Raw genomic sequence first — 144,179 nt, forward strand, 5'->3', positions numbered from 1 at the left:
CCCCTTCCTTTTTAACCTGAGTTTGAGAGCTGGCATCCCATTAGAGCTCTATTGCTAATCAATGTGAGGCGTTATAGGTTGTATAAATCACACTCTGACACCTGCTGTATGGGTCGTTAACAGAGAACTCACCTGGGACTCGCGGACACAGAACAGAAATGTCTGAAGCTCGGGCGAAGGCATTGATACCCAAACAGTATTTGGAGACGATCGATGGAACGAGCTGGTGCACCTCAGCAAAGGCCGCCGCCGCCGCCGCACACACTGAACCACTGGAGGCGGCCCTCGTTTAAAGAAAGCAAATGTTGGTTTTGCTTAGCTGCAATAGATACACTCTCAGTCGCACTGCTTTCTAATAGTGTGTGTGTAATCTAGGCTCAAATGATTCTTTGCAATTTGCAGTTTCCAAACAACCGCAGACCACCGGAGGCGTTTCTCACATATCGGGGAGGCGAAGGAGGAAAGAGGTCCCTGTGAAAACATTTTTTAATTGAGGATGTAGTTATTCTGCCCCGAAAAGGCACGCAGGAAAGTGCACACGCAGGCTTTTGTAACCTGAGCGGGTTACAGAGGGGGACCATCTGAAGACTCGCAGGCCCTTTGATGTCTTCTGAATACGGGCATAATGCATGTGTAATTAATAAGCCATTTGCATATGATGAACTAGGGCACTTAGTCAATGTTCTCGGGATACAAATACCTGAGGAAAACAATAACAACGAGAGAACATTAGAAAAAAAAGGGAGTCTACACAAAAAAAGACAAATCTATGGCCCGCTTCGGATTAGAAATACATTAGCAGCTAATTATGTCCTAATTGCCAATATTTTAGCAGGTGCTTGTACTTAACCAGTGGTAATGCCCTCCTGGAACAAGCTCATCAGGGTTATTCTCTGGTGGGTTCCGGCAGTCCGGGATGATTAGGATGCGACAAGACGGACTCATGGTCAAAAGGAAGAAAAAAACCAGGGATAATAACTGAATAGCTGAATAGGACAACAGTACGACAGCAGAACACAGCAACATCAATAATAAGCACGTTAACACAAACAATAATGTTAGTATTCATTATAAAATACCAGGAAGGAGGAGATGAAAAGGAGGAAAAAGGGGAAATGAGAATACGGTAGAAATCTAACTGTGACAATTAGAAACTTTCACCAGTGCTGAGAGCACACAGTTCAAAGCGGGGGACTCTTCTTTTTTTTTTGGCCAAATATTTTCAAAGCAATCAGAGACTCTGGGAGGTGGAATTCTCTTACCTAATCAAACAGCAAATGTAACCCAGCGCTTGATTAAATATTGAGCTTAGGAGTTTCAGATATCCTTTTACACTGGCCTGCTGGCATCTGGCAGCGAGGGAGCATCAAACTCCCATAAGTCTCAGGAGTTGGTCCACTCTGGAAAAAGTGCTGAGCCAGCGAGTCAAACAGGAGGAACGCCACAGTGAGTGAGAGCAGATCGAGCGTGCATCAATCGGGCGTCTTCTTGGCGTCACCTAATGAGGTCCAGGTGAGCGATGCTGTTCAATCTCAGAATGATGATGCCTTAAGTCAGTGCTACGTTATAAAGCAGCATTTGTCATTTTTTGACGTGCCACAGTATGGGAAGAAGCGCAGGCGTACATAATACATGTATTGGCTGATGGCTGAATTCCATTTTGCTGCCTCAGTTTTGAGTGTCCCGGTGTTTTATTCTTTTTTTCTTCCCACGGGGCACTTGTATAGAACAGAGATATTGTTGAAGTTGTTATAATATCATGCAATTTTCATGAAATGATGATGCGTTTCATTCTGTAATTGCCACCCATCGCAGCAGTCATCATCGTGACCTCTGCCCTGTGGGTTCAATTCACCGCGCAGGGGATTCACAGGAAACAAATGTTCCCCGCGCTGCTAATGCAGGTAGAGCAATTGCTTCACAATAAAAGCATCCCACTGGGGAAAACCAACCGTTATTGTGAAGCAGTAACAGGAAACACAATGCATGTGTCACTGACATTGCATTCAGCCAATGATTGTCAAAGAAAAAAAAGAATGTGTCTCAAAACTATGAACGTTGTTTTGTTGCAGCGACTTCCCTGTTCCAGGAGTGAGTGCTGTGGTATTAAATCTGGTAAAATCTGGTGAAATCTGGTGAAATCTGGTGAAATCTCAGGGTTAGAACTTCAATGTTATTTGCCACATTGCGTTGTTGTCTGCGGTTGGTCTGGTTGTCCATGGTTATCACACCACTAGTTCAGATTGCCGTCCAAAGAAGTCCATGTTTACTTGAAGTTATAATTCCATGTATCATTGAAGCTATACCCTCAAACAAATCCAGAGGGCCCTTTGACATTTGCCCCTCTGTTTCCCGATGCCTAAACACCCGTGTGTTCCGGCTCCCCGCTCAATATCCAGCCTCACATCAAATACCTGTTCAACTTTCTTTTTTTTCCCCCCACCATCTTTTCTTTTTTTGTATTTCCGCTCCCCCGCTCTTACCATTGTATGGTTCGACCTTGAGTGAGATGCTGTCAGGCGATTTTTTTTTTTTTTTAGAACATAAGCGTTGCAGTTTCCCATAATCCACCGGGAGAGTTGAGGTGAGAGCGGTGGCCCACTCGCACTCTGAGTGGCTGGCAGCGGATCAAAAGCAAACGAGGTTCCTGAGCTCATTCCAATTATAACAGCACACACTATCAACTACAAATACAAACAGCACGTAAGTGATAGCGCTGGTGGCCTGGAGGACCGCTGCCAGAGAGCAGGCAGCATGCTAATCAGGATACCTCTCGCCATGGGCTATTTAGGGAATAGCGTCTTATCCCACCAATTCCCCATGCCTAAGCCAGGGAAACGAACAAGGAAAAGGGGAGTGAATTCCCTGGGTGCGCAGTCCAAGGACAAAATATAGAAAATGGATCTTTATCTTTGCTGTCGGCCAATATCCATATTAATTACGACCCCAAAAAAACACATTGCATTTGTGCTGAATAAAAAATAAAGAGATTTGTCAAACACGCAGCTACACATCTTGACCACCCTCCTATCAGTTCATTTCCTCGTGTTAATTCGTTCATCAAACAACTGAAATAATCTATTTTTTTTCCCCTTTCAAATCTATCGTCGGCATTTGTTGACTCCACTCAGCTGGCATCACACGCTCCACCCTGTGTGGTTTGACCTTTGCAAAAACAGGAAGTGGAAAGATTCTCAGTCATGCGCACGCGGCTTCACGCGGTTTGTTGCCATTCGTGTGATTGTTCACGACAACGTCTTCCCGAGCATCCCATTGTCGTCGGCCAATCCGGGAAAGTGATTTTACGTCATTGTCATGGGGGAAGGAAGTGAGATGTTGGGAGCGAATTCTGTGGCAACGCCCCCACACACACATACACACACACACACACACACACACACACACACCTCTCTCCACCCCCCACATCACTCGCACGGACAACCCCTCAGAGTTTGGCAACTCTCCAGAGCCACGCAGGGGTGGCGGAGTACAGCGGGAGTCTGAGTGAGAAGCACACATTGTGCACCGCGGGACCCCACCAGCCCCGGCCCGAAGGCACAACTCTCAAGGACATGGAGAACTGGGGCAGAGAACTTCCAGGCGTCCCACTGGTAGGGCGGGCTGAGGGGGGAGAAGAAATACTAAAAATGAGGGAAAGTTTCCAACGTATCTCTCTGTGTGTGTGAAATGCGTCGGGCCTTCTCTCGGTCATGTAAACACCAAACGTGTGTTTGTTTGTTTCGGCAAAGAACGTCTAAATGTGTTCTTCGGGTGAGACGAAACCGGATGAAAACCCTATTTAGTGCCATAAGAAATGGGGTCAGACCGGGGGTCACGAGTCACAGGTGGGTTGTTGCATCGGGGATGTGGTTCCAATGAAGGAACACTAAACGCCACGTGGATGCACATATCTGTGTTTGTGTTTCTATCTCCGTGTTTCCAGTCTCTGACCTCCTAGTCAAATATAATTACTGACCTTCTGCAACACGGCACCAACTGATACATGTGAATCGATGGCTCAGATAGCCTGTGGTGGGACTGTAATTCTAGGTTTTTGCAAACGAATAAAACTGTAATCTGAAGAATGGAAATTTCCCTTCACTGTTGTGCTAAACCCAATAATTCTGGTGATATTTACTCGTTACAGTGTGCGATACTTCTGCAAAACAACATCAATCTGTTTTTCTTGTTGTATATATCGAGTTGTGCAGAGTGCACGCTGGAACAAGCTTTTGGAAGCAGCAGCTTTCCCCCCTCATTGTCCTTCCAGTCAGGAGCTTCGGTTGTCTGTGGATCAGCCCCCTCTCTCTCGGCACCGGGGGGAAGGAACCACACGGTCCTGAGATGGAGTACCCCCAACCAAACCGTACCACATCGACCCACGCCACCATCCTGGGCCTCTAATGGAAGTCCTGGGCATCCAGACACCTCCCCCGCTCCCACGCGGACGTCAAGTAGCGCTCTCCTCATCATTGGAAGCAGCGGGCCTCACAGCCCTCCTTTTCTCTCCCCGCTACCGGCTTTGTGGGAGCATGGCGGGCACATGTGTCCAGATGAGCACGTTCTAATTTGCGGGCCCAGGTTAACGCTCCGCCAGAGGCCCCTGAGGATCAATAGCTTTATTTCCCTAAAACGCCGGCGTGGGGAGAACCAGCTCACGGGGTGCTTTTAATCCCGCCATAGTTCCAGTGACGACTGTGCCGTATTGATTGCACCCGTGTGGAACTACGTGCGCCTTCTGGGGAAGGATCTATTTGTGTCACCCTGGGCTGGGATGGGCGCTCCGCTGGAGGAGCGGAGAGCTCAGCCAATGGAGGATGCCAAAAACATCAAAACAGCCATGTTTACAGATTACCCAAAGGGAAAGCAAATTACAGCAATTATGCAGGCTGTGGGAATACTGATATCAGCATACCTGCTATTTCACTCAGAGACTACTTTTATGGGCCGAGCACACACACAAAACAGCACACTCAATTTGATTTGATGGCTAAGCCCTCGGAAAAAACGGCGGGATTTAAACAAAGCATCGGATGCATGCAAAACAGTCGCGCGTCCAGGGGATCGATCGCGCTATTTGTGCGCGTCAGCTCCCCCCCCGCCCCCAAGAAAATTTGTCACTTGTTTTGAAAACTAGCCGTGACAGTTTACACAGATGTCTGTTTGGCAAGTGTACGTCTCAGGACGGGCGTAACGACGCACGTGTAATATTGAACATCGACTCGGCCGTTTCTTTCCCAAACAATGGCAATTAATCTTTGTAAACACTGCAAATTGCTTCACAGAAAACTCATTTGCCCTCGCAGCATTTATCCCATACATCAGCGCAGAGACAACACACACAGAGTGGGATCCGAATCACGGGCCTTTGTTTGCATCTGTGGTGACATATTCATGACTGGGGCCATAATAGTCAGATTCCTGTTATATCCCCCAGGGAGAGCAGAGAGAATGGTGTCACATCCAATTACTGCGGCACACTGTAGTGGTAAATCATAACTCGTGCCATGAACTCTGGAATATAAGTACACACACACACACCTACCTACACACACACACGCTGCACGAGCGACGCGAGACAACAGTGACATCAACATTGATAGAATATCGGAAAACACATTCTGCTGGTAACTTGGAGGTCATGTATGGATTACACGGGGAAATGGGATTGGCTGGAGGCTGCTGGCCATCTTCTCAAAACATAAATTGACACACATAAGATCTGGGAGGCAAGTGAGGCGGACGAGCGTTTGCCCGGGATTTCACGATTATGGATTCGCTCGCCAGGCGTGCAGGAATTGAAATAGCAGATGAGGACCATGATGCGCTCCTTCATTGGAGGGATGAACAGCCGGTGGTCGCCGGGGTTCACCTTCTCCATCCTCGGCGCCAATGAGATGCTTCGTTTTTCTCTCTCCTGCAGAGGTGGAGTGACTGCCTTTGTCTTCGCTCCTCCGCGGTCGTCTTCTGGAGGCCTGGTGGTGGTGTGGTGGCTGGAGGCTACCTCAGCGGTGCATAGCCCCGCTTCACCCTGGAGCGGTTGCAACGCTCCTGCCCAATAAAACAGGCTGAGTCCCCAGGGCCCCTCCCTCAAGCCTCCAGTCAGCGCTTGTTTTTGCACCATTTATTTAGTGTGACACATCTCCAATTAAACTGTGGAGGCTGCTGCATTCCCCCCATAACTACCTCTTATACCTCCCCATAGACTTTCTGTCACACTGAGAGTGTGGGTATGGGAGAGTGAAAGGGTGAGCTAGAGAGAGAGAGAGAGAGAGAGAGAGAGAGATCACATCTTGCCTGCAGCTATGATCACAATGTCATTTTCCCCTCAGTGGTTAGGAGCCTCCTCTGATAGGTGCCCTGCATTATAATTATCAAAATATTGAACAAGATAATCATCCCATTAAATGTTGCTGCCACTTCCCTATTTGCCTTCTTCCAACATGCGTGGAGCAATGGCCTCCTGAAAGCTTTTTACACCGACTCACACAGCCAAAGGCATCTTTAGTGCATCTCCGTCACGTGCGTAATGCAGATTCTCACTGCTGCAGAATACCTCACGTCAATTTTACATCCACGAGCGTTTAGAGGAGATCTTTCATAGGAGGGTATAGGAGTCTCCTCGCCACCTCCTCTTCATCCCCCCCCCCCCCCCCAACGGCCCCAGACAGTCACAGGAGGAGTGACTTTGTCCGACCCCAATACCGTCTGCGAGAGCGCAGCTGAGGGCAGCAGCTGCCAGGGAGGACTGGTGGGGGAGCGCCCAAAACGCCGGCTCTGCCAAGCAAAGGGGCCGGGGGGAGCCCCAGTGGCAGCTGGGAAGGGTGGGGCGGCCAGCTGTGGAGCAGCAGGACGGAGGGGTGACTATAGGAGATGCCACTAAACCGGAGCAGGGTTTACGCAAATAAGTTATATATATATATATATATATACATAGAGGCACTCAAAAAAGTTGACACTTCTGCTCTACACACACACAAACCCACCCCCACACACACACACACACATCATCCCCACTAAGGCAACCCAAGCTGCCCGTGGCCCTCTTAACTTCCAACACCCACTCTCCCATCACGTGCTTCGGCCACACATCTGGTGCGCCATCTGTATCACTCCCCCCAATGTGACAGGTAGTCCCTCTCCCTCTCTGGAGGGAGCGGAGGGGGGAGAGAGAGAGGCGCGCGCAAGGTATTTTGGGTGTAAATGTGCTCTGGACCTCTCTGGATGCATCTGGACAGAGCAGACATGCTGCTGCGCGGCGCTGGGTCATTATCGGTCGGAAACTGATTACCAGAGAGCGGCCGGAGACCAAAACAATTAGATCACGAGTCACGTTTTGACGGCGCGCGCGCGCCATCTACATGGATCATATTGTGTGGTGGTTCGTATAGCGTCTCCATGAAGAAATAACACGAGTCATAACATATAAAGATTCTTCTGATTTATTGTAATGTACAGTTATACATTGCCATGACACACACGTGACCACTTGGATGGGGGTGCAGAACGCCAAATATTAAAACAGCCATATCAACAATATCGGAGGACCAATGAAATACTCCGCTGTACATATGGGGATCAATAAAGTATGCACTTTAAAAACAAAATACCAAGCCAGTGATATAAAACTGCACAACCGGTCTTTACTGTGAAAGCACAGGAATTCATCCGAGAACATTATTTTCACATCTTATGTTACATATTTGACAGTAACAATCTGTATTATTCCCACACACACACACACTTTTTGAATGACATCAACGTCGACGTTTATTCAAAGGGGGATTCCAGCATCGTCAAGACCAACAACAAAAGTCCTTGTCAGAAACATGTATTATACCGAGTTTGATCTTTTTCGTTCACCAATTTGCAGTCAGCAGACACGACCGAGGAGCCTGGAGAGGGGAACAGGCTCCAGAGATCATCGACTGCAATTTGCAGTGGCATCTGCTACACGTCACCTCTTAGGCCACATCTGTCCAAAAGAGGCCAGTGGCCAAAGTTATGTGGTTTAAAAAATAAAAAAAATAATAAAAAAAAATTGGTAACAGGTTGTTTTTTCTTCTTCTTCTTCACAGACTTAAATACACAGCTTTACACAGAATGTGTTTTCAGACATGACGTTTGCATTTGTCCATCAAGGAGTTCCCATGCATGTCAATTAATGTTGCATTTTTACACAGAGAATGAATACGGTGCCAATGTCACGGATGTAGCAAATACAATTGAATCGTTCAAAAAAGGTACAATTCAACAAATAAAAAAAACAACAAAGAAAAGAATGTGCTGGATGGGACCATCATAAAAAAAAAGAAGAAAGAAAAACATTGACACGTACACATGAAATAAACAACACGGCTAAAGTACTCGTTTCCAATGTCTTATACAAAGTTAGCTTGATCTAAAAAGCATAAAATATATGTTTACATCATCACATACATCAAGACACGTACCATGGCCTAGCCGGAAGTTCATCTGGTGCATTATTTCATCTCCAGGCCCCCACACATCGCCCGAGTGCTGGCATTATTGCTGCTCTTGAACAAGGAGCTGACGGGCCGAGAAACAATGCGCCACCGTAGATTGAAACTGTACATTTGAAATCATCTCCGATGTCCAAAGTTGTGTTGGCCCGCTTCGCAATCTGCAATGCGAGAGGATAAGGCAGTTCCACTTGTAAGGCATTGCTGCTTTGAGACCTACTGGACCAGAGGGCGGGGGCCAATGGACATGATGAACAGAATACATTTCATCGGCGAGGATCGGAGCCCAAAGAGAAGTGGGGTGGGAGAAGGAGGAAGGGGGGGGGGGTGTATCTTGTATGTTTGAGTGTTGCATGTTCTTGTCTGAGAATCTCCGTGAGCTACAACCATCATTTCGGTCTGCTTAGCATTTGACCAGAGGTCAACGCTCAGGCAGATCATATCGGAGCTGTGTGGGTTGCTGTGACCATCTCTCATTGCTGGTAATTCCCATACTGGCCCTGTGGGGAGAAATGTGACAGACTTGGTGTTACTGAACCTTCTCAGAGGACGCACAGTCAACGCCGTTATTCACGCAATCCCAAATCGGGTGTAAACAAACATCTGGGGTTTGTGCCGCATCATCATGCCAACCATGATTTATGGCTGCATGTGCTGGTGTTGACCAGCAGGTGGCAGCATGGCCTCACATACATTCTAACTTTATACCTGAGGTTCCAGCAGCAACATGGCCGAGGACACGAGATATTCCATGTTATATAGCAGACACTCGTTTCAAGTGCGACAAAAGCAGTCGATGCGATCTCAACAGGGGTCGAAGTATGTGTTTGGCATGGAGGCGAAATACAATGGACACACATTTTGATACACAAACTTTGATCTGACAGTCCCGATATGCAAAACAATTTCTATTCCAAAATATTTATATGGCATTCTCATCAGCACAATAGGGAAATTATCAAAACCAGTAGAGGAAATTGAAGAGATTAATGACCCAGCCAAAGCAGTAAACTGTTGGCTGCCTCACTGCAGACAAAGCATGCTGTGTTTCTGGACCTCATAACTTACAATTCGACCCCTGGTTAATAAAAAAAGATGTAAAAAGATTGTACCAAAGATTTGTTTTAAATAATAAGTTGTTTAAAAAAACAAACATTAAAGAACAAAAAAGAGAAAGATGGAAGAGAGATAAAGACAAAAGAGAGACAGAAGAATCAAAACAAATGCAAATTAAGGCTAGGTGGTCAAACGTCTTGATTGGACGTTGAGGTCTTCACAGCAACCATTACCTTTGCTTCTTACAGAGCTAGTCAGGGGTTCAAATCCCCGGGTCTTTATTTCCTGATGTGCCCCTGAATATTCAAAGATAAAGATATCAAAGTGCAGCTGTGGTCCCCACATAAGACCACAGGCAAAGCAGGGCAACAAATAGATCTCCCCTTTAAACACAACAGCGTCACGTTTCAGGAAGAATCCTCGTAAAGCCCTCATATTTCACTAAATTTATTTATTTTACCTTCGTAGCTGGGATATATATATATATACATATATATCGACGGCTCAACTAAACAAGTGAAAGACAATAGTAACACATGCACTCTTTTGGAAAGAAAATATTTACCCCCCCCACCCCAATTTGCCAGCATGTCAGCATGCAAAACATACTCTTTTAATATTTACGTTCTAACTTCACTCATATTGGTGTCACTACACAAAATATACAACTTAGTCATAAACTGAATCCGGGACGAACTAAGACCGACCTATGGACTAGTCGCTGTGACTGTCCGGTGTTGTTGGTATACTCACCTGGTCATAGCCGTAAGGGCGTTGCTGCTGGACCTGAGGGGATCCAGGTTGAGGAGGCCGATAGCCCCCATACTGCTGCCCCTGCCCCTGAGGGTAGTTGGGATACTGTCCTGGGGCACTCTGGGCTGGACCTACGACAGAACGATGACGACTCAAATTAAAACGATGCACCGAGTCAACGATAACCAGTTTGAAAACGCCGTTGGGCGGAGTCAACCCGATCTGTCACAGCAGCCCCATTGCACACGTTGCCCTGTAACGCAGTGCAGGGTTTCGGGCTCATCCCCATGCTTCAGATGGAGATGGGAAACTGGAACTCAGGTTTGGACTCGGAGGAAACCCAGTGTGAAAAAGGCCCGTGTTCTGCTCATTAACTATTTTTCGCTTCCTACTTGTTGCTCCGAGAACTCAAGGGAATCCCTGTAGGTTTACTACCACTAATGGGTTGCAATAAAAAAAAATAAAAAAAAAGAGGGAGAAAAAAAGCTGATTGATGACAAAAGACAGGATGGCGGACACGTCGGATCCATTTGGTACAGGCTGCCTGCGTGTCTGACTCGGTAATGAATGAGAATGAGTCGGGTTGGAGCCGAGCAGTGGTTTCCTAATGCGACGAGACAGAGAAGATTCTGTTGGTCTTCATTAGAGGAGCGTGCTTCATCATTAAAAAAAAAAGGAGAACAAATAAATCACTCCATCAGCCCCCGTACACTGGAGCCACCTGTGCAGGTGCTGCAGAGGACCACGCAACGCTCGGCTGTGGCTGAAGTCAAATGAGGCCCACGCAGCATCGTTAGGCGCCCGATGCTGGGGAGCGTAACCTTGCGAGGGCCGGCGAGAGAAGGCGTGCGCCAGATGGATCTCACCTCACAGCCTCCGCCTCTCCCGCGAGCTCATTACTAACACGATGAGTGATGGAAAGTTCTGGTGACAAATGGGACGTAGAAGAAAAAGACCACAGAGCTGCAGAAGCTGACATACTTACACAACTCGTGGACAACTTTTTTTTTTTATTTTCGACGCACTTTACGTTATTCTTTTTTTTTTTTTTAAACAGAGACCAAACCGTAATAGGTTTAAGTCAATTAAGAGCTGCAACCGAAGTTGCCTAGACTTTTCTCATTTCAGGTTTGAATGTTGTTTGGCTGGCAGTCCACCCACACACACACACACACACTTTGCCCCGTGTCTGTACCCATCAGCCAAACCTCCCCTCCCACTCCCTCAGAACAGCGTGTCATATCAAACTGTAGCACCAGGAGAAATGCTAATGTGGTGCCAGCAAACCACTAGACTGATTAAAATATCCCTTCAATCCCCCAACCGTTCATGAAGGTGGTTCTTTAATTCCTTGCTCTGGATGATGCCTTGACATGCCTTTGGCACAGTTACATTTCCAAGGGGCAGCAACTCACTCAGGAAGAATTATTAGTCAACAGTATCAAAAAAAGAAAAAGAAAGCAGAAAGGGGGGAGCGAAAGAGAGCGGAGAGCGCCTCCTGCAGGACAGATGTGTGCCACTATCGGAGAGGGAGCCACTCACCATAGCCCTGCTGCTGGGGAGGGTAGCCCTGCTGACCCGGGTACTGCTGCGGAGGAGGGTAGCCCTGCTGCTGGGGAGGGCCTTGCTGGTACGCTTCTTGCTGTTGGCCATACTGGGCATTACCTTCAAGGGGCAACCGCAGGCAATGTGAGCAACATGTGCACAACAGCAATGTTTGAGCCAGCCATATTTTAAGAACTCTTGGGTTGGGGGGGGGGGGGGTTGTATCAAAGTGGCTGGACTGTATTTTCTTCAAAGAAAAGAAAAAAGGAAAGCGTGTGTGTTTGAAAAAGGTCAAATGGGGAAATAGTGTAGACAGCAGAAGAAAACAACAAATAAGTAAATGTTAATTAGAAAAAGAAGGTGAATGAGCAGTTCATTATGAATCTGTTGTCTTTGTGACTCATCAGTGTGGCTGCTGATGTCATAACACCACCCCAACACCACCTCAACACAGACACATGGAGGCATTTGGCAGGATGTCAAGTGTTATATTTAGAGAATGATACAGTGGTAGCATATTTACTCGAGCTGCTCTTCTGCAAATCAGTGTGCACAATAATCAGTGTATCGCCAAAGAATGGCAGTCCGCTTCAAGCACTTGCAACTTGGCAATACGATCGCTCTGTTATTACGACTCCAAACACGCAAACAGGTAGCACGCCACGGAGTTGTGGAAGTATCCTCTGGCATTATATTGTGAGAATCTGAAGGATTGACATTTTACTTCAGACAACTTCGACCATTAAGACTCACATAGGACTGTCCCTGACCTTCCTTGGTGGAGCATCAGTCACGATTTGGGGGGGCGGCGGTGGAATGGCACTACAACACTGGGTAGGTGCCAACTTGTTCATGGGCTGCAACACCTTTTTGGACAGGGTGCACTCTCTCTCGCATGTGGGAGTTTTCCTCGAAATTAAGAGGCCATATTTTTGTCTTTGATGAAGCCCAAAGTCACTTTGATTTCCCAGAAAATAATGAAGAAACTGAGATGTTGGTTTGGTCACAGTCTCTTTGCATCATTTGTGTTTTAACACAACTCCTGGGCTGAATTTCTCTTGGGTTTTGTTGTTGTTCTCCAAGTGGCTGGAGGGTTCTCCTACCTTCTGAGGCTCCCTGTCCTGCGTGACTGTACTGGTCGCCATAGTAGTCTTCTTGCCCTGGGTACTGCTGAGGGGGTCCTACATACACATACACACAACATACACACAAGTAGATTCAAGGTGTTGCTGGATTGGTTGTGTGGGGGGGAAGAGTGGAGAGGATGGGTTTCCTTGCCGCTAGTTCTCGTTAGAAAGCTTTCTTTTGGTCACTCGACTAGTTGTGTGATTGGAGGCTTTAGATTACGTGTTTAGTCATCAAGATGTCTGTGAGCTGCAGAAGTGGAAATTGAGAAGAACAAGAGTAAGAAATGCAGGAGGGCGGGTTAGGAAGAAGAAAGGCCAACGCTCACAACTTGCACACTTCGCAGACACACTTGGGGGGTATACCTTGCTGGGGGGGTCTGTAGGGCGGCATGGGCCTCTGGCCCATGACATGGTTCCCTTGGTTGGCCTGGCCCATCATGCCCATTGGGTTCTGTTGACCTTGGTAGTGCTGTGCACCACCACCAGGAGGCATGTTATACTGCTGAGAGGGAGGCTGCTGGTGCATTGTGGGGCCTGTTGCACACCAACAAGAAGAGTCAATTCTCAAACTGTACCAGGTACCAAAAAAAACCCATACAAGCGGCATCTGGCTCATCAAATGCAGATGGACGATGAAGCACCAATATGGCGGGTAAATGGAAATTAACAAATGAGTTTATTTACCTTGAGTTGGCTGCATGTTCATGTTTGGCCGGGGCCCATAGTTCCCCATGGGCTGGCCCTGGGCTATGTTCATTGGGCTCTGAGCTGGTACGCCCTGGGCAGGAGGGACGGCGTGATTGTAACCACCCATCGAGCCATGGCCGCTGGGGGGCATATTCATAGAGCCACTGGGCATGTTCGGGGGCTGGTTGGGGCCTGGAGCGGGCCCTTGCATGGGCATGTGATTAGGCCCTGGAAAACAACAGCAGAGGAGTCATGACTTGACTTTAGAAGGCATCACCATCATATTTCATTCACTTTTGTGTAATAGAAAAATAAATGATTGTGTTTTTATTCAGACATTTACTTTAAAACATCTTGACATTGGCAGCTTTACTAATATATCAGTCATTAAACTACAACACATGATAAAGTTATATTTACCTTCACTCAACACTCGTTTTTACAGAATTTAGTGCGTAATTAATTCTGTAACTCAATGAAATCTCTGCAGTTAGCTTAATTATGTAGCCAAGCAGGACTGCTCACCGGCTGCTTACAGTTTAACTGCTCTCCTCATGCCAATTTTAACAGATTTGTTGTTCACAATGTAGTATTAGAGAAAAATAGGTTGCATGAGACTGTTTGACCAAAGGAGTGTAGTACTAGTGAGCACATGTGCAGTAGCGATCAGTCAGGTGGTCGGGACGGGTTAGGGCGCAACACGTGTTATTGTAATTTATCACCTGCACCTCGGTCCAACCAGTCCATTTGTTTTTGCATCTTTTTTCATTCCTTGCATGCAACATTTAGAGCTGATCTATTCACAAAAAGCCACTGAATCTTTCATATTTAAAATTTAGAAAGATTTCCATCGCGTCAGGATTTACTATTGGTCGCTAGTGACGAAGTTAATGTGTGTGTATATAAAATATTGGCTACACAGGCATTTCAAACCATCTGAAAGATGGTGCCCACCCTCAAGCCACCTCAAGCAATACCATTGTATTGTGATACATTTAGATTTACTGTTGTAAACTTTCAAGTGATATCCAGGAAACATCGAGGCACAGCGCGTTTAAAAGCAACCCTAAAGTTGCAACATGTTTGGATTTCTAATATGGTCTTAGACTTTTACCATCCAGAATATACAGTACTTGCGTTGTACAGCAATCAGTGCCTGTTTAATGTTTGTTTATTAGAACATGATAAAATATATTTGCACAAAAAACACTAAAACAAATCATGATACTTGAGGGAATAAGTATAATCAAACGAAGGTCAAGTCCTAGACCACCAATGCAGGCAAATGAGTGACATCATCTCTCAGCAGTGCGACCGCCCTCACAGTTCTGTGGTGTTGCTAGGCAACCCAATTGAGACTGGGACCGAGAGAGAAGAAGGGGGAAGGAGAAAAAAAAGAACGAGAGACGAGGGAAAGAAGGTGAGAAAAGGGGGAGTCACTGACCAGGCATCTGTCCATTCATCTGGTTCTGCATGTGTGGGGCTGGAGGGCCACCGCTGACCATACCCTCAGAGGGCATGCTGTGACCGTGAGGAGGCTGAGGGGGGGGTCCACTGGGGTTCATCCCACCAGGGCCCATGGGCATATTTTGAGAGGGCGGCTGCAGGCGCACATCAGAGACACAAAAACACACATCAGCTCGCTAGAAACACATCTGAGCCAGAGCCACATGACTCAACAGGGAAAACTCTTGGCGGATTATAGCCAAGATATCTGTACAAAATGTCATAATACAGTTGAACAGATGTGCCTTAATTAATCAAAGATGCTAGCAGTTTTCAAAAGATACTGCATTAAAAAAAAAGGGACAATAACTAGGCACACAGTACAATGCATAAGTCACATAATCACTGATTTAAATGCTCGCGATGAAGTCGAACCAGGGCTCGGCCATGACACAAAAAGAGTGTGTTCAACACCATTGGATGTACTGCAGCTTTGAATACAATACTATTTATAAATCATATTTTGAACTTTTGCACATCCCCTGGAGAATATTTACTACATATTTCAGCACAGAATGACTACTTCTAAAACTGTTCAGCTCTTACAGTGTGAAACAGATGTATTGTACATATTCTCCATAGTATCTTCTTTCTGAGCAGCACTTTTTTGTATTCTTTATCGGCATTTCTTGACTTTTCTAATATTTGCTTTTATTTTATCCTCATATGTTAATCGTTATGCATGAATACACCAAAGCAAATTCATTGCATGTTGAGATACTTGAAAATTAACCTGGTTATAACACTGAAATGTACTTTTTTACAAGCATAATGGCACATAACAAGTTCACACTGGCTCTGTATCCATAAATAAAATCTACAATAGTTCAACAGATCACACTGATACATACAGGACCAAAAATAAGAAAACAACATCACTATACATTTAATTCTATACAGTTTGTTAGTTCTAACATGACTTGTTTCTTGGTCAATGTAAAACTGCATTGAACTCTTCGATCATAATACTCACTTTATATATTCTTGAGTATTGCTCAGGTGATTTACCAATACCAAAATGACTTGTGTTGGACATGAGCTAAAAACATTACCTCATGATGCAAAGAGGTCACACTATTTTTTACAATTCACCCACTCGGAACAATCAGCAAGGAACCATACTCACAGCGGGGAGAAGAGACTGCATGTTCTGATTGGAGTCTGCTATCGTGGCCAGGTACACTAAATTTCTGTGCAGCATCTGTTGATACCTGGGCAGGTGAGAAAGGTTTACGAGTCAACTTAAAATGACTAATGCTGCATACAAGAGAGGGGGGCGGGGTTCTGTAACTTACTGTGAACACTCTGCTGTTTTGCCTTTACTTTGGAAGTCCATTATACACTGGATCAGCTGGTTGTTTTCGTCAAGTAACTGCAACAGCGAAAGCACAGATTTACGTCACGTGTTTGATTACACGCTATTCATAATTAGTGACACAGAGTTTTCTGGGGGTTATTCCGCCGTAATTTGAGAACAACGGGGAGGATTGTAGGCCATTGTGTGAGGAGTGCGCGAGTCTGGCGAACAAAAGACGCGTCTCGCTAGCTAACGTTAGCTGCCCTCTGCTTACTAAACAGCAGGCCCTCATTCATCAGAAGTATAATTGTGCGCTGGCCCGGCAAATCGATCTATGACCTATCGCTCACACGTGGCGCCCTGACTCCAGGGAGATTCGTATTCACCGCGCTCTGGCCCTGCAGAACGGTTCCCGACCTGTTCGCAGTTGGACGTGGATGGGCAGCGCTACACAGATTAGCTTAGATACTAGCGACGCCTGATGCCGTTGCCTCCATTCGGAGACGCGCTCAAATGAATTACCTTTTGTATTCCGGCGGGTGTTATGTCACCCTTTCCGCGCGGCCTGTGAGGCGCAAACGCCACTGACATGGTGATGCTCTATCAAAGTATATTGAAGGAGAGCCTTAAAGTCAAAAGTGGCTAACACACTTCACAAATCCGCAGAACTCAGATCAAGCAGTTTAGAAAAAGATTCAATTTCGTAATGCAGTGGTCCGTTTTGGGGGGTGGCGGCCGTACAGCACATTTGAAAATAGTTGACTTTTTTTAATGTGTAAGTTACAGCACGACACATTGTTTTCAAATACATATCTGAAGTATTAAGATAATTCAACATATTTATTTGTATAGTTCAAAGTCACAATAAATTGGCTTAATTGAATCACGATTTCACCTATGTTTTTTCTATAGTGGAGCAGTCTAGATCTGGCCCAAAAGGCCACGGGAAAGGGAATGCTCAATAGAAAGGGGAAACACAGTCATAGCTTTCATCTATATCTATATAATAGTAATAATAATGCCGTATATGCTGCACTTGTCCAACAATAGTTGATACAAATGTCTATTAATCATAGTGTTGTGTTAAATTCAGCCACATTAACTCTCAATCTACATAGAAACCTAGAAATATTCGTATTGTAACTTTCAAATACAAAAACTAATGTTCGGCAGATCAGATAAAATAGCGAGGATTCTAATCAAACGGGAATTATATAATGTACCATGGCGGACGCGTGAACCCGTTTTGGTATCGCCCGAGTTCAGAGGTCACGCGCAGCCGCAGTTCTCAACACCGGGCAGCCAGCTCTAGCTTCGCAAATTGCTAACTAGCTGAATCATTTGGTGCACGTCTCCTTTTTTCTTGTGATTGTAACGTCTGGCAGTTCAATGGCGACAAGGTACGACAGGGCTATCACTGTCTTTTCTCCCGATGGCCATCTCTTCCAAGTCGAGTATGCACAAGAAGCTGTAAAGAAAGGCTCCACAGCGGTGAGTCCTCAAATACAACGATTGCTGAAGCTAACGATAGCCAACAAGCTAGGCTAGCGACGAGCAGACCCTCACATTGGTTTTCTGTTCAGCTAAATGTTTCTAAAACACAATGTGTTGCACTTACGGGTTGCTAATGTGAAAGTTGCTTCATGTCGCTACTTCAAGCACTTAATAGTTAATCTAACGTTAAACACTGACTATTAAAGAGTATCACTAGCAAGCGTTTTGTCGCTGTGTCACTCTCACAATAGTTTCAGTTTCAATGAGATGCCCACTAAAACTAGCTCACTCCAACAATATTTTGATCGCGATCTTCGAAGTACTTTTTTTGTTAAACAATAATATGGTGGTAGTTCTTGTAGCTTTGTATAGGGAATTCTGGAAGGATGACATTTTACGACAACTCTTGGATTGTATCCGTCCACCGTAACCTGCGATGCATCGTTAACCCTCCACCCCCTCCAAAGAATACACCAGTTACTCGAAAGAGGAATTGATAGAGTAGTCTGATTAATGGCAAGCCGATTTTGTTGGCTTGTCACTTAATTATTTGCTGTGGTGGCATATAAACTCTCAAAATTAAGTGTTTTTTTACGTCCTGAAGTCCTAACTAAATTGACAGGTCTCACTGGTGGTTGTGGAGGGCATTTCTGAGGCTGTTTGAGTTCCTGACATGCACATTACTACTTAATGCATTGTATCAACAATTTGACAATTCACTGGGGGCGAAATTATCTTTAATGCATCTCTGAAATGAATTGTGATGTTTTCTTTCACTGCAGGTGGGAATCCGAGGTAAAGACATCGTTGTCCTTGGGGTTGAGAAGAAATCGGTGGCAAAGTTGCAGGAGGAAAGGACCGTCCGGAAGATATGTGCCCTGGACGAGCACGTCTGCATGGCGTTTGCAGGTACCTCAAATGACAAAATCTTTTTCGCGAAACTGAATAATATATTTATCATGGCCGAGTGGAGTCATGGACGAAGACGAGTTGTTAAAAGCACTTTGTCTTTACAGATATCTATGTAGCACATGAAACATTGTTTGCCTTTTTATGTTTGTGTAACCATTTGACATTTTTACATGTTTTTAAGGTCTGACGGCAGATGCCCGTATTGTGATCAACAGAGCTCGGGTTGAGTGCCAGAGCCACAGGCTAACCGTTGAGGACCCGGTTACAGTGGAATACATCACACGCTACATAGCGACACTGAAACAGGTACCCAACCTTCGAACCCCTGGTGGCGGCTGTAGCTTAGTGGGGTAAGGGGGCCGTCCTGCAACCCCAAGGTTGTCGGTTCGATCCCGGCTCTCCCCATTAGTTGCAAGTCGAAGTGTCCTTGAGCAAGGCACTGAACCCCCAGTTGCTTCCCAGGCGCATCACTGCAGCCCACTGCTCCTTAATAACTAAGGATGGGTTAAATGCAGAGAACTAATTTCCCCTTGGGGATTAATAAAGTATATATCTGTATCTGTATATTAACTCTTCATTTTCGAAAAGGCATCTGTAAGATTTCACATTCATTGGGCAAGAACATTATAAAAAAGTGTTTTAGTTGCTATGCTCTCCTCGAGTCATGGTTCCCAACAACTAAAACCATAGGCTGGCTCATTTGTATCCAGGTTTTTAAGAACGACCAGTAACATCTGTTTTTACGCTGGTCGTATTATTTGTAGCGCTACACCCAAAGCAATGGGCGCAGGCCATTTGGCATCTCTGCGTTAATTGTTGGCTTTGACGATGATGGAACTCCCAGGCTGTACCAGACGGACCCTTCAGGAACCTACCATGCCTGGAAGGTCAGTAAGACTGCTCTTTCTACATTACTTGGTTCTCTGTATCGATGAATTTAATTAATAATACATTTCTGTCTCGTTCTTGTGGGGGAAACACAGGCCAATGCAATCGGCCGCAGCGCAAAAACTGTGAGGGAGTTCCTGGAGAAGAATTACACGGATGAAGCCATTGCTGGGGACAATGAAACGATCAAGTTGACTATCAAAGCTTTGCTGGAGGTAAGTCCACATTTTGTCTTTGAACTTGCTCACTTTGAATAGCAGTGATTTTAATCGTATCCTAAAGCATTCTAGTTTCAATATACAGTAAAGACAAATATTTATTTAAAAGATTGTTTGGGGCATGGCACAAATATTGTGAAATGCAAAAGAGAAATTGTCCCGCCAAAAGTATTTCCATCGACCCCCAGTATGAATTTAATAATTTCCGCCTGACTTTATCAAAGGCCACCAACTGCTTCCAGATGTAAATCGGGAAGTGGTCCGCCATAATTGTTAGGTTTTCATGCATGACGTTGCTTGTTGTGCTTGAACCTGCAGCCAAAACAAGGAGAACGCAAATAAAAGCCCAGACATTTGGCCTTGAAGTGTATTGTCTCATTTGGTGTTATCTTTGTTTGTTAAAGTAATCAAATACTTATTTATTTTCATTTAATTACCCTGCAAACTTTGTCTCGTAACCACAACATGAACATAAGTTCGAGGCTGCGGTGGTTAATCTATGCTGATTCTCTGGGATTTGTTTGGTCACAGGTTGTCCAGTCAGGAGGGAAAAATATTGAGCTGGCTATTATCAGACGGAATCAGCCACTGAGGGTGAGTCATTGCAAATTATATCTGTTTGTTTTTTTTAACCTTTTTTTATTTCATAGCTAATCATTTCTTTTCTTGGCCACTTTTTAGATTTTGGAAGCCAAGGAAATTGAGACCCTGGTGGCTGAGATTGAAAAGGAAAAAGAGGAAGAGGCAGAGAAGAAGAAGGCCAAAAAGTCCACTTGAAGTCGTTGACCAATATTTCTTTTTTTTCATTATTGCACTTGGATGACAAAAAGCATATTTGGGTTGCAAATACTAGTAAGTTTCAAAGGTTTTCTTTCTCGCTCATCTGTTTCATTGTGAAGACCTAAATCCTAACTTGAGATCTGTTGATGTTGTTCAAATGTTTCCGAGTGATACTCGCCTGCAAAGAAGAATATATATAAATTCTTATACTACCAGCTATCGAGTTGACTGATGTATAAAAGCACAGACATGGATCTTAAGCTCGGATTTAGATCTTGAACCACGCTTACAAGATGTTTTTATATCCTACACCAAACAGCGCTGATGAACTGATGTAACAAACCTGTTTGTAACATTCAGAAACCCAATGAAACTAAATGTTCAATAAAAGCGGACTTGTTTGTAACCTGTTTTTCTGGCCTCTAGATGCTGTCTATCTCTTATGGTCTTAACTAGTGGTGCGCTGATCGGTTTCTTTAAGAGGAGACTATAGGGACTTCCAAAAAAACAGCAGAAGACTTAGTTTCCCCTTCTTATCGATTATCCTCCTGCAAACTTAAGTACTGCGATAAAGATAACTACAGTTTAAAACACCAGCGGCGGAATACTGCGGCTGTAAAAGGTCTGTTTTCATCAGCAGTCTGGCACAGGCCTGGAAATGGGGAGGAGGAAAAAAAAGGTAGCTTGGATTGCTTTGTAAAGTGTTCACCTCTCCCTCAGTCATTTAAAACAAATTAGTGAGGAGCGAATGACGTGTCTAATGGTGGCCCGGCGAGACCCCCTTTGCATCCTTTTTCTTCTTCTTCCCCTCCATGTTTTTTAATTTTTTTATTTCACCCTAAATTCGCTTATCAAGCAACCGCTGCTCTGAATTCTCAACGACACAATTATGGCCGGCGGTGTGGTAGGGCTGCTTAATGGGATCCTGGCCTCAGACCCCAGTGGGAACTTCCAGGGACTTTAATCTGGAGCCCTTTGAAAAGTTGTGCCGTGCTGTGCTGAAGAGCCCCGGGGGTTCCCTCTGACTCTCACCAAAGACATAATGGTGAATGGTAAAGTCCTTCATTTAGAGTCATCTCCCCCAGCCAGGATTTCCTGAGTGGGGGCCCTGGCTGCCTCGACGAGAGCGATTTGCACATTGTCTGCAATTTGTCTTGTTTGTGAGTTTTAACGGTTGGTTGTTTGTGGTGATGTCAGAGGATCAATTAAGCCTCGCATATTACTTCCCAATATGTCATATTAAATCCTCGGAGGGCGATACAAAATTGAGGCCTGGATGACTCACTGCATTTCATCCATACGCTAATTGCCCCCATCCCCCTCCTCCCTAATACATGTCAGGTCAAACGATAAGATGATTACTGTGCTGTCGCTGCCACTGGTTTGTTGACGCGCAGGTGCTGAATCCAGCAGGTGACCAGACGGGCGATAGGTAAACTTTAATAAAGTTTACTCCAGGGGGGCGGGGTAATAATCCTCTAGCCACAGAGGTTATCTGATCCATCGTGTCAATAGAGCAAGAGCAGCTTATTTTGTGCTGCTGCTAAGTCTCCTCGTCTGTTGAACTGCTTCTGGGAAGAGTTTTCTTTCTTTTCCTTTTCCTTTTTTTCCCTCTCTGGCATTGTTGTTGCCCATAATCAGTGCTACTTTGCCTCAGGACAAAGTCCATCTCTCTCATCGCTGGCTGCTGCTCATCATTAATGCAGAAAATAATGGCTTCACCAGAGGTCATCGACGGAGGAACGAGGCCTCGGGACATGTACTCTCCGAGCAAGAACGAGCAGTGCTGCGGGCTGTCGACTGAGTGCATTGTTTGTATGCACACACACACACACACACACACAGCTTACAGGCCAATTGCACATACACATAGCAAACAGTATGAATGTGAGCACACACAACAGATTTCTTTTCTTTTTTAGCTATGCCCGCATCTCCTTTTCTCCTGATCCGTCACGCACATACACACTTTAGGCAGAGCGTGTTCTCATGTTGCGGTTAATATAGAACATGCACCGGGGAAAACAACATTGCATGGGATTGTACTATTCGGATGCACCCAACACCAAATAGTGTGGCCCTCTGAAGAAAACCCATCTCTCTCTCTTTCTCTCTCTCTCTCTCCAAGTCACAGGCAGATTTATTTCACTTTGAGGATCTACATTTTTTTTGGTGTCATTCTAATGTGCCACCACCCCCCGTGGCCATATTTCAAAGTGTAACCCTCCTGGGATGTTTAAAATGTGTCAGCTCCGAATGTCCTTAGGTCCACACAAGGCAACTGCTTCAAGGGTAGAGGAAGCATTAGACATTAGCATCCCTGTGGAACTGAGGGTTACATTAGTCTCCGGCTAACTGCTGCTGCGGAATCACCCGAGGTGCTATCGCCTTCCGCCAGCAGAGGGCAGTGTTGCATAGAAGCCGCCTCCCGCCATCATATCGCTGACACTTTCGTCCCACTTTTGGTCCTGCAGATTGACAGTGGGACTCCTCCAGCTACCAGCAGGCAGAATCAACTGGGATCTGCTTGGCACCACATCGTCTGGACACCAAAGCTCTCTGAACAATGGGATCCATCGAGGGAGCCGTGTTTTCGAAGAAATTGTCAGATGAAAAAGCAACATGGCTCGTGACCTGGAGCGATGGCCAAGCTGTCAAAGACTGTTGGGTCATAAAAGGGTACGGCTCTCAACACTGTCCCTTTTCTGCTTGTCACATGTCGACAGCTCCTCACATGCACTATTTGTGTGTGTGTGTGTGTGTGTGTGTGTGTGTGTGTGTGTGTGTGTGCAGGGTTGGCCCGCCTCCTCTTATGCCCTTTGGGGCTCTGCAGCAGTATGAAGTAAGGTCTGGGCATATTGGTGTGCTGGCTTACATATCCATAAGCGGTCAAAAATGTGTTCTCTTTTAATAGTTTGCTTCAACTCCAAGCTCCGAGGGATATATTTTGAATATCATTCTATTATCTCATATCACACATCTCATCTTCTCTGTCCTCAAATCTCTTTCCCCCCTCTTTTTTTTCTCTCTCTCTCTCCTCTTTCTTTTTCTTGAACACACCCTCCACTCTTATCATCATCACACAGAGCAACATATACAGTTTAATAACCGATAATACCGGCAGCTTCGTTTGTTGTTATATTTTTATTTTTGTCTGTCCACAGAAAAAGCTGCTGGAATACCAACCAGAGACTAAAGGTTGTGGTTTTGAGTTACCCCTCGAGAGTCACCTGTCGGGGAGTTTTGTCTCGCAGAAGAATACGAGTGCATCCTCCTCCTAATTGAAAGTAGACACCACTGAGCCGGAGAGGGAGGCCGAAGGGAGGCCGAATGAGACGGAGAGAGGCAAAGAGGGAGCAGACAGAGCAAAAATAAACAATTCCCAGGATGCTGGGGGGCCAAAAGCAAATGGCCCCGGGGGCTCCGTGACCTCTCAGGGCCGTGGCAGAAGCCAGTCACACACATCACATAGCATTACACGGGATGGGGTTACAGGAAAATGTCAGCCGACGCATAAGGAGGAACCATCAGCCCATAGGATAATTTGATTGCCCGAGGGAGGTGCAATCTTGCATTCCCACGATTCCTCTCTTTCCACCCACGCCCTCTTTTCATTGTATTTTCTGAATCTGTTTTTTTGTTCCTTTTCAGTTATTTAATGTTTTTCAATTATTGTTTGTTTGCTCTGGTAGCTACATATATTTACAAATGCACTTCCACGGAGGTTCCTGCAGTGGGTTGTGTGTGTTCAGCCCCGTCTGCCATCCCCACGGGGAGGTTACGGGCCATTGGTTTGTGGCTCGGCCTCTGATATCTTGATTTACAACCTGATCTTTGTCAAAAGCCCCCCCCCCCCCCACACACACCCAGCCACCCCCTTCCTCCACACTCTCACAGTGCCTCACTGGTCATAGAACCAATCATGTCTCGCTCTCGTGGCAGATGTGATCAAGACGCAGTAATTAAGACACGTGAAATGAGTCACCGCGCGCCACGCACCCAGAAGCAGATGTTTGGCGGGGTTTTTTTCTTCTCTTTTTCGAGATGTGCTGCTTCTTTAAAATGATCTCCCTTTTTCTCGTGACAGAAAAGGCCCGTTCCACCCTGTTGCCGCGTGCACGAAAACATGCGGCTGCATGAAACGCGTCGTGCGTTGGATGAAGACAGAGGGACGGATGGACGAGAGGGAGAGGGAGAGAGAGAGCAGATATGTGAGTGCGTCTGACAGAGAGGACAGCCCTGCAGGCTGGTCCCAGCCCTTCAGCATCCAAAATGACACATGACTGCTTTGACTTTTGTCATCCCCCCCTTCTCCTCCCCTCTCCTCCCCCCGTGCCCCCCGGAACCCAAGCCTCCAACAAACACCGAGGCTAGCATGGATACACACACACTCACACACAGTCGCACACTGTATACTGCTTAGATTACATTATCTTTATCCCCGGGACATGAGCCCTCCTTGTTGGATGACATTTGGGCTTGTGCAGCACGAAGGTTACCTTTCTTTGCCCCTGAGTTAAAGATGCCTGTCTGCGGCATGCATTTGAAATGAAGGACGGAGGAGGGGGGGGGGGGGGGGAGAAAAAAAAATCTGATGAGAAAGATTTCCAAAAGCACTTTGATCAGAGGCATCAACAGTCACGCACAAACTTGTTAAGCAGTATGTAAATTCGGGCTGATCCTGAATAAAGTTGCCAGAATGGCATGAATCCATTGTGCTGCGATGATCAAAATAAAAGAGGGCTTCATGTGCCGGAGGGCAAGAAAGTCACAGACATGAAGGGTTTTTATTTTTTTCTACAAAGGGCGCTGATGGGATGGAGAGAAGGAGGGGAGGGAAATGAAAGATAGGGGAAAGCCTGGAAGGATCTCAATCTAAATTAGCCGAGTATAGAAGGAAGACTGTGCTGAGTGAGACGTACAATTAAAACCAAAGTGATGAAAACATCGCGACGCATTCAGTCACCGGGACAGATGGAGGTCTGAAAACCTCTGCAGCGAGATGATGTGAAGGTGTTTCCAAGCTGAAGGTAAATCTATCCTGTCCCCATCTCCCCTTCTTTCACTGGGCTTCCTCTCTCAATCGCTCTTCATCCCTCTCCTCCTGTCTCTCTGTGTTTCTCTATCCCTTCCTCGTCCCCTCTATTTTTTTCCCCTTCTCTCTGTGTGACACCCCGAGATGAATAGACGCTGTCACTGAGACTCTTGTAGCCTGTCAGCTTTTATACAAACAGTTAGCAAAACGGATCACTTTCCCAGGAGAGCTCCCAGTCTGAGGTGAGCTTGTTACGTCCTGTCCGAAAACAAGAACCCCCCGCCCCTCCCCCGATTGAAGACGGGGAGCGTGACCTCACGCACATGGCGGTGTCACGCCTCATCTAGGCGTCCGGGCGGCTCAGTGCTGCTGGGAATCGTGGTTTTTGGCCCCAGTCGTGTTGGCGCTGTCCTGCATGTTGCCCTCAACGCTGGAAAAAAAGTATTACATCTGGCAGCTCGCATCTGGAACCAAATGTCTCTGTCAGTTTGGAGGGGGAGCGTTCTACTCGAGGGCCCTCTCCCTCCCTCCAGTAACCATCTCCTCCCTATACAACAAATGTCCCTGTGCCTAAAAGCCCCCCTCTCAAAAAACAAGCCTGCCTTCAGTGAGAGAGAGAGAAAAAAAAGATACAGATAAAATAAAACCGTCGCCCCTCAGGTGTGTTCCCTCTCGCTCTTCCTCCTCTCTGCACCTGCACCGAGTCTCTCAAGTCCTCCACGTGTCTCTCCACACACAATGGAGACGGTGCGCCAGCCTCCGGCGCCTCTCTCCAGCTGAGAGCCGCCTCTCTCCGGAGGGCGGCGGAGGAAAAACTGCCGGCACGAACAACTGATCCTGGCAGATAAAGGAGCCGATAGCGCCTCGGACAGACCACGCCGCGCTCTTCGCTTGCTGCCTCTTTCTGTCGCTCTCAGAGGAACACGCTGATGATGAGGAGGGTTGAGGAGGAGGGGGAAGCCACCGGTCGTATTGTTTTTGAGTGGTATTATGAAAAAGATAGAAACAAATCTTGAATACATGTGTCCACGATGTGTTTTCTCTTTCCGTCCACGTATTGCATACATTTCTTTTGGGGAGGGAAACCCCCCCTCACCCCTCACATTGATTCAATTTGCCATCTAAACTCTACTCTTCATCGATTGTGTCGTCTCCACCACAAACACTGGGAATGCTGTTTAGGCCTTTATTCTACTTTTTTTTAAACAACAAACTGTGCCGTAACGCCGTACCGCCGGGCGGGATGACCTCGCGCCAGATCACTGTACCACTCACGCTCCCGAGGGGGGAGCCGGCGGCAGCGGCAGATAGGCGAGACGACGGTTGCGGGTCACCCGGGCCACAGCTGGGCCGCCCCGGGCCCGAGTGATGACCTGATGTGAATAAGTGTACATCCGGCTGCAATGGAGGGAGAGTTTGTGGAAATAGTGTTACACCTGCAGAATGGGGTTTTTCTTCAATTTCTTTTTATTTTCACTAATGCAAAACATGTTTTAAGTTGGAATACTGGATATTTTGACTGTTTTATGAGATCTGCCTTGGGGTGAATTTGCATACATTTTGTCAGTCCAGTCGTGTGTGTGTGTGTGTGTGTGTGCCAATCTCCCACATTTGTCCTGAGAAAGACCTTCATAGGAATAGGGTCTGAGTGAGAGTGCTTATTTTATTCTCCTCCACGCCGCCGCCGGCTCTGGCTGTATTAATGCAATGGCAGGGATCTTTGAAGTTGTGACTTTATGAGACAAAAGCTAATTTCCTTTCCTTTGTTCATTATCGAGAGACTTCCAGCCGGGCGGAAAGCATGCTGTGCTAATTATTCCATTCGTGAGTCGTCTCTAAAGTATGTAATGGATTTTCGCTGGGCCTTTTCACAGGTAAGCAGGCTGATATGGCACACACACACACACACACACACATCCGTCAACACGCTGGTTTACAGCCATTACAAACACAAGACTAAAATACATCAGCTGCTGTCAGCAGAATAGAACGGCAATTTAAGATTTACAGCTTGATCGTTGAAGTTATGTCAAAATCCGGCCCGCAATTATATATATATATATATATATATATATACACTTATATATTTTTATATATATATATATATAATGTATTATTATTTTATTTATTTATTTGTATTTATCCTCTGCAGACTTATAGGACCAAAACCACTTTCCAACTCATTAAGACCTGAACCCAATTTCACAAATGAGTTTCAGAGTTTGTGGGGGCCAAGTTAGGCATGTGACATAATGGGATTTCTATCTTTCCCTGAACCACAACTTGGCAGAGCATGAAGGCAAATGTTTCACATTCCATCTTTGCAGCGTTACTAGCATGCCACCCACAACACCTGAGCGCTCCCAATCAGAGTGTGTGTGTGTGTGTGTGTGTATCCTGCCACTCAGAGTCATATCGGAAAGCAACGAAAGCGGGTGTAGCAGTGATACAAGTGAAGCCATGTACCTCCTCCACTGTTGTCTAACACCCCTCCTCCTCCTCCTCCTCTTCCTCCTCCACCTCCTCCTCCTCTCTGCTTTGTTTGTGCTCATTTCATTCCGTGTGCAGCCTCCTGGCAAGCAGGTCAAGGTTTACCCTCGCACCACACACCATTTCCCTCACACGCCGCCCGGGGGAGGAACACAAGAGGCCCGAGGCAAAGGCAAGCCCAAACAGCTCGCACAACATTGCCGCCATCACCACCTCCAACCATGCTGATAGGAGGACAGCAACACTGAGCTCCCAATCACACAGTTGGATCTTTGTCTTTTCTTTCACCAATTTTTTTTTTTAACTCTTTCTCTCTCTCTCTCTCTTTCTTTCATTCTCTTTTTCTTTCTCTCCTCCGTGCCCTTTATCTTATTGTACATTATTGATTTCTGTCAGTAGTAAGGTATATGTCTATTAGCCCACAGATTTAATAGAGCGACGATATGAAGCTACTCATTTGTTCCCCCCGTAGTGTAAGTGTTCATTTTGAGAGTCTGATACTAACCCTGGCTAGGAGCTAGTGCTGGATTTTTAGCTGTAAATGGAAAACGCCTGTGGGCTTTTCATTTTCTGGGCCCAGACGTTCCCTTCATGGTGTCGGAGCCCTTGTGTTCACAGAGTTCATGTTTTGCTGCGGGGCTTTTTTAAATTTTGTTTTATCTCATAGCTTAGACTAGCAGGGCTTTAACTCCCAGAGGACTCCTGCGTAGCAACAGCAGAGATCAACAAAGTAAGTTTGTTTATGTTGGCTGTGTCCGCATGTTGTCGACTTATACATTTCTCAGTCTCCATTTCCTGCCTCTCCTTGCCCCAGGGGAAAGGAGCCCTCTAATTGGATCTTGTTCTAATTGAGCCTAATACTGGAGCTAACCGGAGTTGGGCCCTGTGGCTAATGAAGAGCTGAATCAAAACTAAGCACTAAAACGTTGGCTGTGTGTGTGTGTGTGTGTGTGTATTCTGCTCTACATTCTATCATGAATGCATCATTACTCCTTTCGGTCTTTACTTTTTACCTTATATTTTGTAGCTTACAGCAAATGGGTAATCTTAGCCAGGGAGTAAGTGTTTGTGAGGACCGTAGATGGAGCATCATTGGTTTGTCGACATTTTTTCTTTGATATATATATATATATATATATATATTAGGGCTTTGAAACGATTAAACATTTTAATCAAATTAATCACAGGTTTCTGAGCATGCGTTAAATGTGTTAAAAAAAATTAACGAATTAATCCTGTAATTTAATCATAACGCGTTATTTTTCACAGCACTAATATGTATATATATATATATATATTAGGGCTGTCAATCGATTAAAAAAAATTCACTAATTAATCGCACATTTTGAAATTGCGATTAATTAATTAAGTGTTTTCCTTCTTTTTAAAGACAAAACTTCACACAGAGCTGTGTTTTCAAAGAGGCTCCTACATATACAGTGCCAGCGAGGTATTTAATATCGTGGATGATAAATTGTTTCTTCAGTGAAACATCAGATTAGTAAAAAAAAAGAAGTATATTGAGACCCCATTGGTCCTGTCATCTTTAACACTGAACAGCAGCAGAACCAGTGGCCTTGGTAACTGACTGACATTCACATATGTCACGTTAACCCTCTGGAGGCTGGGCTCATTTTATACATTTTACAAAATAAATTAAATTCACCGTTTAAAGTCTTTTGCATGTGACACACCCCCACGTGTTATACATCAAACATTCCAGAACAGTCTCAGCTCTGAAATAAGGCTCATTGTCCTCGTGCAGTGTTCTCTGGTTCTCTGACTGACAGGCTGCTAAATGAGCCTAACCTGTGAGGTGGGAGGTCCTTTGTGATTTACTGAGTGTTCATTGGTTGTTTTTCCCCCGAAATGTTGACAGACAAACGGATTGACCAATCACGTTGAAGGTTTCGTGTGACGAGTTCTTTCCGCGCCGCGTCACCCGATAAATAAAAATATTGCGTTAAAATATTTTAGTGCGTTAACGCGGCCAAATTAATCGCATAGATTAACGCGTTAACGCTGACAGCCCTAATATATATACATATATATGGGTGTGTGCTTGCAACACATAATTAAAATTGCTCGTAATTGACCCACACAATTAGTAAAAAGCGTTGCTGTCCTTCGCAGCTGCTCTTACCTTATACCGGAGGGAGTTGTTTACGCTTGCAATAGGATGTTAAGCTGTATTGCATGGTTTACGAGGATAATTACAAGAATTAGCAGACACAAAACTCTTTTATTCAATATGTATTATTCGACATCAACATAGCAACATGTCGCTACGTGTGAATGCAGCCTTGGTCCTACATGAAGAAACATTAATGGCGCCACCTATAGGCAAAGAAAATGATCAATTCTTAACACTTGCACCACCTACAGGCAATCTGCATTACTGCTAATGTCTAATTATTTACCAAAATTTAAAAAATGTGTTGACATCCAACAGATATTATACACAGTAAATATATACAAGTAGTAACACAACTCAGTTTGTGGCTATAAAACACAATAAATACTAATACTTCAACGTCAATGAGTCATTTATTTCCCCTTAATGGGCTTAAAGTTTCTTTAATTAAAATTTCAGTTGCAGAATGAGTTGTTCTCTCTGCCTGTGGGTTGGTCTTTTCCACGGAGGACATGTTGACTTGTCACAGTGGGAAAAGAACAGGTGTAAATAATGAAATGAACAATGGCTGGATTCCATTGGGCTGCTTCAGTTGTAGGGTCCTGGTTCACTCTCACACGGCCACAACATACTGGGACGGTTTACTCTGTGTAACACCTGTGCATTTCTCAAAATGTCTGCGAGAAGAAGCAAAAGGGTGTATATGTACACATGATACACGCCGGTTTAAAAATGTCTGATAGGTGGCCGAGGTTGGACGCGACTCCATTTTCAAAGGATTGATTTGTTTCCCTTGTTCTCCTTTCCCGTCCCACTAAATGCCAATCCATTGGATGTCAAATGAAACAAGCCGAGCGTGCGCTGCAGCTTCAGCGGTCACATGGACGACAGAGAAATGGAAATGAATGACGGCGAGGTTCGCCCGAGGCCCGGAGGAGGAATGACTTCTCTCTTGCCCCCGAGTTGAGAGGCCACCATCTTGTATATTTCCACCTACCTGCAAATCATCTGCCCTCTTTACACAACGACAGACACTTGTGTATGATGGGGGTAAATATCTCAAATAGTGTCATGTGTCATGTTGCAATAACTTTAAAACTGCAGTGGTCTTAAATAGCATTTGAATAACGATAATATATTTTTAAAATAATTTACATGCTTATACAAAAGGGTGTCAAAGAGTGCTCCTTCGGGTTTTTGTCATACATTACAACATACACTACCGTTCAAAAGTTTGGGGTCACTTAGAAATGTCTTTATTTTTCAAAGAAAAGCACTGTTTTTTCAATAAAGATAACATTAATCAAAAATACACACTATACATTGTTAATGTGGTAAATGACTATTCTAGGTGGAAACGTCTGGTTTCTAATGAAATATCTCCAGAGGTGTATAGAGGCCCATTTCCATCAACTATCACTCCAGTGTTCTAATGGTACATTGTGTTTGCTCATCGCCTTAGAAGACTAATATCTGATTCGAAAACCCTTGTGCAATTATGTTAGCACAGCTGAAAACAGTTATGCTGGTGATATAAGCTATACAACTGGCCTTCCTTTGAGCTTGAAGTTTGAAGAACAAAATTAATACTTCAAATATTAATCATTATTTCTAACCTTGTCAATGTCTTGACTATATGTTCTATTCAATTTTCAATTCATTTGATGAATAAAAGTGAGTTTTCATGGAAGACACGAAATTGTCTGGATGACCCCAAACTTTTGAACGGTAGTGTATATCTTTTTTTAGGCCTGTTTAAAGTCGTATAAACCACCAGCAAGCTGTGGCTCGGCAGCCTACTTACATAAACAGCACGTCATTTTTCATATCCTGATCAAAATGTGAACCTAATTCACCAGGACAACGGGATTCATCATTATAAGAACACAGGAACGGACCTTTCTGCGATTTAGTAGTAAATCAAACACATAAGGCCGACATGTTTAGTGCCAAACTGATGGGGAAAAAGACATATACCAATGCCATTTTTTAAGGGTTACGGGTTTATCTTAGCAGAAGTTTTTCTGATATGACATAAATAGTTTTTTTCGCCCGTGCAGAATTTGGCACAGGCAGCCAAACCACCATAATCAACCATCTCCTTAGCAGTCTTGGTTGATTACAAGTTCATTTGACACCTTCTTTGCATGGATCCCAAAAGTTATTTCAAGGAATATTAGATGGCAGGAGGTGGTAGCTCCAGGTGTTGCTGCTGTGAAGCAAACTGTTGGTACCAGAAATAAACTCGGGAATAGTACAGTGTGCACTCAGAGCATACAGTTGAACTTTCCTTCTCACCCAGCATCTCGACTCTGCTTTTGAAAAAAAATGCCCATCTTGTAAATGGTAATGGGCGCTGCTACAACATAGCTGTGGTCCAGCATGCAATTGGCCACATATGCTTCGAATCCATTCCCTCAGCTCGGTGCCGTACCGAGTGGTGTTCTGGAAGCTGGCTCCGGTCCATCTCGATCTCCAGATTGTGAGGTCCTTCCAAAGCGGTCGCTGTAGCTGGAGACCTGCGAGGCACTAAGCACCGGAGGGGGGAGGTGACGATGACGACACACACACACACAGCACACCAGGTGGGCCCGAGATGCAGCCCCTCTCTCCCCCCCCCCACCGCCGGCGGCTCTCCGCCATGTCTGGAGAAAAAGGAGAGAGGAGGGCATCACGGTAAATGGTTCCAGAGCAAATATAGCCTTCCAAGCCTCTCCCGCCTCGAGGACGAAGCCCATAGGCCAATAGGGAGATTGGAAACACATGAGAGAAAGAAACTATGGTGGGGCCGCTCGATGGCTCTCACGGAGAAGAAGAAGAAGAAAAAAAAACCCCGGCTGGATGAAAGCCGTTTCCATCCGATGTAAGACATGTTGTTGTTCCCTTTCAGGATATGAACATTTGGACATGTATACAGAGCTCAGAGTACACATGGGTGTGTGTTCCCTCCTCATTGGAGAGTGGGATTGCGTTGCCTGAGTAGCCCTCCGGCTCTCGTCTTGTTTGCTGCCAGTATTGTGCGAATGGCCAGAGAGCCCATTACTCAGGGGGGATTGAAGTGAAACCGCATGTGCGCATATGTGTGGTTCTGCGCGTGCTCCGTGCTGGCGGCCCCTCCCCGGCCCCGCGGGTTTCTCCGGGGTTTCTTGTCACCCTGTGTCTCGGAGGTGAGAGGGCGGGCGATAATGGAACGCTCCCCGGCACTTTTAACAAATGTATTGAATGGAGGAATCGAAAAACCTGTTAATTAGATTTCCCTCCTCGGGGCATCGCTCGGGGTTATTATTCTTATAATTTTCTTAATCTAATGAGTTACTCAAAGTTTTATTTTCAAATGCATTTCCCTCATTCGCCCTGTAGGGCTCCTGTTTTATTAGCCCCGCTTCCTCGGCAGCACACAAACTTTATTAATAAATCAATTTGCAATACTTTGGAGGAGGAGGAGGAGGAGGGGCCTTCCGAGGATCTTTCAAACCAAACGGATGGTGACACAGCGCAGCGTGAATGTTGGGAGAGCACTGGCCCATAACCAAGGTGCACATCTTTATACTTGGTTTTTTAAAATTTACCTCACAAGATGGCTCCTGGCTTAGGGAATGGACCATGAAAATGGCTGCTCTCATGCGCCTGCAGCGCTCTATATAGATTGGAGTTTTTCATGTGGCAGTTAGGCTGCTGGGATCTGCACCTCAGGGGAAGTGCTCTCATTAAGGACAGGAGCTCCGGGCACTTTTGCACTGCTTCCTGTGGCCACTGACCTCCTTTTCACCCGTGGGCTTGCAGCTACACCGCAGCTCGGCTTCTCGGTCTCCCCGTCACTCCCAACAACGCCCTGGGGGGGTCGTCACGTGACTCGAGTGACCCCTGACCCGCTCGGCCTCCTGAAACCCCTCCCTTCGTGTCGGCGAGCCGGTTAGAGTGATCACAGGCGGCATACGGGTCACATTTGCCCTTCTCCTTAAAAAAAGAAAGATGGCGGTGATGTCCTTGGGCTTTTCGAAGGAAGAATGTTCCGAGCTGACAGTGTCAAAACATCATGTCAGAAATGGCTTGCCTAATGTGTCATCTTAAAGCAGTAGAGCTGCAACATTACTCACGTGGAGAACGTTTGAGCACTCCAGTGAAACTATACGCCATCCGTCATGTCCACAGTGGTCACTCAGAGCAAATTAGTGATCGAAGGCACCCGTCTCATTGCACCTTTTACCTCGAGTTCAAGCAAATGCTTGCTGCTTGAACGCACACACGAGGCGGATAATGACATTGCTCCGTCACCGTCCTCCCTGAGCCATCGCTGCAGCCATTTCCTCCGATGCCGCGCGGCTCATTTTAGCCACAAGACAAACTAGCTTCCGAGTAGCACCTCAAGGTGATCTACGATGGCGACTAAAGCAGTTAATCATTGATCAAAAAAGCATTACTGAGCACTCGGGGGCATTTCGACTTCTGTGCCTGAAGTGTGCCGGGAAATATCAATAAAAAAATCCCCCTGATCTTTTTGTTGTTGTTGTTTTTAATTAAAGGCTAAAAGCCTGATGCTCTCTGTTGCCGCCGTCCTCCAACGCACGGATTTGGGAGCGTAACGCACATTGTGTAAACCGAAAAACACGCTACGCTCACGTACGCAGCATTAGCACATGAAAGACGGGATTTTTTCTCTCAAGAGGGTATAGACTGAGGGGCAGCCCTGCGTCGCTGATTGGTGGATTGAGATAGCAGACCAGTTCTCATCAGCGCCATCCATACTTATACCTGCAGGCGAAACAATTTTGTCCTCCACTAGTAAGCAATTAGATTATATTCAAACACACCGAGGCTCGGAGAGAGCCTCCACAAGCCCGTATTCCCCCTATGCCGCATTCTCGCTTCCTCAGTTTGACACTTGCTTCCTCCAGATGTGTGAGGAGTTGTTGTTAACACAGGGATGCAACACACGCACACACACACACACACACACACACAGTAGGTATACGTTCCAGTTGGTATACCTCTGTCTGGAAGCTAAGCTCGCTGCCCTATAGTCTCATGGTATCCAACCCCCACTCCTTCTGCATCCCCTCAGGCCTCGGCGTGCGCGTAACATGGCTACTGAACCAAGAGGGCATTGTTTCTCTCCAGCGGGGTTTCATAATTGCACGTTCACATTTATGCACTCATTCAAATGGATACTAAAAGTGGAAGTGAAGCACGTTAACCGTGTTCTGCACTCGAATTATCCACGGCCAAATTGAAACTCGAGATGGAGCTCGGAGATTAAAGTCGCCAGGCACCGCGGCGAACGCGTTCCCCCCCCCCCCGACTGGACGCGGCGGAATGGCGACGCGGGACGCTGAACAGGGGGCAGTTGTCCACAGGAGGCGCTAAAACGCCAGTCAGCGGGCAGCGGGGGGGACAAACCCGTCAGCCACTCGGATCACATCGGGTCTGTCGGGACACAGCCAGCCTGATGGGATTTGCCCCCCGGGGGGGTGCGAAGCAGGCCAGATGACATGCAGCGCAGGGGCATGCACGGGAGGAAGGAAGAGTAGAAGATGCCACATCCGCGCAGTATGTTCCAATAACAAGCGTGCCATTATGAACGGTGACCGTGACCACATGATGCACTAATTATACCGTACAGCGTCACTGGCGTACACACTTACGCAACACTAAACGTAGGACTACTCCTGTGCCCCAAAAACATGCGCACGCATGCATGCATGTGCGCTCAGTGGTATCGCCATAAACATGTAGCCTGGATCTCACACCAGATAACCTACATCTTCAACAACACGGCACATATGTTCATGTGGGAGCGCGATGTTTACGAGCTGCGCGCCACGCATATGCTTCTGCGTGTGGGTGAATGCGCGGACACGCTTGGGTACATATGTCCGCGGGGGCAAAATGGGGAATAGACACTTCTCTTCATGCCTGTATTTTAATTGGGGCATTTATTGTTTTGGTGGTGATGTTTACTTCGGAGCATTTAAAAACTCCCCCCCAAAAAATGCAGCACGTTTCAAGGTTTATATAAGCAAAATGACGCTTTCAGCCATTAAGTTGCAAATTAACATATCTTTATGACTGTGGGATATGCCAGTTGAAGATGCGTTTACATTTTCACACTAATCAACTTGACTTTAACATGTTGGATTTCAGTTTGATTTGCTTTCATCACAAATATTGTTTTCCCCCTCGGCTGTGTGTGTGTGTGTGTGTGTGTGTATACTCGAGTGGAGTGTGTTAGTGCATGTGTGCATGTGGTTGTGCGTTTGTGTGTGTAGGTGTGTGTGTGCGTGTGTTTAAGGAAGGGGGTGGTACAAGGACAAAATGAACTAATGTTGAATATTCCGTATTGGTTTTACTGTAATTCTTTTCTAATTCTTAGTTTATTCAATTTCATCTCCTTAAGGCTTGTAGGTATGGAAATGAGGTCTGTTCTTTCTCTTTCTCTCTTTTTTTTTTTGCCTGTGTAAATTGCAGTTATCACCTGCAGCCTTTTGAACAAGATTACCCAGATGGCCTTGCGTGGTGTGCCTGAAGTTTTATTTTCCTTCTTCGCCTGCTTTCCCTTTTTTGGCTGCAGGGGAAAGGAGAGGGAGCTGGGAAGCCTCCTGGAGACTTTAGGCGAGGCCGGGAGGCAGCAGCTGTGGCAAAGAGAGATCTGGGGAAGAAGAAGAACAAGAAGAAGAACAAGAAGAAGAAGCAGAAGGAGAAGAAGAAGAAGAAGAAGAAGAGTGAGTTGGGGAGGGAGAGCTTGGGGGTGGATGAGACTGGTGCAGGGGGCGTAGTTGTGTGTGTGTGTGTGTGTGTGTGTGTGTGTGTGAAAGGAGGGGGCACTAAAACCTAAAGCTGAGAACACCAGCTATTATGAACACTACCCCCTACCTGGCTCGGCTGTCAAGGGGACCTGAATAACCCTCGGAGTACTCAAAGAGGGGGCTGCTGGAGTGGGAGCAGTCTGGATGGGAAATGGGGGGGGGCGGGATGTGAACATGTGCTTGGAGTGAGGAGTTGTTTGCAGACACAGCGAAGTGCGTCCCGGTGGAAACTTGACATTACCACATCGCGGCTCACATTAGCAACAATTCAAACGGCTCCAGTCGTTCCCTGAGATGAAATGTCAGGACTTGGTGGGAGGCGTGGTAACCAGCCGCCTCCCGCCCAGGTGATCATCGTTGTGTGTGCGAGCGGTGGGATTTGTCATTGGGTTTCCACTCGCCGTGCCCTGGACATAATCTGCTGCTGGTTTTCTGCCCCGAGGAAGAATATGATTTTAATACATTAAGGTGGCGCTGAGATAGAGAATTATGCAGCGTTAAAGTGTTGCCTGTTTATTATTCTAACATGCAACAGCCTCCATCCGCACTAATCTCCAAAAGAACACACCCAACACCCAGATTGCTGATCTTGGCTCGGGGGCAACGCTGAGAGGAGATTCTCACCTGAGATAAGGTGGGGAGGAGGAGGAGGAGGAGGAGGAGGAGGCACTGCATATATCACTTAAAATATACTTACAAAAGCAGGTTGTTGGAGGGGAGAGCTGAGGGGAGGATCACCCTCTTCTTCCTCTAAACAAGACACCCATCCAGAAGAAATGCCTTTGATTTGGTGCAGGTGTCGAGTGTCAGGATGTGGCAGCGGGGAAACAACAAAACAAATGTCCCAGCATGCATCCTGGATGGTCCGGCTTCTCCCGACGCTGAAGTCTGTTGTCTGATCAAAAAAACCTGCGCGGTCTCTCGGCGACACCTACACAGCTGCCGCCAGAGAGTCGGCGGTCGGCTCTCACTGTTTGTTTTCACTCCCTCCATTTGTTTGTTTCGTTAAGGTATTTGCTTTCCATCATAATGAATCACTTTTTTCATTTTTTTTTCTTCTCTTCTTCATCTTGTTCTTATTTATTCTCATGGCTGGAGGTAGAATGTGGTGGTTGATGAGGGGCTGAAATGAACTGAGCCTTAGCCGTAGCCCGGGGGCTGGCGCATATTTTAGCATAAGTGATGGCCGACCCGAGGGCTAGAGCCGAGCTGAGAGCGCCCTCAGGACAGCAACTCTGACAGATCATGTATTTATAGGTCTGTTGAAAGACCTCTATTGTGTCCCACATAGCCCCAGAGCATGTCTGTCCTCTGTATTATAATAAAGCCGTTGGCCTTACCACCATGATGGATGGGTGGCCCTCGAATGGCAAGCTCCAGAATCATTAGAGGACTCCTAACATGCAGGTCTACCCATGTGAAAGGATGGCGTGGGGGGGGGGCGCGACCGGTGAGCAATACAGTGCAGTTGAGACCTTTTAATCAAGGATAAGGTAGCCTTTATTAATTCTCAACCAAGAGAGGGAGGGAACGCGGGGGAGAGAGAGAGAAAGGAGGACTGGAGTGAGGGAGGAGGAGGAGGGGGGGGAGCTGATGTTTGCTGATGTTTTTTGCCTAAGGATACATTTGCAATTATCTCAATGGCTTAAAACGCCCCGCGGGCTTTTTTTCAATCCAGGTTTGAATGCTGCACCTATAGCACTCACAGGCCGGTCAGATCTCATTGCTGCTGAAATTTCCACCGCAGCCGCGGCATTCCATCACACCTCCACCGAGGTGCACGGCGTGTGACCGTGAAGCCAGAGCACAGCGTATGTCGTATTAGGGGGACTTTTGGTGGGGAAAAAAAGAGAAGGAAATACAGAAAAAAAAAGAAAAACAGAACTTGCTTGAATATACTCTGCAGCCCCGAAAAAAGGGAGAAAAAAATATAGCTTGACTTTTTTTTCTCCTGCGCCTTGAGCCTCACAAGCAGAGTGGTGTTTGAGCTGTTTCCCAATCTCATGTTCTTCTGTTACCTCTGGAGTAGAATATAAATGATTCCCTCTCAGTGTACAGTGTATGCCAAGGGGCCTGCAGCGACCATAGTCCGGTTCTAAAATTCCTCACTGCAAGTGCACCATAACTCAAGGCCTGACTGATAAATAAACAATGGAAAGTGCAGCATGTTTGCACTAGCACAAATCCTCCACACGGAGCACTGCCACATATTACTGGCCGATCACCAGGAGGTGAGGAGACGGTGGGATGAAGGTTGGAGGAACACAAATCTGGTGTTCTTGACATGTGCATTCCTTCTGTACCGTTCTATCAGTGTGGAAATGCACTGTACAGCGATAGGATCTTAATGACACACTTAGAATTAAAAGTAATACATTTGATGATAGAGAGTGAACTGAAGAGTGTTTTGTTTGAAGCAACTAGGGTGATTACACATTTGATCCCCTCTCACTCTTTGCTATTCAAATAATTCATGTATCCCTCCTGCCACCAGCTGGTTGACCCTTTGAGTGAGAATCTTGAGTGAAATGTCTCTACACCTATCGGTTTGCCACGAAATGTCACACGGACATCTACGTCCCCTTCTGGATGGGTGGACTAACTTGGGTGATTATGACTTTTCCAAGAGGACCAGTTCCTGCTAAACTAATGACAGGTCCCTCCGCCACAGTTCTACTTTGTTTTGTGCTCATTTGCAAATGTTGTAAGCGTGACAGTGTGCCAAACTGAAATGGTGAGCATGGTAAACGTGTCACGACACTATTAGAGTGGACCCGAAAGCACGACTCAGACAGGAGTAACAAAGATGACTGTCTTTGGTTGAAAACAGGCTGGGTCAAAACCGGGAGATCAGTCGAAGAAGCAAACAAGTCCAAAAAGGGGCAGAGAATCAGAGGTCAGGGCAGGCAGGGTCAGAACAAGCAGGTCGGGAATATACTCTAATAACAGTGGAGAACTTGGCACGAAAACACAAGACAATCTGGCAGAGGACAAGTGGAAGTGAGGGAGCTAAATAGTGAGGGACTAATGAGGGGATGGGCTGCAGGTGAGAAGGACGTGAGGACCAGGTGAAGGGAATGAGGGACTAACGAGGTGATCAGAGGCAGGTGAGGGGAGTTGGATTGACGAGATGGTGTGACAGGATGAAAACAACTATTACAAAAAGGAAGGCGTGGAGTTAAACTGTTACAAAACGCGATACGCTCTAAACATCAGCGTATTAGCATAGCTAGTGTGAGCATAAGTTAGCATGCTGCCGTTAGCATTACCTCATAGCACCACTGTGCAGCCTAACAGAGCAGCTGTCCTGGCTGGAGACTATAGTGTGCAGGTGCAGGTGCAGGTGCTATTGCCTGCATGGCCACATGCTTTGAACTAATAGTAGGCAGCATCTCACCTCCTCCTGTCATGGTCTGGAGAGCAGGCGACAGGGGATGGACCTAAATGCAGACACAGGGCCAATCCAATGTCTCTCCCCCCCTCCCCCTCCCACCTCCAAGGGCCCCAAACCCTCAGGGACCGACTGACATCACCCGCTAAATGGCTGAGTGTGACAGACTGTGAGGGCTCGGAACGCTGTAAATACGAATGGGACAGCTCTTTGCCGCAACATACCACGTTACCATGACAACGTCGAGAAGTATCATGTCCAATTGTGGGTATTTATTTTATATTGTTTACTCCCTGATTTTAAATTGTTCCAGGCTCGCTCCGCGCAAGATGAGAAGTAGTTTCAAATAATGGCAAAATGAAATGTTTGATGAATAAATCAGTGTAATATCATCCCCGCTTCCTTTCTTCTGATTCAATGGGCTCTTATGTTTCCATCTTTACTCCTAAATGTTTCTGAGTAAACGTAGTTTGCCAGGGTGAACGCCCATGTGTCGTCCTCTTTGCTTACCTTCTGTACGCCCCGTGTTTAACGTCACATTGCTATGTGAATTGTGGGAAATTTGCTCAGGCCGAAGGAAAGTGTTCACAAAGGGCTCAAAAGGTCTGCAAGAGAGCCCTCAAACACTCGATGGTTTGACATCGGGACAGCCCTCGACCCTCACGGACTTTACCGGAGCACTCAAAGTGAGTGTGAAGTTTGGGATTGGGTCAAAGATTTCACTAAAAAAAGCTGAGAAACTAGAGTTCAACACAATAAGCAGGAAACAGACAAACTGGTACAGAGGTCCAAACAGAACCGAAGACCAACTGAACCAGAATAGAAGAACTGGGCGTGTAGAAATCGGGACTGATACTCGCTGAGCGAGCAGCACAGGTGACGACAGGGCGGACGAGAGACAGGTGAGTAATGAGGGCGGGGCAGACCCTCACAGAGGCGGGAAAACAAAATAACAAAAGGCAGGAAGTAAAGACACATGAGGAGTTAACTTCAAAATAAAAGCAGGAGACACTAAACATTATTCACATTCTGTCGATGATGGCAGTTCACTTTTGAATGTCCACATCTCGCACATTGCACCTTTAACATGATGGAGGTTGGAGAACGCAAGAGGCTAAACATCGTGTGTATTTTTGAGGAGTCACAGAAATTATTAGAAAAGTTGAAAATATACATGAGTAAAAAAAATGGTTTGCGTTGGCTTTTGTCACTATAGCCATCCAACTCCAATTGTTATTTCACGATCCAAGAACCTGCCGCCAGAATATCTTGAATGAAGCTGACACAACCACAATGGACGTCATCAAAGCTTATTGGGTTACAATCTGTTCTACATTTAAAGTGGATTATTACAAGATGCCTTGGGCTCCCACAAAATAAAAATAAAACGGGGGGATTAAGGAGTATGTGTTACTGCAGAAACAAAAGGAACAGGGATTTCTCCTTTGCACGCTGCCTTCATCTCAAGCAAGGTCGAGCACAAGAACCCGTCAGCAGAGACGCTGAGCTCCACTTTTTGTATTTATTCTGACTCGTGTTTCTACTCCAACAAAGCCACGGTGACGTATTATTCCACTGGAGAGTGTCCAGTTGGGATATTATCCTACCAGAGATTCTCCATCTGCGAACATTTAAGGCTCCAAACACTGTGTGCAGGCATTCATCACACAGATGAACTAATTTTCTCCACGAGAAATAATGGCTGGGAATATGTGGCCATTATATTATAATAAAGGTATTTATGAGCCTTCAATCCCACAGCCTCACTAGGAGATATCTTTGAAAATGTGAAATCAGCTCCGGAGGCTCTGGGAGGGAGAGAGAGAGAGAGAGAGAGAGAGAGAGAGAGAGAGAAATGGCAAGGGAGAGATGTGGGAGTTGTGTTTTGCTTTTTTGCCACGGGATACATTTATAATTATCTTGCTGGCATAAAATGGCCGCGGGGCCTTTTCAATAAAGGTAGGAGGCACCTACAGCACAGCATATTACCTACAGATCAACGCAGAACAAGAGAGAGAGGACTGCAGATAGAAGAAGACGACTTCCAGAGTACAAAGCACATCGGCTAATAAGGGTATTTAGTGAGGGCGTTCGTTAGGTGCAGTGGAGCCACTGCTTGCTGGAGAAGCGAGCGCCGTGCGGCCTGATGAAGACGAGGTGAACGAGTCCATCCACTGACCTTCACGAGTGGTGAGTAAGCAGAGCCTGGGGGGGAGGGCGAGGGAAAGACGGCCTGCACGGCCACTTTCTCCAGGCCCCACTCTGCCTTTTGATGGCTGGAAATAATCACTAGAGAGAAAGCGAGTGAGAGAGACATGATCACAGACACACCACGGAAAGGAGGAGCTCAAAGGACTTTATTCTCCTCCAAACCCCCCTGTCCTCTAAAGGACTGGAAGTCAGCCTCTTAATACGATTCATCTTTTTCTCCAACAGGCTGTGTCCGGAGAGGAGGAAATCTCTCATTCCTTTTCAAGTTAGTCTGAAAATCCAGGAAGTGGGGAGAGAAAAGGCTAAACAGGGTCTCATTATACTCACAGGTAACACACTCGAACATCACATAGGGCGCTCGCAAAAAGTACAGCTGGATTCTAGACTAGACACATGTTCATGCTCTCTCTCTCTCTCTCTCTCACACCATGTTTTGTTTATGGAGAACAACAACTATTTCTGTATGAACCTCGTTAATTTCTGGTTCATGTAGCTCAATATCTCGCCAACCAGATGTCAATAATTTCCATTAAAAAAAAAATCGTTACCGATATTTATTCCACGAAGAGGTTTTTTTTTAGGAGAGTTAATGAGATGAGAGGATGGATATCACTTTCATGTCTGAACAATACATACAGCCTGTAGCCGGTTAGCTTAGCTTAGCTGGAAGCGGCACCTATGACGTGAACTATTTAACAGGTCATATCTTTTCTTTTTTTTTTAAACCCAGGTGCAAACATGCCAGGCTGTGGTTACACAGATGTTGTGCAGCAGCTGGCTATAGATTTATATTTATTGCACAGAAATGAGTGATGTGATATTCATTTATCTCTGTTGGGATTTATTTTTATTTTTTTCTTGTTTGAATTGTGCAAAAAATAAACAAATAAATAAATTCCCATCTTTTCATTACACTCCTGGAAAGAAAACGACCACGGATCTTGAGAAATATTCTCTAAAAATTACGTTTTTAATATTAATCAGGCAGTATTTTTGCTGAATTGAAATGATCAATACTGAGAATTTGTGTAAAATATATTTGAAAATCCATCGGCCATATTGCCTCTAACACTTGAATCCCGAGTTGAACTTATTTTAACTCAGCAAGCGAGAAGACTTTCTGCTGAGCGTTGATGTGTTTGATGCCTGCATGCGTGAATACTTTGATTTCTATGATTGAGAGCAAAGTGCTGCTGTGTACCACTCACAGTTGCACCTCTGGCCTGTGAGAATAACAGTCAGTCAAAAGGGAATCTAGGGCGAAGAGGCCTGAAAGGGAGACGTGTAGCATAAACCGCAGATAGCCAAAGAAAGTGGAGATTCTGCCAAAAGGGATGAAGACAAGACGACAGGGCTCCGTGTGGGATTTCACTTTGGATGTTGGCCCTGCAGGGATGTGTGGAAGCACAACTGACAGGACTTGCGCGGAGAAGTCGGCTCCATTCAATACAACTAAGTCAAGAATGCACCATGCAGTCACTGATGCACCAGCGTGAATCCTCCGAGGTGCAGCATCGCCGAGTTGAAGTTAGCATTGGAGAGCTAAAGACACATTACATTACATGTCACATAATGTACACGACGTGGCTTCCTGTTGCGGTCAGGGAATCTGGAGTTAGGATAGAGGCGGTGAATTCAGATTGTAATTACCATGTAACTACGTGTGATAGCGTTCCCTACAGCGATGTACAAACAGCCAACAAGACACCAAGACAACTTTAGTTGAGATTTATTTCACTTTTGTTCTTTTCTACATTCCTCTTTATTCAAATCTAGGGGGCGTAGGTTGGTCAGTCATGTTAGAAATACTTTATATATCCAACTTCATATCAATATGTGCTACAAGTAAAAGTGATCTTGGAGTGGGTGGTACAATAATCTGTTGAGTAACGTCTGAGGGGAACAAATGTGCTTTTAAAAGATTCAATGTAAAAAACACTAACACATACACAATGATAAAATGTACAGGTCATGACTATTATGAATATTATGATCCAATTCAATAATCCCAAAGGTAGCACATGGGGGCGAGTGGCTCATACTAGGCAAATGGTGCGAACTTATAATTTACTAAAGTATTTTCTTTACTGCGTACAGAATGGTCCGGCACGTTTTAATTTTGACGATGCTAATTTCAACTATTTCATGGCATAATCCAATTAAATAACTTTCATTAAAGTAAAAACAAACAAACAAGGAAAACACTTCATTGGTATCACAATATTCAACATCATGTTAATTGTGAAAAAAGATGATTTGTTTAAAACTAACTGTGTATGACAACTGAGACTTCTGTACTGTAAGCAACACATTAGTGACCTTTTTACAGCGAGGGGTAAAAACAGACTGAGCCAGTGAGACATCAAAATCAAATGCAAGATACTACGTGAGCAATAAACGCCTTTTTTAAATTTAAATGGCGATAATAGAAATCATATTCAACCTAATGTAGGCTCCAAGTTTTAAAACAAACTTTGTTTGGGGATCCAGCGTATATATATATAAATCCTTTATTAATTGGTTTATGGGGGCTCGACATTCATAAATGACCTTGCAATCTCAAACTTATCAAATGTCTTGTATCTTCTTATGGCAAAGAAATCTCCTGTTGCACCTCATTTAGTTATTTTTTATTCTCTCGATGGTTCTCAAGTTTAAGAAAACAAAAAACATCAACAAGGAAACGAAGAAAGAACAGAGTCCACAGAGCTCCGCAGCGTCGAGCTCTCGGCCGCCACGGGGAAAAAGTCTAGCGCCTCCTGCTGCCCGGGAGGCTTCTAGTCCAGCTGCTCCTGCTTTATCCTGTTTGAATTGGAGCCTCGCTGACTCGTCCTCCTCAGCTCCCTCCTCAGGACGTACTCGCTGAATTGGGACGAGTCCACGCCTCCGCCGCAGGAGCCGACTATCTCGAAGCCGCGTTGCTGGAGGCGCTCGAGAACCTGGATGAGGCGGAGTGAAGGTGTCAGTGGAAAATACACGTGAGCATCTCTCATCGGGTCGTGCGTATCGTCACTGCCACCGCTAATGTCACCTCCGACCTTTTTTGGTTTTAGAGAGCACAGAATCATCCCGAAGAACTCTTTCAGTTGTGCGCTGCAGAGTTCGAGCCCTGGAAACGGCTTCGGGCCTGAGCTGCACCGTACGGCCTGCGACGGGAATTCGGATGAGACTTCCACGAAAACCAACCAAGAGCCTCTCGTTGTGCCTCCTGACTCATTTTCATTGGTTTTTCGGCTGTCCGTGTGTGTGTTTGTCTCCCTGTGTGTGTGTGTGTGTGTGTGTAGCTGTTCCTGATCTCGCAGCCTCGCAGCCATCTACAGACGTGCCCGGGGCGGGCTGGAGGATCACATTCCAATGAAGAGGCCCCAGGGAGCTCTGAGGCTTTCTCTCTGCCACTTGGCTCAGTGTGGGCCGCTCGGCAAAAAAAAAAACCCTCTCCCCATTTCTCCCTCAGCCCCCCAGGCCCAAAGCCTCCGCCAAAACTACAAAGGTCCCTCTACCGCTGGCAGCTCTCTGCCCCCCCTCCCCCCTTCCTTCTCTCAAACCCCCCGCCCTGCCTCCATTAGCCGCAGATACAGCATCCACCGCCGGCGTGCTTTAATAACCAAACAGGATTATGGGCCGTGCCTGGGGACAACCTGCCAGGGAGCATGCTCGCTCTCTTGCTCGCTCTCCACGACTCACACACTTCTGTGTGTGTGCGTGTGTGTGTTTTTTTTCTTTGACTTCCACAGATGGAGACACAGTCCAAAATCATTGTGAAATCTTTTTAAATATGCCCCTCCTCCATCGCTTATTGATGCGTATCTGAGCATATCAGCATCAATGAATGAGTATAATATCAATACATAACCAGGGGAATACAATATTGCCAAATACATGCTGGTGAATTTAACCCATTTTACTTGGTGTCGAAGTTTTCTTATTTAAGTTCTGTTTTAGCCTCGTGAGGATGGATTTACTCAGAACTCATTAGGCCTATGAAAGGAATCTTATCAAATCCTTCAATACCGCAAATAACTTCACATCTTTGGATTATTAAAGACTTCAAGCCGTAGTTTTGCTCACCTAGAAATCAAAACATTCCAAAGTCCGTAAAAGTCTAAATCGAGACAACAGCAAATATGAACTTCATATGGCAAGAAAACTTCTCTAACTTTGCTTTATTGTGGCGGAGAACCACGAGCCTGCAAATCCTCTAAGAATTGCCGGTATTAAAGTGCATCTGCGTGAGTCTTGTCCTATTGTTTGGTGAGAAATAATTTCAAAATGTCCGCCGAAGTGTTTCACTCCATCCGGAATTGCCCACTTCCTCTTCCTGTTTGCCAAGATCCCAACTCAGCTGCATCATTCCCGTGACTCTCAACTTATTTCCTGTCCCTTCTGTGCAGGTCGGCTCCGATGCCCGTTTAAAACAATCGCAATGACTTCTGGATTTGGCTGCATGTGTTTTTCCCCCACGTGGAACCCGGAGGCCGACTGGGTGGGATGAGGACCGAACCACGAGCGCTGCAAAGGGGCGGGCGCTATGAAAGCTGACCGTCCACCGGCTCCGGAGCCCAAGTCCAAATCAATATTCTGATCGGATCACAGAAAAGTAAACATCGTGATAAACTTCTGTAACGATCCTTTGAAGAACTCATCAAAGAGCTCATTTTTTCCCAGGCGGTTCTTGTGACTCAATTAGATGTTTAAAAAGATACGATTTTGCAATCAGACATCACTAAAATTCTAAAAGTCGACAGCAGATGAACAAATCATCCCCTCGGTCAACGCCTCGGGCATATAAGTGATTGTAAGAATATAGAGAAGCGTACTTTAAAAACTTTGTGTGTGTGTACTGCATTGACGAATGCGCAGATTAAAAGGCGATAGCCCGCCGGCCCCCCTCACCTGGACAGAGTTGAGGTGGCAGTACCCGTTGAGTGGGAAGCGGATGACGTGCGTGGAGTCGTGGTTCCAGCCGGCGTTGACAGAGTTGCACATGACGTCGCCGATCTCCGGGAACACGTCTTCGATCAGGGCCTTGTCGCCGCTGAGCGTGATCCTCTCGCCCAGGTCGGGCGCCACGCGCACCACCAAGCACTCGCAGGGGCGCGACACGCGGCTCAGCTCCTGGTCCTGGCGCCAGCTCTCCAGCTCGGCCAGCATGGGCTGCAGCTGGAAGTACCGCGCCTCCTCGTACAGCAGGCTGTAGTCCTGTGGGAGACGGGGCACGAGCGTTGACATCGTGGGATATCGTGGGCGCTATACGTAGTCGCGTTGGTGACCACTCCACCGGGTCACGTGACCCGTTGAGTCATCGCTGACAAGCGTATGTAAAGAGCACGCTCTGTGATGTAATCAGGTATTTACTGTCTCCTGGAAGACTGAAGTGAATATGTCCAAATAATAAAATAATTATAAAAGGTTTACATTTTTATATCATTTCAAATTAAGTGACTTTCTTTAATTTTTTTAAAATACATTTTTCGTAACACATAGAAATATTTACTAAATAATAACAGAGAAGTAAGCAACTCATGCTGGGTCATAACAACACTATGAGGGTTGTGATTAGCAACCACTTTTCTACATACTTTGTCTTTTGTCAGAATCATTAATATGTAATATATATATATATAAAAGGCATCCTAGTTTAACTTAGTGTCCCAATAGCCCATAATCTCTTCTGTTTATTGATAATTGTGTTTACACAAGGCTTGGTAATTGCCTCCAGCAATACCCCCCCCCCCCATATATTTGATATATATTGTACACAGATACTTCCCATGTATTTTAATGCAGACTAAACTGAACACGGTGAGGCCGAAGCCTAAATGCATTCTTGCTAGAGAGCAGACGTTATAGAAATACAGAATAATTTCATCAGTTTACATTTGGGATTTTCTTCCTAATATACACCCAACACCAAAAAAAGGGGCTGCAAAGGAGTAAAAAAAAAATTGTGAACAAGCAATAAACCCAGGAGAAGGCATCATTCAGCAAAAATTACAAAAGACCCGTATCAGAGGAGATGCAGTGTGACGCGCAACACGGGGTCGCGTGGGGTGAAGGAGCGGATCCTTTACCCGAAGGACTGCGGGGCCTCAAATCTCACCACGCTCACGTTATCTCAAACAACCTGCTGGATGCGAACGTGACCTCGTGTTGAACTTGAGCCTGTCTTTTGTCTTTGCTTATTTTGGCTGACGTACTTTGCAGTGATTGAGTCACACTGTGGACAGTCCATCAGATAATGTGGTTATTTGTTTTCCTCCCGGGGCAAGTGAAGTAATTACTGACTAAATGACACATAAGAGTAATAAAGAAAGGGGGAGGAGGAAGTGTAGGGGGGGGGGAGATAAAAAGAAGGAATGCTAATATGTCACATACAGTGAAACTCAACCTAGATGGACACTTGGCTTCAGAACACAGAGCGCCACATGGGCGCCGCGGCGTTGATGTAGTTGCCTCGATGCCGGCTTATTAACTCCCTCACATATCTCAAAAGAATCTTTCGGCCACCGACAGCCGGAGGGGCCCCGAAACGGCACCTTGTGATGAGTAGATGCGTTACGATTGAGCAACGGTCGGCCCCTCGTACTTTGACTCGAGTGCCCGGGCGACCGAAAGGCCCGAGCGTTCATTGTGTGAGCTGTAGACTGCTGACTGGCTGATGGGACTTTAAGGTTTCTAGGACGCACAGCCACTCACTTTGAAGTCGTCTGGGATGAGGAGCTTGGACGTCCTGAGGAAGTTGAGAATGTAGCGGAACATGTGTCCATCCCTGTCAATGAAGTAGTGCTGCTTCAGGCTGTCCAGGACTATAGGCTCTGTGCCATCAAAGAGACGGCCGATTCTACCCACGGAGAAGAGGGGGGAGGGGGGGAGGCATAGAGGGATGGAGGGAGGAAGAGGGGGACAGCATGTCAACATAAACAATCTCACATGGCTTGATATATGCACAGGTTGTGAACTCGTATTATGCGTTATAGATACACTGCTCTCCTCGGCTCGTGTTGTTTGAGTCGAGAGAAAGAGAGAGAAAATAATAATAAGTGTGAAGCGAGAGTGCAAAGGGACTCAATAATTTTCTCAAGCTCCGAAATGTTTTTTTCACACCTTCGCACAGACGCGTATACACGTTACCGAGCTCGAGAACACGCGTGAAGGAAGAAAGGAAGAATAAAAAGGAAAGGGTAAAGGAAGGAAAGAAAGAAATAAAGAGATGGAAAAAAACCGAGGTGCTCTGAAAAGGTCAGGGCCAGCTGGTGGCTGGCTGCCCGAGGCAGGGTGCCAGTCACCCTCGGGCCCGGGCTCGGAGCGACAGCGCGGCCCCCCAGCCTCCAGATGGCCCCCATGCCCTTTGGCCCTTTACTGCTGCTGTGACATCTGTCAGAATAACCCAGTCGCTTTTGTCTGCATTCGGCACTCCTACAAATTGTTTACCGCCCCCAAAATAAATGTGGGCTTCACGGAAAAAAACACCAGGAAACGGTGATTCTACGAGCGGCTGAATCCCAAAAGCTGATTTCGTCGGAGAGAAGGAGAAAACATTTCGTTTCGTACTCCGCCAAAGTGCACCCGTGAGACATTTCAGTGATCTGACGAGCTGTGACATGTGACTGTTTCATGTCACCGGATGACATTAAACATTAAACAGGATGATGACATGCTGACGCCGAGACATCTGGCTTGAAAAGAAGACGCTGAATCTCTCTGCAATCTCCTTCCCTGTTTCAGGCTGAGTACCAGACACAATAATTCAATACCAGAACCCCTCCCCCCATCTCCCCCTCCCAAAAAAAAGCCTCCATACTTAAAACACATGGTAGAGCAGACTTACCGGGATTCGGGGAATTTTGTCAAGGTGGCCAGACTGCTGGTGTACATGTGCCCGCCCACATCGATGTGCACGGGCGTTGGACTTGGTGAGCTGCGCGGCGGTTGGGATGCCCTGGTTGCTCAAGGGAGACACCGGTGATCGAGTGATCATGGGCCGGGACATGCTGGAGCGATGATCCTGTGGAACGCGGCACAAAGGGGAGAAAACGTAAACGCGGGTAAGATGTGTTGGATTCAAAAACACCCGCAGCGTAGGGGACGGGATCATTCATATTTAGGGAATTAAAACATTTTAACAAAAAAAAAAGATTTTTTTTTTTTACATTTCTGTAAAATAACACACACTCCTTAGTAAGTGTGTAAGAACACTTTCATCTCTGCAAGTTAGAGCAGCCTGACCTTGACCTGGATGTTGCCAAAAATCCACGAGCACCCGCTCCTGCGGGCCATTATCTCCAAAACCAAATTAGTTTGGGGCATCAATCTCGTGGAAATGAGCAATAATGGCTCTTGATTTGAACACTGTAATAGGATTTGGAGGGGGGGGGGGGTTGCCTGTTAACCTACAAACACCATTAGGAGACAATGCCTGAGTGGCTCTGAGAGGAGATTCACTTCTGCTAAAGTTTAGAGACTGAAGCTGGAAGAAGAAGAACAAAAATAGCAGCCTGTCAGTCTGTGACACCTCCGTCTCTGAGGATGGAGAAACATTTCCTGAGAAGGGGAGCAGGAAAGGGGAGGGTGGGGGGGAGGATAGGGGGAGGGGGGGGGGGGGGTGCGTGCGTGCGTGCTATTCAAACAACGCGACAATAGTGCGCACTCTACATTTAAGGACAGCAGGAAGACAATAAACCCCGCGTCTGTCTGCCCCGCGTCCTCCAGCAAAAAAGCAAGCGTGATTTCTACTTTTTTTTCTCTCCCTCCCCCACCCGTCCTCCACACTTCCCACACGGAATCGGACTTTACGCGTTTACCTGCGGCGGCATCACATGGTTCGGAGAGGAGGTCAACGAGTGGTCGTTTTGCTTGAGAGACGCCGCGTGGACCGGCTCTCCTCTCCCCGCGTACATGAGCGACGGCTCCCGGCACTCCGCCGCTCGCATCGGCAGCCGTTTGTGCGCCGCCGCGTGCACTGACTCGTCCGCGGAACTGATTGGACGCGGTCGCTTCCTCGCTTTCTGATGCGTAAGGTCCATGATGTCCGTCTCGTCCATGGCGGCGCGCGCGGGCGTTCGGGGCGCCGGAGAGAGAGAGAGAGACGCGGTGGGCTGTTTTCAGACGCGCCTTGCAGAACGCGGAAAGGCGAGAGAGAGAGAGAAAGAGAGAGAGAGAGAGCACCGGGGGGAGAGCGGCGCCGAGGCTGTCACACGGAGCTGCTGCCTCGCAATGGCTGGGAGAAGGCAAAGCCCCCGACAACATTAGCATCGGAGAGCCTGCGGCTCTTCTGGGCTGTCGCTGTTTTCAGCTGCAGGTAGGCTATGAGTGTCGCATTTTCGGAATAAAACAAATCCTTCCCAACACACGCGCGCACACACGCACATGCCACTAAATAAAAGAAGGGATCGTCTATGTATACCCGTCACATTTGGCCTTTGCTCTTTCGCCGCGGTGTTTATTCCACCGCCCTCCTCAGCAGCAGGTCAAGTCGACACGACAGACCCACAAAGTCCAAAGTTCAGTGAAAACAACAATAACAATAACAACAACAAAAAACACCCGAGTGGTGACCCACCCACTCAAGTGCCCCCTGTGACACCCTCCCCCCACGAACGCACACGAGCACCTGCCTGATCATAATCTTCCCAAAAGCAGCCAGTGAGATCATTTCCAGTTGCCCGGAATGCATAAATACTCTTTTTCATCATTGGTGAAGGATATGAATAATAACTTAATAACTCAAGTGACCTCTGTGAGGAGACATCATGTAGACAGCAGCCTGTCCCTCACAGAACACTTGGAGGGATGCACCCTGGGCTTTGGGTATCTGCCGGTACCGAGTAGTGTTTAATCGATAAGCTATGCCCCTACACTTTGTTTTAACTTTTTAAAACAAAATGTAGCACATAAATATATATTTATATATATTATATATATACATATATATATAAACACACATATCTATATATCTATATATACATATATATATATACACATATATATATATATAAACACACATATATATATATTTATACATATAAACACACATATATATATATTTATATATATTGACTGAATTGTTATTTGTCATAATAATGGTGTCCGATACCAGATCAGATATCAGCATCGGTGCTTCTCTAACCTCTGGATGAGTTTCTCATCAGCTACCACACCTGACAAATACCAGCGGTCCCGTATGGTGACCGCGGTGTGTAAAGCTGACCACATCAGCATTGCGAAAACACCGCCGCTAATGACATCATGGCGTATTAAAACCAGACCACAACATGTCCAATCGCTGTTAAAAGTATACTGCCACAGCACTCTCCTGGGCTGTATCCCCCCCCTTTCCTCCCCACACAAATACAGGGAACCCACCATTTTTTAATAACATTCAAATTCAAATTAATTAGTTCAACCACTGGCCTTAAAACATCCACGTTCCTGCTTCTCATTGGCAGCTTGAGTTTCACACCTAGATACCCAATTAGCAATTAAGCTTGCCTTTGAGTGCAGGCCTCCAATGCGGTGTGTGATCCCGGTCTGATTTGCATGCGGCTTGTGCACGCGCTGATAAGCGCAGGCAGCAGCCATACATAGTTTTAAAATTCAACTCCAGAATCCCTCGCAGAAGGCAAAGGGGCCTGCGGGGCGAAAGAGAGAGAAATCACATGGCTGCTCTTCAAAAGGGGACCTGTGTAAGGCAGCCGGCAAAGTGCGTGGGATCACACTCAGAATGCAGGTAATTTGTTCCCTGACTAATTTGTGGAGATGATGGTGTGTATGTGTGTGTGTGTGTGTGTGTGTGTGTGTGTGTGCCCGTGGAGAGTAAGTTCTGAAAACAGCTTGGTTGGAATTGGATTTCCTCAAAGCCTTGTCATCGCAAAGGTGGATTGAGTGTAAAATCTGGAAGGCATTATGGAAAATTGCAGGGGAGAGAGAGAGAGAGAGAAGAGCGAGAGAGTGACAGAAAGACGGGTGTTTTTTTCTGGTGGGTGGGAAGGTGGAGGATGAGGAGGGTGAGGGGGGGGGGCAGGGGGGAACAGGCTCCTTTATCACAAAATCATTCGGAGTTGTTTTGTGAAGTGAAGATGCAGCGCGTCGCCGACCTTTCTCCCGGGCGGACGTTTTTCGAGGTTTTCCAAAAGGTCACCGCGTCCTCAACCAACCCGATCCATCATCGTGATGGGTGCACCCCCCCCCCCCCCCCTCCGTGTTCGAGAAGCAAACCCGCTTCCACGCCGCCATTTTTACTTTTTTTGCTTACTTGTTGCCATTTTGTTCGCGTGCCCCCCTAAAAAGTTTCCAGACCTTCGCGGCGCGAGTCGTGAAAAAGAAAACGCGGAGAGAATGTGCCGGTTCACCCGGCTCGCGTCGTTCCGTCACGCCGCAGTACGCTCAAACTAATCTAAAACAGGCACGGTGCATCAAAGCCCGGAGTATTTAGCTGCTCCAGTTACTCCCGTTGTTGTTTTCTCCCCCCTGATCACCGTCTTTCAGTCTTTCTATGCAAAACCACCGTGTTAACATCTCCTCATACACGAGAGCTCGGCGAGCATCGGGAGCTACGCGGCGGCGCATTACCCGCCGAGTGCCTCCGCCGCTGTTGCGAAAATCAAAAGGGCCGTGTTGGGATCAACATCGGCGGCAAACTAGCTCACCGTTTTCCATCCCACAATGCAGCTCTTGAGTGTTTTGACATATCGCACAAGACACAATTAGCATTTCAGATCGGAGCATTAACATTTCAGTCGGAGGCAGGCAGACTGCTATTTACATAATCTGGATGGGTTGTTTCTGCTTTGTCGCCCCGAGGCCGTTCGTTTCAAATGTCCACACGCAGACAAACCGCAGACTGCTGTGGATTCACTTCAGTCGTTGCCGGCTGTAAAGGTAACACAGAGAACAACAACAACAACAACAACAAGAGAAACAAGCCGGTAGGGTACAGGCTGTCGTAGGCGAGTCCTCTGGGGGATTGTCGGGGGCCGGTTGTCAGCATCACCGTGGGTTGTATTGGGCATTACACGCTGTGGAGCAATACCACATCTGGGAGGAATTTAGTGTTGTACACGCGAGACAAAATGTCAGACATTTACCTAAGTGCACTATTTCGACGGGTACAGAGCTGTGCAAACATCTGCGGTTTGCATCAGGTTAATCTCACGAGTCACGACTGCGGGCGTGAATGTACATTCCCTCAAATCGCAGCGACGCCATTCGCTCTGGAAGTTTGCGGTGACACAAACTAAAATGTAATAATAAATGCTGAATGTGTTCAGCGTGCAGATACTTTGGCGTTTAGAGAAAAGGGGGGGGGGGGGCAGAGGTTGCCTTCTGCCTACAGCGTAAAAAAGGAGAGAAAAGAAGTTACCAGAGGAAAGAGACCTCGCTGACCTGCTCCCGAGCTGGGAGAAGTGTGATTTTCTGGATAAACCGCTTCACAGCGCTGGAATAAGTGGGAAGTGAAATGTGGGGAAATACTCGTGGGCGATGCCTCCGGATGGTGGTCACCCAATCTGAGTCCCACAGAACCAACAATGTCGCAGAACTCGAGCCAGTTTGATGACAATGGCTTCGAGGCATCCAAGCTCAGTTTTAGATTTAGCATCCAGTTGCATTACATCGCGCTCCGGAGACACACAACCAAACCCCCCCCCCCCCCCCCCCCCTTGAGTTTTGTTACGAGCAGACCCCCTTCAACACAACTCTTTGTGGAGTTGCTGTAGTAGTGCATCAGCATGACATCACAGATGAGGAAGTGTGATCAGTGCTCGGTTGCTGAGGGCGTTTGGAGACAGTGGTGCGTGTTCACAGACAGAAATGTCCCGGGGCACAGGAGTGGCGGAGCCATAATATTAAATATAACAACAGCATTTCTCTCCAAGGGGCTCCAATTTAACGAGTAAAGCGCCTCTAACTGGGAACTGAGATGTGGACTAACTGACTTGCTTTGTAAATGTGTGTGTTCTAGCAGTCTGTCTGTTGAGCAGCACTGGGGAACAGATGCTCAGATGATGTACTACATATCCCCCCCCCCCCAAAAGGTGATTTTGTTATTACAGCGCCACCAAGTGATCAGTCCTGACAACCCAAAGTCTCAATCTTTTTTGTTGTTGTCGAGCGCTCTCTGAAAGTATTGCCTTCCACCGCAGGAGACCTGAACTTAGAGGGTCTTGTTTCAATGTCCTTCGGACTCTCCTCCTCCCTGCAGCACAGTGACACATATAAATACACCAAATGCATCCTATTGTTTTTGTTCGGGATGTGAGCTATACATTCACACAATAAACTTTATGCACCTTAGTATGTGTTCATGTATACAGCACATGATCCCTGTGGGTCCAGATTATTACTTGGTAAACTATATTTGCCGATTCGCCGTCGGACCTCGGAGTTGATTACGCGCGGCGCGGTCAGAGAGACCCGAGAGGGGAGGACGCAATTCGTCACTATATTTGTGTCACCGTTTACATCATGATCAGTATCTCAACACGACCACGGGTCTGTATTAAAAAGGACGATTCACAGGTTCTTCATCGACGTGTCTAAAAAAGGTACATCCTGTTTTACGGAATACAAAAAAAAACAAAAACGCCCGCGGCAAAATTACTCCACAATGGCGTCTTTCATGAGAAGATCTGGGACAGCCAGGAAATGGAACTGCCTCACGACAAAACCGACTCGAACAATAAATACAAATTCCCTCTACGAAAGCGAGAAAACGCGGGTTTCAGTAAGTTATGGAGCAAGTTTGAAGAGCAAAAGCGAACCCGGAGACACAGCGATGTGTTCCGGGGCTGAAACGCGCCAGGAGCGAGTTCACACGGCGGACCAGGAGAGTGTTTGCTCGACAAGATCGCAGTCTAACCCGCTGCTGGTGTCAAAGCACATGTAGCAAACACTCCGCTATCACTGCCACGCGCATACATGTGTACAGTTACCAGGGAACAATAGTCAGGAAGTGGTGAAATGTTTTTTTTATTAAACAACTGTACCGCTCGGATCGCTTGGCACATGCGTAAAAGCTGCTGCGCCTCAACGTCCCAGTCCACCCAGCCTCGGAAATAATAGCAAACCAAATAAATCTCCGCTTACCTGATACATAGGGAAGCATAAAGTATCTTTTTGGGCACCTTTTTTCCCTCCGATTTGGCCCACGAGCTGCTTCTCTTCCTACAGCAGTGAGAAATGCAATAGCTTGGCTAAGGTAGACAGAACAAAATACAGAGAATACTTGCTCCAGGGCTCCGAAACCCCTCAAGGCAAAGATCAGGATACAATTAGCTCATGTCTCTGCCCCAGTCTAAACCAATCCAAAGAATACAAAACTCCCCGCAAAGGAAGAGATCACAGCAGCAGCACCTCAGTCTTTTGTTGAGTTTATGTTTAAAAATATATAAATCAAATAAAGAAATCTTTTTTTCTTCTTCTTCTTCTTCTTCTGCTTTTACAACACCCTCACTCCTCCTGCCTCCAACTTGCCTATTGCCTCCCTCTCGCAGAGAAGCTGATTTTAATCGTTATGATTAGTTTTGATGTAACGTTGCCCCGGGCGATTGCTACAAATGGATGGAGTGTTTCTTTGCCAGGGAGGAAAAGCAGCAGATGATGATAATTATATAGATTGTTGGTGGAGTCCTTTGATTTTTTCTTTTCTTCTCCCCCCCCCCCCACACCACCACCACCACCCCTCCCACCTTACCTCCGTAACATCTACTCTATCTGGTGTGCTTCTTCCACACACACGCCATCCACGCTGCATACAACTTGTTGATTAGCCCGGAATCAACTTATTAATTTAACGGAATGCAGTTAATGAAATTCTCCTCTTCCTCTTGCAATCGTCTCAGTCTCTTTTCCTCCCCTTTGGACATCCTCCAATAGGACGTGGCCGACGCACAAATAAGCACTCGCAGCTCGCCTTGCCCCAATCAAGTCTGGATCAGCGCCCCGGGCTGATGTGCGAGCTCATTTCAAATGTTCACCCATGCCTGATTTCGGGAAGATTGAGGCACTTCTTAGGCTTTTAGATTTTCTTGGGGGAGCGCAGTCAGCAAAAGGAAGTGCGCGTTTAGAGGCATTCCTTGTGTGAACATACATGAGTATTCTGTCTTGAGTCAAGAGTGCTATTTTGCGCCACAATTGACAGTGATTTCTTTACAACCTCAACATGTTCTCCCCGCTCAGCGAGGCTTGGATTTACCCGCACCAGCGCCCCCTAGTGTCCAGAAAAGCCAACTTTCTTCTTTTTCTTCTTCCCTTTTTTCATTCCTTTGAACAGCAGTTTATGAGAGAAAATCAATGTTGCCATGTTATTGTAATGTCATCCAACGTTGGAAAGCAGAGGGGCAAAAAAGAATGCAGTGGCAACATCCATTGGAAAATAAATATTTACAAACAGGCAGGAGCATTTTCATGCTCATCCAAGTTTGAGCTCAAGTTCAGTGGAATGAGAACGCCACGTCAGGCGATGCAGGCGAGCTACAAACAAAAGTGTTTTCCAGTCCTCCTCATCAAAAGAGTTTTTTTTCCTCTCCCCCCTTTCTCGCAGCATCTTTTGTCGATGATAAACAGAAACACTTTTTTGGGGAAAGGCCAGCTCTCTCTTTCCTGTCTGATCCAAGGGCCATTAAAGTTTCCACTTTTTGACCAGCACGTCCCACGGGAAAACAAACACAGGATTAAAGCGTTACAATGAAGTTATTTGCCCCGGAGGGTACTGGCAGGCGCACGATACACCAACCCCGACTATCATCCCACACACACACACACACACACACACACACACACATATGCGCACACACATTGTTATGCCATTAGTCTGGTCTTAGCCTTCGTCCCCGGGCCTTAACATCCCATGCGTTATCCATTCTGCTCACAACCGGACTCCATTCATAATGGCATCCCCTCACTTCAGTATTCAAAAATATCCATCCCATGTTGCTGAAGCTAACCAGTGGAGCTCTTTGGCTACGTGTGGTGTTTGATACCCCTCCGAAAAGAAGCCCAGAACAGAGCCAATGGTTCTAAAGCCGCTGTTGACGGGCCGTACTCTGCTGGGATCTAGACCGCGCCGCTGCAGCGGGAACAGCAGGCGAGCGTTAGCCGGCTGCACCGAGTTCTGGAGGGCAAACGGTCCAGATTGGTTGCAGATGTGAGTTTGCTCCAAACAGGAACAAAAAGGGCCTTGCCTTGATGACATCATCGGAATATCAATGCAGAGAGGGATCCTGGGAAAAGTTCTTGCACGCCGGCTGCAATTTGTGTTCCTGCCACAACTTAAACAATTTATAAAAACTGTACGCAACACATTCTTCCTCTGACGGATGAAAAGTAGAAATACTACAGCACACGCACTCTCTCCATAGCCACTGCATTGTCTCCACCTGCAGCTTCACGACCCGCAGCTTCACGACCCGCAGCTTATGGTGTGAGCAAACATTGAAGATTGAAGTGCAACGGACACCACGACGTCCGTCCGCTGACCTCTTGACCTTTCGGCATTTATCCCGTACATGTCGCTAAAGGGGCGGCTGAGCTGAACATTTCACACATTTTAAAGGAGACGTGTCAAGCTCATTTCCAGGTTCATGCGTAGGTTTTTTCTTCTCTCTCCATAGAGAACAGGTTTACATGCTTGTTATGTTTATTGTTCTCATGCCGTGTGTCTGAATAAACCGGATTCACCCTCCGCCTGACAAAGTTTTAGCACATTTTCAGTGGAATTGCGTTGCTAGGTAACAGCCGGGCTCCATGTTTGCTTCCTGTCAGCTGATGTCATTCACACAGACACACACTGCAGCCGAACATCAAGCAACCTATATGCATATTGATAGTTAATGAACAAACAATCTCTATTATGATCAGATTCACGTAGAATACGAGCAGCTGGGCGCCGTGGCGGGATGACTCCTCCTTCTTTTAGAGCCTCCTTGCTGGAATTAAACTCTTTATCATTGAGAAGATTGACGTTTAAAAATGTGATATGTTCTGTATATTTAAGGGCGTAGGTTTGGTCTCAGCATTGGAAGGGACACTGCTAGATATTGTGCACAATTATTCATTAACAGGCAATTAAAATTAATGAAATATTGTTGGGGACAATTATATCTTTCCCAAAACGTTGGTTGTGACTAGTCCCTATTGTCACGAATTCCCCACCTTCCTAGTTAAATTCATCCTGCTTACACGTTTAATTAACTCTCCTGTCGTTCCAGATCCTGTTCTCCTCACCTGATTGTCCCTCATTACCTTCACCTGGTCCTCACGCCCTTCTCACCTGTCTCTGATCACCTCGTTAGTCCCTCATTCCCTTCACCTGGTCCTCACGCCCTTCTCACCTGCCTCTGATCACCTCGTTAGTCCCTCGTTCTCTTCACCTGGTCCTCACGCCCTTCTCACCTGCAGCCCATCCCCTCATTAGTCCCTCACTATTTAGCTCCCTCACTTCCACTTGTCCTCTGCCAGATTGTCTTGTGTGTCACTGGCAAACCTTCCAGCGTTATTAGAGTTTATTCCTGACCCGCCTGTTACGACCCTGTTTGCCTGTTAACCCGACTCAAGATTTTGCCTGCCCCTTTTTTGGATTTGTTGCCCTGTTGGACTGACTACCTGGTTTTGACCCTGCCTGAAACATACAGTAAACTGCCTCCTCCTGCATTCCTGTGTTTGTCGTGCTTTTGGGTTCAAGTACCTGTAACCCTTACACCTATGGACCATATGCAAACCTACGCCCGTGTGTATACTGTATCGTTGTAATATTACAACTGGTAAGAAATCCAGAGGGCTCGTTTCAAGGCTCAGTTTCTGAATACGAGCTTTGTGTATTTCTGAGCATTTTGATACTTTCACAGTATTTATATAGCACTTAGACCTGCGTTATGAAAACCTCACTTTTTACAATCTAGAGGCACTTTAAGGACTGAAAGGAAAAGTTCTGTTTCACCATTATTAATGTAAAAATAACACCTCCTAGACTTCTGGATGTGTGTTTTTGATATGAGCAACGATCCTGGCTGGTTCTTTATGGCCCTCAGTATTAATGTCAGATAATATCTAAGCGGCTAACACCCGCGAGCAACCGACCGACTGGCATCGCCTCTCCCAGTCCTCGCAAACCAGTCGCTGTGCACTGGGGGAGATGTTGGCATCGCCTCAGACCATGTTCATACCTGCTGCCGCTCCCGCCACACCCCTCTAATGGCCTCCGGTTGTGTAAGAGAGTGGGGGCGGAAAAGAGCCTGACGTCAGCCCTGCAGCGCTCCATAGCCAGAACGGCTCATCAAATATTGTCTTTGGCACAACGACATTTCTCTCCGGAGGACGACGCCGTCGCTGCAACGTGGTCCGAGTCGTACAGCGTCGAGCGCGGCTGAGCGTTGCCGAGGGTGATCACATGACAGAGGAGCTCCTTTGTGCTGCGCGGTGGCAGCAGACCGTTCCCCGTGTCTCTGTTCATGCTTTACCCCAGAGAAATTTGAATAAAAACTCTGTGGAGCTGTGCATGTACATGTTTCTGACTCACTGTTGCAATGTGGTTATTACAGAGTACAAAGCGAGGATGGCACACACGCACACACACGTCAGAGTCGATTCTGCTCACAAAGTAGTGTCAGTTTCCTATCTGGCAAAAGTGATCACGAATCAAGATTTTAGAAGTCAAGCTCCAACTAGGAACAGATGAAGGACCCCCGTCGTACGGCGAAGCTCGTAGGTCCCAAATCCAGCCACCCCACCCGCAGTGGGCCGAGGAGTCGATGACGCGACCACGAGGGGAAGAGAGACAAGAGGAGGGGGCTGCCTGGGTAATGCTGAGAGGCTCTAATAAAATGTAATCCTATTATATGGTTCCCACTAGAGGGCAACAATAATAAAGGTTTCCCTAATAACACGAGCAGACCAAACCCAAATGGAAAACAGCTCCTCCGGTCAAGTCCCGCACTTGTACATATATCCTCTCATTAACCCGATCGCTGTTGGGCCACATTACACCGACAGGCCTTCGAGATTCCGCCCAGCGATGGCGCGGCAAGAGTTAAGTCAAACAAATGTGTTTCATCAAACTGCAGTTTGGGCTCCTCTGCATAAAGGAATGGAGGGCGTGTGGGGGTGGAGGGTGGAGGGGGGGGGGGAGTGAGGGAATGCGTGCGGGGTGGGAAGCAGAGCCCCGAGGAAACCAATCAGAAGCTCTCTCCACCCGCCCTTCCTGTGTCAAAGCCACCGGGGTCTCAGGTGTGCGTTACATTCCCTAATACCTCCCAAACCTGATTGTTTGTGTTGGAGTCGTCAGAGTTTTGAAAATTTGCATTCTGGAAAATGATAGTTCCATCATTGGTAAACAAAATCACAGGCGAGGAGCACCAGGAGTCAAGAGATAAGACCAGATAGCTTCGCCAACCGCCACGTGACGATGAAGTGGAACGCTTCCTCGTGGGCCGAACGCAATATTACTTTGTAGGGAAATTACAGAAAAAGCTTGAAGTGTCATTTAATCCGCTTCTTGATAAACTCTATGCGTATGAACAGCGGGGGTGACTTTCTTTGACTAATATATATAATATAACTACAAACGGCAACCTCCCTGCTGGTAAACAACCAATAAAAAGAAGCACAAACTCTCATATTTATATGATTTGATAATGTAATGAATGAGTTATTCTGCTTCTTAGCTATCTGGCACCAATGCAGTGGAATATTCATCAGAAGTGACAAGGTGAGTGAGAATATCAATCATATTCTCAAGACAGCTGGAGTTATTAAGTGAGCCAATGTAACAGTATTACAAAACCCAGAATAACAAAGTTATTCCTCTCTCTCTCTCTCTGCATATGTGTATGTCTGTGTGTGTGTGTGTGTGTGTGTGTGTGTGTTTACGTGTCTGACAGCATCAGAGAGAGAGAGTGTCGCATGCCTTCCTGTTCCTGTACCACCCTCCAACCCCAGAGCCGCAGACTCAAGGCAGTTTCCAGAATCAAACAATTTCACGCAGCTATTGGAGGAGGAAATGAACTGAGCCCAGAGCAATAATAAAATTATACAAATGTTATTACAGACTCGCCTGCTACTGTCCTACTTTAATTCAAATGTGGGCACTCCAGGCGGTGCTGGTGGCAGAGACCTTCCTGAATAAATCAACATTAGCTTACGTCTAAATTATTAAGGAAGTGGGAGACTTTCTTGTTTATAGTATGAATAATTAAACAAGTGTTTAACGCTGTTTTTCTTCACGAATCCCCAAATATTAATTGCTAATGATCTTTAAGGTGTGTGTTTTATCTTTTTGCCCCTTCTGTTGTGTGCTGGGAATTGAAAATCTGAATTTACAAGCGCCGAGGAATCTGCCTGTGCTCGCTCCGATAAGCATGAGATGCACTTTGAGATATACTTTTCCCGCATATGATGTGCAAATGAAGCCCCGGTCGTGACAATGTTCCCGCCATATAGATATTGTCGGTAATGGCGGCGACTGGGGATGTACATGATGAATAATGGAGGCCGCCACTGAAGGCCGTGCATGCGTTATCAGCATCTCGCTGATGTTATAACAAACAGACAGAAAGTGTTGCTCCATCACTTGCTGTCACTTTTTATTAAAGCTTTTTCTTTTCTAATCGTGGAGTGTGCAGCAAGTCTGTTGGAACGTTGGTCAACACACAGGGAGGACATCGTTGTCTGATGTCGTTTTGGGGTGGATTTGAATCAATGTTTCAACAATGTCGTGCTGTGCACGCTACACGCGAACACTTCTCCTCTCCATCGCCGATGTGGAATGCAGAACGGAGTCACATTTAAAATCCGGCGGGGGAGCGCTCTCCTCACCTGCCTTCCCGCTATTTAATCTTCAGATGAGCAAAAGGCCAATAAATCCACAGAGAGCCAGCACATTCCCCATCAGGTATCCCAGGAGGAAATAGTCAATGCATGAAGCGTGGCATTTATCTTTTCATTTATTTGGACCGTAAAGATGATTGAGGGGATGGGAAAAGGGCGCTGGCCTCGAGCCACTGAAGCCACTGAAGCCGTGAGGGATGCATGGCGGCCGACCTGCAGCAGGTAAAGCGTACGCCGCTGAGAAAACCACTGAAGTCCATTTTTCAACTCCAGTTCGTTTACATTTCGCACTGCGAGATTAAGAGGTACAGCTTTTTTTATGAAGAAAAGTAATGAGATGCAGCTTGAGTGAAAATACAACATTGTAAAAATCTGAAGAATAGGAAGATTTAAAAAAAGTATTTTTGTATGAGCTCAGGCTAATGTTCAATTACATGGTTCTTGTTATAGGGCTATGCAACACTTAATCCTCCTGTCTAGTTCTGAATTAATGGGCTGGACCAATTTCAAATGTAATATTGCTCAGACATTTGATGAATACTGACTGGTCCCCATGTTGGCAGAGCAACCTGCACAACCAAGGCTCGTGGGTGCCCTCCCCTGGAGAAAAACAGATGGGAGCGTCACTGCCCTGGCGATGATTCCCCATGTGGCCAGTGGGTGGTGCTGTTGACACACATAAAGGCTGCACTTCCATGGGTTGAGAGGTGAGAGGAGAGAGGTAGTCTGTGTAGCTGTAAAAAAAACTATTTTGATTTACTCTCTGAGTCATGGTGGCATTCTAGCTCTGCAAACGCATGTTAGAAAACCTCAGTTGATGAAGCGAGATCGGCGGGGCGGATCATTTCCTCCACCGTACAGGAGAGGGGAAAAAAAAGATTGAATTGCACCTGCTCTTATACAAAAGGAAATAAAGAGCAGACATAACGGATCACTTCTATTTCGAAAGCACAAAGTGGTATCATTTCCTGTGCTCTCTGCTGATGGAATGAGATTACACAGAGCTATTCTCAGAGACTTAACTCACAAGGAACACACATCCTGGACATGTATCTGGCCATGGGGAGACATCATCTGAAGGTAGATGAGCCGATCCATCATCGATCTGAAGCCTCTCCCTCTCCCCCAGAGCCTGGCTCCTACCAACGTAAACAAGAGAAAAGCCTCATCGTCATAACTCACTCATAAATTGATGATTATGTGGTGCACCGATTGCTTGTTTCTAAACATATACCCATAACGCATTGATAATGACTTAGACAAACTTTATTATTATCACAAGTTAATAGCGTTTACATTATCTTAGTGTTTGCATTTCGTGAGCATAATACGAGCAAAAATGCTAAAATCAAGACTTAAACAACAACACTTAAAAATACAGCAAATCATACAAAGATATACATAATGTGTTACATCACAGGTGTCAAATACAAGGCCCGCGGGCCGGATCAGGCCCACCACTTCATTTCATGTGTCCCCTGACGGCTTGACAGACACATGATCACCTTTTCTTAAAGAAATTAAAAAATATATATATATTTCCTGTGCTTTTATTTTGAAAGGTACATTACATGGATTCATGTTATAATATTAGATACATTTTCTTATGTACAATATTTCTACCCTCAAATAAACAATACTAAAATGCAAAGGGAGTTATTTAACAATATGTTCGGGTAGTTTATACTTTTATGTCTTCAGTTACACCGGCCCTTTAAGAGGGCGGCCATGATGCCGATCTGGCCCACGGTGAAGATGAGTTTGACACGTACGTGTTACATGATCTAAATCTAGATGTATAAAATAAAAACCGAAATATTACAATGTTTACTACTTAGAAAAAATAAAATGTTTTTGTGCTATCAACAAACAACAAAATAGTGGAGAGACTTCCACAGAGACCATGTCTCCGTGTCCATGAACTGGTTCCCTGACCAATGCACTGAAAATTGAGAGTGTGACACAACTCTGGTGATAACGCTTGTCAGAGCTGAACTCACTTTGCTTGGGACCTTAATGTGCTTCATGACGACGAGGACATTCCCTCCTGTCATTGTACACGCAGCGACAGTGATCCAAAAATAACAAGCCTGCTTTTTTTCTTCTTCATTTCTCCAATTCAGCGTGATGCTCCCCACATCATTTCTTGACCCCGCACATATTCCCCTCACGCGATGTGCAGTCGCTCTGCAGTGTGCGTCCCCAACAACACTGCTGCGGGGAGGGAGGGGCCCCGGGGCGAGTATTGAACAGGTTATTGCGATTGAGCCGTAACATCATATTATCTTCATGACAACGTGAGTAAATCTGCCGCGATGCCTCATGGACATAAATCCTATTCTGCTTTGGGGGCGGGGGCAAGCTCGAGATGGACGCTCCGAAGTCGGATTGTCATTCTGCTCTACAGATTGGTCTCAATTTCCAGTGCACGTGATAGTCATACTGAAGACAGCACTTCTCCCGCCGAGTCCTTGAAAGGACCCTTTTTCTCGGCCCTCTCCAGATCGATGCTGTGGATGAATCCCGGCTTGATGTCAATGTCCTCTGTCTCCACCTCCCGGTATTTCCCCGACGGGTCCTTCTGGAAGACCTGCTGCAGCCGCTTCTTCATCTCAGGGTCAGGGCAGTACAGGTACTCATACAGGGCAGCAGCGAGGATGGCCCCCAGCATGGGTCCCACCCAGTACACCTGGACCATGAAGAGAAACACACACACAACACCATGATTAGTCTGCCGGTGACTGGTGGGAGATGTTTTCTCACTGTCCGCAACACGCAGCACTGACATCTCGACCGAAACCGTCAAACTGCCCCGCTGGGTTCGGCTACACGTCTCTAAAAAGGGTCAAGCCTAATCAGAGACAGGTAGATCAGTGTCTGCGGGATCCAGCATTTGCCTCCATGAGAGCACACTCGTGAATATGATACCAGTGACAGCTACTGACAGTGTTATACCCAAGCATATCACCCAATACACACACACACATTGACACCATACTCTCTGCAAATAGCTCAGTGGAAATAATTGCCAGGATATAAAAATTCAGCGCTAATGCTATTTTACAGCTCTTTCAGTGACATCTCATGATGTAGCTGGAGGATAAAATGCTGTGCATTTGTGATTCTTGCCATTTCTCTTGTTGGACGCAGTCAAAACTATTCGAGGGTCACGTGTCCGACTCTGAACCCCATCTCCAGATTTTCTGCGTGCATTTTCCCGATATAAGCTAAAGACCACTCTGATGGTATTTTTAGGCGACAGCTGTTTTTACTGTTCTGGCAATGGCGCTGAAAATGTGACCTTACCGGGTTTCAGCGCGGCAGGCACTCGCCGCCTTCAGGACGTTATCATCAGCTACTACAAATGATTTCAGGGCATTTGGACCGCGGTACCATTGTAGGCCTATAACATTTGAACCAGTGCCAGAGAGTGCTAAATCACAAGTCAGTCAAACGCGGCCAGCCGCTGTAGCGAGGTGGTATTTTAGCCATGCAAACTCCTCGAATCCAGATCCTCCTATTACTTAAAGTATCTCTTACCCAGTGGTTCTCGAAGTTAAGTGTGACCACAGCAGGCCCAAAGGATCGCGCAGGGTTCATGCTGGCTCCTGTGTAAGGGATCTACAGAGGACACATAGCGGTGTTTTCAGTTAATACGTCACATCATCACCAGATATATGTCTTCAGGTATAATGCATGTCTTACTTTGACTTATAGAACATGTTGTGTACTGAAAAAGTACATCAAATGCAACTCCTGATGGATGCGTTTGCTGGAGAGACCCAGGGAGAAATCCGTGGAGCGGTGCATGAGATAACATCTATTTCCCTGTGCATTCATTTAGCTCCGCAGGGCTCAGGGAGCCCCCGGGAGATTGGTTGCTATGCGATGGCAGCCTCCAATAAAGATGTGCATGTGGGTGTGATTCAGTGAGAAGCGTGCAATATCACACGCAGAGGACGCTTTGATGCACCTGCTCTTTCTCAGGATGCACCGGGGCTCCGGCTTTCCGTGCAGTCGGAGCTCGTCGTCTTCTTTAACGCGGCGTGTTGAATTTCATTCAAGGTGGAGATGAATCTTTCAATCAGGGTTGTGGGGATTGGGAGAGCATGGGTAGATAGGGTTGTGGAAGGTTGTTGAAGTTGATGTGTTGTAGTTTTGATTTTATTGTTTGAATATAAATGTGCTGTCAGTAGTTCATTGTTTCTACGTGACCCAGTTGGCCGCCGTCTTGCTCGAGACAAGCGTGAGAATCGCTGCTGTAAATATTCGCCCATGCCTTCTTCAACCCAACTGTAATTTCATATCGATCTCTGAACTAACTCAATGGAAGGTCACTTACTGCAAATAAGTGGCCGATAGCTACAGCAAAGCCGATTGAGAGGCTGGCAGAGCCTCCGAGGTCCGTGCGTTTGGGATCACTGGTGGCGAAGATGGTGAAGACCAGTTCGAAGGTGATGAGGATCTCCACGAGCAGCCCGTACCCCACAGAGATTCAATTCAATTCAATTCAGTTTATTTGTATAGCCCAATTTCACAAATTACAAATTTGTCTCGGAGTGCTTTACAATCTGTACACATAGACATCCCTGCCCCAAAACCTCACATCGGACCAGGAAAAACTCCCAAATAACCCTTCAGGGGGAAAAAAAGGGAAGAAACCTGGAGGAGAGCAATAGAGGAGGATCCCTCTCCAGGATGGACAGATGCAATAGATGTAATGTGTACAGAAGGACAGATTTAGAGTTAAAATACATTCAATGAATATGACAGAGTGTATGAATAGTTCATAGTAGGCATATTCCACGATGGAGACCTCCACGATCCATCAGGCAGATGGCGGTGGGGAGGAGGAGTGGGCGGAGTCTCAACAGTGGGCGGAGTCTCAACAGGACAGTGGCGTAGTCATGAGCAGGAATTCCACGACCCAGACGATCCATCAGGCAGATAGGATCTATGCCGTCTCATAGGGTCCGATGACCCCATGAGACGTGAAGTCAAAAGGACTCCGGGGAGAAAGCAGAGTTAGTAACGTGTGATTGAGAGATGAAAATTCATCCTTAAGGAGAGATGTTGGAGTTCACCTTGAAAACAGAAGAACGTCTCGGATGTTAAGAAGACTTACCGTCGACACAAGGAAGACTGTGTCGCTGGTCAGATTCCTACCGTGGTGACACCGAAGGACCCTCTGACAGCGGCAGGTGTGATGATGTAGAGGATCATGGCTCCTGTTATAGCTCCCATGCACTGAGCCACCACATAGAACACGGCCTTAGCCAGGCTCAGCTTTCTAGTCACAACCATAGCTGCGGTGACCGCGGGGTTAATGTGTCCACCGCTGATATGACCAAAACACTGCACCATGGTGGCGATGCTCAGCCCAAAGCACAGGGAGATAAGGACGAGGTCAGCCGGGCGAGGCGTCTCCTCGCCCGCACTCCAGTCGATGGTGGAGCCCAGACCGAGAAGGACAAAGATCAGAGTGGCCAGGTATTCTCCAGACACAGCCCTCCAGAAGTCCTTGGTCCAGACGCCTTTAAATGCCACCATTATGCTCGGACAGTTAGACGGGGAGAAGAACCTCCTGGCAAAAAGAATAATGAGCAAAATGATTAGCCTACTTGTATATTCCTGGTGTGTGCAGGCGGATGGAAATGTACTGAACCCTATCAGCACGGCTGCCTCCGGGCACAACATTTAGAACTCCACTTGGGATTTAAGCCGGTGACTTTCCATCACAAAATGCTATACAGAGCATTCTTTAAACATTGTGCACAGGGGCAAATGATCACACTCACTGTCAAAGCATACAACGCTTAATTGCTGTCACTCCTTTAACTTTGACTGTTATTGTCACAGAGTACAGTCCTGATAATCTGATACCGTGCGTCCAGAACAGTGTTGAAACTGAAGTGTCGGCAAAAATAAATCCAAGTCAACACTGATAACTTCTCAAAAAGCTGAAACTCACCAAATGCAATCACGTGCTCTCCCTCTCCCTGTCCCCGCCGTGTGTGATGTGTTCTCATTCATAAGTCTCGGTGAGTTATTCAACCAGCAGAGGCATCGCTCCCTTGATCACATCTAAAAGTTGAAGTGGCTGTGTGACCCAGTGGCACTTACAGGAAAGCAGCAGGCGGTGCGAGAGCAGGTCTGTCACACGAACATGATCCACACATTGTGCCCCGGGATTGCATCAAGCAGCTTTATTAAGTTACTAGCCGGGGCATCACCTCACGGGAATTAAACCGCCTGCACAGGGGGAGGAGTCATGAGATTCGCTCGCTCTGCAAACAGTTGCACTGTTGCACAAAGTGCGACCGCAGCGTGACTCAGTCAGCCTCAGCATCTCAGTCCTATCGGAGCTTTGAAAAAAACAGCTGGTGAGCAAAATATTTACAAAAACCACTGCACGCTAAAGTATTCAAAAAGTATTATTATTGTAATATCATAGGACATGCAAGATGTGTTCAAAGTCAGCGGTGGATAAATAAAAATAAAAAACTAATTAATGTATCAGTATTTCCATTTGATCCTATCAGAGGACATTGAGCTTTAACCTTATACTTATCACATTTCTTTGACAGCTAATATTTTATTTTTTCATATGAAACATATCATCATCTTCTAAATGATGCAGGGAAGAGTTCAACAACATAAACCTCTTTAAGGCACCACGCTAAATGACAAGCACGTTTACTATTGCAGCTAATTCCTTTGTTTTCATGGGATTGTAGTTCTTCTATTTGCAATTAAGTTTTTATTATTTTTTAGGATTGCTTCTTTTACACACACACACATACTATCGTCCCCTTACACCTTAACCAGTAGGATCAAAGGAGTGATGTCAACACAGTTTAGGTTTGGAGGCTGTGTATCAGTCCTTGAAACCATGAACCGTGACATTAGGGAAGGGTTGATTGTTCCATGATAAGCCTCAAGGAAGAAACAATACTTATTTGGTATGAACAGAGAGTTAATAAATGATCTTTATGGGAATTAAATAGCTCAGAAAAGATCCGCTGTAACAGTAATGCAGCTATAACAGTAGTCTAGCTATAGCTAGCCTGTAACAGTATAATATCGGACCCTGTATACAGTATAGGTGTAGCTGTGCAGTGGCGGGCCGTCCGGGCCTTCTAAGCCTTCTCGGAAGGCCTAAACATAATTACAAAGTTATAGCTATTTTATCATTTAAAAAAGTTAAGAAGTCACCACAGTTATTAACACAAGAAACACGGCAACTTTATCTTTTTCTGTCTGCTCCTTCACAATAAAAGCCCCACACCGGAACAGTGGTGACCTAATATCTTACATTAGGTTGTTCAGCTGTAGTAAGACGGCATTGAAGGCCTAGGTAGAAAATGCACGGCCCGCCACTAGCTGTATAATAGGTAAGCTGTACAGTATAAAAGATGGACATGTTTAATAGCTGTAACAATTAGCTGTGGCTGTAATATGTGTATCTGTAACATTACTGTATCTGTAAGAGTGTAACAGTGTAATATGTGTATCTGTAACAGTGTAATAGCTTTAAATCTCAGAGTGCTGTAGCTGTAGCCTTAACAGTACAATACTTTGGGTGCCCCTCTAATATTGAGCTTCTGCAGACATGTGAAAAGCTATATGACTTATATTGTAGAAATTCCCGTGTTTTCATTGGTCGGCAGTGAACATTTGAGGCCATGCTTCTCACAAAATCCTTAGAGACTTATCTCCTTCTTTTTTTATGTGGGGAAATATATCTGCAGCTACTTCATGAAAAAAAGAGTCGAAAGTGTGAGAGCTGCCAGACTGAAACTATTTTGGGCAGAAGCACTTTTTTCTTCTTCTCCTTCTTCTTTTACATAAAGCTGCACTCCCCCTGCAGGCAAATAAGGCAACACTGGCCGATGTGCTCAGGAGTTTATGAAGGGAGAGCAACGAGAACCCAATGCAAATGTCCAGTATGTACTAGATGCTGGTGTTCTACTTCATTGCATGCCATGACCAAGCTGATCTACATCTGACGGCGTGTGTCAAATGTACGCTATGCACGTCACACATACGTATGGAGCTGCTGCCGTTGTCTTTTATGGGTACAAAGATGAGTCCGCAACTAAAGATGCTACACAACTGAGATGAACAGGGGCTTGTGCTGGTGTGACAAGACACTTCGGTGGTGACATAATGATTCAATGAAGAAAGAAGATTTCAAAGAACACCAAAGCAAACAAGCAGCGATGCATCCATTATCTAAGCGACAAGCTGGATGGAACTGGCTGAAGCATAGACCAGGCAACGCACGACGGCGTTGCGTTAATTGTTCAAACAGCAGTTGCTTCTGCCCAAACAAAAGACACTGTACTGATCACGGAGGACACAGACTTGCTGATTCTCCTACTGCTGTCAAATGGACAAAATGGGCTTGTTGTTGGCACATGCACGAGGCGAGAACAATCCACCAAGTAGAAGAGAGTTTGCATAAAACAATCCAGGGGTTGCTCGGTCCCAACTTTGTGATCACCCGCTCTTTGTCCACAATTTCAGGCTGTAATACTACCTCTCGCGGGTCGATAAGGCGTGGCACTCAAGATAATCAGAAGCCTTGTCTTTTACAATCAGACCAAATGTTCAGTCAATCTCATTCAGCAATGGGGCGATCATTGCAGCAGGAGAGAAGGTGGTGTCAATGTATGGTGGTGCCGAAACGAAGGATAGCGAAGGAATAGACAGCTTCCTATACGGCGGTTCTGTGACAAGGTTTAAAAGTCACCGCCATGCCTTAGTATCACAAAGTCTACCACCAACCTCTGGAATAGCTCCTCTTAGTATCACAGCCTATTGTGCCCAGAGGACTATGGATGGAACGTTGTTGACGGGATGAGCTGCCAATACAGATGGACCAACCAGCAGCTTCATACACCAACCAGCTTCAGAAGCTGGATGTCAACTGTCATAGCTGTAAAAAGGACTGAACCATCCGAAAGGTGCACATGCCGAAAATATGGCCTGCCTTGCACAAATGTGTGCAGAGAATAGCTGTACCAACTCAGTTACCAGATTTGTCAAATGCACATGATGACGACGGTCGAGTTGGACCCATTCCAACAGCGTATCATCGACAATGATCAATCACTGTATTGACAATAGTAGCATGTTGTGTCACCTTTCTGCTATACTCTTCATGTGATGTGTAGAATTTATGTTGATGAGTATGTTACTAAAGTTCAATGTAGTTAATAAACTACAAAATACTTACCTGCCTTGATTATATTAGTATACAATTTAATTAAATGAAATATCAGTGCACATATACAGGACTGTCTCAGAAAATTAGAATATTGTGATGAAGTTCTTTATTTTCTGCAATGCAATTTTTGTTTTTTAATTGCATTACAGAAAAAATAAAGAACTTCATCATTCTTAATTTTTGAGAGACAGTCGTATATGATAAGAAATGGATTTTTGTTTATATTGAATAAAGAACTTCATCACAATATTCTAATTTTCTGAGACAGTCCTGTATATGATAAGAAATGGATTTTTGGTGGCCATATTGGATTTTTTTCCATGACCATAACATCCGATCAAGTCAAAACATACTCTAAATGATTTCTCATGTCCAAAAAATGTGTAATCGTATTTTAAATCATTCAAATGTCTCTTATAAAAGTGGAGATATGAGACATTATGTATTTATGGCGGCCATCTTGGATTTTTGCATATTTAACCTTTTTCCGCAACAGTAATTTCTTAGGACTTTTAATATGTTATTCAGGACACTTCATAGAAGACCTCTGTGCAAAAATAAATTCTGTTGCATTTATTTCCATTTTTAATGGTAAAATTGGCTAGATTGCCTGGACTAACACCTCACATCACGAACTGGATCACGACTTTCACTCCAAGCACAAAAAATGCCTTTTAAAACTTTTATATCCAAACCTACAGAATACTTAGGCGCTGTCTCTTAATAATAATAACACAATGGACAACAGACTGAAAGTGGCAAAATCTAAAGTTACACATTTTAATTGGATTGTATATTATAATCAGTTTATAGGTATAACATGTGTTTTTCCTACAATAAAATCGCAAAGACAATATATAATCATGGATAGTTTTGTCTTTGTCATCTGACCGTCGACCATTGATGCTTCTGACCCAATTCATTGAACAGTGTTAGTAGTGATCAGAAAAAAAGTACAGTATAAAAACAAAGCTCCAGTACATTATCAAATTAAATATGACATATTATTATTTGTATTGTCACTGCTTTCCAGCCATAAAAATACTTTAATTGTTTTTGATTTGAGATGTTTTTCACGTTAATGATTATCTGAGCAACAAATAAGAAGCACATTTATCTATCTTCATCTTCATACCAGCAATTATTAAAAACACATAATCTTTGAGCGATGACTTCAGGATCATCATTGTCAACATGTCTTCCTGCTCTTTGCTTTGTGGTGAAAAGCCCAGCATGCATCTGGTGAACCTTCATAGGCTGCTTAACAAATATTCAATTCATTTTTTAAAATATCAGATGGTTTGACAAGATTCTTGGAAAGTTGAAGTTGCAGTTGCTTGTCAGGATAATACGTGAAATATAAACAAAATTAAATAAAAAAGTGAATAGTCAGTGGACAGGCTGAAGGTGTGTTGCTCTGGTTGCATGTTCTCAAACATCAATAAACACTCAGTTACAATAAGCTTGTTATGACAAACAGTGGCATTCATGAGGCATACATAATATCTTTATGAGTTATGTTGTTAGACAACTTGGCAGCAGCCCCCCCCCCCCTGGCAGAATCTTCTGCAAGAGCAATATACAAAACATTTTCCCATAATGCTTTTAATAATCAAAATTAGCACAACATAGGAATAAAATGCCTAATGCAATCCCAAAGCTAAGAACAAACGGGTTACAATTTGTCACATTAACAATCTTTACAACTTTAATTTTGTAATATCTTGTCACGTCATTCAGTAGATTTTCTAGATTTTGTCAGGAGGTACAGGCGTTTAATCTTCTGTTGAAATACTGCAATCTTAACAAACCTGGTGATAGCAACAAATACAAATAAACAACACAGCTCCATGTTCCTCAAAATGTGCCCTGAGAGATGGATTTAGCCATCCATTACTTTATGTAGTATAAACTGGACATTTTAAACTATAAAGAAATCTAGTGGAACAGGGGCCCAGGCTTAATGCTGCCTTCACTGACCTTGTTCTGAACGGGTGTTCCCTTGAGTTTGCATCTGTTAATATGTTTCATGTGCTAATATTTGTCTTATAAATCCGTCATGCTCCTTTAGGCAAACACAAGAGTTTTGTTGAACAGCGACAGGAAGGTCAAGAACAAGTGAAGGTGATTTTAGATTTTGAGATAATGTGAAGCCCACTGAACTGATCCATTACGCACAAATGTACTTTAAAGGTAATATGAATTTTTTATTTTCTTAAAACAGAAAATAATACAAATTGATTGTACAGAGAATTAATTTCTTTATCATTCTTTTTCTTTATATTCCATTTATCTAATCTGTATCACTCATGACGTGATAGGCATACCTACGCTTGCCCTCCATGTGAGCACAAAGGTATTTCACACACAAACACACACGCACGCACACACACGTGGTCGACATTAACCTCTAGAATTTCCACACGTCGAGGCGTCGTGAGGATACCGTGGATGCTGCATACTGCAAACAACTGTGCATCAGTGTAGCACCCTGTGATATGGGAGTGAAATATGTCGGTAATTTAAAGAGCAGATCTTGCAGTCTCAGTTTGGATGTGTGGACATGCTACTCTGGAAGAAGAGGAAGATAGATTGGCGTCACTCGTCATTCTTCACCTATGCCAACTCGTCTCTTCTTGCATCTCCAGTCAACCACGCGAGCCAAGAGGAGCAATGTTTTCATGAAAGGAGGAACTCCTTTTTCCAAAATAGAAAAGGCACTGAAATCCTATTCCAATCCTTTTGCAATAGGATTCCAGTGTTGCCGACTTGGCGACTGTCTCGCTGGATATGGCGTCTTTTGGAGCGCCGCGAGCTACCTTCATTGGAAAAGAGCTGGCAACACCTGGCTGGGTTTTTATGCTGGATCTCAAATCTAGCGTATTCTTGTTGATTTCGCAAGATTGCCATCCTTAGCTTTAAGGTCTGGCGCAGTCCATAGTTTAAAAAAAATGATCCTCGGCAATGTCGTCGCTTCCAAGTTTAGATTTCAATTAAGGAAAACAGAACAAAAAGTAATTGATAAGACAGATCCCCGTCTTCACCACACAAGTAGACACAACCTGCATCATATGCATAATGTGACAATTATGCATGCAGTACACTTTTATTTACAATGGTAAATATTGCCACTGGGTGTGCTCATTTTACATTGGAATTTAAAAATACACACTATACAAACATCAATATTAATGAGATACATAAATCGTTATAAAACAGTTTCTCCGTATCAAGCAGAGTTATTTTCCTTTATTTGGTTTCTATAGCTCCTCCAGGCGTCACACACATCAGAGGAGTCCCTTCTTTACTAATTAAAAAGCTTGCTTTAATTCCTCTGCAATGCATGCGTTTAAATTACGGTTAAGCCAATTAATGTGTGTTGATACAGCGCGAGTTCTGTTTGATGAGGGAGCCGTCCTCCGGATCAGGTTGCTCGGTTTTAAGAGAAGTAATTTGTGCAAACAGAATTCTTAATGTAGCGCGATTTGTTAATGTGTCACTGCTCACCCATGTTGAATTGTGCTTTATAATGAAATACTAGAGTCTAGTAAAGATGACAACAACATCTATAACAGTTTGAATACATCAGTGCTTTTGTGCTGTTCACTCATACAAATGCAGGTCAGATGCTGAAGCTTTAATAGAATGAAACAAGAAATACATCACAATTAAACAATGACAACAAAGGTAAAACAATCCATAGACTTTATTAATCAATTCAGACTGAAACCTTGGGAATTTACCAAAGGCAGCGGGAGCAGATTGTCTCTCGTAACAAACATTTTTTTTCCTTGCTGAGAATTACCGCCATGCTTCGTTAGACACAAGCCACCTCCTTTGTTAGCGCTGCACCATGCCAAGTTTTCCACATGCCACAGTGGAGAGAATCGAAAAGTTGTTATATAATCTATAGCCATGAAAGGAAGCCAAATCAGTGACATTGTCTTGAAAGACGAGACACGTTAAAGGTTTGATTATTATTGAAGTAAATGAAGCAAATGGGAACAATCTGCCCGTGAAAGCTTATTTAACCTCTGACACACAGAGAAAAAACAAGCCGCTAACTGTAAGAACTGATAATCATGCGACCATGCATGAGGATGACACGCTACGGCATGAGCACGCATCCAGCAACCACAATGATTTTATGGCACGTCTTTTTTTGCTACAAGACATACTTATAGTGAGAGACTGTTCTTGCCATGGTGAGAGTGGCTGTATTCTCTAACCTCACACTTTATTATGTAAAAGTGATCCAACTGGAAAAGCACATACAATTTACATGTTGATGGCCAAAGGTAAAAAACTCCAATCTGCAAAATAATCCAGGAAAAATGGGGGAAGACCTTTTATCTGTACTTTGTGTATTTATCTTTTCTTTTAGTATTTAATATTAAATATTAGAAAGAAAACAACGTTTCCTCATCCTCATCCTCAGTTTTTCTTTATCTTTTTTTATATTGTGGTATCATTTGAAATCTCTTTTGAGAAACCGGACCCACGTTTGTAAATGGCACAAGAGAGCTGTAGCTGAATGCAGTAGTTACATGTTGTCACTCTTGTACTATGTTCACAAAACTGTCAATGAGTTACTCTGAGGTTACAGTCACAACAGATGTAAAGTGACCCCCGGGTCGAGCCTGAGTCCACCCACTGCATCCTTTTTAAACAGGCAAAGAAGTGGACGAGGGGCTGAGACATGACACCACGGATACTTCCGGATGACGAAAGCCTCGATGCAGCGTCGACAAAAATGAGGTAAAAAAAGCGAAACGTTATGGGGGCACTGAATTTGATGGATTTGCTCTCTCCATCTGTTTTACTCCCCCGCCACGGGGGGCCTACTTCACTGGGAGAGGAGCAGGCGCCGGCTTCGAAGGCTGAAGCAACTCAAATCCAGCCCGAGGAAATGCCATCTTCAGATCTCAATGCTGTCCTCCTAGAGGCAGGGAGCACGAACCCAGCACCGCCGCTGACCACCAGCCTGCCGATTCGCCCGTGTCACGTTAGCATGGCAACACGGTGGATTTAGCAACTAACGTTGGCTGATTAGCTAGCCAGCCCCCAAATGAGTAACATTAAACAACTCAATGCTTCATCGACACACCTTATTGCTGCTCGTCATCCCCTCTCACTCCCACTTTCCTGTCATTCTCTAGCTGCTCTCATATAAAAGGCAACAAAAGCCCTAAGAGATAGATGTAGCATATATATATATATATTAAAAAAAGGAAGTTCAATATTTGCACTAACATAGATGTGTTTCATCACAGTACAGTCATGTAATTTAGTTTATAGCTTAATAAAATAATATAAGAAAGAAAGAAATGTACACTTTTATTTATCCCCATGGGGAAATTCTTCTTTGCATTTGACCCATCCTTATTTATTGTCACGGTGCTATTTGCGTGGACCCAAAAGCACGACTCAGACAGGAGTAACAAAGATGATTGACTTTGGTTGAAAACAGGCTGGGTCAAAACCGGGAGATCAGTCGAAGAAGCAAACAAGTCCAAAAAGGGGCGGGGCAGAGAATCAGAGGTCAGGGCAGGCAGGCAGGGTCAGAACAGGCAGGTCAGGAATATACTCTAATAACGCTGGAGAACTTGGCACGAAAACACAAGACAATCTGGCAGAGGACAAGTGGAAGTGAGGGAGCTAAATAGTGAGGGACTAATGAGGGGATGGGCTGCAGGTGAGAAGGGCGTGAGGACCAGGTGAAGGAAATGAGGGACTAACGAGGTGATCAGAGGCAGATGAGAAGGGCGTGAGGACCAGGTGAAGGGAATGAGGGACTAACGAGGGAGTGATCAGAGGCAGGTGAGGGGAGTTGGATTGACGAGATGGGAAGCAGGATCTGGAATGACATGATAGTTAGTGACAGGATGAAAACAACTACTACAAAAAGGAAGGCGTGGAGCTAAACTGTTATAGTTATTAAGGATCAGTGGGCTGCAGTGAGGCGCCCGGGGTTGTGCAGTTTCACTTTAATAAAGCTGACGAAGGGTTTGTGTTGGCCCTTTCATAGTTGAGGAACAACCAGGCTGAATGAGAGAAGTTTTCAAGAAGTACTCTTCTCACGTCCGGTCTGAAGGCCGAATCTAACGGGCAGTTTCAGTCTCAATGATTAAGCAGAACACTGGCAGCAGAACAGAGGGATTTGCTGCTTAAAGGTACCTTACGCGGTTCGATATAACCAATAATCACTTTGGTGTAGGATGACAATGTCAGGTTGTGTGTCAAGGTAAAAGCTTTCATGACAGAAACAAAAGTTGGACAACAGTATTCTGAGAGTAAATTCACTCTCTCTCACCCTCTGTTATGGTGCATCACCTACATAGAAAAATAGCAACACTGTCATTTGTAGTTCCAATCAAAACACAGAAATATGGACACTTCAAATGTGGACTTCGGTGATATCTATCATTACAATAAGCATCAGTAAAGGGAATTAATAAATAGACTAAATCAAACTTATAAATCAATGCATATCATCGGGAGAGGCAGCAGATCATTAGTCCATTCATCCAACTTGGATCTTGCAGTTGTTTATTATAATTATTCCAGGCCAAAATTAATTCCCGGGGCATTTTCTGAGAAGTGCAATTGTGACCTTTTGTGTGCGTGTGAGTCACCTCACCGCAACATACATCCAATGTAATCTTTAAAATAGAGTGAGCTGTCACTCTTTTGCTCAGCTTTTACAACTTTCTACTGCAGGCATCGCTGCACTGTGTTGCTGCGGCTCCGTAGTATTTAATCAGCCCCACCTAAGGCCCCGTTATCGCCATTCCCAATATCCCCGCGTGCAGCCTCAAGAGTGCGCTGCAGGGCGCGATGACACGGAGCACAAATGCCAAACATTAACTGCATTATACTCAGTTCTCACATATCAGTGAAAAGTTTTCCCTGTGAGTTGGCCGAACTGAAGTGTAATTAGTTCCAGTCGCTGGCCGTCGGAGCAAATCCTTTGGTCCGATAAACACACATGCACACTTTCTCTTTCTCTCACTCTCCTTTTCCCTCTGTGTTTGTCCCGTCTGTCTCTCAGAAGCACTCAGAAGACCTTGAGATTATAGTGCTGTTGGACAAAAACAACTTGACTGTGTTCTGCTGTGGGAGAGGGCACATTCCATGCACGCTTCATTACTCCTATTCAATCATACAGAGAGTATACTCTGATTTTATACTTGGGTGACTTGAGCAAAAGGCATCGTTGCTGTGGTAAAAAAAAAAAAAGAGGAAGAAAAAAGGATGGTATTTATTTTTGTTCAACTCTTTTGAGGAAAGGAAAACAAAGTGACTTGGGTTTTGAACATGTCTAAACATACACTTAAAAACATGGGGTATTGCTTCAAGGGTCAGCAACACAAGAACCTCCACTGAGTGATTATCACATTGATAATAATGATTTAAAAATCTACGATGACGATGTTTGACCTGCCAGTGTGTGGTGGTGGCAGTGTGTGTGGTGGCGGTGGCGGTGGCAGTGTGTGGTGTGTGGTGGCGGTGGTGGCAGTGTGTAGTGTGTGGTGGTGGTGGCAGTGTGTGGTGGCAGTGTGTAGTGTGGTGGTGGTGGCAGTGTGTGGTGGCAGTGTGTAGTGGTGGTCTCCAGCTTTCCCTCTCCCCACCTTCACCTCAGTGCTACAGCGAGTCCCCCCCCCGCCCAGTGGAGCATCCTGGTCCTTACATTCACTCCACTTCATTCTCAGATGAGAGACGGTGTGCCCATTGTGCCCCCTGATGGGGGCATCCATCACGACTCCACCTCATGTACAGAGCATCAACATGCAAACTGTATGTACACAGTCCACCCGTTGATGGCCGAGGAGGCTCAGCCTGGAGCGCACCGTGGAACAGATAACTATTGTCCTCCCTCCAGCATCGCTGTCGTCTTGCGGTCTCCGTCGTTTCCCTGATATGCAGGACGGGAAATGTTTTAACACGATACAAAATTACCAAAAAAAAGTTGGTGGAAAATAGCTGAACTTGCAACATATTGAGAACGAGAAGTTATTTTCCTTTCGGGACACTGAAATCTAAAATAGGATTTTTTTGGGGGGGAAAAGTTAGAGAATGTTCCTAATAGATCACCTGGCCTGGAGAAGAGCCTCATGCCGCGAGTCACCTCTGGAAAAATCACATCATCTTCCACACAAGTCATCACCTGCTGAGGATTTAGTTTGAAGACTCTCTCTCTCTCTCTCTCTGCCTCACGCATTCATTATGACTTCAAAGAGATTCAGTCTCAAACTGCTACTTCTGTTGTCGAGCTGCGAGTATGTATGAGAACATTAAGACAACATTGAGGGCTCCAGATGGACGGACGCTATCAGCAGTGCAGCAACAGGACACAGCAACATTTCTGTGTGATCACCCAGCTGGAAAATGGCAAACAATAAACTGGACTCCATCTAACACACACACACACACACACACACTCAGTTATTTTCACACTGAGTTTCCCCCATGTGTTGCATATTTTACATCACGCACTGTTGCGTCCGACAGACTCAGAGTCACTTCACATTGAAGGATGACCCGACTAGCTCACTACACCATGTCTTTATTTTAGTCCACCTGTGAACTGAGAGCGTCATGTGGGGCTCAGCTCTTCCTGGAAAAGAAACAATTTCGCCAAGCCTGTCCCGCTTCTCTCAAGATCAGTGTGTGATCTACTGCCCAGTGAGCAAAGATCATAAATATCTTGCTCTCACAGCAACTAAGCACTGTTGAGTGATTTTGTCGCCCTTTTTTCCCCAATTTTTTTTCCGTAGAGGGGAACAAATTGCTCTGTGTCGCGGGACGGCCGGTTGTGAGTAAATACTGTAGTTTCCTGGGGTCTCACAGGCCGCATCCCACCGAGGAATTTGAGCTTCTAACGTTCCAGTTTGACACTTTCTTTGATTTATGTTTATTTCTAAATGAGTCCATGTCACAACTGGTGACTGTAAGTCCATGTTTGTTTGTTTTCCAAAGCATCAAACAGACATTTGCAGCAGCGAGCGCGTGATGGGCAGGGACCGGCTTTTCTGAAATGCCTCCAAAAAGCTGTCTGATCCATTTACACGATGTTAAAGTACTCCATCAAAGGAAAGGTTTCTGCTCACAACACTATCTACAATCCAACATTGTAGTCCAGTGTACGTCTCTCCTTTTGTCCTTGTGTGATAAGAAAAAAAGATAGTTAGTAACAGCCCGCTGTCTGAGAGAGAGCGTTGACTAATTGAAAGACTTCCTCCCCGTTTGGCCAACTTGCAGCCGCTGAGTGAACGTCGCTACACGGCCTCAAGGCCTCAAGGCCATGTACAATTTGAAATCCATCTTGAAGCACAGGGAACAGTTTTAGTTTTGTTGTGGACGTCAGTTTATAAATGATGTATGAGATGGGGGTTGATGTCAAGTAACAGATATGAAAAGGCCCGCTCAGGGCCTTTCGGTAAGGTTGGATTTGTTTCCCCCTGCGTCTCACTGACTGATTCAACTTAATATTCATCATCAGGTTCACAATTAGTAGGTGTCATAATTACACCACTTAAATATAGTAAATCATAAGAGGATGAGAACACTTCCTCCATATTGAAACCCTGTTGTTTCAGAGTTGATTTTCCTAATGACATCTTTATAAATAACACAATTCTTGACCTAATGTAATGCAAGCTGGTTAATAACACATTGAGCAGATTAAGAGTCAGCTAATGTTTGATAAGATAGTAGCTTTATAACGTACTCTATAACGTATACTGTCAGTCAATATTGTGTTAACAACTTGTTTAAGTGCCAAGTGTCCACATAGTGTCCATACATTTTTTTTTTTTTACTTGATGCAAGTGTAAATTAACAACATTGTCCTTTAAAATGTAATGCTACTCCATATGCATAGAGCTGAAACTTCTACATTTAATATCACTATAACTCTGCTTCCATTACCTCAACCCACAAGAGTCGCTGCGGGGTATTTGTAACACACGCGTGTCACGTGTAGATGGAATTACAAAACATAAGCCATTACCGGAAGCACCGAAAAGGCCGCCCATCATAACTTCAAACTGAAACAAATAGATGTTGTAGATAAATGGCAGAATGCTGTTTCTGGTGTTTGGTTGTGATACTTGTCAAGGAAAACCACAGAGTACACAAGCTCCGAAAGCACTTGTGTGTGTGTGCCATTCTGACGCATGTAGACAGAATGAACACAGTCTCTCATTACCAAGCCTTCGTGGAGACAAGCTGTCAGGTTGAAACCCACAGGAGCCTCCTGCAGATGCTGCAAAGCATCAGCCTCAACTCTCAAAGCGAAGGAAATGGGACGTCTTCTAGCATCAGCATGAGAGGGGAAAGAAAATATTCATGGGGAAAGCATTCAAACTGAATTTCTGATTATAAACCACCTCTTCCACCAGGTGTTAGTCCATTGGGTTCAGGTGGAGTATACAACCTGCTGTCAGCACTGCCAGTTGGGAGAGTTAACATTTATACGGCTGAAGATAGCTGGATGTCTCGATAGCAAAACCATCAGCTGGCAACGCTGCTATTCCTCTCTGACGAGGAAAAAAGAAATCATTGGCGCAACACTTATTGTAGAATTAGAGTAAGACAGAGTGAGAGAAAAATCCACCAAGATTTCCTCTGACAACTCCTGTATTGACCAACAGGCTCAATATGTTATTATAATGAGTTATAGCTCGTGCCTCACCATGGATATTGATCCAGATGTCAAGATGCTCTTGTTTATGCCAAGGTCAGACAATTATATTAAAATCTCTGTGAATAATATTGGGGATAATCAAGATAATTATTCTTCAGAAGCATCACTCACAGGAAATTAGCCCAAACATCTTTGACGTCAACTGCCTCGATATGGGCAATATTCATATTTCACTAATATTCATGCCACACAGGTAATGAATGATTTAGTAGTCACAATGTGGTCCTCATCAAAGTGCAAGTTGCAACAGAAATTAAAGGTTTTACAAAGTGAAAACCCTGAGGAGCAGGGTGGGACAAAAGTTTAGTTAATCATTTTCTCTCTTGCTGTTTTTTTTTTTAATTACCTAAAATAACGCAATACAGCTAACGACTGCCAATCTCGTGTTCGTACGTCATATTTCAATAAATGAAACGTACATAGGCCTACTCTACAACCTGGAAGAAAGTGGACAAGAGTGGTGGGCTTAGTTCAGTTCTGTGTGGTAAAGGTACGCACACTGTTTCATAACGTTAGCCTAGCCATGGCCACAGGTGTATTTAGCTAGCTTGTAATCAACAGTACAAGAATTGCGTAATAAGTGTACGAGTTTAATGTTACAGTTATGTTTTTCATGAAATATTTCAAGTGCATGATATGCCATGTGGGTGTTTAGTGTCTAACTTAAGCTAAGGTTTCCCTTTTATAAGTGAGCAAACTACTAGCATTACTGTTAATCCTCCAAGTTATGCTGCGACCTGTGTGTGTTAGTTTGTACGTTGTTTTGTATGCTTTGAATGTGTTCACGCGATACACTCCCTGCTATATAGCTATGGGGGTATGAATTGTGAATGTGTACATACATGAATTACAATTTATTGAATCTGTATTTTTCTCTCTTTCAACCCGGTTCTCATGGGTCAGTCTGATCTAGGATACTTTGGGTTGTGTTATTGTGAGAGATAGATATTTAATTTATTCTAAGAATATCAATTCATTCACTGAACACTGTTGTAAACCCATTGTTTTTCTTTAGTTTCTTTTACAAATACCTCATTTTGTACGAAAATGTGGGTAATATCTCAAACGGCCAGTAGTTGTCCCCATTTCACCACTTAAAAAAGAGCCCAACGGAATAGAAATGAAGAGTGTAACAGCGAACACGCACCCTCATTAAAACAATTGGCCCTCCACTAGTTTATACGTTGACATGTATTGCTATTGACATCGTAATTTAAAGCTGTTGTTCCATTGTTTGATAGTACCATCAAATATCTAAATGATTTAGTAACAGTACATTTAGACTGACCTGCTTTTAAAATGTGTACAAAAGTAACAGTACTTTTACTTGTATAATATTCCATTCCTCTTTCCATCTGTTCTTGGCATTGTGCCAAACATCTATAAATGCATCACAGCTAAAAGGGATTACAATCCCTTATTTACACAAGAGGTGTTGTGAGGTAGCCACAAACTCTCTTCATTCCTCTGTCTACGCCCTCTTTGAGTCAGAAATGTCACACTAGCTCTCAAACGACCACGGCCAGCAGACAGGGGGAACACCAAACACCCTTTAATGTCACACACACTCTCTGCTCTATCCTGCTCAGCTGGTCACCGGGGGAAAGGGAACCCCGTTTAGAAAACATCAACTTCTTGTTTTATAACAGAATCACCATCCTCCGACACTACAAAGCACCACCTAATGGTGCTGTCAACTCATTTTGGTTTGGTCTCGCATGAGGGGTTTCCAAGAAGGGCAAATCCTAAGGGTGGTGCAATAAAAGGGGGAAACTGAAGGATGTGTTGTTACAGAGAACAAGGGCCATTCAAGCTGATTGGAAAGATGACAATCAGACTGTTGGACAATAAATAAGGCCATACACTTTAGACAATGGGTTTCCAGTGAGAGAGGCTTTTGTCTCTAGTCTGTTGCTGGTATGAAAGCTTCCTTCCCCTTCTTGTATCTTACTGTAATGTCTCCCATGGAGTCTCCCTAACAAGACAAGAGTAGAGCATGCTTTTACAAATAAAACCTCTCCCGTAGCTCCTCCCACCAATTATATGAAATATGTTTGATTCACCATGCATGTTATCCATTGATGCAGCCCTTTGTTAGTGTACTTCCACTAATAAAGTAGTCTCTTGTGAAGAGCTATTAAGCATTACTTCCTTAGCCTCGGTGCCAAGCACGTCCTTTTCATTGCACTCCGTACACCCATCTACTCTTGGATGGACACTCGCTCATCAGCTCAGTGCTGGAAACATTTTATTCCTCTTCACTTTCTAAAAATAGACGTTGGAGTCATCCCACAGAAAGAAACATAGCACTTGCTCATTTCTTCTATCACCTTGCTGACAGAATGTAGAGCCGCCTATCGGCCTGAGAGGCAGACGGAAGGCTTTGCATGAACGGCCCACGGGGCAACAGATGTCCCGGGCTCCAGACGATCAAACCAATGGTCAAACAAGAGAATACACAGAAGGCAAATTAAACGAGAAAGAGGAAGAACATTGGCCGCACAGCACCTGTTTCTTACACACAAAGATCAATTCACTCATCATGGAGTGTGCTGCTCAGTGAGGGAAGAGATTACCATAAAGGCAATCACTTTTTACCATTTGTCCGTCTCAAGAAAGTATCCATTCTTATGGAAGTGCAGTGTTAAATCACTGACATATAAGATGGAGCCTCAGTACAAGTATCTAATTAACTATAATAGTAAAGGTAGACATATATATATTTTAGTGGTGCAACGGATCATAAAACTCACAGTTCGTCACGGATCACAGATCGGATCGGAAAAAAGGGAGTCAATTTAACTTTAAGAGATCCCCGAGAGATGTATTGCTAATGCTAATTGATGATCATTGATAATCCATATTGACAGATACAGATCCCTTTGTTGATAACACAGCTCAACATGGCTCCCGGCTATTTTTTCTAGCAGATGGTACACATGGTCTGCAGTATGTGGGAAAGACATATATTCTTATTGCATGTTGAAACACTAGTTTATGTGTAGTAAATGGAGAATCTAGGGTTTGTTTACAGTATATAGCCTCGAGTTAGAGCCCCAATGCAGGATACAGAAGCCCCAATTAAAGAAAAATGCAAGTCCGTCAACACATCTATCAAGCTTATTATCCATTATGCGTTATTGTTTGCCTGTATGATAACATGTCAATATTTTAATGTGAAATTAAAGAGAGAAACCCATAATTCAATCAGTATTAATGGAACAACAGCAAACGTTGTATCATTAACAATATGATATAAGTATAGTCAATGAGTGTTACACAAAGGATGTCTATTACTTTCCCTTTATATATACTGTATATATGAGTACCCCCACCCTTTATCACTACAATAGCTCAAGGGTCCTGTTGTCTCGAAAGGATGCAGTACCCGTGCGCTGCCACAGGGTGGTGCTCGTGTGCTTTGGAACACAGACACATCCGCCACCTCCAGATCCCACACAGACCCGCAGCTTTACATTCTGAGTGACAACGATAGTGGTATTATATAATATTAACTTAATGGTGCATGTACTGCCACAGTGTGAGCTCGCTGCCAGCTTTCCAAAGCTATTTATATCTCCATCAGTCTCATCCCTCTATTAACAAGATGATGGCTTTGCAGTTCTGTCAACATCTCAGTTTGTGATAATTCAGACAATCACTGTCTGTATGCATGAATAATAGCTTGAGAGTGCTAATTGTGTTCGTATAGCACAGTACATTCTCTAAGGGTTTGGTTTCATACCCTACTGTACATTGCACTTCAAATCCTGAAGCTTTAAAGAGTCAGTTCGGTGTGAATCTAACGAGCTGTTGGTTTGGGGCATTGTTAGCTAAAGTAGCTAACGGGGGCTCATACAAAGCATACAAGAAATAATTCGGCACTTAAATGTCCACAACCCATTGCTACACTTGTGTTTGTGTGTGCATTAAACAAACGACTTGTATTGTGTTCATCACGCAGCTTTAGAGCTGCTGCTAGGCACATTGTGTTTGGTGTGGACAGATACATGCTAGCTGTGTGCTAAGCTAACCGGTTGTTGGTGGGTAACTTTATGTACCGTGCATATATGAGTGATGTCAATTATTTAAATGTAACTCTTGTCAATTAAAGATAAAGATATAGACACATTTCCCAAAATGTTAAAACTATTGCTTTTAACCTGTAACCTCAACACATCGAATATCAGCTCCCAGAAGAAAAGAATGATGTCTGCGCGACACTAGAAGAGGACGACCGCGCCTTTCAGTGTTGTCACGACACTGGAATTTCCTTTTATACAAATATATATAAATATTCAGATTGTTATTCAATGATAAATATAATGGCAAAAATTACTTCTTTTCTTGGCGGGCTGCAGTGAACAGCAGAATGACTTTCGTAAACACATTTTCATTATTTTTTTATTTTGTACAACATTAAAACCTTCGAATAAAGCATTTAACTAGCTGTTTCATCCCCAGTGTCATCTCACATGACCCTAGAACCTTCAGTATCGCCAGTAATCAGACGAGACCTATCCAGAAATCCTCATTTCAATAAGTAAATGTAACACATAGCACTGCCGCAGTAACTCATACATTCAGATGTCGCTTTTCTCCTTTATGCCTGAGTTCAAACTGCATAATTTGCAGCCTACAGTGAATCTTTTTGAAAGCATGCATAGGAGGAATATTTCCCTGTGGAGACATATAGTTGATGCAGAACAAAAATGACATTTTCTTCCCCACATGGTTTAACTGCAAAGTATAAAGCGCTTAAAAAAAAAAAAAAAGTTCTCTGCTGAGACAGCTCTCGCAGCATAGAACATAACACAGAAAGGGCCTCACACTGTGTTCTCCAACCTGGACACACACACATAGTGCATTGTAGGTTACTCTGTGTGTGTTTGTGTGTGTGTATTTACTATGGTCAAAAGTGAAAGCCAACATGTCCTCCAGACACCAGCATGGAGACATGCATCTGTGCCAGTAATATTTCAAGAAATTCTAATACTCTGCAGTAGCGGACTCCCAAATGAACTTTACAGGCTATTGATATTTTGTTGGGGCTATTTGTGCACACATCAGGCCGTGCCGCGTGTGCTCGTATGCTGCTGAGCGACGGGGGAGGTTGAATTGAGAATTTGAAACGGCGGATCGTTAAAAGTGGGCTTTTTTTTGGTGGAAGGTGGAAGCTAGGTGCGTTTTAAAGAAAGGGGGTAGGAGGAATTGTTCCCTTGTGTAAGTGGACGTGACAGCTTCTCACCCGGGAGAGTACTTGTACTCAGCACACACTGGAGGCCAGCAGGGCCACCTGTCACACAGATCTGTGACTAAAGAACTCTATTAGCGAACAAGCTCCACGGGGTAACACGCACACACACGCGCACGCGCATGCAGGTGTGCGTACACTCACAAACACATGCTCACCAAATCAATATGCAAATGAATGAAAAGGAGCCATAAATGTAGAGTTATTAGGTGGGAATACAATAAATATAGTGATGGCTGAGACAAGACAAGGCTAGATTGATAGTCCCAGTCAACATTAATGCTCATTTGAACTATCCCATTCTCTAGATTATATATCCTCCTCGTCACTCCGGCCTGCAGTATCGTTGCTCAAAAAGAGCATATTTTCACTTTACATTATTTAATGTACGCGGATGCCAGGACATGCACAACCACGTTTCACTTTGTCCACGCTCCACTCGGCACACGACAATTATCAGGATGGATGTGCGCTAAACCGCGCGTGCTGCCACGAACGCAATTCTGTGTTTGAAAAGATAAGTCAGTCTCCGTGATGAAATAAAAATGATTAATATTTCAAATGAGCATCAAGCGGGGCAGTGAGAGGTACACTGCAGGCTCGACTTGGCCTTTTGCGCTCGCGTGCAACTTTCCCTTTCCGTTTTATTGTCTCAAATAATGACCTGTCAAAAAACTGTTTGTACATAATGTAGGGAACTTAATGTGCAGAGCTACCCTTCTGGAACTGAAAAGCCAGAAGAATTTGCCACACCGTCACTCGGTTGTGGGCCCAACACAAATAATCGTATTTGACACCGTTGCATCCTCTGGAAACACCACGACAAGTTGGGCTGTCGGGGCTCTTTTGCTTGGTTCTTGTCCTTGAAGCCTTTTGTCATTTCTCAACGTCTTGCCTCCTCTCTCCTTTGGAGATAGTGGGGGATGTTTGATATTTAAATGGCTGCTGGAATAATATCCATGAAATCAGGGATGATCGTTGCTGTCTCTCAAACCACTACCTCCCCATTACCTCGCAATTGCAACGTGACGCTGTCTAACTGATCCACGGAGAGAAATTCATTGGAACAGGTGGAGCTGTGGACCATATCCCATTTGTGAGGCTGCCAAGGGCCGGTCCCTGCAGGAGAAAACCCTCCTTCATGCTCCACAGGCACAGGCTACTAGACTTACATTTATGGGATAAAACCTGCTTCTCAGGCAAAAATAGGGAGGGAATGATGCGCATATAGATCATAGATTTCATTACCTTTCATGAATCTGTAAAGATGCATGATATAAAAACCCTTTTTTGGTGAGGAATGTACTTAGCCTGGAAACATTCAGAGAGCAGTCATTTGCAATGAAATTCAGTGGCTGAAAATGTACTGTGGCCTTGTTGACGTGTGTATCGTGGAGTGCATGTGAAGGGCGGACATGGCCCTGACTTTGGCTTTGACTGGCTCGGCTGTTGGCCCCCGGCTTTGTGACTCTTCCCACATGGCAACGCATTACGGCAACACTCTCAAATCTATACATAGCACAAGGAATAATGTCAAAACAAATGAGAGCAATTGTGCTCAGTGATCTGTTTCCTCCTTCTTTACAAGGAAATTTAAGCCAACAAAAAAAATAGAAAGAAATGTTCCTTTAAATAATAATGATTCAATGTGACCTCTAAAAAGACACGAGAACTGCTTGGATGAGTAAATGAAAGCTGAACATGTCTGTTGAAGACTATTAGGCACACTGAAACATGTACAAGGACAATTTAATGAGATTGGGAGCAATACGCTTAGCCAAGTTTAAATGATAAAATGATGAGGCTTTGATTGACAAGTCTTTGTATTCGTATGTCTGACAATACAACAGCTTTGTTTTATTTTTTATTTTTACAATCTTGAGAATCCAGTGACTGCTAAATGAAACCCAGTGGATGGTCCCCCTCCTGTGTGCACTGTCTGGGGCTTCAGTGGTTCATAATATCCGCCTCTATTATGACAGATTGTTGTTAAATGTTGAAGCGTAAAGTTACTATGTTTGTACCAATTCCTGACTTTTACCAGTTTGTATTTCTCCTCACAATGCAGGACACGGTAGTCCACCTGTAAACCTCCTCCTGTAACCTCATCTAGTTTACGCCTGGCAATTGTGGAAATGCAGTTATGACCGTGTGCCGGAGAGAGTCGGAGTATTCCCAGGTGGATTTCTTCTTCTTATCGTCTGTAGTTGCATCTAGTAGCTGAAATCCCTCTATCCCGCGGTACTTTGAGAACTTATAGAGAGAGAGAGAGGCAGTAGCGAGGAAGAGGCAAAAGGCTCACGGATGAAACAAACACACGCGTTGCCATGGTACATAATGGTTCGAGGAGAGGATCCTGTCTCTTCAGGAAAAACAACATCAGAGAGCTGCAACACGTGTCCTCCTGTCGGGCTGTACACACAGACGCTGTTTATGTGGGTTAGCTAAGTAATCCGGTTCTTCTCATGTCGGCTTCCTATCAGCTGCAACTGAATCCCGTTGAAAGGTTATGAAAAATGTATCTGAGTTAGAGTCCCGGGTCCCATGCTGAGCTGGGAAGCTGATTGAAGAAAAAGCAGTATAATTATCCTCATCAAGGGAAGAGCCTGTTTTTATTTATATTCAACGCTAAACAGGCGCCAGTCATCCTTCTTTTCCCTTTACGCTGTCCAAGCCTTTACACGTAGCACATAACGAAGATGTATTGTATCCTATGTTTTCTATCCAGTTTGAGTTTTCCACCAACACATTGTCGGATATGATATCGTAATTGTACGGATAATAACTATCTTGATTCCCGAGTAAATGGGAGAGTGTCTTTGAAGCACTTATGAACTGGAAAGTGTTGCATTACTCACTCGGGGAGAGTGGTGGTTGCTAAGGACTCAGTTCATGACTCTGAACCAAATGAGTAATGTCAGAATTATGAGAAAGTTCCATCTTATTTTTCTTGACCTTTTCTTTGAATACTCCTGAGTGTGTACTTTACAGCAAAATCAATATGTGCATCATCGTGCTCTCTTTTTTTTTCTTTTTCTCAAAACAACGGCCATTGGCTCTAAATTGTGCTCTGCACATTATGTTCTGCGATTGAATAAATAGTTTTAGTCGAACAGGTGAAATCACAGATTGTGAGGTTTTTAAATCACATACAATCGTAGGCTTTCCTCAGGCTGAGAAGGGAATCAATAAAGTTCAACCGAAAGGTTCAGCAGCAAGTACCAGAACAGCGTAAACCCTGGAGCGGCTTGTGACCTGGAGGTCGTGTAACGCGGCTTATTTGACGCAAAGTTGAAAAGTTCAGTCTCGGCCGGTCGCTTCCATCTGCAGTGAATAAAAGGCAACATGCCTTGTTATTTAGGTAGAAAAAAGTCGCCCGTTCTCATTTTGTGCTGCATATTTCTCGGCATATTCATAACTGTTGAGGAAAGAATTAACTTGGGAATGCACCTGTGACGAACTATGCATCCCACTGCTGCTTCACTGAGGATTTTGCTGACTGGCCCAAAAGTGCAGCGCTCCAATTGCCCTTCAAAACAACAAGTGCAGCTCAGACAGCGGAGGTGGCCCCTCCTCACTCCATCCTGTGGCCTTAACACAGTGCTCCCCTGAGACCTCCTCCCTATTCGACCCCATCTGACACACACACACACACACTGGATGTTTTGAAACTGCAAAAAAAAAAGGCCTCACTTCCGGATCGCGGCTGGCCTGTCACAAAGCAGCATGACAATCGGTGTCATTGCAGGTTACTTAAAAAAACCAGAAACTATTTATGTCCCCACGTGACGTAATGTTTCTCTGTAGCTGGTTTCTTCCCCGTTCTCTATCCCGTGTGCAGCCGCAAGCAATCCAGCTACGTTCCTCATAGATTTACATGTTTTTAGAAATTACAGCATCATTTCTGTCTCATAAAAGTTTAACGTACCCCTGTATCAGAAGTGCATTTTCCGCACATGGCAGTGCATGCCTCGTGTCTCACTTGTAAGCCCCCCTCCCACCTTTTGCATATTTTGTTCCGCACTCCAATGACTCGAATGTCATTGGCATGAATTTTGCACACCCGTCTCCGTGACGACTCACCGGCATTTGGATCGTTGGGCCATTTCAACATGAGCGAATATGAGGAGATGTGTGGAGGGTCTGAATGAGGCAGTCTTGCTGCTAGCACAGACTAAAAGCACTCATGTGGCAACTAATCGTGTACTTTAAAGATAAATATAGATACAATACCAGCCAGGATACACAAAAATAACATTAGTAAAGTCTTTATTAATATTACCAGAATCCAAACCCGCTGGGGGAAGATGTAAAGCGACAGTCAATCAAATGGTTTTGAAGCATGCAAACAAGTAATGAGTTCATTAACACTGTACTCAGCACTATATATGTCGAGCGTCATAATAAAGGAGAACAATTTGATTTCTGTGGAAAATACATTTTCCAGTAATAAGTTGCACAGTGGAAATATTCCATTAGAATCAGATTTTATTTTGGTTATTTTGTTTATTAGACCATATTGCCGTCTATTCTGCACCACTTTGAGATGCAAAGTGTAATTTGTGTTATGGTACCATACAATATGTCTTCAGAAGTTGTGCGTGCATGGCTGGTAGATCCATAAGATCCCTTCCCATTTAAAAGAGTTATGAGGTGTGCTTCTGCAATGCAAGCTTTAATAAAGGCAGCATCTGAGAGTGGTTCAAAAAGTACAAAAATAAATAGAAAATGTCACTAAAAATGGATGCACATCCCGTCCCTCAGTAATGTTACTGTGCCTCCTGAATAGTAATCAGCAAACTAGCGAGCTAGGTAACTACAAATAAATGGAATCAAGTAAACCAGAAGAAGCTCTGCGAGGCGTATCCAAAAAGCAAATAAGAAGAGAGAAGTTGGGATGCAGACTTATCAAAATGCAAACTCCAGCACCAGGAGCGGAGGCGAGGAGGGTCGGGGGGGGGGGGGGGGGGTCGTGGAAAGTATGAGGCTGGAGTTCACGATGTTGAACCCTAACAGTAACTGTTGAACTTCAGTGAATACCCAACATATCTAATTGAAAATATAAGAATAATGTTGGGCCCTCAGTAACAATGGACATTGATATTTATTTTATTTGTTATTTTTATTGATTGTTAATTGTTTCATTTATTCTCCTGGTGTGTGTATGCATGTGTGTGAAGGGTTAACAATGGTACAGGCACTCGGGTCAGCTCAGGGGTCCTTCTGGAAGAAAGCGAGGGAAAACACTGCGCTAGTAGTTAGCCAGTATAGATCCACAGTCTGCAGTAATGTTGCTGAGTGTGTTCTGTTTCTGTGCTTTCAGGTGAGTAAACGTGATTAACTATATAAAGGTAGCGACGTGGATCATCGTCGTCAGTAATCTGAATATGTAATATGTGAATGTATATCGGTGTTGCGTGAATGTAATGTGATGATGTGTCGAAGGGGATATAGTGCGTCACTGAGTTTGTTTGTTTGTTTGTTTGTATTTTTATTCAGTCAATCAAATCAAATACAATACAATATTATCCTATAAAAAAAAACACAAAAGAGAAAGACTGAAAAGGTATAGGTAGAAGCAAAAAAATGCTTAGAAATTCCTATCCTAAATTGAAATCAAAATAAATCAGAACATTTATATAAAATAAAGAAAAGAAGAAAAAAAAAAAACGACAATAGACAAGATAAAAAACAAAATATATTTATATATACTACCACATACATCTTCCATATTAATCCGTTTTTAATTACATTTATAACTCTCAAGGATTTTTTTATAAATAATTCCCTTAAAAAACAAAAAGGAGTTCACCATTCTTACTTCTATTTCAACATTATTCCATAATTGGACTCCTACAACAGAAATACATCTTCTTTTAATCCCTTTTTTAGCCTTTTGTGCCGTGAACTTGCAAACATCTCTCAAATCATATTTACACTCATGTATTGAAAATAAACCATGTACACAGTCTGGCAGTGACTTTGCTTTAGCTTTGTACATTGTCTGCATTATTTTATAATAAACCAAATTATAAAATGTCATAACACGTGATCTGTAAAATAAGTGAGTCATGCTAGCGAGTGAGAAACAGTAGTAACCACCTGTAAGAATGAGAGTTGTGTGAATGTGCAGAATGTCGCCAGGGTGAATGAAGTAGTTAGAGTGATAGTGTAAGCCAATGTGTTCTATGTATAAGAAGGTTAGCCAGTATAGATCCACAGCCTGCAGTCTGCAGTGATGTTGCTGAGTGTGTTCTGTTTCTGTGCTTTCAGTTGAATAAACCGTTCAAAAACCATCCACGCTTGGATGTCATATGGCCAAGTGTGCAACAATAATATGAGCATGCCTGAGCGACAGATCTTTTAAAAGGCTGCGGCATAATATAAGGACAGTGTTGGCATGACGATGTGCTGTGGCAATGAGACCAGCAATAAGTCAATGGTTATTTACAAAGCCATGAACTAATCTTAATGCTGTGATTATTGACGAGGTGAATAATGAACATGTTGTCATCGTTTTGACTGTTTCTCGTCATACAGCACCACGCAGAAAATAACCCAAACTCACTCTGACCATCCACTCCAATGTACGTCTTTAAATCAAAGGGAGCGGTCCTGTGCATCCCGAGGGTTTGTAGTTCTGCTATAATATAACTACATGTGACTCCTTCCTGCTCGTGGTCGGCATCCGCCACCCGGCATTAAAGAAATACAAAACACAACATTTTAACCACATTATGACCGGATGCTCCCCGAGACGCGGCGGACGTCAGTCCAATGGATCCCGACGTGCGGCCAGTCGGCGGCGCGGCTCTGCTCTTCCTTTTGCATGAAGCGCCCGGGCCTCGACGAGCGAGACGGACGAGCTGCGCTGATTGTGAAAGACGAGTCGAGTTCACTTTAATTTCCTCACGCCTTTGTCAAGATGCAAGGGTACGTTCAAAAGATCGGGTTTCTTTTTCTTCTTCTTTTCTTTTCTGCAATATATAGAGAATCATTTATTTGCTTGCCGACAAAAGATGTATTCATACCGGAGAGTGACGTCCGTACCGTGTTGTGAAGACATGTCCGCGATGCTGCATTCTGAATGTCCTGTAACACTAAACCTCGACCTTTCACACCTTGTCGCCATCACATTCACAGAATAGCCTTCAGGGAGCTGTGAATTGCAGAGTGTCCGAATGGAATGTGAGTGAATACACAACGGAGCGATATCTAGCATTTTAAAATGGTGACCACACGAAGCATCGCTTTTGATCGAAGCGCTCGGTGTTGATGAGACCCAAAACAAACTGGCCAGCAACCACGGAAAGAAACAACAAATAAATGTATCTGGCTAACAGTCCCTTATCGTCTTAGAACTGGAGGTTTTTTAATTTTGCTCCCGTCTGAATGCACAAACAATTATGCGTAATATTTGTAATGCTTTAAATATTCAGTTTCACTTCTAGCCAAAGGTTTGTTCATTGGGTGGACGGAGCTGGCAACAGTGAGGTTATGGTTTTAAGATGATATGACACTTTGTTCCGCTAGAACAGCCATTCCCAAAGTGTGGGCCGCGAAGGTACTGCAGGTGGGCCGCGAGAGGTCATTTACAATAAATAAATAAAATGTTTTTAATTTTCAATTTTGAAAAGTTTGAAATTAATATAAAAATATTTATGATTTAAATTACGTGTTCTTTTATCTGACCTATTTTTGATCCGTGACGTGTCTTGTATCTCATCAATAGCGGGAAATCGTAGTTTATGTTTTGATCAGAGTTGTGATCAGTGCTGCGCGTAGGGCACCGAGTCCTGAGGGGGCACACAAAATAGGCAACTAAAAAAATCCTCAGAGTAATAATAATTATAATGCCGATATTATTTCAGTCTAGAAATATTAGGCGCCTTTTAGACATGTATATCACAAAACAGGCAGAACAAGAGATATATTTAATCGCTCATCACGAGGAGCAGCCTGTCCAAGGATTCATGCGGCTTTTTACGCCAAACCGGCACTCTGCCAAGACCGCATTGCACAAAACAAACCTTGATCCATTCGGACCGGGGCGCCGCTTCCTGCCGAGCAGCGGCGATGTCGTCCCCGCCGCCACTACCTCGCATTCGCTTTGAGCTGACGGAGCGGAACCTGGCGTGGTGTTTTTGCCGCTGCGGTCCACCCATTTGTGAGATTTGACTCGTGGTCTGACTTCAGATGCCCTCCTGCACATCGCTGTGGTACTGAGCCATTACTCGCATTTTTCGGCGGGCCATCTGTCAGCTGGAACAGATCTAGTCGTTGGACTGTGACCTCTCCTGGCGACTAGGCCTCTCGGTCACCGACTGGAAGCCCCCTCATTTGTTTTGGTTGTTTAATATTTCTTTTTGCTCACGGCACCTTTCTGATAAATCTGAAGTTGCTGTGGTGAGTGAACGGCTCAGAGTAGTGAATGTTTTTATGTTGGAATTAGCACATCTGGGATCAAACATGACTTTGCAGTTAACGTTGCTTGGATCACATCCTTCCCACTCTACCATTTAGCTAGTAACCAAGAGTTTCTGAACCTGCCAACCCTGTTTGCATGATTTACTCTCATGCATTATTCATAGGCACTTTGACTGGATGTGTGGAGGAGCAAACTGTTTGTGTAAATGAGAATGTGAACTTAATCAAGTGGGCAGCCGGTGTACTGTCGAGCCTTTTTGTGAAAACAACAGTCATAAAAAAATCCAGTCACATGCAGTTTTAAATATTACCTTGGGACTCCACCTTTTTAAAATGTTTTAAATATCGGGGCGCTCTGTTAGTCCTTGATGTCGGTGATGACGTGTACAATTATTAACGGAATTTAACAGATTGCAAAAAGTGAGAGAAATAATGTTTTTGTCTAATGGAAATTATTCATATCTATTGACATGAAGAAAACTGCTTTTGGTCCAGAGACTCAAATGCTTCAACTATTGTTGGATGGATTTCCATGACATTTGGAACAGACAGTCGTGGTCCCAAGAGGACGAATCACAATAACGGTGGTCCCCTGACTTTGCATCTGACGCCACCGGCAGGTCAAAGTTTTCACTCGGCCGGGTGGAATAGCTCAACATTTCCAACATTGGATTGGCACGAAATACAGAAATGGATTCCCAGAGTATGAGTCCTATGGACATTAATGATCCCCTGACCTTTCCTTTTTCAAGCCACCAGCGCATTGACATTTTTGGATTTGAGTGAAATGTCTGGACTACTATTCGAGGGATTGCCATGACATGTGTGACTGACACCGAAGTCCCACTCAGAACGGATTGCAACGACTTCGGTAAACCGCCGACCTCCAGCCGCGTCTTTACCTCAAAATGTCATTAGCCACCCTAACTGGTGGCGTTCCCGTCAGCCCTCGGCTGTATTCTGTATTTTGGTGCGAGTGAATACTCCCTCAAAATGTTGAATGCGGTATTTCACCTGCTAACCATCAGCATGTCGCCGTATAATAGAGCTGCTAACATATTGAAAGGTGTCGAGGGTCAGGCAATACGCTCGCACTCGTCTTGACGGTGAACTCACACCGATCCCACCTGTCGGTATAAAACGACCGACTACTTGGTGGCGACTGTGTCCCGATGTGAGGAGCGGGCCTTGAAACCGAGGCGCGCTGTCTCGCCCACGGATCCCTCCGAATGCTGACATCAAAACAAACAGAGGAAATAAGCCGCGCCATCGAATCAGCAAACAGCTGTCAGCCGTCGCCGGCGTTACGCAAAGCGGCGAGAAGACAACAGAGCGTAAATGGGAATGGACAGACGGCACAGCCCTGGGAAAGGCTTCGAGACGGACAGCGTTTAATAAAGAAATGGGTTTCACGTCGTCCACGCTCTTTGAGAAAACCACACCCAGGACGCCCGAAGAGGGTCTGTGACTCTGGTGTTAGTCGTGAAATGTGAAAGTGATCGGAACATTGCTGAAATAGCCGCCTTTGATCTACTTTTTGTGACGCGGGAATCCAATAAGGCTTAATAATCGAGAGCCGCATTCAAACTCGTCATCAGCTTCAGTTTTATCGTAATGGATGCCCTTCGCAACAAGTTGTGAACCGCCTAAATTGGCACGTGAATAGAAAGTAATCACGTGGAATGGCTCTGGTGAGGCTGTCACAAAAAGATGCATGACAGCGGTCCCCTGATGATTGCCCGTTATCTCCGTAATGATAACGATACGCATGCAGTTTGCAGGCGGACGCCCCCAGGGAATACTTACTTGCATATCTGGTAACGCAGATACAGTCATTCATATGAGTCCTATTTTGTTTTCAATTTGAAACGCAAAAAGTTCTCGCCTTAAAACCCACTGGAATCTCTTGTAATTGATTATAGAGGGAGATATTGGAAAAAAATCGGGCAAAAAGTGTACCGGTGTGTTGTCACCAAGACTTTTAAAATGATATCTTCCCTATAGCATCGGCATTAAGATGTGTAGGGGCGATGCAGGACACTGATTGCCTCCTCCCTTACGTCTGTTGGGCGCAGCATTATTCTCTGTCTCCATCGGCACCATCGATCTTCTTGAATTTGACAACTCCACTCAATTGTCCTCATCTAATGGCTTTTATTGTCATCTGGAAATGCAGAACAATATGCAACCAGTTCTGGGAAAACAGATGCAGGCGGTCGAGTCTGGGAAATAATTTTATTTGGAATTCTGTATTTTCACTAATAGCAATGCCGCTCACATATCTCTGATATGAGTGATCCGGGATGAAGTTTGATTCCGGAGCTGTCAGGAGAGACGTTCGCCTTACCGTCGAGTTTTTTTTCCTCCCTCCTCAGTTTTGCAAACACATGTGGGTCACAGATTCACAAAGTAGTTTATGATGCTCTGTGTAATGTCGCAGGAGTGATACACAAACCGAACCGGAAATACATCAGAGAAAACAACAGATACTACCGAGATAAAATAAAACAAATACACTACATTCTGGCTGTTACGTGAGATTGAAAGCAGGGTGTCACGGGTTTGTCACGGGGTGAGGCTCAGGTGCTGAGAGACAGGCTGGACTCCAGGTTTGAGTGAAACAAAAACTTCGGAAAAAGGTAAAACATAAAAACTCTGGCTTGAAAGCAACTACAAAAAAACTCGAGAAATCACCATGCGAACAAAGACTGAGAGTGAGACATCGAAACTGAGACACTACGAGACTGAGATAAAGACAACAAACCAACAGGAGAAAAGGGAAAGACTGGCACAATATATATGAGGAAAAAACTCAGGTGAACGGCACGAGACAATCAGGGAGACAGGTGTAGCTAAGGGCAGGTGAAGGGAATTAACTAATCAAGGAGACAGAGGAGTGGCTGAGGGCAGGTGAAGGGAATTAACCAATCAAGGAGACAGAGGAGTGGCTGAGGGCAGGTGAAGGGAATGAAACAATCAAGGAGACAGAGGAGTGGCTGAGGGCAGGTGAAGGGAATTAACCAATCAAGACAGAGGAGTGGCTGAGGGCAGGTGAAGGGAATTAACCAATCAAGACAGAGGAGACACAGAGGAGAAACAGGAGAAACAGAACAGGGTGTTACACAGGGTTGTGGCGGAGAATGTTTAAAGCCATTGTCGGTGAGTACAAAAGGAAAAAACAGCCAAGATCACACAGCTGTTCAGACTGAGGAATGATATTGCGTTTGAAGATGGATACGTCAAACATAAAGACATTGCTGAATCATTCCATAATGTGTCCCGGATGAGTAAACGTGTGATCAGATGGGGAAAATGTGTCTGACACAGTTCTTTTTGCACAAGACCTTCTGGAAATATACTGGAAGTATAGACACATTGAATACATTTAACCCTTGAAAAAGGTGTTTCTGGACTCAAGTATCAGATTCATTCGTGTTTGTGTGTGTCAGGTGCAGAGCACAGTGACTGTAGGAATCAAGCATTGGGACTCAATGTGACTCGAGATGGATTATGATCCACGGCTGCTTTTCAGAAAACAGATTTTATCCAGTGATGCTCAACGCCACTAATTAACGCGCCGCTCTCCTGGCAGCTCCAGCGTTGACCTAATGCCGCTCACCGCGCTGCGTTTGACTTGTGAAGAACGCAAGTGAAACGCTTGCTTCCGATTTTTTTTCCCGCCTACATCGAACACTGTTGGACCCAGTCGATGGTTTTTAATCACGAGTATTATTCACTCCGTAATAAAACCGCAGTCTGTTTCATCATTTATGGAAAGCTGCCACAGAACATCTTCACGGAAACCTGCTTCCTCGCTTATTAATAATCAAAGCATTCGCATGAATATCTTTTATGAAACTTTTTTTGTATGCTTCGTGACGTATTTCCAAATATCCGCATGGCTAACATCATTATTTTGGTACGTCCTAATGGCCACGGGACCTGTCACACTGTCCATCGACCCCTGAATAAAGATGAGAAATAATGAGCGAGGTATGAGTAGACAATGATTAATAGCATAACCACACTTTCCAGTTTCTTTTGTCTGTACGAGTGTTGTCATAATACCAAAAGTATAACTGATACAATATCCTGCTTAAATATCTTCAATTAATAAAAAATACAAAGATGTCATTTTCAAACAGACCACATGCTATGCGGTAATCTCGTGTCCCCGCACCTTTGACAGTTATCTTTATATTTTTATAACCACATATCAAATTTGACGGGTATAATTAGAACGGCGATGTTACTTTCCTCACCTCTTATGGCAGCAAAGTGCTGAAGCAGAGCGCTGCGTGCACACGGCCCTAATGTTCTCATTGACGCCACTCACAGGAAATAGGCTGCAGCTCTCATTAACACACAGTCACTCTGAAAGTACCCGCACTAATAAAACAGTTATTTTTCCGTTGTTAACGGCCGGATACCTTTCTAGTCTCAGTAACCCGTGCGGCAATAGTCAGTGTTTTGGTTTTCAGGATATCTAGTACTATGTAAAGTAAAACCACGGCATTATTTGCCCATTAGTATATACTTTACAGTACATCTTGAAATCAGGTTGTTTAAAACTAGTGTTAATACTTAACTTCATAACTCTCATGTCTGGTTACATATTCCAAGTTGTGAAACACTGCAATACAACCACCCATTGACATCTGCCAGAACACACATCAGGATATAAATACAATACTTACATCTTTTGTTAATTTACAACACTCATTACTGTCATGTGTAAGATTAATTAGATTAACACATTCACCGAGCAAAAATATCTTATTTTCAGGGATATTCATTAAGAAAGGGGAAAAGTTTAATTCAACTCAGCTCACACATAATAGCTGAGGGAGAATTTCAGCAGTAATCGTCTCTTTATTTCTATTATGAGACATTAGGTTGTGTTCATAGGCAACCAGCTGTGACATGAATAACAACCGCATAGCCCGTGAAACACAGGTCGGTATTTTAGTTTTCAGGATATCTCGTTCCATCTAAAGTAAAACCACGGGAGTATTTGCCCTTAAATTATTGTGGCATGAGCTTTGTCATCTTTATAGTGTTCACGAGATTATTTGACTATTCTGACTCGTCTGGAGGTATTTCTTCCCCCTGACTTTCAAGACTTTACTCTGAAAATGTTGTACATATCAACATTTACAATTAACAACACAATATGTGCCCCGTGTCTTGTATTTGTGAGCGCATGTATGAGTGTGTGTGAGATCCGGCTTCTCTCTCCTTCATCAAAACGCTTACCAGAGTCTATTGTGGTTTATTGAGTCACATGATATTCACTGTTGAGGCTGAAGATGTGTCAGTATCTGTGAGAGCCCCTCTCCGCCGCTACTTCACACACTTCTGTTATCAATTTCCCACAGTCATGCATTCATGATGCTTGACTTTTTTTCTGCTTCTTTCTTTCGCATTGATCCCGTGAGAATTAAACTACGGCGTGAGCCCTATCCAGTGGGAGGTGAGCGAGAAGTGACAACAACTGTCTCTCGGCTCGAGAGTTGGGGTCCTGCTCAAGGTCACGTTCACTGGAGGATGTTTTCCGTCAGTGGAGCTTGTAACTGGGTTCATCATGAAGGACGGAGTCACGATTCTCAAAGCCACCCTGATTCCTGACGGATGAAAGATATGACGAGGTACATTTCAATCAAATCTGTAAAGATATCACAAAACAATCAAACCATAAATGTCTTGCGTCGAAACTAAATATTTCCATCTGGTCGTCTCCACAGTATACTGTAAAGAAATTAGGCTAAACTTAAAGATTATTTTAAAATTGAATAAACCAAAAGTATTTTGTGACTTATTTATATTACAATATGTTCTTCAATCATCTTGTTTTAAAGCCTAACATTTAAATTGAATAGAGCCTAATTGCTGTGACACATTCTCATTTAATTTCCCTCTTGTCACTGGAGTAATATGCAGTTTAGAAAAATCTGCAACGTTGTCACCAGTGTGTGAGGCGCGAGGGCAATAACTGAATCCATTTACAGACTGTAAACACGAAACATCAAAAGGTAAACAGGGCCCCGTGCCGCCGTCTTGATGAAATAACGCGGGATGCTTCCGCTGTGTTTGTGCAGAGCGGTCGTACCGCTGTGATAAAAACATTTCCAATTCGCAGAGTTCACAGAGAATCACGTCGTTGGGCCTCCGTCGAACAAACAAACTTCAAACGCGCTGGAGGACGGTGGGCGAGTTGTTGGAGCTGCAGCTTGTTCTGCGGGGGAACGCCTGCTCTGACCGGCGATATGCAAATCAGCATATTTGACGCCATCGACGACGACAACGAATCACTGAAGCCCTGATACAAGTGTGTGTGTGTGTGTGTGTGTGTGTGTGTGTGTCTATGCTCTGAGTGCAATGATTGCATTTTTGATGGCGTCTTCCATTCATTTCAGATTATTTTTGGCCTCATTCAAGATTTTTCAAATCTAAGAATTGTATTCACACGCAACTATTACAAAGTATTGATTTACCTTCACACCATCGACCTGCGTATTATCTCTCCATCGTCGGGATTTTTTCGTTTCCTAATCCAAACCACCCTTCGCTTCGCTTTAACGGAGTTATCGGCTTCGTCTTCCGGCCGTACCGTCTCCAGACTTCAGTTGCCACCAGTGGACGCATTAATATTGAAAAGCCCTCGCGTTGAAACTTCTGCAGATATGAACCTTCTGCACGTGTGTTCCGATGAACGTTCGACACGATGCTGAGTTGAATGCATTCCAGGTGGCCTCACGTGACTCCTTCCCAATGTATTCCGCTAGAATATGAATATATGAAGAGTCAAAGAGTCATTCGCTTCCACTCACAGTCTCAGTCTGTAACAACGCAGCCGTGTCAAAACCAACTGCTTCAAATAGCCACATTAACAGCAGTTTAATGAGGGCTCGCCTCGGACTGCCTAACGCTATTACTGCTCTAATTATTCTCAGAGTGCTCGGTGGGAGAATATGATCTGATCTACCACGGAAACATGCCGAGGTTCTGGAAGTGCATAAAATCTTAAAGGAACTCAGCCTCTTCAGGGGATGGAGACTTAACGAGCTCAGCAGCCTTTGAGTTGCCTGGAGACAGTGGCGGGGTTATAAAGCATTAAGGAAGGAAATCATGTCGCCCCGAACGCAAAATAAAAAGAAAAGAAGCTGCAACTCCAACTGAGCTGTGGGCGCTGGTGAGGAGGAGGAGGAGGGCGCTGCCGCTGAGGACGATGAAGGACCCCGAAGAAGAGGTGAGACTCGGGATCAACACAGGCAACGTAATCGACAATCAATACGACGGTGACATTTAGATAAAGTCCATTTAATGCCATTTCCAGAGCGAAATCTTTGGGAAACTATGTCCTGTAAGATGCTATACTGTTCAGCGAGTTGGAGGCTCAGAGACAGGGTTGCCAGGTCTGTGTGACAAAACCAGCCTAATGGCCAATCAAAACCAGCCTAATGGCCAATCAAAACCAGCCTAATGGCCAATAAAACCAGCCCAAAAACTAGCCCAATATCAGAACTCAAATATGCCTGTGCCAAACCATATACACTGCTTTTAAAGTCCAACAGCATTGCTATCATTGCCAAATGTATTGTAATATCTACAAAGTAACACCAGATGTTTAGTATGCCAGCATTAAAAGCAGTTTTCCCTAAACAGTTATTTCCCCTATGTCCTAAAATGGCCTTGTGTAATTAGATACAGTATATTATCATAAATAAAATATAGCTCTGCGAAAGTGTAGACCAATTCACTGACGGACAAACTAACCTGTTTCTTTGTCTTGAGGCTTTCGCACCGTTAGGTGCGTGTGTGTATGTGGGCGTGTCCCATGTCCATGTGTGTACGTGCTGATCTGGAGTCAGTTTGGTAGGATTTGGGTATAAATAAATTATTTCATTTAAAATATGGATTTTTGTTTAAAGATATTTATGTAATTTGCACGCGAAATAGGTCTACCCGAACCAGCGGACAAAAAATTCAACCCGCGGCAACACTTCAAAAGTAGCCCAATTCCGCGGGAAAACCGCTGACCTGGCAACACTGCTCAGAGATGACATTTCAAGAGCGGGGCGAGCACGCGGACCATTTCCTTTTGTTAATTATAGAGCGAGTCACAGCAGTGTTAAATAATATACAGTGTCAAGCACTGTCGAGAGGAATATTTCAATTACTAATCTCTTCTGCCTTTGTTTCTGCTTCTTTCTGTCTTCCACCTTTTCCTACGCTCATCAAAAACAAAAAATTGTGACAGTGGTATTTATGGGATGGAGTGATTCGGTACTGAACTACAGGAAAACGCTTCGGTTGGCACCCTCGTGTCCCCCCCCCCCGTCCCCCCCTCTCTCTCTGATGATAACCCGACAGAAAGATCCTCCTCCTCAGGATTTTCTCCACTTGTTCAGGCCCCACGATACGATTTTATCTCGATGCTTATGTCACGATATGATCTCATTGCAATTTTCTTCCACTGCGATCCAACACTTTGAGACATGTTGCAATGCATTACCTTGTTTTCCACTGCGAATGTACGCAGTTTGTCAGTGTTTCATCGGATAAGACACAGTTTTCACTCCAGCTCACGTCCATCATTTTCACTGCAGCGCCACGATCTCTATCTCCTGCTGCAGCGACGTCGATGTCGGTACGTTGGTCCACCGCTTTTTGGTCAAACTATGTCCTGCATCCTGACCCTCATACGGTGTGAAAGGAATTAAATCCATTTTGATGATCCCCTGACTTTTCCTGAAGTGCCGCCATGAGGCTGACATTTGCAGAGGTCACCGATAGGGTCACCAAAAGCAGAGGGCACGAATGGGCGACCCAGATGCCGTCCTCTCCGGACCTGGACCCCCGGCAGATGAATTACTTAGTATTCATTATAATGGAGTATTTCTATTTTAACCTTTTGCAGCTTCTCTAGTCTTTAGCGGCCCAGGACCATCACAGAGCTATTGTGTACGTTGTTATTCTCACATGATGTTAGACAGCCAATCACACCTGTGCACTCCAGTAAGCATTGCGACCACAGTCGGTGCGTGGGATACTCACAGCGGAGAGACGATGGCCTGAGAAAAGTAGTTTCACATGACGTGGTCTTAAAAGAAAAAAAAGTACAAAGAAAAAACAAAGCTCCTAATTAAGAAGGGAGAGATGTTTCATGTTCATTCTTCTCAGGGGCAGTTTATACCAGCATGTCTGATACGTGGCTATTTATTACAAGGGGCCATGTGTTGCGCCACTAGGAGATGAAGCACGCATCTCAATGTTTCCCAAAGGTGAGACCGGACACGTTGTACATTTTAAAGTGAAATGCATCAATCTGGTGCACGTTGAGAGCCCGATGAAGCAGGTAGGTCCATGGCTTACTCAAGTCCTGTACTTCAGTTTGGAGGTACTTTTATTCCACTTACATTTCAGGGTGAAATATTGTAGTTTTTACTTCACTTAAGTGAATAATAATAATAATAATACTTCAAATTTATATAGTGCTTTTCTAGACACTCAAAAACGCTTTACATAAGGCGCAGACAAACAGAACAAAACTGATTAATTCAATTCAGTGTATTTTGTACAGCCCAATATCACAAATTACAAATGTGCCTCAGAGAGCTTTACAATCTGCACGCATACGACATCCCTGACCTTTGACCTCACATCGGATCAGGAAAAACTTCCAAGAAATAGAAAAAAAACCTTTCACTGGAGGATCCCTCTCCACGATGGACAGGTGCAACATATGCCATGTGACCGGAGCAAGCATTACAGAGTTGCAACACATTCAGTAAGTATGACAGCATGTTGAATAATTCCTAGGCATGGACCACGATCCAGACCTCCACTATCCATGAAACAGAAAAAGGTAGAGAGGCTATGAGACGTGAAGTCACAAAGACTCCGGGGAGGAAGCGGAGTAGAAAAACAAGCAGCAAACAAAACAAACAAACAAACAGAACATTTTGTGTGAAAGGAGAGAACTGGAGAAGCTCTGTGGGATGAGTCATGGCGTGGAGCTCAGGGTCCAGGGGTCAGCAGGTGAAGGCGAGTTTGAAGAGGTGGGTTCTGAGGGCTTACTTAAATGATGAAAGGGTGTGCGCCTGACCGATGTGGATGGGGAGGGCGTTCCAGAGGGGGGTGCAAGATATAAGTTACTTCCTTTGCTGAATCAGATTATGAATACAAAAAAAAAAAAAACCCTCAACTTTTTTGATGTTTATGTTAGTTAAATCACCTGCACCGACTCACTGAGGACAGAGGGGGGGCCCCTCCCGGGAGGAAGAGAGTGATGTCCATGCGAGGTAGAGCTCAAACAGTGGAGGGAATGTTGAAGCCCAGCTAGAAAAACCAGCCCATTGAGAGGTGTGGAAATATTTCGGTTGGTTATGAAACTGTGGCGGGACGAATTAGAGTACGGCGGTCCACCACACTCTGAATAATTAATGAGGAAGCTTTGAAGCTGCTACTTCAGCATATAAATGGCACTGAATTACAACGCGAGTATAAGGTATTATGATGTTCTGGTCGTTTTCCTGAGGAGCCTTTCTCTTACTGGACCTCTTTGAATTTTAATTGAATTAAAATTTTAATTGAATACCCCTGAACCACTAGTATATAAGAGGATTGCTATGAAATTTGGCATTCATGTCCATCCAATAACTCTGGTGATTTCTGACTGTCTATTTGGAGCCATAATTGGGTTAAATTACAATGTGTGGGTTTATTACCATATCCATGTAAAACATATTCATTCACTTCACCCTTTTCTGTACGAACACGGAAAACTTTGCACCTTCAACACATCATCGTTTAGCTCAAAGCGTTCTCCTTCCAACAGAGCCATACGAGCATGTATACGTCTCAGTATCGTTCTATTATGTTTTCATTTGTTTTTAAGGTTCATGGAAAAGGCTAACTGCTGATACAAATCCCGAGGGTGTTTCCTTCATTGCATTTCTCAGAGGCTTGACAGAGCGCTGTGCTCTCCTAGAAACGCCTCGTCATTCTGTATTATATCTACGAGGTCTGTTATTTTTTAAAATATATATATATTTAAACAGTTGATTTATATTTTAGAATATTATAGGCTCAGTTTTGACGACAGCATAATGTCAGAAGTAGATGAGAACGGTAAATCACGGGGTGGAGAAACCTCGGGGGGGATGATTCTGGAGTCTTGTCTTTGGGGAGAGAAACAAGGGAGACGCACAGACCTCGGCTGATTTGATTGGCGTCTATTTTGATGGCTGCTGAAGTGTCCAGGTGCCCTCTTATCTAATTCTCTGTTCGGCTGGGAGGCTGGAGTCCATAATAGCCTCGTTACGCAGGCCTGTTAAATTCATTATGAAAGAAGGAAGCGGGAGCGACAATGGGGGCAAGAGCTCAGGAGTTCTGACATTCTTCTGGCAGAGACTGTGCAGGGGGAACGCTGTTCCTCATTTTCATTAGATTTCGTTGGATAACACCTCGCTTTTCACTAGCAGTTAAAAAGATTAAATGTTATTTTGCAATTTAGAAATGGGAACATTCATATTTAAGATCTAAACTGAACCGGTGTCTCTTGGTTTAAATGTTAGGGAGGTGGTTATAATGTCTCTATATTTACTGCATGTAGCAACGTAAACACAACTTTAACTCGTATAATAGGCATAATATAGCATCATGTTGGAGCAAATATATAAAAAATACTATTATATATATTTGATACAACCGCCCACGACGTCTCTTTATAGCCAGAGTCTGCAGCATCTCTTCCTTATTTGCTGCATAAATCATCAAGGGTGTAACCAGATGACGATGGCATGCTGTCTTTCTTTTGTAGAAGATGTTGGATTTAGTTTGACAAGGAAAAATCATATTCATCTTTTCTGAGCCTTCTCTGGCCCTGCCAAGCACACTGTTCAGTTCTTGGTTTTTAAAGTGCTGAAAATGTTGGGTTTCCCTGACATTCAGTCTAAGTTTAGACGCGTCAACTTGTCTAAAAGTAAGAAAACACTCAGAAATGTAGCACAATTGAAGTTAGAAGGTTAAACATTGTCCGTAATATTGCGTTTATTATAAGAGGTATTTCTTGATCACGTTTTCCAATCACAACATTGTATTTAAATGCAGCTGAAATCAATATGTCTCCAGCTCCAGTCGCCTGGTTAGGAATGTGGTCTAAGGGGCGTCATGGTTAGAGATTAGAGATGCATCATAGGAATGTATACTTCTTAATCTTCTTCTTTTCTTCTGTCCATCCTGGAGAGGGATCCTCCTCTGTCGCTCTCCTGAAGGTTTCTTCACTTTTCTCCCCTGAAAGGGTTTTTTCTATTTCTTGGGAGTTTTTCCTGATCCGATGTGAGGTCAAAGGTCAGGGATGTCATATGTGTACAGATTGTAAAGGCAAATGTGTAATTTGTGAGATTGGGCTATATAAAATAAACTGAATTGAATTAAAAATGAAATGTAAATGACATTAGGACCTTAACGCAATTCCAAATCGCATTAATAATGTTCACTTTTAAACAGCGGAACTGTCGTGAAGCAGAACAGGTTATTTAAGAGTTTATTTTCAAATAGAGATGCAGCAAAACAACGGGCATAAAAAAAGACAGCACATAAGCCCCGACACTAATTATTGACAGGACCCACATGTGCGTTAACAGGCATAATTACATGACATATGAATATAAATACAGATATGTCATGTGACATGTCACGAATTAGTATGCCTGTGAGAAGGAGAGAGCGCAGACAGTGTGCAGAGCAAAACCTGAAAAACACAAAAGGTTCCCTCCTTCATACTTACAATAAATTAAAGCCATTAGAAGGAAGTTTAAGTTGCAATAACCTCAGGCTTTATTCACATTCGATTTTTAAATGTACTCCATCAATATATCATTTGTAAAAGGTCGCCACGGGTGAATAGTGTATGTTATTTAGCTGAGTGTAGAACCTGTTGAGGGGCCAGTTTTGCTCGGTTCTGTTCGGGTTTCTCTAGCGGAAGAACCTGTGGTGAGGACAGAAGACAGAGCGTCTTCTGGGACCCGCTGGTCCACCGGAACATCCGTCCCGCTGTCTTTCATCCGTCTGCATCCGCCTCTCAGCTGAGAGGTTGTGTCCTGGCGAGGAGCAAGAGCGGCGAGTCGTCTTCAAGGGCAATATAATACACGATAAACCATATTTAGAACTGCATTGTTTGCTCGTTAGACGGAGACAGCAGCGATGGCCCGGAGAGCTTCTGAGAGACGCTGCACTTCCCAACGTATGTCACACGGGCATTTACAGGCTTAATGGAGGAATAATGAATGAATGAATGATCTCTGTTTACATTGTGCTCTTCTACAGCCGAGTCCTCTCCAAGACGCACAATCAAACAGACAACCTTGTCAAGATGTCGCATGAGGAAGACGACTACCTCCGCCTCGCTCTGTAATTCGAGTTTAAAAATGCCCTTGAACGCTTTGGTACGTTTTGCCGTTGAACGATTATGCAAACTAATGCGCCCAAATCATGTTTTGATTTGTTTAAGATATGCCGTAATGTAATTCATTGCAGTAATATGATTGAGTCGGACGATAGCGAAGATGGAAATGAAGACGAAGAGGATGAGAGATTGAGTTGATTTGCATAGGAGTTCATCAGATAGGTTGCATAGAGATTCAGTTTGATCCATATGCCTCACAGGAGGACCGCCATGGATTGTCTAGCAATTGTCTCGCAATTACATCGTGAGTTGTGACACGTTTTTGTTTCTAAAGGTCAGTTTTATTAGTTTTATAGTGTGTAGTATTTTTGTTATTACCTTAATTTCTGTGCAGAGAGTTGGATGAATTCTGTCTTACAATAAGTGCTTCAAGAAGCGTTTACCAAGACCAAATCAAGTCAGTTGCGTCAAATATTTAACATTTAAAATCAAACTGGTCTCCTGGTACGGTTCAGTGTGTTGAACTAAGTCAGTAATGCCGCTTAAACACTAATATATACTCAAGTTTGCAAACATTAGTCACTGTAAGCTGCTTATACCAGACCAGGTAAGCAAGGGTACGTTCTACTGCTCATACATTTAACTTCTCATTTGAAAGATTAATAGTCGATGCACTTATTTCAATTTTATTGGCAAATATTTTTTGTCTGGCCTGCCAATTATCATGTATTATACTTGACAGCATACACACAAAATGGTGTGACTTTTATTTTGTGTAACATTTTAATTGTTAATATGTTCATTATAAAACATTGAATTAAATAACTTTACTTACCTTAATTCAAAGAAAATGAATTGCTGTTTATCTGATGCCATGCAAACGTCATGAAATCAAATTAACTCACTTCTTCACTCACGATGAAGAAATGAGTTAATTTTACTGGCAAAAAATAATAATATATGAACATGAATGGCTGATCATCCATCATGGCCGATCAGCTGGCATCGGCCACTTCCAGAAGTTATATGATAAGATTTACAAAAATTGAGGATGGGCTCTGTGTCTTTACGATCTTTACCTTGGTGTGATTGTTTGGGAGTATACCACGTAATGTGTATCGCATGCATCATATCTTTAATGAGCTGGTAGAAGAGTATTCTCTATTCATAATTGGGTTTACGGTATAACAGCGTTATGCACAGTGTTGCACGCTGATACTGATGTGATGAAATGACTGGGAGGCAGAGTAACTCAATGTGCATGTACGTGCAATAATGTGGGATATGTATAACTCAAATAAAGAGTTATGCGTTTGAAGTCTCCGGATGTGAAAGAGTCATCACACAGACTCACCGGTCATATGGTGACATGATTTTAGAAGTGAGTACAGCGGCAGCTGACGGGCACCCCGCTAGCTGAAGAATAAGCTACCTGGTGCGTTCATTAACGAGAGGGAGGCGCACAGAGAAGATGGAACAATTTCGATTGACATCACTGCCGGTGCCGACCGACATTTTGGGAGAAAACTGAAGAGGATGGGAACAGTGCTTCAAAAACGTAATTACCGTGTGTCGTGCGGGCGGCGAGGAGAACAAGAACACCAAAGGAGCCTCCTCACCGGGAGGCGAAGCTTTCGTAGAGTAGATCACACTTGACATTGAACATGATGACAATGATGAAGAAGATGAAAAAGCAGACATAGAGAATTCATTCCGGCAGCTTTTAGAAACTATTGTCAGCCCGAGAAAAACACAGTGTTTGAAGGACACGTTTTTCTCAGGAAAAAGAAGATTGTGAATTCTGCACCTTGGACAAAGACTTGATCGGAGACAAGATTCAATTTAGTATGAATGAACAGCGGCTGAAAGAGAACCAAATGTTACACCAGAGAAGCCCGTAGTCAAGCTGCAGACACCGTGATAGTACGAGAACTAGCAATGAGAGCAGCTACCCAGAGGAGTGCTGCATGAGAGAGGAAAGAAACACAAGGATAGTCCACCACACGCGGATTAAAGACGAGAACAGCCAGTTCCACACACATGGAGATCAGTGGACAACGGGACACGTGCAAGAAATGTGGGAGATCTCACCTGCCAAGGAAATGTCCTTTGTATCCTTCCACAATTGTGGAAAACAAAACCCTGATGCAACGCTGTGTGGGTCTGGCTAAGCACTGCATGGACAGTGCATGATGTAAGTCCAGATAGAGTTACCCCCTTTTTATTGGAACAGTGAACATCGATCAGCTTGGCCTTCATGTTGACAGATCCGGTTGCTTTCAAATAAGCATCCCCTCTATGTCTGTCGAGTTAAAATTGGACACAAGAGACTGAGACTGAGGCCAGGAAGGATGCTCACGCTCAAGTGCTCCACAGGCAGGTCGGCCATTTTATAGATCAGGGAACTCATCCATACCTATCCTAGGGAGGCAGCTGGTGAAGACTTCCATCCGGCCAACAGGATGGGTATTGACTCGCTGTAAAACATCCAACAACCAAAGAGGAGACGCTTAGAGCTCAGCGCTCAAATGTTTAGGAGCGTTTTCTGGAGAGCATCCCATCCACGCAGACCGATAGTCAACACCTGTCACACATGGCTGCGGAGAAATAGCATTGGCAGTAATGGACCGGCTCAACGCCACTCTTGATGACTCGTTACAAGCCGATGTGATTGCACAAGCCACTGAACCAACACCGCGGGTAAACACCTTGTAGTCGCAGGGACAAAGAGATGAGAAGAAACTAAGGGTTGGCTAAAAAAGGCGGCATCGCTGCGTTCCAACAGATCAAGTGTCTCGCCGACTTGCTGGCAAGAAGATATTCACAGTGCGAGATGAAAAGGATCGGCGAGTGAAGCTCATTGGGGAGTCGTCGCTTCTAAAGCACATTGCACATGCCGTGGGGGAAATATTGAACCGTGAAACATTCAGAGACATCCGAGGCGTCCGCGTCAAAGCGCACGACGTGATCATCGCGGTCATCTTCAGGGAAAGAACACGGGGACGGGAACTTCAAAGAAAAAACACAGCGAACTGTGAGCAGCGTAAAATAAATGGGCCACATTGGCACTCCAAGAGGGGGAAGGGCTACAGCGAATGCTCTGCATGATGAAGTAGCTCGCGCAGTATATCCGATATATATACACTACCGTTCAAAAGTTTGGGATCACCCAGACAATTTCGTATCTTCCATGAAAAATCACACTTTTATTTATCAAATGAATATAAAATGTAGTCAAGACATTGACAAGGTTAGAAATAATGATTAATATTTGAAGTATTAATTTTGCTCTACAAACTTCAAGCTCAAAGGAAGGCCAGTTGTATAGCTTATATCACCAGCATAACTGTTTTCAGCTGTGCTAACATAATTGCACAAGGGTTTTCTAATCAGATATTAGTCTAAGACGATTAGCAAACACAATGTACCATTAGAACACTGGAGTGATAGTTGATGGAAATGGGCCTCTATACACCTCTGGAGATATTTCATTAGAAACCAGACGTTTCCACCTAGAATAGTCATTTACCACATTAACAATGTATAGAGTGTATTTTTGATTAATGTTATCTTTATTGAAAAAACAGTGCTTTTCTTTGAAAAATAAAGACATTTCTAAGTGACCCCAAACTTTTGAACGGTAGTGTATATTCTCCTGATCCGATGTGAGGTCCTGGGATGTGGCGATACAAAATAAACTGAATATCCCTGGCAGCACCACTGAGACAGCTACAACGGAAAGACAACGTGGGTGAGCGTGCTGATGGAAGATGCCCTCATGTCTGCTCCTGTACTCAGATTCTTCGATCCACCTCCTCAAAAAAAAAGTGCTTATTACGAATGCAGACGGATCTAAAGATGGCCGGGGACCCCCCAGAAGCCAACGCATCAAAGGCACCGACACAGACCGGAAATAACTATAATAGACAAGAATATCGCTGGAGTTCATCCTCTCGACGTGCAAATAGTTCAATCAGTTTGTATCTGGGGTGAAACGTATGTTGGAAAACATCTTGACGAACACAAATGCGACGGCTCCTTCCAGACTGCAGAGAATGTGCGACATCAGCGATGCGACTTTAACGTCACCTCCACGCCGCGCGGCGGTCTGCCGATCGCGGGCGCACTCTCACGAGCTGTCATGCAACAAGAGCCGCACGCCAACGCCGGATGACATCACAGACGGAAAAGTGGTCCGTGCCGTGGGAGCCACCAGATGTCTCGAGTAGAGAGGCACTAGAAGAGCTCAAGGGGGAGAGGAGAGAGGCAAAACACTGGAGCTGTTGCAAGACACACACACACACACACACACACACACACACACACGGTTGGCCCTCGACACAAGGATGACACAACATTGGCCATCAGACACCGCAGAGGCCGTGATAAAGCGAGGGATGTTTGCAGGAAGGAGACGGGAGCATCCCCCCCCCCCCCCCCCCCCCGCAGAACGAAATTTTCAGATATCAGTCAGTCGCGGGCAATTCCAGGATGCTTTATTTTCATTGGTTGCTGGATTAAATCTTACCCAGATACAACAGATACGTTTTTTTTCTGATTGGCTATTGTGTAGCCCATTTCTTTTTTTTGATTGTCTGATAAGTGGCTCCTCACGGCAGAACTCCAGGGGAGCGCTTGATTCCTCCACGGTGAGGGCGGCGCGGCCAGCTCATGTTTGCGCGCTGCGGCACATTAAAACATTAAACAGCCGAGAGTTTTTTTCAGCGTGAGAAATACGATGTGTGGCGGGAGTGCGTGACTTAAGACCGAAATGCGTGAGTCTCACGCTCAATGCGTGACACTTGAGAGCCCTGCACACGTGCAGCTACATGTAGCTCGTGCAGCGGGAGAGAGCCCCGGCCAGGAGGACTGACGAGGGCCAGAGGACACGTGGTCCAGACGGGTGGACCATGCCGGCAGCTCCAGAGGGAGCTATCGATCTCACACAAACGTCCCCCTGAGCTCGCTCGGCGTCAAATGGGTGCTGACATCCTCCAAAATAAAAGCCCAGGCCTTTCTTCTGATGGTGGACTACTTGAATGATCCAGAAGGACACGTGATTTTGAGCAATGCTCTCCAGCCTGAAGATGTACACTCGACTCTCTAGCATCCAGGACGGCGGCGGCACGGTGAGTCATCGCAGTGAGGTCGGCGTCCACAAGGAGATGAACGTAGAGATGTCCCGTGGTAAATGAGAACGCCACGCGGCACCCAGATGAGCTCAGGGTGACTCGCTGGAAGACGAGCAAACCTCGGGTAGAGCAGAGAGCGTTGACCATGAGCTCTCCTCCCGGCTCAAACCACAAGTGGACGGATGATGATGTCATGTGAGAGGTACAGAGATGCCGATGAGCCGGCGGCGAACGTTGCGTTCCCGCTGAGGGTTTCGGTGATAGCAAACTCTCAACGCGGTTCTTACGGGCCCATTGGAAGAAAAATGATGTGTTGAATGCTATATCGTTTTAAATTGTTCCAAAAAAAGGAAAAAACAAATATTTTCTGGATTTTCTTTCAGAGAGAAGAAGGTTAAAGATCATCTGTAGGCTACTAATGAGTGTTAAGTTAAAAAAAAATGTGTGACTGAAACAGTTATCGTAAAGAGTTTTGAATATAAAACAACGAAGCGAAGAGCCGCACACTCGTGCTGATGTCATGTAGTTGGGCTCAGAGCAACGCAGTGGGCTACCTTTGGTCAACTCACGCTGCGTGACACGGTGAGTAACACCACAAGTTGGTATCCTCAATACTTTTAAAGTCAAGTCTCCATACTTGGAGCTCATACAAACTTTTATTTTGTAGTATCTGTTGGGTATTTTCCACGTCCCAATGTCACTGCTGTCATACACACATGTTGCTGCGTTCTGTATGCAACTTAAAGTTCATCTCAGCAACGCAACATTTCTTTCAAAACTTATTTAAGATAAGATAAGATTAGATAATCCGTTATTAGTCCCTCAGTGGGGACATTTCAGGATCACAGCAGCGCATTAGAGCATGAATAGAAAATAAAAGATACAAATAAAACACAAAACACAACACTAAATATACAGAGGAAAGAAAATATATAGACAAGGCAGTGACCAAAGTGAATTTCCAGCAGGTTAAAGTGTCCAGGAAAATAAAGTGCTGAGTGTGCTAAGATCTCCAGTGTTTATGTATTGCCCATGGAGGCATGAATAACAACTCAAACCACGAATGAAAAAATACAAAAAGAATATCAACATGATTGTAAGTGTGGATATAAACACTGCCTCGGCACTTTGTCCTGCTGCGACCCCTCTTCACCTCATGACCTCTTCACCTCCAACCACCAACCACCCCTGCTCTGTCTCCCCTGGTCTTCCTTTATACAGCTGTAGCTTCATCATGTGGCCCTTCACTACTTCCACTCAAGCAATCAATTGATTGTTCTTTTGGCCCCAAATGGGGCGAACAACTTGTGGAAGACAAAAACAACAACAGCCACGCCGCTCCACCAGCAGCCATGAACAAGAATGTCAAAGTGTGCCTGTTTGAAAGTCCAAAGCACTCCTCTGCTGCTGCACCGGCAGACGTCTCCCCCGTCCTGTAGCCTTTGAATGAACCCTGGCGTCTTTTTATCTCATAGTTTATTCCCATTCGGGGAATGTTTGCAGTGCACCCTGCATATTATGTATTGTGTTATTGTTTTTCCATGCTGTTTTACCATGTTTACGCAGCAGGGAGCATCCCACACAGAACAACCTCGCTGGTGTGTCAAAGTGCATCGGCATCTATATTTTACAACCTGTTTAGTCCTGTATAGTCATACATAATGTTCACAATTAGAAAGGATCCCTGAGATTTAAAGTTCTTTTTTTGGAGTTAAATAACTCTCATGCAATCCTGATCATTTGTAATATTTCATGAATATTTCATGAAATGATTCGGTTCCTTAATATATAATATTCCTTGTGTCATTTATTGAAAGCCAATATTACACGTTTTCTATTAATAGTGCGTCAACCGAATCTGCACCGTGTGAATGATCCAGCTGAATAAAAAAAGGAAATGCAGCAGCCTTTCGTTTTAATTCATTCTAGCCAGCAGGGACACATTTCCTCACTCGTTTATGATTGTGCCATAATTCTCAAAGTCCCTGTTCAACCCCCTCAATATGTCATGTTTAATCAGCAGTCTATTCCGTGAAAGAGAGGTAGGCCGGTGCTTACCTAAGACAAATGGCACCTCTTTACATCCTCAACTTGCATCGTCTTAAGTTTGCCGCTCCGTGCTGTTCCATGTTTTCCTCTCCCGTAAACAGAATTATCCCACGGGATTTTTTTTTCTCTCCCCCCGCCATAAAGTGTCTGACAATCTGTCCGATATCATGTTTCACACAACTGGCAGTGCCTTGACGAGGAGGCTCACGATGACAGCCTGACTGCATACAAATTGAGACTGCGACACAAAACGCCGTTGATGCTCCGGCACAGCGGGGAAAAAACAGACTGCGGATCATGTCGTGTGTTTTCGTTGAGGGATGTTTGTTTATGTTGTTTCCCTCATAGCTATTGGAAAGAAAGCAACACTGATGTGAAGAAATGCTCGTACGCACCAGGGTTTGACACATGTGGTAAGCGTGGGGGGGCCGGGTAGGCATGTGTGTGGGGGGCGGGGGGGTCTCAGGCCCAATGTGTCCACCAAGCCATGTGTGAAAGGTCATCCAGGCTGAAGACACGACCCCAGCGGACTACAAAGAGGAGGACTTTGTAACATGGACTTCGCTACGATAAGCTTTTTGTTTAAGGAACCTTTTTCTCTCCCGGGACGCTTTTTTTTTAAATAAAGGACTTTTTTTGATTTGTTTGAATGAATAAACATTCCCCTTCATTTTAATCCTTTCTATTTTGCCTGTTTTTACTCCTCCCTTGCACTGCCCCACCCGGCGCTATGGACGGCCCGTGACGTGGCAATGTATATTAAAAGGCTGAACAGTAGTGGTGCAACGACTCATTATGAAACTCACGGTTTGGAGACACGTATCGGATTAGCAACACACAAAAAAAGGGAGCAAATATAACTTTTAGAGATCCCTGATCACCGATGCTCATTGCCAATCATTTCTGATCCAAAGCGGCTGCAGATACAGATCCCTATGTTAGCTGGACTATTTTCTTTGTCCCCGTTCAGAAGTCTGTGAGCATCAACATTTATAAATGTTTCCTCCTACTTTGTGATAGTCATCTACAGTTGTTCTTCATAAAATCACACTATTTAAGCGATCAGGAATTAAATATTGCATTTCCTTTTATTGAAACAAACTTGTGATTCGTAGGTTTAATGATGTCTTATAAGTCGTCTCTTTAGACGGGATCTGTGCCTCTGTAGCTCACACACATTCACTTTTTTAATCGAGCTTCCCATAGGCCTACGTTGCAACAGAGAAAAATACCAGGCGACGCCGATTCCCGTAACCATAGTAACTCGGCCCATGCAGAGGGAGAGAGAGACGCCGCGATGCTGCCACGAGAGCAAGCCCTGAAATTAATCTGAGCAGCAAGTCGCTGAAAGGGTCTGAAAAGTGCGGGCTATTCATAAAACATACATCGCTGTCGCCTCGGCGCCGCCGCTATGCAACATAAAGCAAAACCTTTCAATTCACCTGGGTTATGGTACCTGCTCTCAATCACTGGCTGCTGCTGTTTTCTTTTCTTATTCGATGTTTTTTATTCACAGGGATGAGGCAGATCACGGCCGCTTAACCATCTCGGTGGCTCACGTCACCGGATGTTCTCCGAATGTTCGGAGAAGCTACAGACGAGGCAGAAAAGAAAAGTGCCACGTGGCCCTCGAGTCACGTTTCATTTTAATTTATGTTTGTGCATCAGCGCGGTGTGTTTAGGCTCGGCTGCAGAGTGGGTGGAGCGGGGGGGGGGGGGGGTTCAGGGAACGGTGTCTGATTGTCATCAGCTGGACTGATTGGTAATCAGTCCAGCTGATGACAATCTGTGTTTGTGTAGCTGCGCGTCTGTCTCCATAAAGGGCTGCACAGACTGAAGACGAGGGAGCAGTGAGCAGAGACACGGCGGCCTGACCGGAATAAAGTTTGTTACCGAATGTCTTTCTGGCTGCTCATCCTTGGTGCTTAGGGGGGGACCTACTGGTGCCGGATACAAACGTGTCACAATGTTAAAGAGAACTGTTAAAGTGATTCTAACACAGGCAATGCGGCTGCACCCGCCTCGTCATCCCCAAGAAGTGAACCATAAGCTGCAAAAACAATGTCCTCAGATGTCCAAGTTACCATGACTGTCCTCACTTCCAACAGTTTGAAAGACTATTGCTGTAACAATGTGCATTATTATTTTTTATTTTTCTAACCAAAATGCGTGACCTGTGTTTCGATGAAGCAAAAAAAAAAAAAGCTCAATTATTCTGAAGGATGATTAATGGTAAAATGAAGCAGAGACTGGCAGTAACCAGTGGTCATTGAGTCGTCAGTGCATCTCCATGTTCAGGGCGGGAGGAGTTGATGCAATAAAGGGCAACGATGTTTTCATTATTAGGAAGATAATCTACTGTTTGAGGGTATTGTGATTTCCTCCTAATAGTTCCCAAACAAGAGCGCCTGATTTGTAATCAGCACAAGTGATCAGTGCTGATAAAATACAAAAAAAGATTATCTATGAATACCTTTCATTCTTTCTGCTGTTTCTTTTTCTTCTTTTTTCTCTCCACTGAATGAAGCCGGGCTTTTCAACAAAGTGCTGCTATTTAAATCAATACATCCCTCATTACAGAATGATGAATATTTCATCAGCAAGACTATTACTTCAAATGAATAATTTAACGGTGTTATATCAGCCAGGGTTGGGGGTTCGGTCTGTACCCTGGTCCCTCAGCTTTTAAACCCATCCACTCATTATGAAGCTCCGCGTAGCCCTACCCCGAAAGGTCCAGGATCAGGTTCAGAGAGTATTCTCCCTCTAAATGCCAGGGTAGCAGTTCAAACCACTGACAGTGAAGGTATCCTCAGCTCCAATTACCCGTAATATATATATGTGTGTTGTATTGAGTGCATTTCTCTTTTATAATGAGCTCCATAGACAGATAAGTCGTATACGGATGTATGCTTTTGAGCTCATTAAACCAAAACCTCTCGTGTCCTGAAGCAGTAATCTTATCAAATATCCAAAGGACTAAAAGCAGTACGTGTGTGTGTGTGTGTGTGTCACACTATCTTCCTGAACAACTTGTATTTTTCAATGACATTTTTCACTAAAACATGATTTAGTTGGGATTTATGGATTTTGTTTTGCAAAACAATTATCAAATTCAGTTGTTTTTTTACTAAATGAAACATAACTGAGCTGTAACATGACTTTTGATAAGAGATCTTTCAGATTACTCTGACAATTATACATCTAATTGGATGTGAATAATTTGAAGTCTCTTTAGGTCACGTTCAAGACAAATTATTGGTTTCATTGTACATAACAAATAATATGTTACATAAAGAGTATTTTATGTACAATGAACAGTAATACAAGGGGGATTCTGACATGAGACAATAAACATTCCCTTCTTTTAAACATGAATTCCCTCATCAAACCTCATAACCATAGCTTTTGCAGATGTTTTATTTGTTGTCTTTACTTCCACTCTCTTCTTTTCATTCTTGCTAGTGTAGGTGAGTAAACCATGTCAAAGCGTGTGTATCTATGTGTGTACATATTGTGTTTATGTGTTGCATATGCTGGATGTATATGTTTGTTATTTTATTGATGTATTTGCCTCTCTTTTTAAATTTTTTTTTTTTAATGTAAAGCAAATTGAGTTTCTCTGAGTGAAAATGTGCTTGATTTATATATGTGTAAATATATATATTTATGTATATTTATAAATATATATATACTGTATATATATATATATATATTTATGTATATATACAGTACATTTATAAATATATACAGTATATATATATTTATTCATATATATAAATTGATATATATATATATTTATATTTATTTATATATATATACTGTATATATACATACAGTATATTTATAAATATATACAATATACATATATATATATACATAATATGCGCCTTCTTGCCCCTTTCCCATCTTCTCAATGTCTACCGCCTTGGTCAACCCGTGTGCCGTGGAACCGCTCTGAGATAAAAAAGAAGGTTTAAAGCAGAGAATTTAGATTGAAGATTTAAAAGGAAAATCTCGGCGTAATCGTTTAAGCCCTCAACTACAGTAACCGCCGTAGCGCCGAACCAAGTTCGACTACAACTAAACACAGGCCTAGCGCCCTGACGCCTTTATTATCGGTGTCATGATTTCCCTATCATACATTATATATCGAGTGGGTGGATTCCAACCTTCGGGTTTTCCATGGGGGAAAGGGATGAATCCACTTACCCCCTCTGAACTTCATCAAAATGGAGATAAGAGTTCTTTCAAGTGTTGAGCTGTGCTGGGTATTAAGTAACACAAGGTCAGAAACAGTGTTCATGTGAGATTATGGAAATGTCTCTTCCCTTCCTCTCAGCCGCTGGTTTAGTTGAGCGTGTCACACACGGAAAGCATGTGTCGATTGTACGCGAAGCCCCTTTTTCAGTCACGTGGCTGCTCGTTTGTCGTCTTTCACTCACACGGGTTATAATCTCTGCGTAATTGCATCAATTAGCGTGAACTGCTCTCGCGAAGCCTCGAGTGTGTAACGACGTATTGTGAATGCAGATAGCGGAGGGTGAGCGTCTCAAGCTGGCCTGTCCTCCCCTTCAGAAGGCTGCACCGGCTCTCCGCAAGAAATAAGGCATTTATCCAGTTAATTCATCAGTGTCCATGCACCAGAAAATCGAATACACAGGCAGCACCGCCCCCTTTTTTTTGGGGGGGGGGGGGGCTGAGGTGGATGAACCGTCGCTGCATCTTCATGGCAGCAGCGGCCAAGATGTCACGCTTCCTCAATTTTTTGAATTCATTACGTTGCACACATTTCATCTGTCTCATCTGTCGGGCTCCTGAAGTTGACCCCTTTTTATTTTTCTTCAAAAAAGAATTTAAACTACCAGGAGTGATTATGATTTTGAGAATGTGAGCACTTTTTTTTTTCATCCTCCCACAAAACAAACCTGAATAGCTACATGGCATTCCTTCTTTTTCTTCTCATGCTAAACGCGTGTTTTCCTTTTCAGCATCAGGCATTTGACTCGAAAGGCTCGAAAGGCGGCCGTAAAAACACCAGTTGTTTCCACCTTTGTAATATAACGGCAACTGCAGTGACCTTCGAAGGTTTCCACGGTAAAAAAAAAGAACAAATATATAAAAGCATCAAAAGGTCACGGAAACATCTCAAACCTGCCCGGCAGCATTATAAACCTCTCGTCCACCTGTAAGCTCAGCATGTCATCATGATTCCATCACAAATATGGCCTTTATTGGCTGGAATGGTGGTTTCACATCAAAACAATACTCTCCTATCTTTCCACCGAGCCGCTGTAACAGAATACCCTTGAATGTTTGACGCTGAATCATTCCTCTGTGAGGAAACGGGCAGAAACAGACTTTGAGACGGCTTCATCTATATATAAATACTGAGCTTCAAAAAACACATTTACGTAATGCAGATGGGCTTCACGACGTCTAATTCTGGAGCACAAGTCCACCGCAGCCCTGAATCTAAACAAAGCGTCTCAAACGATTGTAAAAAGCCGAGTTGTTCTCCATCGCTGCCGAATACTTCAGATCTCGACCTTTACGCATCGAAACCAATGTATTTAGCATTGCTGGCAAATCTCTGCAGCAGCCATTCATATCGTCTGTAACAGTATGTCCTCCCAGACTCCACTGACGGCCACGGCGGAAGTAACTTATCAGGATCTATCTCTCCCCGGATTCTCCCCCATCTCTCCATCCTCTGTCCGAGAGACTCGGTGAATGACAAACTGTACTGTTCTCAGTGGATCAATGGCTCATAAGTATAAACCAATTTCTTTTACAAACGGCACTCTGGGAAATAAACAGACACACTGCCTCGGGAGCCTGACACTGCGTGAGCCGCAGCAACTGTTATTCATTTTTATGCCGTGGAACTTTGGAAGATACGGCAAACTTCTTGAATTATAGGTTAAAATAAATAAACCTTGCAAAAAGGTACAACTCACGTCAAAATGATGTTTTATACTAGAAGTGTTAAGATAAATAACATACATGAAATCCCTGCTTTTTACAGGCGATCTCACCAGAAATAAGCTGTTCGATGTTTGCATTGATGTCATTAATTAAGCATTTTGTTCCACGGCAACTCTTTTCCAAAGTTTGAAATCCATTTAACTCTATTTTTTCGTTAAAGTGTGATCATAAAGTGTCAGAGATTTTAAATGTGCACACATTTTTTTGTGATAAGGGAGCAGAAACTATTCCTCCAAAACTTGATGCATTCAAGGATGCTCTGGCTTTTGACAGCTAAACATAAATCCTTTAACAATTTTTTTTTAAAGAATCCAATATGTCCTTTTCTTCATTACGTTTTCCTTGTTTGGCCGTTTCAAGTCAGACGTTTTGACATCATAGCAGATCAGTGCACTGCTCTCCGTCTCTCAACAACCTGTTCCGGAGTATTGAAGAGTCCTTGAATGCATCACCGCAGAGAACGGTCGAAAACAACGTCTACGTGGAAGATTAATCTCATTCATATAGTAAACCAGCAGCAGGATATTAAATCAAAATGAAACTACCCAGTAGACTGTCGTGGCTAACCTGAAGATGTTTTCATGCTCTTTCTTTTTTCACTGTTATGTTCAATTTAGCCCCGTCTGGATTTATCCTGAATATATTTTTGCATTATATACAAGAAAACAAGTTGAGTGAAAAGACTAAATCAACACAATATCGTCAAATGCCTTAAAGGGATGAAAATACTGAGAACAAAATACTAAAAGTGAAGCTATCAATGCACGATGGAATACAACGATACACACGAGATTAACCCTCCACAACACAGTGTTTGGGTGAGGTAAATACAATTAGAGCAGATTACACGGGAACAAATAAAACAATCACCTCGGAGATCCTGAAACTGCACGAGAAGGAAGAGAATAAAATGTGACGGCGCTCGTTTCCCCGTGTTTATTATGTTAAGTAAAAAATAGTTGTTGTGGTGGGATGCGCACGAGTCTCGTCATCCCTATTGTTTCTTCCCGTGTCAGCAGAAATGACAGCTGCTGGATGTAATTGGTGCTTGTATTGTTCAGGAGGCCTTTTTTATGTCCAGATTTAGCATTTCCAAAAAATGTTGGGCTGACATTAAAAGAAGGTCTTTCTTTTTTTTTTCTTTCTCCCTTCCGTTAATGGTTGTCTTGTCTAGAGACTCGAACACAGCGTATGTCCAAATATTGCTCGACAACAAGCCTCTGAGGACGCGATCGTGACGAGACAACACAAAGAGCATCTGAGAACGCGCTGACGGTGACGCCGAGGAAAGTGAATTGCGCATCGCGGTCGGTTTTGCGTCGATGCTTTTGATTTTGCACTTTCTGTTTCAAAAGCGAATGGTAAATTGACTTTAAATGAAGCCCGGCGGAGAAAAGAAAACCGCTCTTTCACCTCGATTGTTGGGGGAGACGTGGTTCTTTGTTTCCTTGAGGCTAATTAGCTGGAACTGGAACTGTCGTCGCTCTCCTTGAAGCGTCAGTGTTGTGCAAGTATTATCATATTCTGATTAATCTCACTTAATGTTTTCTTCTTTGTTTCCCCCCAATAGTAATTGCTAATGCCAATTTTGGTTTATCAAACAGAAATCTGTGGCAAATAAATCTTTCATCTTTCATCAAGACCTCATTACCTTCAAATTCACTGTGGATTTCTGATCATTGAAATGTGGCTGAGAGGATTTGCCCCATTGATTGAAGTTATTACGACTCGCACCTTTAGCACGGAGGCTATTTGTTCACGTTGATGGATGGATTTCAAATGTTCGCCGCTCTCTTTGCTCATTTTAAACTCCTGATTTAAGCCATTTAGCGTATTAAACGACGAAAGAATCCTTCTCGCGTGAGCCCCGGACCTTTTAAACTCAGTCAGCTCCCTCTCGATAAAGTCTCATATCTTCAACATTTGTATTTCTTGACCTTTTCTTCTGTTTTTGACATTATTATCTTTTTATTTGGCCAACAGCTGTATTAACCCTTGTGTTGCCTTAGGGTCATTTTGACCCGAATCAATATTACACCCTCCCCCCGCCTTAGGATTAATTTGACCCCATTCAATGTTTAATGTCGGTGTTCTTTCGGTAGTCAACAAACAAACATAAAGTGCCTCACACTTAAACTTGGAAAACAATATTAATTCTAATAATTTTCTGGAGGTTTTAATTGCTGGCGTCAAATTGAACCCAAAGGGTAAAATATGTTAGTAAATATAAAGGTAACAGGAGGGTGAAACATTGAATCGGGTCAAAATGACCCAAAGGTGGGGGGAGGGTGTAATATTGAGGCAACACAAGGGTTAAAAGACCCCATCATCATCATCATTTAAAGGTAAAGCTCTTCGACATCAATGCCATCGCCTTATTAATGTTGGACTCAAAGACATTTGTGGAGCTGACCATATGGTTATTGCTTTTTAATGTGTTTGGTGCCTCACCCTCTCCCAGCTCTCGTGCACCTGCCTCCTCCCATAGTGTTAACTCTGCGTCTGCCAGCATGCTCACAGAGGCAACACGACTGCAGGGCTTCAACTCTTCATCCCTTTAATCGCATTTGCTCGAATTCTGTTGACGCCGATGCGTCTTTTGAAAAATACAAAAATATCGACAACATAAATCCTTGCCTTGACTTAATGAAACCGCTTCATGGCTTAAGGTCGTGTCACGACTTGATAGCGTGTTTTCAATTGTTTGGGAATACTCGTCTGAAACGGATAATATTTTTGATGTGTCCCTTGGGTTTAAAATACTATTTGAAAGCATAAAGTTAAAACAATTCTCTGTTATCCACAGTTGTATCTGCTTTTCCCTCAGACATTCAAGCATAAGAAGCAACGTTGATGCCCTCCTTGCTGTATACTATGTAGGGCTGGACATCTTCTCTCCCGATATGGGTCATTTCATTTCACAAGAACGATGTGTGTAATTATTTGCCATAATAATTTCTCATAATAATCCAAGGGGCACATTGTCTAAATGAAATAAACATATGGTAAAGCTTATCTTTGCATACATTTTGAGACCCATCTTAAAATGTATACAAAAACTCTTGAAATTATAAAGAACAATATTTCCAGATCTACTCTGACTATTCAATTCAATTCAGTTTATTTGTAGAGCCCAATTTCACAAATTACAAATTTGTCTCGGAGTGCTTTACAATCTGTACACATAGACATCCCTGCCCCAAAACCTCGCATCGGACCAGGAAAAACTCCCAAATAACCCTTCAGGGGGAAAAAAAGGGAAGAAACCTTCAGGAGAGAACAGAGGAGGATCCCTCTCCAGGATGGACAGGTGCAATAGATGTAATGTGAACAGAAGGACAGATTTAGAGTTAAAATACATTCAATGAATGTGACAGAGTGTATGAAGAGTTCATAGTAGGCATATTCCACTATGGAGACCTCCACTATGTTAACATACATGCACACTAATACAGAATAATCCGATTAAGAAAATAATTACTTACACTGGGGTACTCCCATGATACAGAATTCGTATCAATTCCAATGTTCTGATACATTTGGGTGTGTGTGCTTATTATCAATTCATAATTGTGTTCCGTGATATTTCAGATTGAAACTCGATACATTATCATAATTACCTCGATGTGGGCTCCTCTGTTACCGCATCCTTTATTGTATAAGTTGACATAACCAATTGCAGAACTCAATATACTAATATTATTTACAAATGATCAGGAAGTTATATTCAATTAAATACATTAAAGCAGCTATAAACATAATGATGAACCCACAGAGGATGGACATGTACGCTCTGATCTGTTGCTCGCATCTATCTTTATCTTTTTTCATCAGTTATTGCTGAATCAGCAACATCCTGGATACATCCCTCAAAGTATAAACTAAAGCCCGTGGGCCGTATACGGGAAGTTGGGTTTTTAAATTCGGCCCGCTGAGTATTATACTTATTATATTTATTATAAATTATAGTAAAGACTGCATTACCACACACACACACACACACACACACATACACACACAGCCTATAAAGGAGCGCTGAGCAATAAATAAGCATTAAGAAACACAGACGCTGGTCTGTTGCCCTCGTGGTGCTCCGGGAAAAGAGAAGCGGTCCGGCACATCGGGCTGCGATTCCAGCTCTCTGCTCACTTCCACCCCCCCCCCCCACACACACACACACACACACCCTCCCCTCTCAGGCAAGCGGGCCACGTTCTTTTAGGTTTATTGTGATGAACCGCATACCCCCTAAGCTAGCTGTTAGCTATTTTGTTAAAAAAATCTCTATTATTATTATTAATATATTTTTCCCATTGAATGGTCTATTTGAAACTGAAGTAGTTCATCTTTATCTCAGTGATAGAGTCCAAATGAGCATAAAATATCACTATGACCCTTTTGTCTCTAACAATGGATATTCGGGGCCCCAAATAAAATTGGGAGCGCGCACAAACATAAACACTCATGGGGCTCAGCCCCCCCTTTTTTTAATCCTCCAAACGCCCCTGCCTGCACGCTCATGTATTGAGCACTTCTTTAACAACGCTGGACCAAAGTAAATTGGACACTGAGTGCCGAGTGTTTGATGAGGAGTGGAGTGCTAAATATTTGATAGTCACACAAACACTCGATCCATCTGATACTGGCCCGGCCCGTCTGTCAGTGCCCCCCCCCCCCCCTCCCCCCTAATCTAACCATCACAGCTTGTCAAAACAATGCAATGTACCGCTATTTACAAAGTAATACAATTAATGTTGTTTGGCGTTTGGCTATTGGCCCGGCCCTGCACAATATTTTCTGTTCCTCATCCCTGGGAAAAATAATTGCCCACCCCTGTTGTAGACCCTCCTGTCTGCTCTCTGAAATGGCTTTTTAATTTCAATTTTTCCGGGAGTGCAGTTAGTGATAGTGAGGACTCTATGGTAGCTGTGACAGCGTGATGGAGGCGGGACTAACCAAGGGTCATGTACCACCTGACTCTTCTGCTCCTCTCAGCTCGAGGAGCTTATTACCATTCAGCTTTAATTGTTTGTTTTTTTGGTGCGCAACTTTAATATCTTGGTTCCCTTTGGTTTTGTATACATTGATTCAGGTGCGATAAATACTCTTATATCACAAAATTGCACAGTATTTATTTATTATACTATTCCAGAACCTGTTTTATTATTTGGGGAAGTTGTTGTATTCTAGTCAATGACAATGAAAGGTTTCTACATATTTCTATAACTCCTGCTTATCAATTTGATTGTTAGTCGGTGTTTGTTGTGGATTATTCACGGAGAAGGGAAAGAGGAAGAAAAGAAGATAAACCGGATTTAAACAGTGGATTTGGTGACACCGACAGCGAGAGACGTAGAGGGGCACCGGCTCAGACAGAACACTGAAAGGTTTTGATATCCTGCTGAAGACATTTTCTCTGAACCTCCCACTTAATTCGTTGACACAGTTATCCATGTAAATGCTCGCTACAGTGCTTATGAATACCGGGAGCTCTCCTTTCACAGCAATTGTCAAAGTGGTTGGAGATCATTTAATTCTTAGGAGATGGTAATTAGCACATGCATTCATTTCAGGTTATGCACTTCTTTGATGCCAGAGGAGGGAGGGAGGGGGAGGGAACGATGGAGTGGGAGACATGATGAGGAGGAAGAGAGGGGAGGGAAAGGCGAAAGAAAGAAATACAAAGAGACAGACGGAAAGCCACGCATGGATGAGAGAGGCAAATCCCTCATAACCATGTGTTACTGGTGTGCGGCAATGTGCAGGAGAGAGTCTTCAATAACATTGTTGATTCTAAGCGCAGCCGCCTCGTTCAAAAAGCACAAAGAGCACTTTGCATTGGCAGACGTCGTCAACACTGCTCTGAGCTCAACACAGACTGGAATGAAAAGAGGCAACCGCGTAGTGTACAATAAAAGCTGCCAGTAATTGCGTTCCGATTTCCTCTCTAACGACATCGTCCTTCATCGACATCATGTTCAATTAAAAGCAAAAGATGCTGCACATTTCTGCAGGCTGTAAACGGGGTATTTGTGGTGGGTGTTTGTCAGAGAGGGGGAGGGGAATTATTATATTGGCGGAAAGGTCTCGATCGTTCGGAGAAAGGATCAAACACGGGCAGATGAGATGCTTTGCATCATAATTATACGATTTAACCACTTAAAGGGCTCTTGAGGTGTTGTCGTCCTCGTAATGCTTTGGGCCGATCTCCCGCTGCATGGAGATATGTGCATTGCCTCACCACTGATAATGAGCCGACGCCTTCCTTTGGGTAAATATCTCATTGTTTTTAAAGGTCATGTCCCCAATACAGATTCATCGCTCATGCAAAGAGGCCAGGTGTTCTTCAGTAAGACCGGAGCTGAACTCATTTGCGATAGTAATATCCATCTACACACTGTCGCCGTTATCTGTAATCTTCCATGCATCTTATCCGTTATCTATGCGTCCTCCGTGGTGGATGTTTCACGTTGTCTCATTCTAGTGACGATTGAGTGTTTTCATCTTGACAAAATAAAGTATTTCACTCTAGATCTTTTTTGGTTGAACTTCATTTGTTCTAGGCGTAATACATTGTTCAGGATTTTAAAAAAAAATGCATTTCTGTTCCTATGCCAGAGTTAATTTAGAGCCAGCCATTCCACAATGCGGAGCAATCAAATGCTCCTCGGCTCTCGAACCAGCACAGCGAGACAATCCAGGGAGGCGCCACTCCGAACTGTCAAACTGCAACGTTAACTCGCCTTTACTTCAGTAAGAGCAATTTCTGGTTTTGCCTTTGAAAAATGACACATTGGAGATGATTCATAGATTTAAATATTCAGCCTTCATATTTAGTCACTTGTTTATGGAAAAAAGGTTTTTGAGGGAGTTGTTTTTTAAAAGCTGTTCATGAATAATGAACAGAAAGGGTTGTAGGCAGCAAGAGAGCCATCGTAAATAATCTCTGTAGCCCCAGTAATTTAATTTCTAAACAATGTCATTTTGCAGCCTTATGTGCAGTATATTCTTAATAAAAAACCCATAAGTGAATGTTTGCAAAGCCCTTCCCCCCACTGCTCCTCCCACTGTTGCTATGCTATGCATCCAACAGGTTTACCGTGATGACGGTGCCAGATTTACTACACAAAAGTCCAATTAAAATGTGCAAACAGAGGACAAAAGGCTTGTCATTCTCTAGCTGGTGGCCACCATTTCTTTTGGCAGCAGTTGAATTAACTGCCTGAACAGCTGTAGCATAGCGAGCTAACTAAGCTAACAGGAGATATGTGAGTTAGTTGAAACATGGTAGACAGCTGACTTTTTAACCTTTTTAAAAGGTGTCTATAGGCATGTAAGTATTGGGTATATAAATTATTTGGTTCATTTATTTGTACAAAACATGTTAAGTTGCTTAGTTTGGTGGTAAGCTACCAAGAGCAGAAGCAGCTAACATTAGCGTGTCAATTAACCATGATGTCGGATACAGACATGAAGCAACAAGCGGAGGTCACACTTTAGAGAGAATATATTCCAGCTATATTCCAGGGATATACATGTTCAACCCTTCCTCTTGTATGTATTGAAACTCAAACTGCCCATTCACACAAAGTCAGCCTAATGTGCCGTAAAATATTAATACCTAAAGAGTTTTAGCATAACTTCAAAAAAGTTGCCCCGAGTCTTGTTTGCATTTGAGCTCTTGCAGTGTAGCTTCATTTGGCCTTCAGTGACTCTGAGTGAATTTACTATTTCTTTTGTTAAAACTTTTACCGTCACGGACGGAGCGTGGATATTTGATAGTGAGCATGACCATAATACTTGGGAAGTGCCGCAGACAATTTCATGATAGATTTCTTTTCAAATGAAGGATGGTGTTTTACCAGGGAACATTTATTTCCAACGTCATGCATTGTGATTTGGATCAAGGCACGACATCAAACGCTACTTCTCCACTCGTGCCTCGTAAAGGAATCACCGTTTGCTCTAATTTTTCACATTTTCTACTTTCCAACAGATGCCCAAGAGCCGTCAGTGCTGCGTATCTCTTTTTCAAGGATTGTGTAAATGTGCAACAACAACAAAATGTTCTAGTGTGACTTTTAGTGGGAAATCTCTTTATATTTTACAAAAGCACTTTGACCAAAAAGAGTCTTTAAAAATCAAATTACACTCTTTTCTTGAATGTCGATTCCTCTGACGCTGGTACAAAATATAGACTTTAAACTGCGCTGATTTTGGTGTTTGTCTGCAAAAGGAACTTTTTATTCCCTTTTTATAAAAGAAAAATGCAATTTCCATTCATCAGTCGCACTGATGCAGTGGTGCAGGGAGGGGAAATGAAGGTGGTGATTGGGGACTTGGGGAGCAGAAGGAAGAGGAGGTGACAGGGCTAGTCTCATCATGTCCGGCCTGTCTCTCTGTGCATGTGGACAAACCGTGTGGGGGATGATGGGGGACAAAGGAGGCGATTAGTTGGACCGAGCACTTGTAATACACTCTCGGGGGAGCAGTAAGTCAGGCTGCTCGATGCTGCAGCCAGGTTCACTGGGCAATTAAGAGGGCCGGGAGAGTCATAGTGGCTTAGCCTGATGCTCTGCAGCTCTGCGCCAGTGTTGAGAGTAGAGGGTCACTTTCATCCCCGATCAGTCCACCTGTGTGTCTTAATGCGCCCGTCCACACTGGCTGGACCAGCCGAGAACAGAGCCAAGGGGACAAGTGGGCCCAAAGCGGTACATGGGAGGAATTAGTCTCCCCTTTCCCCATCATTGTCTCTGACATATTCTTTGGCTTCCATCCCAGATCACTGGCAATATGTACATTTTTCTTTTTCCCCTCCTTGTTATCCCTGACTCCTTAATGAATTATTTATTGTGGGGGAGAGCGTGAAGATTATTTCCCTAGGAGTAAACATACCCAAAAAAGGAACGATGGCTGCAATAAAATGATATGAAAGGCATCACTTGCCCTTTTACTCAAATGGGTTTCAAAGTATAATGGGCCGCGCATCATTTTTTAACTTGCCGGGGCAAAAGGATTCTTAGGAAACACCTCTAATCAAAAGAGATGTATTTGGGTTGCAGGGGCCTTTGTTACAAACGCCATCATCATGAATTTGTGATACACAAACAATTGATCTTGGCTGTAATAATCCAGGCTGCTGCATAAAAGGAATCGATTACATCTTCTTACACATAACATTTGCGAATGCGGCTTGACATCCATGGTAGAGGAAGTTCAAACGCAGGTTTCTTATTTGCTGTTTTTTCCCAATTTTAGCGCAGTGTTTAATATTACCCGTGACTACCTGGTGATCAAAAACGACCAATAAAACCCTCAGTATTCTGGACGCATTTTAACAGTATAGCCTCAAGGCAATCCTTCAAAGGTGTTTTTTTGTTTTGGTCTCTCCACCAGTCTGCAAGATTACAAGAAGGAAGGCAGTGATGCCTTGAGGGGAACAATTTCCAACTTACCGGCAGCACATTCATGAGCACTCTCTCACCTAAAGGTCTTCAGAGAAATCTGTGCACCAATTTACAGCTTCCATGAGGGTGTGAACAATGGCTGTCCCTGAAATGAGAAATCAAGCTCTTTGTTACATTTAATGTATCTGGAGGAGAAAACATCAACCTCATAGAAAGATCCCAGGGTCCAGATTCAATAGCATTCATTGGCTCTCCTCGAGGATGTATAAGTCATTCATTTACAGTATTTCTCATTCATTCTGAAGTCCTACCGAGGATAGTCACACAAGTGCTCATTCTGACATGCTCGCTTCCAGTGTTTCAGGATTGCACGGGAGGGCAGCGATAGGTCAAAGCCGAGCGGCTGTTCATTGAAGTTGTACATAATAAAAGAAAGGGGTTGGGAAAGGGGGAGGAGGGGGTTCTGTGCATTAATAATTGATCAAAGAGCCGTTAAATCGAAATGTGTTTGCATCAATTAATCATCCCCCCCAGATGCCACTAATCAGCCGTTTCCATCGCAGCTCCATTGCAGAGCAGCAGACTACACCGGGTAGTGTTGGGCCATCCTTCATCATGTCTGTGCTCTTGGAGCCGGCCTCAAGTCTGTGACAGAGTGATTAAAACACTCTCGCCGTCCGGCGCTGCGGGCTCTATACCCGCCGACCCCTCGGCAGCTCGGCTGCAGTCTGCTCCGTGCTCAGCGTGACACTTGATTACCCTGTATCCACGCGGTATTGATATATTCGTTGAACTTCAACGGGGCGGTGAGGCGTTCGCGGTGACAGTTTCACTTCTTCAAAATGTTCAGTTCACTCACTGTCGGGCTCTACACAGTGGCCTGGTGTGTTCAGGGCTGCGTGTGCATATTAGTAGCTCGTGATGAGGTAGAAATAGAATTAAAAACCACGACTTTAAGAACTTTATGATACATCAGAATAAGGAGAAAACAAAAAGCAAAAAGGTTACAAAGTTTACCTTCAATGCATCATTTGACGAGCGCTCCCCTGCACGTGACCCAAATCCAAAAAGCCCACAGTGCTGCTGTGCACCGACTAACGCTTCAATAAGGGAACAGCTCTAAAGAGGTAGACATTGTGGAATTTATTACAAGTATTGAATTATTTTTTGCATCAATTCAATTCAGTTTATTTTGTACAGCCCAATATCACAAATTACAAATTTGCCTCAGAGGGCTTTACAATCTGTACACATAGACATCCCTGACCTTTGACCTCACATCGGATCAGGAAAAACTCCCAAGAAATAGAAAAAACCCTTTCATGGGGAAAATAAAGGGAAGAAACCTTCAGGAGAGCAACAGAGGAGGATCCCTCTCCAGGATGGACAGGTGAATAGATGTCATGTGACCAGAAGGAATCATTACAGAGTTACAACACATTCAATGAGTATGAATGGTTGGTAGGAGTCATGACCTCCAGACGATCCAGACCTCCTCACAGATGTATACAGAAGAACCAGAGGCACCACATATAACAATAACTCAGAGCTACTCCGATGTCACTCAAATGCAGCTTCCTGTGGAGCTGAGCTCCCTGTAGCAGCTTCCTGTTGAAGACACGATTGCAGGAGTTTTGAACATAGTGAACATATTTCCCCCAAAAAAAGAACAAACAACTGCGACTAACCTTCAGCTTTTATCTTCGAAATTCTGATGGACAGCCCCGAAAAGTATAAACCCGTACCCGTTACTGCCAAACACTGGTTGCTCGCAGTAAGATGATATTCAGTCGATGTATATGCATATTGTTGTGCACGTCGGCTTTCTATTTTAGTGCTATTTAACGGCACGAGTTGATTGATTCTCGTGAGGTTATGCAGACGAAGGCCGTTGTATTTGTTATCTGTGGGATGCATAAATTGCAAAGTGCCCATCGATGTCAGATAAATGAATATGTGGTCTGTCTGCGCCGCGGTTCATCACATCGTTCTTCTTGTTCACAGAGAGATGAACTCGTCTCACGGCAACAATTATAGTTGTAGTTGTCACACATTTCTTTTCATGTTGAAAGTCTTTCTGTGTCTTACCTAAGCAACCCGAGGACAGGGCCACGACAAATGAGCCGCGTTCCAGAGAGTCACCTCCATCTAATCCGCCTGGAATCAGAGCCCCCATCTTTAATTAAGGTTTATATTTACTGCATCAGTGAACACTCAGGTTTATCCAACACGGGATTATCTCCACTGACTCGGAGTGGCCACTCATGTAATAACCTTACAGGTAAGGCGGGCCTGCATGTGGACTTAGAGGACGTGATAGTCATTCCCACTAAGCCATGTTGGGAAATGTCCCTCTCATCTTTATTTAAGGTTTAATATCTCCAGTCTGTGTCTCGGACAGGCAAGAGTGACATTTCAATCAGCACCCCCCCCCCCCCCCCCCCCCGCAGAAAATTCGGATATCAGTCAGTCGCGCGCAATTCCAGGATGCTTTATTTTCATTGGTTGCTGGATTAAATCTTACCCAGATACAACAGATACGTTTTTTTTTCTGATTGGCTGTTGTGGAGCCCATTTCTTTTTTTTGATTGGCTGATAAGTGGCACCTCACAGCAGAACTCCAGGGGAGCGCTTGATTCCTCCACGGTGAGGGCAGCGCGGCCAGCTCATGTTTGCACGCTGCGGCACATTAAAACATTAAATGGCCGAGAGTTTTTTTCAGCGTGAGAAATACGATGTGTGGTGGGAGTGCGTGACGTAAGACCGAAATGCGTGAGTCTCACGCTCAATGCGTGACACTTGAGAGCCCTGACTTTGCTAGTTGTCATGAATTTTACTGGTCCAATGCAGCGGAGGCTTCATAAATCATAAGTGGTCTGACACATGAAGTTGTTGTGCACTTTATAAAAGTCAACAATTCGCGAGTTTTCATTGTTTCCCTTTTCATACATATTTTGTTTTTCGGCAGCGAGCTCAGGATTTAAACGGGATCCATTTTGCTTCCGATTGGTCCGTTGATCCTTCCTGTATTCTGTTGACAGTGTTGCTTTTGCAAAATGCCTTTGGTCTAATGATGAATTAAACATGAAATGTAAGACTATAAACAAGATTTCCCTCTGGAAAGTCTGTCATGTGCTGTCATACGCTAATGAATCTCTAGAACCAGCGTTCAGAGTTTACCATGAGAGAGTCGTCGGGTTCCAAAACAAATTCTCAACAGAGTCCTGATATGCTATCAGTTTATTAAATGCTTGGGGCTAAAGTATGAGTAGAAAATTGGCTGCTTACATCCAACCGACGCATCGGGGTCTTTTTTTCTTCACACCTGTCGAATGAATCTCATCCCGTAGCCGTGGTTGGTTCATGAACCCTGAATATACGGGATTTCTTCTTCTTCTTCTGGCTTTCTACACGCTGAGAAGTAGATTGTCTGATTGTGACTGAAAGCTGCAAAAAGCTACCGAGATGGGGGTTGATTTTTAAAATTGTAACTAAAAACACATCTTTTCCGACTATTTATGGATTAAAAAACAGATTAGCACTTCAGTGGCACTTAAATGGCACTCATGGTATTACTTATGGTATTACTCATGGTATTACTAATTGTATATGGTATTACTTGTGGTATTACTTGTGGTATTACTCATTGTATTATGGTATTACTTATGGTATTACTCATGGCATTACTCATGGTATTACTCGTGGTATTACTTATGGTATTACTCATGGTATTACGCGTGGTATTACTCATTGTATTATGGTATTACCTATGGTATTACTCATGGTATTACCTATGGTATTACTTATGGTATTACTCATGGTATTACTCATGATATTACCTATGGTATTACTCATGGTATTACTTATGGTATTACTCATTGTATTATGGTATTACTCATTGTATTACTTATGGTACTACTCGTGGTATTATGGTATTACTTATGGTATTACTCATGGTATTACTTGTGGTATTACTCATAATAATAATAATAATAATCATTTATTTTATATAGCGCTTCTCAAGACACTCGAAGTCGCTTTACAGTTCAGAGTCCAGTAGTCATACACACACAGTCATCCCGGTGGTGGTAAGCTACATCAGTAGCCACAGCTGCCCTGGGGCAGACTGACGGAAGCGTGGCAGCCAATCAGCGCCTCCGGCCCCTCCGACCACCACCAACATTCATTCACATCCATACGAACCGGGGTGAGGCTGCGGAGCATGTCTTTATGATGGTGGGGGAAACCGGAGTGCCCGGAGTAAACCCACGCAGGCACGAGGAGAACATGCAAACTCCACACAGAAAGGACCTGGGACGACCGGGATTCGAACCCAGGGCCTTCTTGCTGTGAGGCGACAGTGCTAACCACTGAGCCACCGTGCTGCCCAATACTCATGGTATTACTCATGGTATTACTTATGGTATTACTCATGCCATTAGTTATGGTATTACTCATGGTACTACTTATGGTATTACTCATTGTATTACTCATTGTATTACTTATGGTATTAGTCATGGTATTACTTATGGTATTACTTATTGTATTATGGTATTACTCATTGTATTATGGTATTACTTATGGTATTACTCATGGTATTATTCATTGTATTACTTATGGTATTACTCATGGTATTACTCATTATATTACTCATAGTATTATTCATGGTATTACTTATGGTATTACTCATTGTATTACTTATGGTATTAGTCATGGTATTACTTATGGTATTACTTATGGTATTACTCATGGTATTACGCATGGTATTATGGTATTACTCATGGTATTACTCATGGTATTACTTACGGTATTACTCATAGCATTACTTATGGTATTACTTATGGTATTACTCATTGTATTAATTATGGTATTACTCATGGTATTACTCATGTTATTACTCATGGTACAACTCATGGTATTATGGTATTACTCATGGTATTAATCATGCCATTACTTGTGGTATTACTCATGGCATTATTTTTGGTATTACTCATGGTACTACTTATGGTATTACTCATGGTATTACTCATGGTATTACTCATTGTATTATGGTATTACTCATGGTATTACTTATGGTATTACTCATGGTATTATGGTATTACTTATGGTATTACTCATGGTATTACCTATGGTATTACTCATAGTATGACTCATTGTATTACTTATGGTATTACTCATTGTATTACTTATGGTATTAGTCATGGTATTACGCATTGTATTATGGCATTACTCATTGTATTACTCATGGTATTACTTATGGTATAACTTATGTTACTCTTGTAGTTTGACTTTCTTGAATAAATGTTACTCTCTTGATTCTTGTTGTTCTGAGACAATAAGTGAATTCAACCTGAGTCACTCTGGATAAAAGCGTCTGCTAAATGACATGTCATTTAATGTAATGTAATAAAGTTGTAAGTGCCAGTTGATTTGGATCATTGTGGCCCCTCCCACCGACCTTGTTTGGTCTCGACTTTCAGACTTTTCTGTTTGATCCTAAACAAGCCTTGGTGTGACAGGAAGTGGTGGTCCAGATCAAGTTGGACCGTGTTCTGGTGTGTTTCTATAGTGTTACATTCGATTTCGTTTAGCCTACAATCATGCAGACAGCTACGGGGAGCAACTCAGGGTTAAGTGTCTGGCTCAAGGACACATCGACTAGGGCTATAGAGCCGGGGATCGAACCACCGATCCTCTGATTAAAAGAGGGACCTGCTAACCACACGGCTCTCAGCATGGCGATGGCGGAGTCGTGCTAACAGTGCAATCAACGGCAACAGTGTTAACCTGAGTGGGAATAAACATTTTAAAACATCAATAAAAAAAATGTAATAGCAAAGTCTCCTTTATTCAACCACAAGTTCTATTTAAAAGTCTGTGTGTCTGTCTTGGTGTTCTGTTATGACTTAATTATCATATAAATCCTATCCACTACTAAGGATGGACCAAATAATCCAAATCCCTTAATCTGTATATTTAGTATTTTAGGATTAGTGTTTAGTATTTAGTATTGTTATTGTGTTTTGTGTTTTCTTTTTATTTTTCTATTAATGCGCTGATGTGCACTGCTGCTGTGATCCTCAAAATGTCCCAACTGTGGGACTAATAAAGGAATATCTAATCTAATCTAATAAATGTTGTTTTTCACATCATTATTATCAGTATTTAAAATAATAATAACTGAAACACTGCGTGCAACACTTTAAAAAAAATGTATTAATAGAATATTCTGCTTGGATCCATATGTTGGACGCGGAGGGCAATCAAACTGCACCAGAAACAACATTTATTCATCCACAAGACATATTGATATTTTCCCCATGTTTAGGGTGACATTGTCATAGTATTTAATGATGGACAGTCCATTGAAAAAAATATACATATATATTGATTCAATTCACTCTACCACATCTTTAAAGGCGCAGTGATATCGGTGTAGGAAGAAGCAGTCGTTGGTCATCCTTTAATCATTCATATACAATTTGATCGCCAGTCATGATTATTGGTTTCTAGAACCTGCCGGCATTTACATCTGTGTGAAACGTTGTCTTACTCATTAGAGAAAGAAACTTGAGATGCTATTCTATTACATTTCTTCTGCATTTCCATTCCACACCGTCATTAAGCTGCCGTGTGGTCACAATAACTCTGCTTAACGGACACATTAGTGAGTCAGGTCACCAGGGTTACAACTTGGTAATAATTACATACACACACACCAACCACCTCCAGAACACATGTGTATGCATGAGGTCCCCAAACATGCACACTATGTGTGCACAGTCTGCGAAGGACACCAGGAGGACAACAGGAGGACACCAGGAGGGGATGTAGAGAGAGATAGAGGTCCGAATTAATACATCATTGAACCTTTTCTAACACTGTACATTAGTGACGCCATTACAGCTGTAATTATACTCATTAGCCTAATATCTCCTCCTCCATCCTGTACTGGAGTAAGATCCATCAGCGTATACCCTTTGGGATTCTTTGAACATATGGTGCATTTAACAATGTGGGATGAAAAATGTAAAAAAATTATAGTAACTTCAGATGGAGACAAAAATAAGTGTTTATCTGACCGTGCCTTCTGGAATGTATGGCATTCCCATTAACACCGACACAGAGAGAAAGAAAAGAGACGCTTTTTAAGATAATTGTTGCACAAGCCGAGTTATCGCTTCACCAATGTGTTGATTGTACACATCAAATCTGTTGCTGCGTTAATTGAAGGATATATTTTTTCTTTATCGCGGTTTCCTTAAGGAATGTAAGGTGTGTGTGTTCCAGATTGGAAGTGAAGTGTGCGCTCTCGCTTGCAGGCTTTATATTCAGAATTTGCCAATTCTCCTCGTCGAACCACCTCTCTCACCCTTTACTCACCCCCAACAACAGCTTGTGGGAATTAACCAGATCTTAACGTGTAATCTAACATGGCAAGGTCGACACACAATGAAGAGTAGCTGCTATCAACGTGTGGATCGACGGACGTATTTGGCTCATGCCAAGAGGCAGGCAAAAAAAACCTTGAGAATACATTACGGGATATAAATATATAAAAGAAAAAGTATGTCAAAAGAATTCTGAGTGCATTTCTCCGTGAGCTGGTAAATGGAAGAGAATAACTTCAAACCTCTATAGTTACAATACTTTAACATCAGTCTATTCGTGTCAGACGCACATGAATGAACGCGTGGTGAATGCAAGCAACTCTTTTCTGCTGGCGGTTTTCACCTTTTATATATTTTTACAGCCTTGTGATAGACATGCAACCTGTTCAAGGTGTACGCTTCTCTGTCTCAAAGCTGATGCATGCTGGGATAGGATCTAGCCCTATTGGGACCCTGAACAGTATAAGCTAGTATTGAAAATGGATGGATGGCTGGATGCAGTGGGGGGGGTTTTCTCGCAGAGAAGATTTGCGCTCTCTCCTCTGGGAATGACAGACAATCTGTTGTTAGGCTGCAGATATCCTCAAACATAAAAGTGTGTGTGTTTGTTATATTGTTATGTTACATTATAGGTTAGACAAAGGAGGCTTACCTTGCAAGCAGCAAAAGTCAATGAAAAGCGCACACGCACACACACACACACACGCACGTCTCAAACAAAGCCAGGACAATGTCATATTCATCTAAGTACAAGGCGGAGAGGGTTTGAAGTAGTGATCCATGACATCTCCACAGAAGCGGCTGCTGTTTATCTCATACTGCCACGCCACAGAGGAGGACGGCCTTCATGTCTCTGAGGCCGAGAACTAATATAAAGAAACAACAAATGGAGTTGAGAAACTTGGAGCGGTGGCGATGGCAAGTGAGCTGCAAACGCAATTATACCTCCACAAAGCACAATTATTTCTTCCACAGAGCCAGCCCGAAGCAACATGATTCCACTCTGAGCAGGTGAGCTTTCTTGTGAAAAAGCAGCGTGAGACGTGGCGGTCGCCAAGCAGACTTGGTTAATGAGCAAGGCAGCCTGATGACCTGAGAGCTTTTATGGACCACGCCGTAGCAAAGGGTGCTTTGGATGTATATTTCAGCCGGTAGAGTAAGATACATGGCGCCACGGCGGTGCAATTTAAGTCGTGTGTCTGAACTGGCTCGCAGGCTACTGATGAAAAAAAAGAACAGGAGAATAATTGTTTTAACTTTGGGGGGGGAAAAAAGACCAATTTGCTGAGGCTTTAGGCACATTTATGTTCCATGAGTCACCAGCACGCCTTGGATTCTCCACACACCGCTATAGCAAACCCTGTCGACTCTTAATGAGTGGTTTCATTGCTTAAATGGTCAGTTTGTCGACAGTGGGTTTGATATTTGAGATATTTTTTCTTGTAAATGTATTTATTTAATTGGCACAACCTTCAAATTACTTTTGAAATGCCAGCTCTTGCACCACAAAAGGCTCCATGTGAATAGCATCCAGGTGTTTGGACATCTATCAATGAGAGGTCGTCCTATCAAAAGGTCTGGGCGAAAAAAATGGAAAATAAACTGCTGTAATCAGCCCAATTATGTGTCCAGTGGCTGACATTCAAGAGAGCGTTAGAGAGACTGAGGGAGCCCGGACACAACATCCTCATTAAACGTTGTGTCTCAGGCTGTGAGCTGCGAGGCCTGACTCTTTGATTACACCCGAGCCGGGGACAAAGGCAATCCGAAAGAAAACTCCCCCCTCGCCACAATGATTAATACTACAGGAGCCGAGGCTTCCTCTGTGCTTTTTTGATCACATTAGATCATTTCTGTCATGGTGGGTTCCAAGATAAATAAATCAATATAACTGAATCTGAAAGTATAAAATACACTGCAAACACCATTCGGCAACATGGGAGGGCGTCGACTATAATCCTGTGATGTGAAACCTCAGCTGTCATTCGACACTTGACTTTGTTGAGTCTCGAGGTAATTGATCTGCAATGGAGGCCGTTTCTAAAGAGATTGCTGTGTGAATGCTTTATGTTGAACAGCTGACACTACACTGCATTGCTAGCTTTAAAAAGTTGCATAATGCCGATATGGTGGAACATTTTAACATTGTATGTTTTAAATGGAATATGACTTGAAAATGCAGCTGAAGCCGTATGAGATATTTGGCATAAGGGACGGATGGAGGATGAACAATCTAGAGTAAGCAATGAAATAAGTTAAAATGGGAGTTTTATAGAGCCAGGACTTAAATGAGCTTACGTGTACTGAGAAGGAGTTTTCTTTTCTTTTCATTGTCTTTGTTGGAATACGGATAAAACATCCACTGAGGTCTAAGCCCTGACATGAGTCGAACTATGAGCATTTCTGTTTTGGTTTCCTCTTGAGATAGAGTGACTGTCAGGGGCTGGCATTTTTTTTTTAAAGAAGGCTTATCCTGAGCTACTATGAAAGTTGTATTGTGAATGAAACAGCCTTATCCTCAGTTTTCTTTACAGATAGTTGGCTTCTTCTGGCTTTTATTCTTTTAACCAAAAAAACAAGGTCCGTTCCTAGCTTCCCTTTAGCATTTAGAGAGAGTTGTATGCTTTTTATTTTGGGGGAAAACAGCCTCCTGAGCTCCATGTTACATAAAGTTACTCTGAAGGACCTTTATTTTGAAGGGGTCTGCTAATAATATATATATATTGATATAATGTATATACAGTGGGTACGGAAAGTATTCAGACCCCTTTAAAATGTCCACTCTTTGTTTCATTGCAGCCATTTGCTCAAATAAAAAAAGTTCATTTTATTTCTCATGAATGTGACTCAGCACCCCATCTTAACAGAAAAAAACAGAAATGTAGAAATGTTTGCACGTTTATTAAAAAAGGAAAACTGAAATATCACATGGTCACACGTATTCAGACCCTTTGCTCAGAATGAGTAGAAGCCTTTTGAGCGAGTACAGCCAGAGTCTTCTTGGGACTGATGCAACAAGTTGTTCACATCTGGATTTGGGGATCCTCCGCCATTCTCCCTTGCAGATCCTCTCCAGTTCCGTCAGGTTGGATGGTGAACGTTGGTGGACAGACATGTTCAGGTCTCTCCAGAGATGCTCAATTGGGTTTATGTCAGGGCTCTGGCTGGGCCAGTCAAGAATGAGCACAGAGTTGTTGCGAAGCCACTCCTTTGTTATTTTAGCTGTGTGCTTATAGGGTCATTGTCCTGTTGGAAGGTGAACCTTCGGTCCAGTCTGAGGTCCAGAGCCCTCTGGAAGAGGTTTTCTTCCAGGATATCTCTTGGCCGCATTCATCTTTCCTTCAATGTCAACCAGTCGTCCTGTCCCTGCAGCTGAAAACACCCCCATAGCATGATGCTGCACCACGATGTCTCACTGTTGCAGACCCCTTCAAAATAAAGTTGTATATATATCTTAGACTGTTTCTTTTTTTTAAATTATATTTTTGGATTCACACCTTTGCATGTTAATCCATTTATTTAAGTTTGTTTTAACATTCTGGATAGATAACAT

At 44.1% G+C, this 144,179-nt stretch overlaps 4 protein-coding genes and 2 long non-coding RNA genes across 10 annotated transcripts; 3 read left to right on the top strand and 3 right to left on the bottom strand.

Annotated features, from left to right (window-relative positions):
- Window positions 1-7,426: 7,426 nt before the first annotated feature.
- ss18 (SS18 subunit of BAF chromatin remodeling complex) lies at window positions 7,427-17,124 on the bottom strand. Of its 4 annotated transcripts, XM_056421394.1 has the most exons (11): window positions 16,977-17,124; window positions 16,453-16,529; window positions 16,284-16,368; window positions 15,096-15,252; window positions 13,649-13,879; window positions 13,328-13,498; window positions 12,941-13,018; window positions 11,835-11,957; window positions 10,293-10,423; window positions 9,773-9,835; window positions 7,427-8,983 (listed from the first exon to the last, which is right to left on the bottom strand). In XM_056421394.1, the coding sequence occupies exons 1-10, from the start codon at window positions 17,043-17,045 to the stop codon at window positions 9,818-9,820; spliced, it is 1,140 nt and encodes a 379-aa protein (XP_056277369.1). In that variant the 5' UTR covers window positions 17,046-17,124; the 3' UTR covers window positions 7,427-8,983; window positions 9,773-9,817. The 4 variants fall into 4 exon arrangements, 1 of the variants encoding a protein (XP_056277369.1); XR_008832596.1 differs by having other exon boundaries at window positions 9,773-10,423; XR_008832597.1 differs by lacking the exon at window positions 12,941-13,018 and having other exon boundaries at window positions 9,773-10,423.
- Window positions 17,125-17,750: 626 nt separating this feature from the next.
- Window positions 17,751-21,152, top strand: psma8 (proteasome 20S subunit alpha 8). Its single transcript, XM_056420865.1, has 7 exons — window positions 17,751-17,945; window positions 18,731-18,857; window positions 19,042-19,166; window positions 19,625-19,747; window positions 19,844-19,963; window positions 20,498-20,560; window positions 20,648-21,152. The coding sequence occupies exons 1-7, from the start codon at window positions 17,844-17,846 to the stop codon at window positions 20,741-20,743; spliced, it is 756 nt and encodes a 251-aa protein (XP_056276840.1). The 5' UTR covers window positions 17,751-17,843; the 3' UTR covers window positions 20,744-21,152.
- A 23,371-nt stretch (window positions 21,153-44,523) lies between these two features.
- LOC130198172 (BTB/POZ domain-containing protein KCTD1-like) lies at window positions 44,524-52,677 on the bottom strand. The gene is given in 6 exon segments (XM_056421295.1): window positions 44,524-45,749; window positions 47,704-48,009; window positions 49,507-49,651; window positions 50,639-50,713; window positions 50,715-50,815; window positions 51,612-52,677. Coding segments are annotated over 6 exon segments (1,029 nt in total). The 5' UTR covers window positions 51,852-52,677; the 3' UTR covers window positions 44,524-45,587.
- On the top strand, window positions 50,700-62,842 carry LOC130198174 (uncharacterized). The gene is made up of 3 exons (XR_008832577.1): window positions 50,700-50,855; window positions 62,466-62,509; window positions 62,682-62,842. It is a non-coding gene; the product is annotated as an uncharacterized LOC130198174 (long non-coding RNA).
- On the top strand, window positions 52,018-60,454 carry LOC130198173 (uncharacterized). Its single transcript, XR_008832576.1, has 2 exons — window positions 52,018-52,108; window positions 60,015-60,454. It is a non-coding gene; the product is annotated as an uncharacterized LOC130198173 (long non-coding RNA).
- A 2,033-nt stretch (window positions 62,843-64,875) lies between the features above and the next one.
- Window positions 64,876-69,824, bottom strand: aqp4 (aquaporin 4). Of its 2 annotated transcripts, none has more exons than XM_056421756.1 (6): window positions 69,751-69,824; window positions 68,794-69,211; window positions 68,700-68,711; window positions 67,970-68,122; window positions 67,168-67,248; window positions 64,876-66,316 (listed from the first exon to the last, which is right to left on the bottom strand). In XM_056421756.1, the coding sequence occupies exons 1-6, from the start codon at window positions 69,822-69,824 to the stop codon at window positions 66,065-66,067; spliced, it is 990 nt and encodes a 329-aa protein (XP_056277731.1). In that variant the 3' UTR covers window positions 64,876-66,064. The 2 variants fall into 2 exon arrangements, with proteins under 2 accessions (XP_056277731.1, XP_056277730.1); XM_056421755.1 differs by lacking the exon at window positions 69,751-69,824 and adding an exon at window positions 69,599-69,711 and having other exon boundaries at window positions 67,970-68,115; window positions 68,693-68,711.
- Between the last annotated feature and the right edge of the window lie 74,355 nt (window positions 69,825-144,179).

The sequence above is a fragment of the Pseudoliparis swirei genome, chromosome 8, assembly GCF_029220125.1.
Source record: "Pseudoliparis swirei isolate HS2019 ecotype Mariana Trench chromosome 8, NWPU_hadal_v1, whole genome shotgun sequence".
Lineage (NCBI taxonomy): Eukaryota > Metazoa > Chordata > Actinopteri > Perciformes > Liparidae > Pseudoliparis > Pseudoliparis swirei.

What these genes read in the sequence shown, in the direction of transcription:
- aqp4 (XM_056421756.1), bottom strand. Translation starts at nt 69,824, where the DNA reads ATGCAATCCCGGGGCACAATGTGTGGATCATGTTCGTGTGACAGACCT. An exon ending in CTATCGGCCACTTATTTGCA is followed by an intron (nt 67,249 to 67,969) that starts GTAAGTGACCTT and finishes TGTCCTCTGTAG; the next exon opens with ATCCCTTACACAGGAGCCAG. An exon ending in TTAACTTCGAGAACCACTGG is followed by an intron (nt 66,317 to 67,167) that starts GTAAGAGATACT and finishes TTCATGGTCCAG; the next exon opens with GTGTACTGGGTGGGACCCAT.
- psma8 (XM_056420865.1), top strand. Translation starts at nt 17,844, where the DNA reads ATGGCGACAAGGTACGACAGGGCTATCACTGTCTTTTCTCCCGATGGC. An exon ending in ACATAGCGACACTGAAACAG is followed by an intron (nt 19,167 to 19,624) that starts GTACCCAACCTT and finishes TATTATTTGTAG; the next exon opens with CGCTACACCCAAAGCAATGG. An exon ending in GAACCTACCATGCCTGGAAG is followed by an intron (nt 19,748 to 19,843) that starts GTCAGTAAGACT and finishes GGGGAAACACAG; the next exon opens with GCCAATGCAATCGGCCGCAG.
- ss18 (XM_056421394.1), bottom strand. Translation starts at nt 17,045, where the DNA reads ATGTCAGTGGCGTTTGCGCCTCACAGGCCGCGCGGAAAGGGTGACATA. An exon ending in CACCCGCCGGAATACAAAAG is followed by an intron (nt 16,530 to 16,976) that starts GTAATTCATTTG and finishes TCGCTGTTGCAG; the next exon opens with TTACTTGACGAAAACAACCA. An exon ending in GAACATGCAGCCAACTCAAG is followed by an intron (nt 13,499 to 13,648) that starts GTAAATAAACTC and finishes GGTGTGCAACAG; the next exon opens with GCCCCACAATGCACCAGCAG.